This window comes from Anomaloglossus baeobatrachus, chromosome 6, assembly GCF_048569485.1.
Source record: "Anomaloglossus baeobatrachus isolate aAnoBae1 chromosome 6, aAnoBae1.hap1, whole genome shotgun sequence".
NCBI lineage: Eukaryota > Metazoa > Chordata > Amphibia > Anura > Aromobatidae > Anomaloglossus > Anomaloglossus baeobatrachus.
The window spans coordinates 23,200,261-23,344,439 of record NC_134358.1 but is presented as its reverse complement, the minus strand read 5'-3'; the positions used below and the strand labels follow the sequence as shown (position 1 = coordinate 23,344,439).

At 45.9% G+C, this 144,179-nt stretch overlaps 1 protein-coding gene across 1 annotated transcript; it reads right to left on the bottom strand.

Moving 5' to 3' along the window:
* Positions 1-29,554: 29,554 nt before the first annotated feature.
* LOC142243938 (uncharacterized) lies at positions 29,555-113,865 on the bottom strand. The gene is made up of 28 exons (XM_075316130.1): positions 113,714-113,865; positions 109,778-109,879; positions 106,182-106,280; positions 104,366-104,479; positions 100,843-100,947; positions 93,458-93,559; positions 91,121-91,222; positions 86,814-86,915; positions 85,142-85,240; positions 83,878-84,078; positions 79,027-79,128; positions 74,991-75,089; positions 73,818-73,946; positions 73,528-73,653; positions 62,839-62,955; positions 61,341-61,439; positions 57,740-57,940; positions 57,231-57,329; positions 53,252-53,458; positions 46,871-46,972; positions 44,963-45,061; positions 44,233-44,379; positions 44,049-44,156; positions 42,470-42,667; positions 42,061-42,267; positions 39,029-40,385; positions 35,580-35,729; positions 29,555-30,533 (listed from the first exon to the last, which is right to left on the bottom strand). The coding sequence occupies exons 1-28, from the start codon at positions 113,828-113,830 to the stop codon at positions 30,325-30,327; spliced, it is 4,899 nt and encodes a 1,632-aa protein (XP_075172245.1). The 5' UTR covers positions 113,831-113,865; the 3' UTR covers positions 29,555-30,324.
* Between the last annotated feature and the right edge of the window lie 30,314 nt (positions 113,866-144,179).

Genomic DNA, 144,179 nt, shown 5'->3' with positions numbered 1-144,179 from the left:
GAGCAATAATAAGAAAATTGAAGACATACAAGACCACTGATAATCTCCCTCAATCTGGGGGTCCACTCAAGATCTCACCCCGTGGGGTCAAAATGATCACAAGAACAGTGCGCAAAAATCCCAGAACCACACGAGGGACCTAGTGAAAAAAATGTATAGAGCTGGGACCTCCGTAACAAAGGCTACCATCAGTAACACACTACGCCGTCAGGCAGCAACTCAGATCCTGCAGTGCCAGACGTGTCCCCCTGCTTAAGCCAGTACATGTCCGGGCCCGTCTGAAGTTTGCTAGAGAGCATTTGGATTATCCAGAAGAGTATTGGGAGAATGTCATATGGTCTGATGAAACCAAAGTAGAACTGTTTGGTAGAAACACAGCTTGTTTGGAGGAGACAGAATGCTGAGTTTCATCCAAAGAACACCATACCTACTGTGAAGCATGGAGGTGGCAGCATCATGCATTGGGGCTTTGTCTCTGCAAAGGGACCAGGGCGACTGATCCGTGTAAAGGAAAAAATGAATGGGGCCATGTATCCTGAGATTTTGAGTGCAAACCTCCTTCCATCAGCAAAGGCATTGAAGATGAAACATGGTTGGGTCTTTCAACATGATAATGATCCCAAGCACATCATCAAGGCAATGAAGGAGTGGCTTCTTAAGAAGCATATGAAGGACCTGGAGTGACCTAGCCAGTCTCCAGATCTCAACCCCATAGAAAACCTTTGGAGGGAGTTGAAAGTCCGTTTTGCCCAACGACAGACCCAAAACATCACTGGTCTAGAGATCTGCATGGAGGAATGGGCCAACATACCACCAACAGTGTGTGCCAATATACCGCCAACAGTGTGTGCCAACCTTGTGAAGACTTACAGAAAACGTCTGACCTCTATCATTGCCAGCAAAGGATATAGAACAAAATATTGAGATGAACTTTTGTTATTGACCAAATACTTATTTTTCACAATAATTTGCAAATATAATTTTCGCAAATCAGACGCGGGGATTTTCTGGATTTGTTTTCTCATTTTGTGTCTCATAGTTGTGGTCACCTATGATGTCAATTACAGGTGGACATCATCTTTATAAGGGGGAGAACTTGCACAATTGGGGGCTGAATACTTTTTTTTCCCACTGTTCCTTTATTCTACTTAGAGCAAAAAGTTACATGGTTCGTAAAAATTGCGCACAAAAGAATTTCTGGTGTCCCAAATTTTTCTTTTTTCCTCTGTCAAGGGAAGGGAAAGAGTTGACGCACATTTGCAGAAAAAGTTTGTAACATTTTAAAAAGTTGCAAATAATAAATCAGCTAAAATCCTCTGCATTAGAAAAAATGTGCTCATACTATATTGCACCAGAAAAGGGAAATGTTTTGATTTTTCGAGGTCCATCCTATATAATGTCGCCATTTGCACAATATGCCATAGTATGGGTCATACATGTTCATGGCGGCTCCGGCAGTTGTACATGTTACGGTATTGTCCGCGCATTTACGACTCTCAATGCCTCTTTCTTCCTCGGTAATTTGGGCTTCGCGTTCTGTGCACATCCGGCTTTCGCACCGCGATCCCCTCTGGGATAAATCTGCTGTCACTCGGCCATAACTTTATGATTTGTGTCCAGACCGATCGCGCCGAACATTACCTGCTTCCTGCTTACACCACATGTCACAGTGACACAGAGCAGAGCGGCGCAGGATTTACACCGGTGATCCCGGGGTCACATCATGGGACACCTCAATCCCACACGGCTGCACAATATATATAATATCCACTCAATTACAGGTTATAGATCAGCAGTGTAAATGCAAAGAGCCCACGACTCCCATTTATGTCCATGACCTCTGTGAATGATTATGGCGATAAAGCGAAAAAACACGCCACATATATCAGGACGCGATACTTTACACCGCCGTGATGAATTTTACTAACAATTCTGTTTTATTCATCTCTTCCTGGATTGTTGGATCATGTAGATAATTTCCCATACAAGTCATTAATAACAAGACGTCTCCTGCGCCTCGCTGTTACTGTCCAGATATAGATACAGATTTCTGTTCTGTAACACATTGTGACACCTGAAAAGACACTGCGATGTGTAACCGGACATGTTACATTCCTGCAATACAGCGGTTATATTCCTGTACATAGGGGGCAGTATTATAGTAGTTATATTCCTGTACATAGGGGCAGTATTATAGTAGTTATATTCTTGTACATAGGAGCAGTATTATAGTAGTTATATTCTTGTACATAGGGGCAGTATTATAGTAGTTATATTCTTGTACATAGGGGCAGTATTATAGTAGTTATATTCCTGTACATGGGGGGCAGTATTATAGTAGTTATATTCTTGTACATAGGAGCAGTATTATAGTAGTTATATTCTTGTACATAGGGGCAGTATTATAGTAGTTATATTCTTGTACATAGGGGGCAGTATTATAGTAGTTATATTCTTGTACATAGGGGGGCAGTATTATAGTAGTTATAGTCTTGTACATAGGAGCAGTGTTATAGTAGTTATATTCTTGTACATAGGGGCAGTATTATAGTAGTTATATTCTTGTACATAGGGGCAGTATTATAGTAGTTATATTCCTGTACATGGGGGGCAGTATTATAGTAGTTATATTCTTGTACATAGGAGCAGTATTATAGTAGTTATATTCTTGTACATAGGGGCAGTATTATAGTAGTTATATTCTTGTACATAGGGGGCAGTATTATAGTAGTTATATTCTTGTACATAGGGGGCAGTATTATAGTAGTTATAGTCTTGTACATAGGAGCAGTGTTATAGTAGTTATATTCTTGTACATAGGGGCAGTATTATAGTAGTTATATTCTTGTACATAGGGGCAGTATTATAGTAGTTATATTCCTGTAAATAGGAGCAGTATTATAGTAGTTATATTCTTGTATATAGGAGCAGTATTATAGTAGTTATATTCTTGTACATAGGAGCAGTATTATAGTAGTTATATTGCTGTACATAGGAGCAGTATTATAGTAGTTATATTCTTGTACATAGGGGCAGTATTATAGTAGTTATATTCTTGTACATAGGAGCAGTATTATAATAGTTATATTCTTGTACATAGGGGCAGTATTATAGTAGTTATATTCTTGTACATAGGGGCAGTATTATAGTAGTTATATTCTTGTACATAGGGGGCAGTATTATAGTAGTTATATTATTATACATAGGAGCAGTGTTATAGTAGTTATATTCTTGTACATAGGGGCAGTATTATAGTAGTTATATTCTTGTAAATAGGAGCAGTATTATAGTAGTTATATTCTTGTACATAGGGACAGTATTATAGCAGTTATATTCTTGTACATAGGGGCAGTATTATAGTAGTTATAATCTTGTACATAGGGGGCAGTATTATAGTAGTTATATTCTTGTACATAGGGGGCAGTATTATAGTAGTTATATTCTTGTACATAGGGGCAGTATTATAGTAGTTATATTCTTGTACATAGGGGCAGTATTATAGTAGTTATATTCTTGTACATAGAGGCAGTATTATAGTAGTTATATTCTTGTACATAGGGGCAGTATTATAGTAGTTATATTCTTGTACATAGGGGCAGTATTATAGTAGTTATATTCTTGTACATAGGGGCAGTATTATAGTAGTTATATTCCTGTAAATAGGAGCAGTATTATAGTAGTTATATTCTTGTATATAGGAGCAGTATTATAGTAGTTATATTCTTGTACATAGGAGCAGTATTATAGTAGTTATATTGCTGTACATAGGAGCAGTATTATAGTAGTTATATTCTTGTACATAGGGGCAGTATTATAGTAGTTATATTCTTGTACATAGGAGCAGTATTATAGTAGTTATATTCTTGTACATAGGGGGCAGTATTATAGTAGTTATATTCTTGTACATAGGAGCAGTGTTATAGTAGTTATATTCTTGTACATAGGGGCTGTATTATAGTAGTTATATTCCTGTACATAGGAGCAGTATTATAGTAGTTATATTCTTGTACGTAGGAGCAGTATTATAGTAGTTATATTCTTGTACACAGGAGCAGTATTATAGTAGCTATATTCTTGTACATAGGAGCAGTGTTATAGTAGTTATATTCTTGTACATAGGGGCAGTATTATAGTAGTTATATTCTTGTCCATAGGGGGCAGTATTATAGTAGTTATATTCTTGTACATAGGGGCTGTATTATAGTAGTTATATTCTTGTACATAGGGGCAGTATTATAGTAGTTATATTCTTGTACATAGGAGCAGTATTATAGTAGTTATATTCTTGTACATAAGGGCTGTATTATAGTAGCTATATTCTTGTACACAGGAGCAGTATTATAGTAGTTATATTCTTGTACATAGGAGCAGTGTTATAGTAGTTATATTCTTGTGTATAGGGGGCAGTATTATAGTAGTTATATTCTTGAACATAGGGGCAGTATTATAGTAGTTATATTCTTGTACATAGGGGGCAGTATTATAGTAGTTATATTCTTGTACATAGGAGCAGTGTTATAGTAGTTATATTCTTGTGTATAGGGGGCAGTATTATAGTAGTTATATTCTTGAACATAGGGGGCAGTATTATAGTAGCTATATTCTTGTACACAGGAGCAGTATTATAGTAGTTATATTCTTGTGTATAGGGGGCAGTATTATAGTAGTTATATTCTTGAACATAGGGGCAGTATTATAGTAGTTATATTCTTGTACATAGGGGGCAGTATTATAGTAGTTATATTCTTGTACATAGGAGCAGTGTTATAGTAGTTATATTCTTGTGTATAGGGGGCAGTATTATAGTAGTTATATTCTTGAACATAGGGGCAGTATTATAGTAGTTATATTCTTGTACAAGGGGCAGTATTATAGTAGTTATATTCTTGTACATAGGAGCAGTATTATAGTAGTTATATTCTTGAACATAGGGGCAGTATTATAGTAGTTATATTCTTGTACATAGGGGCAGTATTATAGTAGTTATATTCTTGTACATAGAGGGCAGTATTATAGTAGTTATATTCTTGTACATAGGGGCAGTATTATAGTAGTTATATTCTTGTATATAGGGGCAGTATTATAGTAGTTATATTCTTGTACATAGGGGGCAGTATTATAGTAGTTATATTCTTGTACATAGGAGCAGTATTATAGTAGTTCTATTCTTGTACATAGGGGCAGTATTATAGTAGTTATATTCTTGTACGTAGGGGCAGTATTATAGTAGTTATATTCTTATACATAGGGGGCAGTATTATAGACATTATATTCTTATACAGGGAATGTAATGGTAGATATATGACAGCACAGTTTATTTTCACTTTTTCCCATTTCTTCCCTTTATATAACACTGATGTAATTAGTGGGGTCATTTTTAAGCTAAGAGGTGAATTTACAGTTTATTTGACAATTTAAATACTTAGAGGGATTATATAGATATGGGATTGTTACATATTTATACACTGAGATCAGAGATAACACTTACAAGGTGAAATCCATCTCCATAAGCTCCAGTGTGGTGATGGTATAGGGCGGTGTCTGAGCGTTATATGTGCGGTGTTTATATTCGGAGGGTGAAGGTATCAGACGTTCCTCTATAGCTCCGCTTTATCTCCTCGGGGTCATTAGGATGAGTGTCAGCTGGTTACATTAGCGGAGATCCCATTACCGCCCAGACTGTATATAGACGCCAATTAAAGGATTAGAACAAGGTATTAAAAAAAAATTACATAGAACAGAAAAGTAAAACGCAAAGGTTTAAGATACTAAACACGTAACAAAGGACATTCATTTTTTTAGCTAAGCATAGTTCGTAGACATTTAGGTTGGGTTCACTGCGTGTATTTGGTGCAAACTTTACCCGCTGATTTCTAAACTAATAGTGCAATATTTCTGCATCTAAAATCCGTATACAGATTCATGAATTTTCATGTTTGCTGTTGTTAGGGAAAAACATAAAAAATATGATAAAGTAATTGTGAACAAGTGTTCAATCACTCTATATGACTGCAGACTTGTGAATCCTCACAGTGTGCATTGTGCACACTGTTAGGATTCTCCGGTCCCAGAGCCTGTTGTGTGCCGACTAGACATGTGAATCGAGATAGGTCGCACGTGTTTAGTCGGAATGTGGCCTGAAGTATGGAAATCACATACACGTGGTCACATAACTGCCTGCTTATGGCACCAACAGAGGACAATTCTGAGAGCGGACACACTGTGCACTGTGAGGCTTCATATCTCATAAATGTCACACAAGGATTTTTGCAAACTTTGTCAACTGTCATGTGTTGGGGTCTGTTCAGGCTACTGATTGTGACACTACGCCCTATAACTTCTCTGGTGTCTGTGATCAACCCAGGCAGACTCGAGAGTCAACCTGCAGAGCGGTAGTCCATAGACAGCCTTGCAAAAGTTAATCTCTGCTAGTCTGCTTGTTAGTCTTCTTTGATCACATGTTGTGGGGGAGCCAATTACACCTGTTGAGGTGTTGTGATCCAGACTATCTGGTGATTTTGATACTTGTTTCTGTGTAAGGTACTGCGGTTAACCCTTGTTGCCTTTTGTTGCTACCTTCCCGCTCTTGCTTTTCTCCTGAGTTTCTAATTGTCTATTCCTGTGTGTGCAGCATGTCAGAGTTTTGGTTTTCCTTTGTCTTTATCTGTGGTTCCTTTTCTCTTCTGTGCCTTTCTTCCCTGGTGGTACGGTGTAATCTGATTAGTTCTGATGAGGAGAATAGCTAGGCATTGCACTCCAGCATCTGCACCATCAGGAGTAATCCTGAGGTTAGGGATAGCCTAGAGTTGGACATAAGATTGACATAACTAGCACCCCATGCTGTCAAAATCAGAATCCCTTAGGGCTGTGCCCTCCGCTCTACGTCTATTGCCCCAATAGTCTTTAATTCATGGCCAGCTCCTCACAGAAGAGGAGGGTATAATTGTCAAGTAGTAAGGAGGGCAATCTTTGGCCAGTCTGCAGGATTGTGTATCAGGGAGACCCTCTGCAGAGAGGAACCATAAATGCACAACAGTCTACCAGATGGAGGACAGTTTATTCTATTTCAGGTTTGATTACATTAGAGTTCATGGAAGCCAACTAGGATACAAACATTTGCAACCCCTTCCCCCTTCAAATTGTGTACCATAAACTGATGAGCAAGCAATCTCTAATGAAACACAATAAGACGGACATAACTAGCACCCCATGCTGTCAAAATCAGAATCCCTTACGGCTGTGCCCTCCGCTCTACGTCCATTGCTCCAATAGTCTTTAATCCGTGGCCAGCTCCTCATGGAGGCGTAGGGCATAAATGTGGGACTCCTCATGCGTTTTCTAAAACCCTTCAGCAGATTATAGACTGTGGCTATAAAACAAACCAAGAAAGGCATCAATTCCAATATCTTTGGACGCTTTTTAAAAACTCTTCAGGACAAGATAAAAACTCCTCTAAAAACTCCCACAAAAATGAACATTTTCATGAATCAGTTTCTGTATGAAAAATGCAAGGTTTTTAATCAGTTGAAAACCTCTGTGTGAACACAGCCTGAGAGCGGCAGCTCCTGTCTGCGTCTTCTATGGCCGCTGCGAGGACGATTTCAGCTGCGTTCACTCTTTTTATATTTCCGGTACAAATTATTACCCCCGACAAGCGCTTGATTAATTGAACGCGATGCAATCACACAGATACATCGCACTCCTCTGTCCAAAAAGTTCAAGTGTTCAATTAATTTTACTCTTCTCCCTGAGGAAAAGCGTCAAAGGGAAATCACTGAGAGATATTTGTCTTTTTTTGGCCAAAAGAACATAAAGTATTTGTGATGTAAGCAGCGAAAGACTAAGGAGACGGCATATGAAATATCTACATCTTATGTACATTCTGCTTTATATATGTCGCGGGCGGAGGCTGCCGGGGCTTCTGCTGCTGCTCGGTGGCACGAGCGGTTGGCCGGACCCGGGGACTCGAGCAGCGCTCCTCGTCCATGAGTGAAAAGGGGGTGGTTTGTTTAGGGAGATAGTTCGTGACGCCACCCACGGGTCGTGGTGATAGTGGGCACCACCGCTGCTGGTGATGGGGATCCCGTGAGCGATGGTAGGGAGCAGCTAGGATGTTTTCCCCTCCGTGGGTAGGGGTTGGTGCTCCCGGGGCCCGGAGGTGTAACGGGGAGGCTGGATGGCTGGGTTGCAGGGTTGCAGGGACTGCGCGGCGCGGTGCCGGATGGCACTGGTGTACTCACTCAGGAAGTCAATGACAGAGTCTCTGGTAAACCAAACAGCTGGATGGACGGGTCCCGCAGCTGGCTGCATTGTTTGTGCTCTCCCCGGACAGTGTGATGGTGGCTGTCTTTCCCTGCACCTTGTTAGAATGTTCTGACTCCTGTGGTTGCCCAGCGGTAGTCCGCTCCCCGGCGTATAGGTGCTGTAGGAGCCCGTTTTGCCCGCAGGCGCAGGCCCTTGGATCTCTAGCCTATGGCGGTGGCTGTATATCCTCACGGTGTGGACTGTTGCCTTCTGTCGGGTCTTGGTTGTTAGGAAACCCCTGGGGTTCCGGTCACACTCGGATTTGACCGTTGTCGGCGGCTCCAAGCCTAGTCGGGGTCCGATGGCCCTGCCTTGGTGTGCTTAGCTTCACTCCGCTCCCTGGTTCGGTACCGGCGGGCCACCGTCCGACCCCGGTCCTACGGTTCTGCAGAGATCCACTAACTACCGCAGACGGCCACCACCGTCTGCCAACCTTGCTGTTTGTGTCTGGGCCCCTACCCAGACACCGACAGTTTCTGTCCTCACACTTTCACCTCCAAACTGAATCTCTGTCTCTTTTCCCGCCTCCAGACCTGTGAACTCCTCGGTGGGTGGGGCCAACTGCCTGGCCCCGCCCCACATGGTGTGGACATCAGACCCTGGAGGGAGGCAACAAAGGTTTTTGTTTGACTGTTGTGACTGTCTAGGGAAGTGGGTAAGTGTCTTGTTATGTCTGTGACTACCTGGCTAGTCCAGGGCGTCACATTCCCCCTTGGTGAAATGCAGACCGTCCGCGGGCTGCCCGTCCATCACCGGTTTTATTTTTCTGTAAAAGAAAAATTAACATATAAAACATTTAACGCAAGCATATTTGTAGTTCTTCCCTTACGGGAGGCATGGTACTTTAACGTTTCAAACATATGAAAAAAAACATTTTTAATAATAACGGACGGGTTCATGTTCATCCGCTTCCCCACCCAAGTAACCTAAACCTTGATGCTGCCCCTAAGAAACGGGCAGCACCCCTCTTCCCCAGTCCGGAAGCAGGAACTCGGTTCCAGGTCACCCAAGCGGGAACGGGTATGGTGTCTCGCACCTGGCTGTCACTTCAGGGGACCCCACATCCAGGGGGACCCCTGACCCCCGGAGGATAGCCACCGGTCCTGGTGGTGGCCGGGCCCCAGCCTACTCTGCTGCGGGCCCTTCCTCAAATCTGCCTCTCCGGAGGCGGCATGGAAAACGGCCCACAAACTATTTACAAGCCCACATGTTCGTGGGTGGCCTGCAAGTTCTCAGCCTTGTCTCTTAAAGGGCTAGTGGAAAACACACGAAGTCCCTACGGGGACAACTTGTTGGCAACGGCCGGTATAATCAACTTGTTGATAATCAGGTTACAAACTTGGATGATTGGTGTTCATTCATTCAGCTGAAACAAGGTGCTGATGGTCCCAACGGGACAACTGCTCTTTTCCTCATCTTTAAACATCAATCCCGCGGCACAGCTGCCGTTGCTGCCGCTCCCGGTGTGGGGCACCTTCTGCTTGCTCTGGTTCAGGCGGTGTGGGGGATGGGCCCAAACAGAGTCCCTCCGTGCCGGCTACGACTGGTACCTTTGATAATTTGGGACCCCTCTGTGACGTGGCCTGCTCTGCCTCCTGGCAGCTGCATCCCCGCCGTGCCTCAGCCGAGGCACGGGGTCTGGGAGCGGTTGACGGGACTTGCGGTGCTGGCCTCTGGTCAAGGGTCGCCTCCGCTGCGGCTGGGCGGACTGCCGGGGCCGTCGTCAACTCCGTCGCAGTCGGGATGGAAGCCGGGACGGGTGCCAGGGCGGTGACAAAGGTAAGACCCAAGGGTCGCAGGTCTGGGCCCTCTCCCTCAGACGGTACGGCCTCCACTACCAGTGACAGGGGTAATGGGTCGGTCGGGGCGGTGGCCGCGGGCATGGGCAGTGAGGGAGGTGGCGTGGTGGATGGCAGCAGGCCGGGCCCCTCAGCCGCAGCGGCCATTCCCTCGGGGACATAGGGGCATGGGTCGCTTACCCGCTCCTCTGAGACTGCCTCCACTCCGGATGCCTAAACGGTTGTGACCAGGCCCTTCATCTCCGACGTCCACTTCGCCAGCATGAAGTGGACTTGGGCCTGGAGCTCCTGGCACATCTTGTGGCTGGATCCAGGAACGTGTTTCGGCAGAGTCCTGGCGTCCCTGCACGCTGCAGCGCTAATTACATGCCGCCATTCTTCACCCGTCCCCCCTTAGTTCTTTCTAGCACTTCCTCTTTGGGGGCGGGGCTTCACTTTCGCGCCTTCCCTGCTCGGGGAAGACGCTCAAGCGGGAAATCTTCGCGCCAAAGATGGCGGCGCTTCAAATTTTTCGGCCGGACGCTGCCGGCGGGGACTACAAGGTGCACTTCTACCGGTAGGTAGATCGGTTCTATCCTGTTCGTGATGCCAAGTTGTCGCGGGCGGAGGGGACGCGCTCGCCACGCTCGGGTCCGGGGCTTCTGCTGCTGCTCGGTGGCTTTAGCGGTGGGCCGGACCCGGGGACTGGAGCAGCGCTCCTCGTCCACGAGTGAAAAGGCGGTGGTTTGTTTAGGGAGATAGTTCGTGACGCCACCGACGGGTCGTGGCGATGATGGGCACCACCGCTGCTGGTGACGGGGATCCCAAGAGCGATGGTAGGGAGCAGCTAGGACGTTGTCCCCTCCGTGGGTAGGGGTTGGTGATCCCGGGGCCCGATGGCGGTACGGGAAGGCAGGGTAGCTGGGGTGCAGGGTTGCGGAGGCAGCGCGGCGCGGTGCCGGATGGCACTGGTGTACTCACTCAGGCAGTCAATGACAGAGTCTCTGGTAAACCAAACGGCTGGATGGACGGGTCCCGCAGCTGGCTGCAGTGTTTGTGCTCTCTCCCCGGACAGTGTGATGGTGGCTATCTTTCCCTGCACCTTGTTAGAATGTTCTGACTCCTGTGGTTGCCCACCGGTAGTCCGATCCCCGGCGTATAGGTACCGAAGGAGCCCGATTTGCCCGCAGTGCTGGCCCTTGGATCTCTAGCCTATGGCGGTGGCTGTATATCCTCATGGTGTGGACTGTTGCCTTCTGTTGGGTCTTGGTTGTTGGGAAACCCCTATTCCGGTCACACTCGGATTTGACCGTTGTCGGCGGCTCCAAGCCTAGTCGGGGTCCGATGGCCCTGCCTTGTTGTGCTTAGCTTCACTCCGCTCCCCGGTTCGGTACCGGCGGGCCACCGCCCGACCCCGTTCCTACTGTTCTGCAGAGATCCACTAACTCCTGCAGACGGCTACCACCGTCTGCCGACCTTACTGTTTGTGTCTGGGCCCCTACCCAGACACCGACAGTTTGTGTCCTCACACTTTCACCTCCAAACTGAATCTCTGTCTCTTTTCCCGCCTCCGGACCTGTGAACTCCTTGGTGGGTGGGGCCAACCGCCTGGCTCCGCCCCACCTGGTGTGGACATCAGACCCTGGAGGGAGGCAACAAAGGTTTTTGTTTGACTGTTGTGACTGTCTAGGGATGGGTGTGTGTGTGTGTTGTTATGTCTGTGACTACCTGGCTAGTCCAGGGCGTCACATATACTACTATGTACAGCTGGTATAACCTGGGCATCTCCTGTATATAATTATATATGTACAGCTGGTATAACCTGGACATCTCCTGTATATAATTATATATGTACAGCTGGTATAACCTGGGCATCTCCTGTATATAATTATATATGTACAGCTGGTATAACCTGGGCATCTCCTGTGTATAATTATATATGTACAGCTGGTATACCCTGGGCATCTCCTGTATATAATTATATATGTACAGCTGGTATAACCCGGGCATCTCCTGTATATAATTATATATGTACAGCCGGTATAACCTGGGCATCTCCTGTATATAATTATATATGTACAGCTGGTATAACCTGTGCATCTCCTGTATTTAATTATATATGTACAGCTGGTATAACCTGGACATCTCCTGTATATAATTATATATGTACAGCTGGTATAACCTGGACATCTCCTGTATATAATTATATATGTACAGCTGGTATAACCTGGACATCTCCTGTATATAATTATATATGTACAGCTGGTATAACCTGGGCATCTCCTGTATATAATTATATATGTACAGCCGGTATAACCTGGGCATCTCCTGTATATAATTCCATATGTACAGCTGGTATAACCCGGGCATCTCCTGTATATAATTATATATGTACAGCTGGTATAACCCGGGCATCTCCTGTATATAATTATATATATACAGCTGGTATAACCTGGGCATCTCCTGTATATAATTATATATGTACAGCCGGTATAACCTGGGCATCTCCTGTATATAATTATATATGTACAGCTGGTATAACCCGGGCATCTCCTGTATATAATTAAATATGTACAGCTGGTATAACCCGGGCATCTCCTGTATATAATTATATATATACAGCTGGTATAACCTGGGCATCTCCTGTATATAATTATATATGTACAGCCGGTATAACCTGGGCATCTCCTGCATATAATTATATATGTACAGCTGGTATAACCTGGGCATCTCCTGTATATAATTATATATGTACAGCTGGTATAACCTGGGCATCTCCTGTATATAATTATATATGTACAGCTGGTATAACCCGGGCATCTCCTGTATATAATTATATATGTACAGCCGGTATAACCTGGGCATCTCCTGTATATAATTATATATGTACAGCCGGTATAACCTGGGCATCTCCTGTATATAATTATATATGTACAGCTGGTATAACCTGGGCATCTCCTGTATATAATTATATATGTACAGCTGGTATAACCTGGGCATCTCCTGTATATAATTATATATGTACAGCTGGTATAACCTGGGCATCTCCTGTACATAATTATATATGTACAGCTGGTATAACCTGGGCATCTCCTGTATATAATTATATATGTACAGCTGGTATAACCTGGGCATCTCCTGTATATAATTATATATGTACAGCTGGTATAACCTGAGCATCTCCTGTATATAATTATATATGTACAGCCGGTATAACCTGGGTATCTCCTGTATATAATTATATATGTACAGCTGGTATAACCTGGACATCTCCTGTATATAATTATACATGTACAGCCAGTATAAACTGGGCATCTCCTGTATATAATTATATCTGTACAGCTGGTATAACCCGGGCATCTCCTGTATATAATTATATATGTACAGCTGGTATAACCTGGGCATCTCCTGTATATAATTATATATGTACAGCTGGTATAACCTGGGCATCTCCTGTATATAATTATATATGTACAGCTGGTATAACCTGGGTATCTCCTGTATATAATTATATATGTACAGCTGGTATAACCTGGGCATCTCCTGTATATAATTATATATGTACAGCTGGTATAACCTGGGCATCTCCTGTATATAATTATATATGTACAGCTGCTATAACCTTGGCATCTCCTGTATATAATTATATATGTACAGCTGGTATAACCTGGGCATCTCCTGTATATAATTATATATGTACAGCTGGTATAACCTGGGTATTTTCTATATATAATTATATATGTACAGCTGGTATAACCTGGGCATCTCCTGTATATAATTATATATGTACAGCTGGTATAACCTGGGCATCTCCTGTATATAATTATATATGTACAGCTGGTATAACCTGGGCATCTCCTGTATATAATTATATATGTACAGTGGTATAACCTGGCCATCTCCTGTATATAATTATATATGTACAGCCGGTATAACCTGGGCATCTCCTGTATATAATTCCATATGTACAGCTGGTATAACCCGGGCATCTCCTGTATATAATTATATATGTACAGCTGGTATAACCCGGGCATCTCCTGTATATAATTATATATGTACAGCTGGTATAACCTGGGCATCTCCTGTATATAATTATATATGTACAGCTGGTATAACCTGGGCATCTCCTGTATATAATTATATATGTACAGCTGGTATAACCTGGGCATCTCCTGTATATAATTATATATGTACAGCTGGTATAACCTGGGCAACTCCTGTATATAATTATATATGTACAGCTGGTATAACCTGGGCATCTCCTGTATATAATTATATATGTACAGCTGGTATAACCTGAGCATCTCCTGTATATAATTATATATGTACAGCTGGTATAACCTGGGCATCTCCTGTATATAATTATATATGTACAGCTGGTATAACCTGGGCATCTCCTGTATATAATTATATATGTACAGCTGCTATAACCTGGGCATCTCCTGTATATAATTATATATGTACAGCTGGTATAACCTGGGCATCTCCTGTATATAATTATATATGTACAGCTGCTATAACCTGGGCATCTCCTGTATATAATTATATATGTACAGCTGCTATAACCTGGGCATCTCCTGTATATAATTATATATGTACAGCTGGTATAACCTGGGCATCTCCTGTATATAATTATATATGTACAGCTGGTATAACCTGGGTATTTTCTGTATATGATTATATATGTACAGCTGGTATAACCTGGGCATCTCCTGTATATAATTATATATGTACAGCTGGTATAACCTGGGCATCTCCTGTATATAATTATATATGTACAGCTGGTATAACCTGGGCATCTCCTGTATATAATTAAATATGTACAGCTGCTATAACCTGGGCATCTCCTGTATATAATTATATATGTACAGCTGGTATAACCTGGGCATCTCCTGTATATAATTATATATGTACAGCTGGTATAACCTGGGCATCTCCTGTATATAATTATATATGTACAGCCGGTATAACCTGGGCATCTCCTGTATATAATTATATATGTACAGCTGGTATAACCTGGGTATCTCCTGTATATAATTATATATGTACAGTGGTATAACCTGGCCATCTCCTGTATATAATTATATATGTACAGCCGGTATAACCTGGGCATCTCCTGTATATAATTCCATATGTACAGCTGGTATAACCCGGGCATCTCCTGTATATAATTATATATGTACAGCTGGTATAACCCGGGCATCTCCTGTATATAATTATATATGTACAGCTGGTATAACCTGGGCATCTCCTGTATATAATTATATATGTACAGCTGGTATAACCTGGGCATCTCCTGTATATAATTAAATATGTACAGCTGCTATAACCTGAGCATCTCCTGTATATAATTATATATGTACAGCTGGTATAACCTGGGCATCTCCTGTATATAATTATATATGTACAGCTGGTATAACCTGGGCATCTCCTGTATATAATTATATATGTACAGCCGGTATAACCTGGGCATCTCCTGTATATAATTATATATGTACAGCTGGTATAACCTGGGTATCTCCTGTATATAATTATATATGTACAGTGGTATAACCTGGCCATCTCCTGTATATAATTATATATGTACAGCCGGTATAACCTGGGCATCTCCTGTATATAATTATATATGTACAGCCGGTATAACCTGGCCATCTCCTGTATATAATTATATATGTACAGCCGGTATAACCTGGGCATCTCCTGTATATAATTATATATGTACAGCCGGTATAACCTGGCCATCTCCTGTATATAATTATATATGTACAGTGGTATAACCTGGGCATCTCCTGTATATAATTATATATGTACAGCCGGTATAACCTGGCCATCTCCTGTATATAATTATATATGTACAGCCGGTATAACCTGGGCATCTCCTGTATATAATTATATATGTACAGCTGGTATAACCTGGGCATCTCCTGTATATAATTATATATGTACAGCTGGTATAACCTGGGCATCTCCTGTATATAATTATATATGTACAGCTGGTATAACCTGGGCATCTCCTGTATATAATTATATATGTACAGCTGGTATAACCTGGGCATCTCCTGTATATAATTATATATGTACAGCTGGTATAACCTGGGCATCTCCTGTATATAATTATATATGTACAGCTGGTATAACCTGGGCATCTCCTGTATATAATTATATATGTACAGCTGGTATAACCCGGGCATCTCCTATATATAATTATATATGTACAGCCGGTATAACCTGGGCATCTCCTGTATATAATTATATATGTACAGCTGGTATAACCTGGGCATCTCCTGTATATAATTATATATGTACTGCTGGTATAACCTGAGCATCTCCTGTATATAATTATATATGTACAGCTGGTATAACCTGGGCATCTCCTGTATATAATTATATATGTACAGCTGGTATAACCTGGGTATCTCCTGTATGTAATTATATATGTACAGCTGGTATAACCTGGGCATTTTCTGTATATAATTATATATGTACAGCTGGTATAACCTGGGCATCTCCTGTATATAAGTATATATGTACAGCTGGTATAACCTGGGCATCTCCTGTATATAATTATATATGTACAGCTGGTATAACCTGGGCATCTCCTGTATATAATTATATATGTACAGCTGGTATAACCTGGGCATCTCCTGTATATAATTATATATGTACAGCTGCTATAACCTGGGCATCTCCTGTATATAATTATATATGTACAGCTGCTATAACCTGGGCATCTCCTGTATATAATTATATATGTACAGCTGGTATAACCTGGGCATCTCCTGTATATAATTATATATGTACAGCCGGTATAACCTGGGCATCTCTTGTATATAATTATATATGTACAGCTGGTATAACCTGGGCATCTCCTGTATATAATTATATATATATACAGCTGGTATAACCTGGGTATCTCCTGCATATAATTATATATGTACAGCTGGTATAACCTGGGTATCTCCTGTATATATTTATATATGTACAGCTGGTATAACCTGGGCATCTCCTGTATATAATTATATATGTACAGCTGGTATAACCTGGGTATCTCCTGTATATATTTATATATGTACAGCTGGTATAACCTGGGCATCTCCTGTATATAATTATATATGTACAGCCGGTATAACCTGGGTATCTCCTGTATATATTTATATATGTACAGCTGGTATAACCTGGGCATCTCCTGTATATATTTATATATGTACAGCTGGTATAACCTGGGCATCTCCTGTATATAATTATATATATATACAGCTGGTATAACCTGGGTATCTCCTGCATATAATTATATATGTACAGCTGGTATAACCTGGGCATCTCCTGTATATAATTATATATGTACAGCTGGTATAACCTGGGCATCTCCTGTGTATAATTATATATGTACAGCTGGTATAACCTGGGCATCTCCTGTATATAATTATATATGTACAGCCGGTATAACCTAGGTATCTCCTGTATATATTTCTATATGTACAGCTGGTATAACCTGGGCATCTCCTGTATATATTTATATATGTACAGCTGGTATAACCTGGGCATCTCCTGTATATAATTATATATATATACAGCTGGTATAACCTGGGTATCTCCTGCATATAATTATATATGTACAGCTGGTATAACCTGGGCATCTCCTGTATATAATTATATATGTACAGCTGGTATAACCTGGGCATCTCCTGTGTATAATTATATATGTACAGCTGGTATAACCTGGGTATCTCCTGTATATAATTATATATGTACAGTGGTATAACCTGGCCATCTTCTGTATATAATTATATATGTACAGCTGGTATAACCTGGGTATCTCCTGTATATAATTATATATGTACAGCCGGTATAACCTGGGCATCTCTTGTATATAATTATATATGTACAGCTGGTATAACCTGGGCATCTCCTGTATATAATTATATATATATATACAGCTGGTATAACCTGGGTATCTCCTGCATATAATTATATATGTACAGCTGGTATAACCTGGGTATCTCCTGTATATATTTATATATGTACAGCTGGTATAACCTGGGCATCTCCTGTATATAATTATATATGTACAGCCGGTATAACCTGGGTATCTCCTGTATATATTTATATATGTACAGCTGGTATAACCTGGGCATCTCCTGTATATAATTATATATGTACAGCTGGTATAACCTGGGTATCTCCTGTATATATTTATATATGTACAGCTGGTATAACCTGGGCATCTCCTGTATATAATTATATATGTACAGCCGGTATAACCTGGGTATCTCCTGTATATATTTATATATGTACAGCTGGTATAACCTGGGCATCTCCTGTATATAATTATATATGTACAGCTGATATAACCTGGGTATCTCCTGCATATAATTATATATGTACAGCTGGTATAACCTGGGCATCTCCTGTATATAATTATATATATACAGCTGGTATAACCTGGGCATCTCCTGTATATAATTATATATGTACAGCTGGTATAACCTGGGCATCTCCTGTATATAATTATATATGTACAGCTGGTATAACCTGGGTATCTCCTGTATATAATTATATATGTACAGTGGTATAACCTGGCCATCTTCTGTATATAATTATATATGTACAGCTGGTATAACCTGGGTATCTCCTGTATATAATTATATATGTACAGCCGGTATAACCTAGGCATCTCTACATTATAATATATGGAGGACTATGGAAGCTACCTTATACATGGACTATGGGGATGCATTATAAAACATAAAGGACTATATGCTGCAGTATACTATATGGAGTACTATGAGTAATTCATTATAATAACTGGAGGGCTATGAGGGCCACTTTATACATGGAGGACTATGGGAAATGCATTATAATACATGAGGACTATGTGGTGCAGTATAATATATGAAGGACTATGGGGTGAATTATAATACATGGAGAACTATGGGAAATGCATTATTATACATGGAGGACTATGGGGGTGCATTCTAATATATGAATGGTTATGTGGGATCCTTTATACTATATGGAAGGCTATGTGGGGGCCATTATAGTATTTGGAGAACTATATATGGGGGGTCAATGATACGAGCATGGGATGGGAATGTTTTGTGCTAAAGGAAAAAGGCTCTGTCCCTCAGCACCCAGCTTTCCCATGCTCTGCTATACATCTTCTCTCAGCACCCATCTTTCCCATGCTCCGCTATACATCTTCTCTCAGCACCCAGCTTTCCCATGCTCTGCTGTACATCTTCTCTCAGCACCCAGCTTCCCATGCTCCGCTATACATCTTCTCTCAGCACCCATCTTTTTCCCATGCTCTGCTATACATCTTCTCTCAGCACCCAGCTTTCCCATGCTCTGCTATACATCTCTCTCAGCACCCAGCTTTCCCATGCTCTGCTATACATCTTCTCTGAGCAGCCAGTTTTCCCATGCTCTGCTATACATCTTCTCTCAGCACCCAGCTTTCCCATGCTCCGCTATACATCTTCTCTCAGCATCCAACTTTCCTATGCTCTGCTATACATCTTCTCTCAGCACCCAGCTTTCCCATGCTCTGCTATACATCTTCTCTCAGCACCCAGCTTTCCCATGCTCTGCTATACATCTCTCTCAGCACCCAGCTTTCCCATGCTCTGCTATACATCTTCTCTGAGCAGCCAGTTTTCCCATGCTCTGCTATACATCTTCTCTCAGCATCCAGCTTTCCCATGCTCTGCTATACATCTTCTCTCAGCACCCAACTTTCCCATGCTCTGCTATACATCTTCTCTCAGCACCCAACTTTCCCATGCTCTGCTATACATCTTCTCTCAGCACCCAGCTTTCCCATGCTCTGCTATACATCTACTCTCAGCACCCAGCTTTCCCATGCTCTGCTATACATCTTCTCTCAGCACCCAGCTTTCCCATGCTCTGCTGTACATCTTCTCTCAGCACCCAGCTTTCCCATGCTCTGCTATACATCTTCTCTCAGCACCCAGCTTTCCCATGCTCTGCTATACATCTCTCTCAGCACCCAGCTTTCCCATGCTCTGCTATACATCTTCTCTGAGCAGCCAGTTTTCCCATGCTCTGCTATACATCTTCTCTCAGCATCCAGCTTTCCCATGCTTTGCTATACATCTTCTCTCAGCACCCAACTTTCCCATGCTCTGCTATACATCTTCTCTCAGCACCCAACTTTCCCATGCTCTGCTATACATCTTCTCTCAGCACCCAGCTTTCCCATGCTCTGCTATACATCTACTCTCAGCACCCAGCTTTCCCATGCTCTGCTATACATCTTCTCTCAGCACCCAGCTTTCCCATGCTCTGCTGTACATCTTCTCTCAGCACCCAGCTTTCCCATGCTCTGCTATACATCTTCTCTCAGCACCCAGCTTTCCCATGCTCTGATATGGGAAAGCTGGGTGCTGAGGGAAAGATGTATAGGAGAGCATGGGGAAGCTGGGTGCCGAGGACAAGATGGATATCAGAACATAGGAAAGTTGGGTGCTGATAGAGGGATTTCAGATTATGGGAAACCTGGGTGCTGAGGATAAGAGCGAAGTGTCAGTGTCATTATCCCGTACCCCGAGTGTCAGCGTCATTATCCCATACCCCGAGTGTCAGCGTCATTATCCCGTACCCTGAGTGTCAGTGTCAATCTCCCACACCCCAAGTGACGGTGTACGTGGAGGGGGGGCCCAGGTCCGAACTTTGCACCGGGGCCCATCAGACTCCAGTTACGCGGCTGCCTGGGACATCTTGTCTGCGGATGTATCAGTTCAGATGATACTTTTTGTTCTGTACGCGGAGTTTTTTGTTGCAGACTCTTCATCATTTTTCCCTCCAGAACAATCGCCATTTGTAATAACAGCAGCGCGGTTCTCGTTTTTTCCTGTACACTCGATGTCGAGCTTGATACATGACAGAGGATAAGAGGCGACTTGTCCTCCGCTGCCTATGATAACAAAACCCGGATTTGTAGAATGTAGACTTGCCAGCTGCAGTCAGTCATCTGTAAGCAGCCGAGAGAAAAAAATAGACATTTCCATCCAGAGGCCAAAAGGCATCTTGTTTCTGAAGCATCCTCCAGCATTCTGTAAAAAGAAACATTTATTGGCAGGACGCTTTGTTGAAAGTCTATGGAAAGGCCATCGCCTCCATTATTCCCAGCCCCCGTATGATGACATCCCGGATTATCCCACTTCTTCTCCATGTACGGTCACAGTCCAAGGAGCCAAAGACCAGATAAAAGATCCTCCGTTCACACTGGGGTGATTATGGAGGTTTTAGGAGCTTCTCGTGTTGACTTCTTGAAGTGGAGATGCATAAAACCCGGATGGTGAGAGCTCCTTCATCAAAGGTTTGGCCGGTGGAGAGCGGAGTCTCCTGCCAAAAATCTCCAAAAAATCTTCTTCCAGTGGAAATGTCTTCTGAAAAGATCCACTTTGCCCCTATAAGATGACAGAAGATCACTGCACACCTCTTCCCAGAAGTGATCCACCATCGCCTGATCATCACAGATCTGACGTCTGCAACCCCCAGTAATGACCTGATGAGGCCGAGGACAAGCGCCAAATCTCGGCGTAGCCGCTCGACTCTACTGATGTGGCTCCTAGATGGAGCATTCAATGGCGACTGTTCTATACATTGCCATATAGAAACTTCTCTTTTTGCCCCAACTGTTTGTTCTGGCTCCTAAATAGCACCATCTTCATTACAGTCAAGGCCAAAAGTGTTGGTACCCTTGAAATTGTTCCAGAAAATGAAGTATTTCCCCCAGAAAGTTATTGCAATTACACATGCTTAGTTATAGACGTTTATTTCCATTGTGTGTATTAGAACAACACAAAAAAAGGAAAAAAACAAATTGGAACAAATTTCACACAAAATTCCAAAAATGGGCCGAACAAAATTGCTGCCACTTTCTACTTAATATTTGGTTCCTCGCCCTTTACCTTTTGGAATAAATACCTGCAATCAGTCACCTCCTATACCCGTCCACAGCTTCTTACTCCTCTCACTTGGAATTTCGGATTCTTCTTTATAAAGGTCTCCAGGTCCCTCATATCAGAAGGCGTCTCATCCCCTCTTCTCTCCCCTCCTCTTCTCTCCTCTCTTCTCTCCCCTTCTCTCATCTTCTCTTCTCTCCTCTTCTCTCCCCTTCTCTCCTCTCCTCTTCTCTCCTCTCCTCTTCTCTCCTCTCCTCTTCTCTCCTCCTCTTCTCTCCTCTCCTCTTCTCTCCTCTCCTCTTCTCTCCTCTTCTCTCCCCTTCTCTCCTCTTCTCTTCTCTCCTCTATTCTCTTCTCTCATCTTCTCTTCTCTCCTCTCCTCTTCTCTCCCCTTCTCTCCTCTCCTCTTCTCTCCTCTCCTCTTCTCTCCTCTCCTCTTCTCTCCTCTTCTCTCCCCTTCTCTCCTCTTCTCTTCTCTCCTCTATTCTCTTCTCTCCTCTTCTCTTCTCTTCTCTCTTCTCCCAACAGCAATTTTAACATCTCTTTACAGGTGTCAATGAGATTTAGGTCCGGACTCATTGCTGCCACTTCAGAACTCTCCAGCGCTTTGCTTACATCCATTTCTGGGGGCTTCTTGAAGTGTTTGGGGTCATTGTCCTGCTGGAAGATTGCTGACCTTGGACACACCCAGCTCTCTGACTCTGGACTCTATATTTCCACCCAAAATCCTTTGGTAATCTTCAGATTTCATGATGTCTTGCACAAAGTCAAGACCCCAGTGCCAGAGGCAGCAAAACAACCCAAATCATCTCTGTCCTCCACCATGTATGACTGTAGGTGCTGTGATCTTTTCTTTGTAGGTCTCATTCCGTTTTTAGTAAACAGTAGAATGATGTGCTTTACCAATAAGCTCTATCTTGGGCTCATCTGTCCACAAGACACTTTCCCAGAAGGAGTTTGGTTACTCATGTACATTTTGGCTATTTTATATATCGGTGTCAGCAGAGTCCTCCTGGGTCTTCTCCATAGTGTTTCATTTTATTCAGATGTGGACAGATAGTTTGCACTGTCACTGATGCTCTCTGAGCCTTCAGGACAGCTTGAATTTCTTTGGACCTTGATTGGGGCTTATCATCCATCCGGACTATTCTGCGTTAAAAACTTTCATCAGTTATTCTCTGTCATCCACATCCAGAGAGATTAGCTATAGTGTTATGTTGCACTCCATGGACAAAGGAACATCAAGATCTCTGGAGACGGAATTGTAACCTTGAGATTGTAGATATTTTTCAACATTTTGGTTCTGAAGTTCTCAGACAGTTCTCTTCTCTTTCTGTTCTCCATGTTTAGTGTGGCACACACAGACACAATACAAAGATTGAGTCAACTTCTCCCCTTTTTATCTGGTTTCAGGTGTGATTTTTATATTGCCCACATCTGTTACTTACCACAGGTGAGTATGAACGGGCATCACATGCTTGAAACAAAGTTGTTTACCCACAATTTCGGAAAAGTGGCAACAATTTTCTTTGGTCCAGTTTTGAAGTTTTGTATGAAATTATAGACAATTTGCCTTTTTTTCTTAGTTTTCTCAGGAAATAAACATGTTTAAAACAAAATGTGTAATTGCAAATTTTTTGTGGGAGAAATACTTCCTTTTGTGGAACAATTTCAAGGATGCCAAAACTTTCGCAATGACTGTAAAATCTATATCTTCAAGTGAGGCTGAAGGGATTTTGGTTTTCCACCCTTTTAAGATTATGTCCTTACTACCACCATTGAATTTCTCCATTGACTACAGTGATATTTTGTGGGTTCCTCTAAGTTCTAGTCTCATTGAAAATATTCGGGACCATGACATTTTATTTGGGTTCAATAAATTAATCCATTATGATGTGAAATAAGCATCAGCCTTTTTCCTGGTGTGAACGGAGCCTAAGAAATAGTGAACAGTGTGTGACAATATTTCTATGCCTTGTACCATTTTTCAGTCGTCTGCCCTAAATTAAACTTGATCTGAAGTTCTGAGGAACCAGTCGCTCATCTCAAAGTATCATTGGCGTAGCCGCACCCACAGCTGCCATAGTAGTTGCAGTGAGGACTGTGACCTCAGAGGGCAGCACATAACCAATTAGGAACATGCCGCCATTTTTTTTCCAAATACTGCAGTGAGCAATGCTTACAAATTCTGCTGATGTTGCAAAAAACCATTGGCCAAAGCCATCGACTTTCTGCCCTTAATTTACCTTGAAGAATAAAGGCTGGTTTGCGTCTTATAAGACCCACTAGGAACCAGCTGGGGATTTCAGTGGCCCAACAATCACAGCACAATGATGGCACTGTGTCCCGCTTCCGGCACCTTGTCCCTTCTGGTACAGGAAGGAAGAAACATCCACTCACGCGGTAGGCTTGGTAAGTTACCATTTTTTTGCGATGCTGTCACACGGAGATTTTCACTAACTTCACCTACTGTCAATGGCGGCATCAGGTCCTGTTCAGATTGCAGATTCTGACACTCCACCTGAAAGATTCTCTGGCGTCTGGGAGCAAACCAGGCAGACTCGCTCATTGACCTGCTGTGCTGTGTACTGATTCATAGGCAGGCTAGCAAGAGTTAATCAATGCCAGTCTGCTTGTGAGTCTCCTTTGATCACCTGTTATGAGGAAGCCTATCACATCTGTTCCCCGCCTATATATACTGGCTGGGTCCTTCCTCCTATGGCAGCTATAGCTTGTCTTAGTTGGTCTGGTATGGTATCCCAGACTGTCTGGTGCTTATAGTTCTTGTTGCTGTGTGTGGTTGCGGAGTTTACCCCTGTTGTTTTGTAGCTTCTGTCCTGCTCTTGTTTTTCTTTCTTTATCTCTTATTGTCCTATCCTGTGTATGTGTGCAGTGTGTCAGAGTTTTGGTTTGTGTTTAACATTACACTCTTTCCCTGGTGGGAGAGGGAGGGGGAAATCAGACTAGTTCTGGCCAGGAGCAAGGCCAGGAACCGGACTCAGGTGTCTCCACCATTAGGAGTATCCCTCAGATAAGGATGGAATAGGGGCCCCTAGAGGGAGAGACAGCATAGAGGCCCCAATCCCTTGTTATCCAACAAGTCACGGGTACATGTAGTGAGGGAAGATATGCACAGCACCGAAAAAGCAGTTTGCAGCCCTCGCTCTCCTCCTTCCTCCTACCATGGCCGTCCTCATCCCAGCCTACACTAGTGTTATAAGCTTAGAAATACAAAGGGAAGATTTTTTTTTCTAAAAACTAAAGTTGGAATTTCCTTCTAAAGATGTATTAGTGTTTGGGACCAATCTATGAGCATTCATCTTATATTGGCAAAAAAACCATCCTGACCTGATAACATCACTGTGTGGAAATTAGAATTTCACGTCTCCCTGCTACCTTTCATTCATGAGCTTTGTCAATTAGGGATTTTCATGTTTCTAATTTTGATTGTGGTCAAGTCTCTTATGTCCATCCTCGGATGGTAATTCTGGTTCCATTCATGGTCCAGACTTCTCATTGGGTTTGATAGTGGTTCATCTCCCACCTTTGAAAAGCTCTGACTTGGTGAATCTAGTCTGGCACCACTGGTTCCCAATAAGGACTGTCAACCGACATATATACCATCATTGCTGATAAAATATGGGATGCCTAAAGCCTGTCACAGGAACACCACAAATTGGAAGAGAACCCCCATTTTGGTCCAGGTATTTTGTTCAGACTGAAACATTCCCGAATATACTGCGATTGAGAGAATTTCAGCAAATTCAGGACTGTTGGAAACTAAAGATCATAGAAGGTTGTTTTGTCATCGGTCACACTGTCACATGTGTAGGGACAGTCTCCGGGCCACTTCTCATCTTTTCATCTAGACCATGCACTGTAAACAGGTTCCTTCCTTTCATCACCTGTGGGGTTAATGCTCTTTCTTTTGCAGCAACAGACTGCTAAACTGGCCGTAATTTATCAATTGTCAGTCTGGATTTAAGCCCTCTGCTTCCTGGGTAATATGCTGGTTATTCTATTCATTTAGGATCTAGCCTAGGAGCAGAGAGGACGTGGAGCTTGCTGCTGTGCTGTCTGCTGCGGTTGGTGGAAGTTGTTTCATTTTGTTCTTCCTATCTTCCCTTATTATTCCTTACCCATATTGCCTGTATTGCTCCTGGTGTAGGGTTTTTGGTGTGTACGTGGTTTATTTTCCCCTGTTTGTCATACCTTTTTGGTGGGTTTTTGGGCGATCTCTGTCCCGGTCAGTCACCTGGGTGATGGACAAGGCCTGGAGAGGAGACAGAGCTATGCTGGAGGCTGGGCCCTGACTACCATCTAGTCTACCGTCGGGATAAGGGTCAGCACAGGGTCACCAGATGTAGGTGACGTAATTTATCAATTGTCGGTCTGGATTTATGCCCTCTGCTTCCTGGGTAATATGCTGGTTATTCTATTCATTTAGGATCTAGCCTAGTAGCAGAGAGGACGTGGAGCTTGCTGCTGTGCTGTCTGCTGTGGTTGGTGGAAGTTGTTTCATTTTGTTCTTCCTATCTTCCCTTATTATTCCTTACCCATATTTCCTGTATTGCTCCTGGTGTAGGGTTTTGGTGTGTACGTGGTTTATTTTCCCCCGTTTGTTATACCTTGTTGGTGGGTTTTTGGGGGATCTCCGTCCCGGTCAGTCCCCTGGGTGGTGGACAAGGCCTGGACAGGAGACAGAGCTATGCTGGAGGCTTGACCCTGACTACCATCTAGTCTACCGTTGGGATAAGGGTCAGCACAGGGTCCCCAGATGTAGGGCCAGCCTAGTAGCCCCTGTACCATCCTTACTGTCCCATTACATCATCATGATAGATGACTGGCTACATGTGTGTGTGCCTGACCGGATGGGCGTCTCAATATTTTGGTAGGTGCCGAGTGTTAAGGTGCATGATTATGAAAGTAAGTGGGTTGGGGGATGCCTGAATGCAAAAGTCAGTGTGTGACAAGTGGCTGAATCAGCAAACACCTAGATGAGTATGTGCATTAATAAGTTTAATATATGTTATTAAGAAAATGTGGCATGTCGCTCAGCTTTCAGCAGTCCAACATCACAATTTCCTGGTCTGTAAATGTCCAGAAACCTCCTCGGTTTGTTGCTAAAATCTCTCTCACTTAATACAGTAAATAGAGGTGGAGGAGGGAGATGCAGCTGCAGATTCTCTCTCTCTTTGTGCATGCTGTGGGAGGGGAGTTGGGTGGAGACTGCTGATTGGCTCAGAGCACACAGCACAGCTCTGACATCACAGCAGGAGGTACCCGCCCACACAGCACACATGGAGGGAGAGAGAGAGTATGCAGGCGAGGGAAACCCAAAAAACGCAGGATAGACACGAGACGGCAGACACTGCAGCCTCATCTCTCACCTGGAGCACAAATGTCCTCTACAGAAATGTTACACAGGGACCACAAGTAAATTATTTCTCCTTGCAGTGGAAATTTTGTTTTAACATGGCAAAATACATACATAACGGACGAGCCAAATAAAATATCCTACGGTTTATTGATTCATTACAAAAATAGCAATGTGTCCCCTCTGGTAGCCAGGCCCGAGCATTGGGAAACAATGGCGGACAAGGGGACATGACATTCATAAATGATCCATGACTGTTCCTCTAAAACTATCCCAAAATAATGCCTTTTCCCATAAGAGGGTGACGTCCGAGCTGCAGATGAGGAACGCTTCATCTGGTGTCTGAGGTATACAGGGAGCAGACAGCGTGTGCACGTGTATATTATGTGTATATTATAGGAGGATGCTATAGGTGCCAGCAGCGGGCATCTGTACCTACACAGGAGATGAGCCTGACACAACCCAGGCAGGGGAGCAACACCAGACTCCACAACGTATACTGCCCGGGTCATGCCCTATTGTGCGCTTTTAGGGACTTTTTATCTTTTTTAACATGTCACAGAGCGGTCGGTGGTGCAGATCTCACTGATACCAGCGCATCCTGTAATAGGGGCCTATGGGGTAACTGGTCTGTTTATGAAGTTTCTTCCTCCTAAATCTTCCCAATCACCTGTGAGTGATTATTATTGAGAAGTGGAAGGGACCGCAGCAACTCAGCCACGAAGTGAAGACCCCATAACATTAAAGAGTGAGGGGCCGAGTGCTGACAAGCAAAGAACAGAAAAGTGCCCACCGCTCTGCTGACCCCATAACTGCAGAGTACAGACCTCCTCTGGTAACATCAGCACAAACACTGCGCCCGCTGGAAGCTTCATGGCTGAGCAGCTGTAGCCGTACATCACCAAGCACAATGCTGAGCCGTACATCACCAAGCACAATGCTGAGCCGTACATCACCAAGCACAATGCCGAGCCGTACATCACCAAGCACAATGCCGAGCCATACACCACCAAGCACAATGCCGAGCCGTACATCACCAAGCACAATGCTGAGCCGTACATCACCAAGCACAATGCCGAGCCGTACATCACCAAGCACAATGCTGAGCCATACATCACCAAGCACAATGCCGAGCCGTACATCACCAAGCACAATGCCGAGCCATACATCACCAAGCACAATGCCGAGCCGTACATCACCAAGCACAATGCCGAGCCATACATCACCAAGCACAATGCTGAGCCGTACATCACCAAGCACAATGCCGAGCCGTACATCACCAATCATAATGCTGAGCCATACATCACCAAGCACAATGCTGAGCCGTACATCACCAAGCACAATGCTGAGCCATACATCACCAAGCACAATGCTGAGCCGTACATCACCAAGCACAATGCTGAGCCGTACATCACCAAGCACAATGCTGAGCTGTACATCACCAAGCACAATGCCGATCCGTACATCACCAAGCACAATGCTGAGCCATACATCACCAAGTACAATGCCGAGCCGTACATCACCAAGCACAATGCTGAGCCGTATATCACCAAGCACAATGCCGATCCGTACATCACCAAGCACAATATCTGAGCCGTACATCACCAAGCACAATGCTGAGCCGTACATCACCAAGCACAATGCTGAGCCATACATCACCAAGCACAATGCCGAGCCGTACATCACCAAGCACAATGCTGAGCCGTACATCACCAAGCACAATGCTGAGCCGTACATCACCAAGCACAATGCTGAGCCGTACATCACCAAGCACAATGCCGAGCCATACATCACCAAGCACAATGCCGAGCCGTACATCACCAAGCACAATGCCGAGCCGTACATCACCAAGCACAATGCTGAGCCGTACATCACCAAGCACAATGCCGAGCCGTACATCACCAAGCACAATGCCGAGCCGTACATCACCAAGCACAATGCCGAGCCATACATCACCAAGCACAATGCCGAGCCGTACATCACCAAGCACAATGCCGAGCCGTACATCACCAAGCACAATGCAGAGCCATACATCACCAAGCACAACGCTGAGCCATACATCACCAAGCACAATGCTGAGCCACACATTACCAAGCACAATGCCAAGCCGTACATCACCAAGCACAATGCCGAGCCATACATCACCAAGCACAATGGTGAGCCGTATATCACCAAGCACAATGCCGAGTGTTGGATGGAGTGATGTAAAGCCGCCACCACTGGACCATGGAAGAGAAGTGTTCTGGGCAGTGACGGATTACACGGCTCTATCTCCGTCTGATGGAGGAGTCTGGGTTTGGTGAATGGGAACGTTTTTCCCTGACTGCATTGTGCCGCTGTACAGATGGTGGAGGAGGGAATATACAATGGGCTTATTCTCGGCCTCGACCACTTCGTTCAAGTGAGGGAAAATTTTACTCTTCAGCACAAGACATTGTGGACAATTGTAGCTTCCAGATTTGTGGGAACAGTTTGGGGGACACTTCTCTGTTCCCCATGACTTTGCCCAGTGCACAAGCTCCATCCAGACATGGAGGGGGGAGAAGATGACGCTGTACAGAGAATGGGGATTGTGATCCCGGCCTCCCCCCAACACCAGGGTCATAGCACAAATGCTCTTGAGGACGAAGGAGCAAAAATTCCCACAGACTCCTCCAAAATTGTGTAGAAATCTTTCCCGGAAAAATGGGAGCCGTTATATCTGGAGAGGGGCGATACCATGGTAATGTCTATGGAAGTAGAATGGGAGGTCAGAAAAACCCCTAGAGGAGGATGTGGAGGGGGCACATACAAGTACTATATATGGAGGAAAGTGTGTTGCTGGCAGATGTCTGCGGAGTTTACTGATGACTGACCACCGATTTATGGATGTAGGTTGTCAGGATATTCATCCCATGTGCAAGAATCTTGGAACGTGATGGAAGAACCTGATATATTAACTACACGGTACAATGTGTCCGTTCTGCTGCTCCGTCAGTGACTTCTTGTTGGTCTCCATGATGTGAGAGATGATGGGCCTCTCTGAATTCGTCACTCCATCCGTCTGACCCTTCAGAGTCATAAATCGTGCCACCACAGCGTGCCAGTCTATAATCTCATCCACATGTACGGGGCCTGGGAATGGATGGCTTCTGTGTATCCCACCTGCAGGAAGAGAAAGGATAAGATACACGTGTCTTAAAATCATGAGATGCCGGGTGAAGTTTTTAATGTGGCATAGCCTGAAAACCCTGCTTGTTCCAGGGTAGTAGCAATAAAAGGTGACTGACCACAATCAAAAAACCCATGGCTGCTTATTTCCCAAAAATGGCTCCACAATTGTCCATTGATTGCACAATTGTCCATTGATTGCACAATTGCACTTTTGTCCATTAGTTGCACAATTGCACTTTTGTCCATTGGTTGCACAATTGCATTTTTGTCAATTAGTTGCACAATTGCACACTTGTCCATTGATTGCACAATTGTATAATAATGCATTGGTTGCACAATTGTACACTTGTCCCTTTGTTGCACAATTGTCCGTTGGTTACACAATTTCACACTTGTCCGTTTGTTGCACAATTGTACAACTGTCCATTAGTTGCACAATTGCACACTTGTCCATTGGTTTCACAATTGCCATTTGTTGCACAATTGTACAATAGTCCATTGGTTGCACAGTTGCACACTTGTCCATTGGTTGCACAATTGCACACTTGCACAATTGTCCATTTGTTGCACAATTGTACAATAGTCCATTAATTACACAATTGCATACTTGTCCATTGGTTGCACAATTGCACATTTGTCCATTGGTTGCACAATTGCACATTTGTCCATTGGTTGCACAATTGCACACTTGTTCATTGGTTGCACAATTGCACATTTGTCCATTGGTTGCACAATTGCACACTTGTTCATTGGTTGCACAATTGCACATTTGTCCATTGGTTGCACAATTGCACACTTGTTCATTGGTTGCACAATTGCACATTTGTCCATTGGTTGCATGAATTTAAACCCAACATTATCTTAGAACTAAGTTGCACTACCAGACATAACCAACCTGTTGACAAGTTTGGCACTGTTGTCAATGGGAAGTCCAACAGAGTAGGAACAGATTTCTCTTGGTACAACACCAACTCTATTACAAACCAAGACCATCGCCCCCCTGAATAAAAAATCTCTCTCAATTGGTGGACAGCAGAAATGGTGTGATATAGATTAGCAGGACCCAATTTATTGGCCATATTAGTATCTGTATCCACTGGACACGCGCTTTGAGAACCTCCTCTTACTTACTGTCATGCTTTTGTCACGGAGTAAGTAATGACAGGAAAGGAGCCCCTAGGTTGGCCCTCAGACATGAGACTCTGTGCTGTCCCTTACCTCAGAGGTAGGCTTGATGGTAGCCAGGTCTGAGCTCCCATCGTGACCCTAACTCCTGTCCAAGCCCAGATCTCACTTCTCCTCTCCCCCACCCTTGCTGTGGGCCAGAAAACACAATAACAAAACCCCACAAAAAGACACAGACAAGGGAGAACGGAAACTCGTACACACAGAAGAGCCAATATGTGTACCGGGGAGCAAAGGAAAAGTGAAGAAAGTAATGTACAACAGGGGAATGCTCACACCACTCAAAAGCGCAACACAGATCACCAGAAACAGGATCACCACCAAGACCAGGTTCGCTGGGGCGATGCTGAAGCTATCATCAGCGCATACTGGAAGAAAGCCATGCTTTAAATAGGAAGGAGGCAGTTGCCCGTGGCAAATTGCACCTGAGATACTAGTTACTGCCCACCAGTCTGCAGGAATTGACCCCTGCAGGGCTGAAGACCAGTGAACCTGAATCAGCTGACGACCAGTTCTGGCTGAACAATTCAGAAGCCTCAAGCTCAAGTCAGACGTCGCCATGCCACCAAGTGCACGCAGAGCCGAACATCGCATGACATCTTTTGATTAATTGGCCCTGGGGTACATCATCATTGCGGCATGATACACACGTGATGATGTGCCAATCCGGCTACTCAAAACAAGAGCCGAGGATGTCGGGAGGTTGGAGGCAGCTTTAAGGGCTCCCATCCAGGGGCCATAGATTTCTGACATTTTCTCCGGATCTGGTTGTACAAATTGATTTGTACCAACTCTGGTAACAACAAGGAAGATTAGAAATGAAAAAATGTCAATAACTCATCAGATTGATCATCGTTTTCATATTTATTAATATATCATCACTACTGCCTTGCACATGATCATTGTGGCCCCATGTCATCAGAACAGAGGACAGACGCGTAAGGGAATTACCTAATTTGGTGTCCCCAATTTAGGATTCCCTTATTATTTATTATCAAGTGCAGAGAAGAGGCTGAAAAGATTTCTAAATATGAGTGTAATACTCTAATTCCCCTGCGGGGGCGCTGCAGGGAGGCTCCATCACAGATTTCAGCAGATCGCTCTGGTCCAAGCAGACAGTCTATGATCAGCTCATTGTCTGGGGACTTTATTAATAAATAAAACGGACCATAGTGGACTGCCCCTTTAACTTTGGTAAATTAGTCACAGGAAATTCACTGACGAGCAATTCTGCAATGTGTCATCACTTATTATAATCAGATGACATGTATCTGTTGCTGGTTGCGTAGACGCTGACGCCGGGCGTGCTGCTGTCTCAGCGAGTCTCGTAATTTACGGCTTTCCAGAAAACTCAGAGGGAATTCCTCTCCCCTTGTGTCGTTCGTGAGTTTTCCATATTTGTCCAGGCGGCCGCTTATATAATCCTTGTAATAGGCAGTGAAGGTTAGAGCAACCTGACTCGGCACCGGAGCGATTTATTGGCATATTTGGCGCAGTGATTGCAATATATAATATCCAGGCTCTGAGCTTCGGTTATTAAACATGTGGCCCTATATGTAGATCCGTCATGGGACTCCGAAACCAAGCAGCTCAGGAAGGTACTGAGAAGGTTTTCTATATATCCAACCAGTGTCCTCCGCGATACAAAGGTTTGGGTAGAAAGCGGTACTTGATCGAGCATCGCGGGAGCTCGGGCGCCATGCTCAAGTCTCCATCCTGCATGTTTCGCGGCTGTAAGACAGCCAATCAACATGTGGGGATTGCCTGCCAGACACGGTAAGGCCGTAGCCTTTTAGGCTCCTGGCATTACTGTGATTAGCCGGCCACATCTCGGCATCAGGTCTTATATGAGACCGGGGGTGTGATGCTCTCGGCACACTGTCCTCTGGAATCATTTCAATGAGACTTGATGTAGGAAACAGAGCTTAGATTAGAGCAGGGATTGTACACTTTCACCCTTTAGTGCCTTTCATGTAGCACTAAAGGGTGTTTTTAGCCTTTTTTTTAACCTAATAAATAATTAAAAAGCCCGGCATGAAGTCCTCCCTGTTTTTGATCACCAAAGATAAAGCAGACAGCTGGGGGCTAGTATTATCAGGCTGGGAAGATACATGGATATTTGGCCCTTCCCAGCCTGAAAATTGAATCCCGCAGATGCCCTATTATCAGGCTGCGAAGATACATGGATATTTGGCCCTTCCCAGCCTGAAAATTGCAGCCCGCAACCGCCCCAGAAATGGAGCATTACATGAGATTTTCAAATTCTGGCACTTTTAAAGCCAGTTCTTCCCGGTTGCCCTAGTGCAGTGGTAATCAGGGTATTCAGCTGTGAATTGTCAGATGGCATCATGCCCAGAGGTTAGTAATGGAGACGTGTCTATTAGACACACCCATTACTAACCCAATAATCCCCCAAAACAACCACACACACAGGAAAAAATAGTTTATTTGAATAAAGACTCCCCCACACTATCCTTCGTTCACCGATTTATCAAAAATGATACTACGATGCTCCGTCGTAAGTCCTTGTTCCCTGAATGCAGCTCTGGCGACTGTGAACAGCAGTAAAGTGCAGCTATTCACATGTGCTGGGTAGTGAGACAACTCTCATAAGAGCCGCTAGCTCAACGTTGCGCTCAGTGAGACACAGTGATGCTGATGAGCATTGTAGTCACTACCCGGCGCCTGTGAATAGCTGAACTATACTGCTACTCACAGTCGCTGGAGCTGCATTCGAGCTTCGTGGGAACATTTTTTATAATAAATTGGTAAATGAGGGAAAGTGTGGGGAGTCTAAATTCAAATACACACAGGAAATAATAGTTGTTGTTTTTTTGATTACTGGGTTAGTAATGGGGGTGTCTAATAGACACCTCTCCATTACTAACCCGTGGGCTTGATGTCAGCTGTCAATTCATAGTGGACATCAACTCCAAAACCATTACCCCGATTGCCGCCGCACAAGGGCAATTGGTAAAGCGCCAGGGTTGGAGCATCTAATGGATGTGCCACTTCTGGGGCAGCTGTGGCTGCTATTTTTAGGCTGGGAAGGGCCAAATAACTGTGGATATTCTCAGCCTGGTAATACGAGCCCCCAGCTGTCTGCAATAGGGAGGACCCCACACAATTTCTTAAATGTATGTATTTAGTTCCGAGAAGCAACCTGGAAGTCAGAGATATGTCCAGTCATGTCCCCATGCTGATACCATCCCTTTCAGTGATTTTCCTGCCCCCCCCAGCCCTCTTGTTAGTTTTCTGAAAAAATGGTCAAGTTTCCCATTGCCTTCCATTATACCCATTACTCAATTGGAGCCTGTCTGAGTGTCCGACCTGCTCGATTCGTTTACTGAGCACTCGTTCTCTCTCATCACTAGTGACCACCTTAAAGGGGGATTCCATTTATATGCAACTAAAACGACTTGTCAGGTGTTTTCTGCCCCCCGTCTATCACCACTACCATAACGTTCTGCCTCAATACTTTCCATATCTATATTTCGAAGCCCAGGGGGAGCCCAAATTTTACTAAAATATGCTAAATTACCATTTTGAAGTCAAGTAGGTGGAGATGTGCCGAGAAGTCAAGCTTGCCATTCCCTAAGTTCTTCCAATCTTACCCTGAAGACAGGGCACATCATCTTCATCCTTTCATACAGGGTCTACCAGCCCTGACTCCACACTCCACATTTGGTGGAATTGACCATCTTCCACCGCGGATTCTCAGGGACACAAGATCAATAAGATGGAGCTATATGGAGAACTTGCTCCCATTCATGGTGGATGTGTCCCAATCTCAGGTCATCAGGTAGTAAATCTTCAGTGACTGCGTTGTACTAAGAATCGCAGAGAACTTACCTTCCGGTGATACCTGCATGGTCCTCTTGGCAGTGGTTCGTATCCACCCAAATGATGAGTGGGCAAGAAGGTCAATGGAGCGCGTGTCGGAGAAGCCGTCAATATCCTCTTCGTTCATTAGAGTCCTGGCGTTAGAAGAACACATCTTCCCTATAATAAGATCAGGAAAAAAAAAATACAAATTCTAAAATTGAGGTGACACTAAAGGAGATGTACGCCGAATAGGCGTTATAAGTCATTGTAGAGGATGGAGAGGAGGTGAGCTGTGATATCACCTATTGTGAAAGGTGGATCATGTGTTATGAGCTATATATAGAGGTGTTATCAGTCATTGTACAGGAGAAGGAGGTGAGCTGTGATATCACCTATTGTGAATAGTGGATCGTGTTATCTACTGCCTATAGAGGTGTTATCAGTCATTGTACAGGAGAAGGAGGTGAGCTGTGACATCACCTATTGTGAATGGTGGATCCTGTGTTATCTGTGTTATCTACTGTATATAGAGGTGTTATCAATCATTGTAGAGGAGGAGGTGAGCTGTGATATCACCTATTGTGACTAGTGGATTCTGTGTTATCTACTGTATATAGAGGCGTTATCGGTCATTGTACTAGGGGGGAGAGGAGGTGAGCTGTGATATCACCTATTGTGAAGGGTGGCTAATGTGTCAGCTGTATATAGAGGTGTTAGCAGTCATTGTATAGGAGGGAGAGGAGGTGAGCTGTCACATCACCTATTGTGAATGGTTGATCTTGTGTATAGATGGTTATCAGTGATTGTACAGAAGGAGGAGGTGAGCTGTCATATCACATTGTGAATGGTGGATCTTGTGTTGTTTACTGTCTATAGAGGGTTATCAGTGATTGTACAAAAGGAGAAGGTGAGCTGTGACATCCCCTATTGTGAATGGTGGATCCGGTGTTATATACTATACAGTGCATAGAGGTGTTATCAGTCATTGTATAGGAGGCGGAGGTGAGTTGCAACATCACCTATTGCTATTGATGAATGCTGTGCTATCTGTTGTGATATCAGTGATTGTACAGGAGGAGGAGGAGGTTAGCTGTGACATAACCTATTGTGAATTGTGGGTCCTGATATGTATAGAGGTGTCACCTGTTATTGTAAACATGTGTTTATGCTGAGGTTTTTTCCAGAGTTTTTAGAACAAGAGCGCTCCAAAAATCTTCTCAAATATTCAAAACTACTCAAAAACATTGAGTTTCTACTCCAAAAAAATCAGCAAACCAGTGTGAACACATATTCAGGGTATTTGCACGCACAGTTTTGCAGAGGAGATCCTCTTGAAAATCCTCAAAAAGTGTTTTAAAAGCTCTTGGGATAAAGCGCTTTCATTCCATTTCCATGGGAATTCCACTTTGTTGTTCATAAAAAGTATTTTTCTATTTTTTTTTAATTGAAGAAATTGGGTAAAAAAAAAAGTGAGTGTTACATTGAATTTGAAACCTGAAGGAAACGGCTTCAAACTGGGCATTGTCCAATTAAAAGGCTGACTCAAGATTTCAGGAAAACAAATCTACTGAAACCTCTTCAGAACTCAAAAAACGCCTCCAAAAAGTCCCCAAAAAGAAAGTTTACTCCTCACAAAACTTAGTACGTTCAAAATCTCAAAACCTAATCCTGCCTCTGCTGATAAGGAGTCTTCAGAAAACTCTTCCTGAAAGAGCAAAATAAAAAAAGCCCCAGTGGTCAGTGTGGGAATTACAAGATTACTAATTTTCATTTCTAATAAAGCATGTGATATGAAAAAAAAAATTGAATTTTTTGCAGCATTTTTTTTACTTTGTCATAAAATATATAAAGCTGAGTGTGTGTGTGTGTGTGTGTGTGTATGTGTGTTTATGTATGTATGTATGTATGTATGTATGTATGTGTGTGTGTGTGTGTATGTGTATGTATGTATGTGTGTGTGTATGTATGTGTGTGTGTGTGTGTGTGTGTGTGTGTGTGTGTGTGTGTGTGTGTGTGTGTGTATGTATGTATGTGTCCGCTAAAGGAATCCGCACCGTCGCATTTACAATCATGAAATTTTGCACAGACACTGCATGTGACTCAGGGAACATCATAGACTATGTTTTGACGGGAAAATTGAATCCCGTGCTTTACAGTTACTCTCCAAAAAACTTGCCTCCATTAAAGTCAATGGAGCTGCAAGCTATAGGTTATTAATAGTAACTGTGGTTGCTTGCTATAAGAACAAAATAAATTGTTAGTATAAGAAGCTTCTGTGTGAGGTAATAAGATGTCGGTGGGGAGACGGATAGACAGAGACAGACAGAGACTAAAGGCCCCGTCACACACAGAAATAAATCTTTGGCAGATCTGTGGTTGCAGTGAAATCATGGACATATTCTATTATCTATTATCATATCCATTTGTACACAGCCACAAACCTGGCACTGATTGTCCACAATTTCACTGCAACCACAGATCTGCCGCAGATTTATCTCTGTGTGTGACAGGGCCTATAGACAGAGTAAGAGGCAGACAGGGACAGAGACAGACAGAGAAAGAGAGAGACAGATCGGGAGAGAGACAGACAGGGAAAGAGACAGACAGACAGAGAGACAGACAGAGAGACAGACAGGGAAAGAGACAGACAGACAGAGAGACAGACAGGGAAAGAGACAGACAGACAGGGAAAGAGACAGGGAAAGAGACAGAAAGGGAAAGAGACAGACGGGGAAAGAGACAGAGACAGACGGGGAAAGAGACAGATGGGGAAAGAGACAGACGGGGAAAGAGACAGACGGGGAAAGAGACAGACGGGGAAAGAGACAGACGGGGAAAGAGACAGACGGGGAAAGAGACAGACGGGGAAAGAGACAGACGGGAAAGAGACAGATGGGGAAAGAGACAGACGGGGAAAGAGACAGACAGACACAGAGATAGAAAGAGACAGACAGACACAGAGAGAGACAGAGATAGAGAGAGACAGAGAGAGACTGATACAGAGACAGACAGAGAGATAGACACAGAGAGTAAGACAGAAATGGATAGAGAGAGACACACATGGATAAAGACAGACACACTAACAGACAGAGACAGACAGGAAAAGAGACAGACACGGAAAGAGACAGACAGAGACAGACACGCAGACAGACAGAGACAGACACACAGACAGACACATGAGACAGACAAACAGAGACACAGACACAGAGACAGACACACAGAGACAGACAGACAGAGACAGACAGACAGAGACAGACAGACAGAGACAGACAGAGACACAGAGACAGACACACAGAGACAGACAGACAGAGACAGACAGACAGAGACAAACAGACAGAGACTGGGAGAGAGACAGAGAGATAGCTACTATCCGGGCAACGCCGGGTACTACAGCAGGTTACTTTATATGGGTGAAACGCTGCAAACCTTCAAGCGAAATTTAATACCCAATGTCTTTTGCTAATTATTGATCTTACCTTTATATTTCATTAGCAATTTGATGTAGTAAAATAAGTTGGTGAAAAGGTTGAAAGGAGAAGGTGTCCCGGGCTTCCTGGTCATATCTCTTATTAAAGTGGCCCTTCCGAATTTCCATTCTGTGTCCGATTGCGCTTCTATGCGTTGGTAGGTGTTACTCATCATGGCGATCAACAGATTGATGAGGACAATTAAAGTAACAACCAAGTAGACTCCAAACACAAAGCGGATGATGACGAAGGTGAACTGCGGAGTCCTGCTTAATGATGGAAGACAATCAGGTTCCACCAAGCCAAAGAGTGAGAAGAACAAGAGGACAGTGATGTCTATGGGATCCTGGATATTGGTCTCGTTATTGTTGGCTCCCGTTCCGTTGACTCTGGTGTCTGGATACACCGGCTGATAGACCGCAGAGAGTTGCATTGTGAAGGCCACGTGAAACAAGGCCAGAATTACTGCAAATCTAGTGAGGTCCTTGATCAAATCTCTTATGATGATCGCCCATGGTCCAAAGAGGTGGTGGAAGGTGAGGAACTCCAAAAACTGGACGAATGAGAGAGTCATGGCAATGCCAAGGAAGATGTTCCTGGCAAATAGGCAGTGTAAGCGATCGAAGTCTGTAAACAAGAATGCAAGTAGATGGCAAAAAAAGGCGACGGCAGAAAATCCCAAGACAAAGACACGTATCCAGGCAAGACCTGCCCTCTCCCCTTGGTGGGTGAGCTCGGAAACCAACATTCCCGTCAACCACGCGAGCAATAACCACTCATTCCAAGATGGGATCATGCGTCCTTCATAAATTGGATTCAAAGGAGGGTAGACGATGGTGATGATGAAGAGTACCAGCAAAAATATGTGCGATGCCAAGTAACTCATAAACTTCATGATGGGGATTTTGTTAAATCTATGCTTGAGAGGTAGAGAGAAGACGAACCAAACCGGAGGACAAGCTAAAAATGTAAAGAAGAGAAGGACCAGCTTCCAGGCGGTCCAGTCCAGATTTCCATACCAGACCTCAGTCAGGTATTTCTGGACTGCAGGGTGGGCAACCACATTTTTCTGCTCACACTCAATCAAACAGTCCAATACGGTGGTGCCACGGTGGTCTATAGCCCGGAGGATGTATCCCGCATTTTTACTTCCAGATGCCAATGTCAAGAGTTCAGTGGCCATGGATTCGGTGTACTTGGCAGCGTTCATTAGGTCGATTGCCCTCTCTTTCTCTTTTAGGGCAGTGATGGTAAATGCTCTGGAAAGTTTCACGGCAGTGTCCAGGGGAGCGTCCGAGTTCAGGACGTACTCTTCTATAATCCTGTTGCTGTTCAGCTTCCCACAGACCATTAGGTCAAAAACAAACTGTAAAACAAATCAAAAAGTTAAAATTCTTGACCACTAATGTAAACCATAGGACAATAGACAAGGATCCTTGGCTATCGATGGCTCTTCTCGGACCTTAGACGTTTTTGAAGATATGACCAGTGTAACGGGGATGGTGCTGCGGCCAGCAGAAGTGGACCACTGGACCACAAGGAGACAACAGGCCTACCCTAATGTGGGGTAGAGGACCAGGACTGTGGCAGCTGACCCTCAGGACAGGGGCGGACACAGGGGCAGACAGGACAGAGTCTCAAGCGCAGACAGGGACCACCAGGGTGGATAAAGGCAGACAGCCAGGCAGGACGGACAGGCAGAGTCTCTATCAAGGCAGATGGCATAGCAGGACGGGCACGCAGAGTCTCTAGCAAGGCAGATGGCATAGCAGGACGGGCACGCAGAGTCTTTTGTACCAACAGGGCAGGATGGACTGGTAGCAGGTATAGGCAGGCACAGGACTGGTACCAGGTGCCAACAGGTAGGACGGACTGGGACCAGGCACAGGCAGGAATAGGACTGGAACAGGTGCCAATAGGCAGGACAGGCTGGTAGCCAGGTACAGCCAGGACAGGACTGGAACAGGTACCAATAGGCAGGACAGGCTGGTAGCCAGGTACGGCCAGGACAGGACTAGAAGAGGTGCCAATAGGCAGGATAGGCTGGTAGCCAGGTACGGCCTGGACAGGATTGGAACCAGGTGCCAATGGGCAGGACAGGCTGAGACCAGGTACAGGCAGGAAAAGGAATGGAACCAGGTGCCAATAGGCAGGACAGGCTGGTATCCAGGTACAGGCAGGAATAGAACTGGAACAGGTGCCAATAGGCAGGACGGGCTGGTAGCCAGGTACGGCCTGGACAGGACTGGAACCAGGTGGCAATGAGCAGGACATGCTGCAACCACGTACAGGCAGGAAAAGGACTGGAACCAGGTGCCAATAGACAGGACAGGCTGGTAGCCAGGTACGGCCAGGACAGAACTGGACAGGAAAAGCAAGACAGGATGGAACCAGATGACACAGGCTGGGACCAGGTACAGACAGGAACAAGACTGGACAGGACAGGACGAGACGGGACGGGTGACCTGACAACTGACTACACAGAACACACTAACTAAACTTAAGTTGTCAAACAGGCACCTCCCCTAGTGGGAGCAAGCCTTCAATACCCGGTGCCTCTCAGCGATAGGTGTCCTAGCCTTTTAGAGAGGTGCAGCGGTGCGCGTACTCCCTAGGAGCTCTCCCGGAGGCCCTGTGACGCGCGCTCTGACTCCGGGAGGAGGAAGAAGGAGGCACCCACAGGAGGAGTGCAGGGATGCGGGGCAGCATGGAAGGAGCTGGCCGTGGCGGTGAGTGACAGCATGTCCCTGCAGGAGGGGAGAGGCAGGGACATAGCGTTACAACCGGAAAGTCTAGGAATGTTAGAAGTTTTAGGGGGTTCATGAATCCCTCAGAGCTAATCCAAAAACGTTCTCTCTCATTTAGCCGACCAATATCCTACTTTGTGCTGATGATGGGCAAGAACCCCAGAACTGCTGATGACAAATGGGTTTCTGGGTTTGGCTTTTATCCCTAGCCTACAAGGCTCAAAATCGGGTCAGTCAAGAGGACCCCTTCTCTTTATGGTCCCTGTCCATACGTCACATCGGGGTGAGATTTACCTTCCTGTCTTCTGTTAGTTTGAGGGTGTTATGGCTTCTCTTCAGTAAGAAGCTCACCACATCTTGGTGGTTGTCACCGGCGGAATACTGGATCGCTGTCTTCCCGTCGTTACACTCTAATATGGGATTGGCACCACATTCAACAAGAAATCGAACAGTTTCCAAAAATCCAGATTTGGCTGCGAAGTGCAGAGGAGACCATCCGTTCTGCAAGAAAACAGACACAAATTTACAGAGTAAAGGATCATTCTGCAATTTTATTGTTAGGTCTATCTGGCCTTTGACAGAAAAGATATATATATGTTTTAATCTCACAATACTATGATTGGATGGTTTGTATATTGTTCATTCTTTGACCCCACCCCCGAGGAACTGATGGAGTCTAAATCCCTTCATTAAAGAACATTACCTTGTCTGTTACATTAATCTCTGCTCCTTGTCCAATAAGGGCTCTCATCATCTCATTGTGACCATTGGTCGCTGCTAAGTGGAGACACGTCCTTCCTCGCTTGTCTTTTACGTGAAGCTGAGAGGTAGATTTACTGAGAAGGAGGCCAACGACGGCTGTGTGACCATTCTGAGCTGCCAGATGTATTGGAGTCGAACCCTATGGAGAAAAAAATTAATTGAATTGTATCAGAGAGATTCTTCAAGACCAGAAGCAGAAGAGACATTATTATTGAGACAATCTATCCCTAAAACCTCATAGTTCAGCAGTTCTGAGGGCACACTGATTCAAGAATACAATGTTTATTACTATATTCTATAGTTAATGCTACTATTTTATGTGGGAGAAATCTTATGTTGCCACTGTTTCAGGGGTGGAACGATTGCAGTCACTGTGATCGCAACCGCGTCCGGGCCCGGGGGTGCAGAGGTCCTGCCGGCCCCAGCCCCTGTTTTAGCTGGAGGTGCATTCGAGGCTTCACATCCACCTGAAAAGCATTGTGGTGCAGAGACCTGTCGGGTTCCTGTACTGCGATACACCCCCCCCTGGCCAAACAGAAGCCAGCAGCTTTCACCTGTATCCCAGTGACTGAGGGTGGCGTATGGCAATGACGTCATGTGTTGCAATAGCATCAACGCCGATGAAAGCTGCTGCCACTGTGCGCTGGCTACACAGGAGGGCGCTGTGCTATGTGGGAGCTAGAGATGGTGGGTACAATGTTGTTGTTTTTTGCATTAGACAGAACAGAGACATATTTACCAGGATGGGGACATATATACCAGGAAAAATACAGTATATCCCAGGAGGAGGACAGCATATACCACGAGGGTCCCAGCAGGGGGACAGTAGATACCAGGATGGGAGAGTATATACCAGTAGGGGCCCAGGATGGGGACATATATACAAGGATGGTGACATATATATCAGGATGGGGATATATATACCAGGATAAGGAACATTTTTACCAGGATGGGGAACATTTTTATCAGGATGGGGAACATTTTTACCAGGATGGGGAACATTTTTACCAGGATGGGGTTACATATACACCAGGATGTGGGCTAGAATGGGGAACATATATACTAGGATGAAGGACATACTTACCACAATGGGGGCATATATCCCAGGATGGGGGACAAATTTACCAGGAAGGAGCCCTGGATGGGGGACATTACTACATAATGGAGGAAAGGGAAACTCAAATGTCTTTATAGGATTTAGACTGCTAAATGCATACATACATATACATACATGTGACCAACATAAGGGGGGGCCCAGGCCCAAATTTTGCACCAGAGCCCATTAAACTCTAGCTACGCCACTGCACTGTTTTTTGGCACACCATCTGCCTCATATGGCCTTATCTGCTTTACTGACAGCTGCCTGGCATTGAGTGCTCCAGTTTAGATTATCTTCTGTATTTTATTACCAGAGCTGAACCTCCGGCTTGGCATTCACATTTGCGTAATTAGAAACAAATTATTAGTTTCCTAATTGTTAATATGCCGAGACATTATACTAGCAAAATTAAAATAGTCACCTGGTGCCTGGTAGCCGCATCTGCCTGGACCCCTGGGTGGTTTAGTAAAAGGCGGACCAGGCTTTCATGACCGGATTGAGAAGCCAGATGTAAGGGTGTGTAACCAGACTACGGAAGAACCACCTTATTAGATATATGTACACCCCAAAACCCTATCATCCCAGGGTTTCATCGTTCTGCATACCTCGCCGCCATGTTCTTTCACAAGTACCAAGTCAGCTGTGGATTTGGGGACCTCGCTGTGGATCGTGGCCGGGACCTTTGTTAAAATCTCTCGGACAAAATCTGCTTGTCCAAAATGTGCAGCGACATGAAGTGCGGTGAATCCGGTCTGGAGAGAAAGTTTAGAAGTGACGATGACAACAATTATTTCTCCAACAATTCTTAATCTCCAATAAGCTTTTTAATGCTTATTAATCCATATGCCCAGACAACCCCTTTAATTAGCTTATTGGAGATTAAGAACCTTCATAATTTACTTGCTGTTAAAATTCTGCTCCGTTACTGATCTGTCACTGGCGTTGATGTGACCTCCAGCTCCTTACTTCCTGCCACAGTCCATTCAAAGCACAGACTGCAGATTTCCAGTCTGTGCTTTGAAAAGCTCAACCAGCAGTTCTACAGTGAGCGCTGAACAGTGATGTCATGGGGGGGGTGGGCTGTGATTCTCAGCATGGTTAGAGTGAATGGTGATGGGCACAGAACAAGTATTTGTGGCTTTAGCCAATTTGGACTTTTTACTCGCTACTCGTCACTAATATACAGTATATATATATATAAAAAATGTAAAATACTGCCCCAGTGTCCTCTGCTGGTAACTGCAGAAAAATGTGCGGAATATCTTCCATTATAGGCTACCTTCAGTGTTCTGTCCATATTTATACACATTTCTCTACGATAAAGGCAGATCGTACCTTGGTGCTTGCAATATGAAATGAGACGTTGCCCTTTAACACGTCCAGGACATTGATGTGACCCTTCTTAGCTGCCAAGTGAATGGTGGTCATACCTTCCTGCAACGCACAATGACACAGTTCTAAAAAAGACATTTATTGCCACATTGGAAATTTATTATTGCTTCAGAATGCCGAAAAATGTTCATGCACAATATTTGGGGCAATTTTGCACCAATATGACTCTTTTTTTTATCCCAGATAGTAGTAGTACTTGTTTGCAACGCAGGGGCTCTACATGGATTCACGAACAACCCATCCCTATATTCTACCGCTGTCCTCCACATCTTCACTCCACAACACAGAAAGTGTCACCGTTTTCTACAATGTCCCACTCACATCAGCTATTGACCCGGCCACCCCTCTCATGCATGGCAGAGTGCAATGAATCAATAGACAACCCTGGCACCAACCTCATTAAAAAGCTTCTGCGAGTGTCCAGGGTTGTGGAGCAGCACTGGAGCGATCTATCTATAATTATGAATGGCATCATGCTTTCCCCTTTTCCCATAAATCCGCTGCTTCAGACCCTCGACGCTGCCTTGTCCTTCAAACCGCACATCCAAACTCTCACCACCTCTTGCCGCCCCCAACTCGAAATTATTTCCAGAATCCATCCTTTCCTCAGCTTTGAAGCTACTAAAATGCTATTGCTGTCCTCATCATCTCACGCCTTGACTACTGCAACATCCTCCTCTGTGGCCTCCCTGCTAACACTGCCACACCTCTCCAGTCCTTCCATAATTCTCCTGCCCAACTAATCCTCCTCTCTCCTCGCTACTCTTCAGCTTCTCCCCTCTGCAAATCCCTTCATTGGCTTCTAATTCCCCAACAAATCCAGTTCAAACCACTAACACTGACTTTCAAAGCTGTCAATAATCTGTCCGCTCTGTATATCTCCGAACTAATCTCTCAATATCTTCCAACATGTAATCTCCGGTCCTCCCAAGACCTTCTTCTCCACATTTATACATTCCCCACCCAATCACCTACAAGGCATGTCCTGAGTGTCCCCCATCCTCTGTAATTCTGTGCCCCAACACGTTCAGTTATCCACCACATTCAAAACTGTCAGATGGAACGTGAAAACCCATCTCTTCAGAACAGCTACAGCCTGCAATGACCCCGCTGCCTCCTCACCACCACTGGAGCTGCCACTCCACCACCACTGGAGCTACCACCTCACCATCACCGAAGCTGCCATCTCACCACCACCGGAGCTGTCACCTCACCACCACTGGAGCTGCCACTTCACCACCACTGGAGCTACCACCTCATCACCATCGGAGCTGTCACCTCACTACCACCAAAGCTGCCACCTCACTACCACCGGGGCTGCTACCTGACCACCACCTTAGCTGTCACCTGACCAACACCGGAGCAGTCACCTCATCACCAGTGGAGCTGCCACCTTACCATCACCCGAGCTGCCACCTCACCACCACCGGAGCCTTCACCTCACCACCACCGGAGCCGTCACCTCACCACTACTGAAGCTGCCTCCTCACCACTGAAGCTGTCACCTCATCGCCATTGGAACTGTCACCTCACCACCACTGGAGCTGTCACCTCACCAGAACCAGAGCTGTCCCCTCACCAGCATCAGAGCTGTCACCTACCACTACTGGAGTTGTCACCTTACCACCACTGGAGCTGTCACCTCACCTCCACTGGAGCTGTCACCTCACGAACACCGGAACTGTGACTTCACCACCACTGGAACTTCCACATCACCACTAAAGCTGTCACCTCATCATCATTGGAGCTATCACCTCACCACCACCAGAGCTGCCATCTCACCACCACCGAAGCTGTCACCTCACCACCACTGGAGATACCGCTTCATTCTCACATCCAAGGTGAACTTACCGCATCCTCATCCGACGCCGATGCTCCTGCTTCCAGCAAAACTTTCACCACTTCTGCGTGGCCCCCCGATGCCGCCAGCTGCAGTGGGGTGGAATCATTTGTCTGGACACCAAATAGAAAAAAAGACCAGGAAAAAAAATTAACGTTTTGGGATCTCGACAAATCCATTCACTTTGCTACTCCACTAATGTTTTTTGAATTCCGATAGCTCTGTTGGTTTTAATGGAAACTTTACCACCCCACGTCACCTCCATCAGTGGCCTCTATGAAGACTCTTGGCCTTCTAGACCTTGCTTGAACTTCAAGGTAAAGTCTATCCAAACTTTACCAAGTCCCAACCTTCAGTCCAGCCTTGGACCTTTGGACATATTCTTATTACCCTCTTTGCTGGATGCCGGTAATTGGCGGCAGTTCCACCTGCCGGTTATTCCACAGATTGCCATTGTTTTTTCTTTCTATTCCGCCTTTTTGTTTTTGGACTTCACAGCTAAACGCCATATGTACAATGAGTTTTTCAAGGAGGAACCGAGAGGAAACTCTTCAAGTCCTCAAAAGTGCGAAACTCTTCAGATACTTGGAAGTTTTCTTCACTTTCCTCTTCAAAAAACTCGGCAAACAGACTCCATGTGCACAAGCCACTGAGCGGAAACTCTGCAAAATCTGCTCCAAATCTCAAAACTCCTCAAAAACTGACTCCTATTCAGTCTCTACTGTGAAAATTCAGCAAAAGACTCCATGTGCACAAAGCCTATTGTAATTATAATATGGGGGGGGGGAATACAGTTATTTTTGGGGAAGTTTCCTAAATTTATAACACCTGTACATATTCAATGTTAACACCTGTGGTACAGAAGAGGGCACGTCCTCGCTGCCCTGAGATTACAGGGCACATACTGTATAATATCACTTTCTGGGTCACTGCCATATGGTGAATGACACTGTCCTTATTCCGCTGCTGAAAGACAATGGAGAGGACCGGACATTCTCGGGAAGTCTCATTACACAGTTTACACCAAAGATATTGTACAGACACAAACATATCCGTCATTATACGCAATTTCACAAGGCGGGGGATGGGGAGCGAGAGATACATTAAAGACTTTGCAAACAATAGTAACAAGTAATTTAAGAGTCGACGATTATTAGTATTAGAACTGAATTTGGTTCAAAACCAAGTAAATCTATTTTAACTCTTTTATGGTCAGATGAGTGCATACAGTCACTGACAAAAGTTCTGCCGCTTATCCATGTTATGTACATAAAAGCTTATAACCTTACTTTAAATTCATCCATTGGTTTTATAAATTACTGTTTTGAATGCTGAAACCCTCCCAAATTTGGTTTAGGTTATGAAAATAAAGTTGCTGCAAAGCTAAAATATTGATCATCTAATGAACACAGTAAGGTCAGATTTTGGCAAGACAAAAGTTTTGTCGCCTTGTCATATAATGCATCCAATCCTAGTTTACATCCTCACCTGTGCTCACTATAGGAATGGTTAATTAGTGGGTGTGTATAAAAAGAAGCCCAGCACTCCAGACCTTCAGTTGAACTGCAGCTTGACCTCTGAGAGCATGCCAAAAATTCACCCTGCATCCAAAGCCTTGATTATCAAGAGGCTGAAGACCAGGTCCACTGCAGAGGTGGCTGGCAACTTTAATGTGTCTCAGCGTCAAGTACAAAGAATTAAAAAAAGATTTGAAGGGACTGGAGATGTTTTTGACAAGCCCAGGTCCGGCAGACCCCGCAAGACAACTGCTCAAGAGGAACGTTTGTTGGTTAGAAAATTCAAAGCCAGCCTCTCTTTCACTGCAGCAGAGCTCCAACAGGCCTGGTCACCTCAAGTCCCTGTGTCCACTAGAACAGTTTGTAGGATTCTGTCTCGAAATGGCCTCCATGGTCGAATCAGTGCCCAGAAACCAGCACTAAACAAAAGGCAATTAAAAAACCGTGTGGCATTTGCCAAGTCCCACAGCCTGCTAAACAGATGGACGCTGGAAAAGTGGCAGAAGGTGGATTTCTCTGATGAATCTTCAGTTGAATTATACCACAGCCACCGCAAATACTGCAGGAGACCTACTGGATCCCGTATGGTTCCAGAAAACAGTTAAGTTTGGTGGTGGAAAGATCATGGTCTGGGGTTACATTCAGTATGAGGGTGTGCGAAACATTTGCAAGGTGGAAGGCAATATCAATAGTCTACAATATCAAGAAGTATTAGCTACCTCTTACATTCCCAATCATAAAAGGGATCAAATTCTGCAGCAGGATGGTCTCCATCTCATACATCCATCTCCACAACAAAGTTCCTCCTGGCAAAGAACATAAAGGTGCTCAAGCACTGGCCAGCCCAGTCACCAGACATGACCATCATTGAGCATGTTTGGGGTAGGATGAAAGCAGAAGCTTGGAAGACAAAACCAAAGCATCTAGATGAACTCTGGGAGGCATGTAAGATGCATTCTCTGCTATTCCTGATGACTTCATCAATAAATTGTATGAATCATTGTTGAACCGGATGGATTCCGTCCTTCAAGCTCATGGAAGTCACACAAAATATTAAATATAGCTCTAATAGCACCACAAGTTCATTCACCAATGTTATGCAACATACAGTTAGGTCCAGAAATATTTGGACAGTGACACAAGTTTTGTTATTTTAGCTGTTTACAAAAACATGTTCAGAAATACAATTATATATATAATATGGGCTGAAAGTGCACACTCCCAGCTGCAATATGAGAGTTTTCCCATCCAAATCGGAGAAAGGGTTTAGGAATAATAGCTCTGTAATGCATAGCCTCCTCTTTTTCAAGGGACCAAAAGTAATTGGACAAGGGACTCTAAGGGCTGCAATTAACTCTGAAGGTGTCTCCCTCGTTAACCTGTAATCAATGAAGTAGTTAAAAGGTCTGGGGTTGATTACAGGTGTGTGGTTTTGCATTTGGAAGCTGTTGCTGTGACCAGACAACATGCGGTCTAAGGAACTCTCAATTGAGGTGAAGCAGAACATCCTGAGGCTGAAAAAAAAGAAAAAATCCATCAAAGAGATAGCAGACATGCTTGGAGTAGCAAAATCAACAGTCGGGTACATTCTGAGAAAAAAGGAATTGACTGGTGAGCTTGGGAACTCAAAAAGGCTTGGGCGTCCACGGATGACAACAGTGGTGGATGATCGCCGCATACTTTCTTTGGTGAAGAAGAACCCATTCACAACATCAACTGAAGTCCAGAACACTCTCAGTGAAGTAGGTGTATCTGTCTCTAAGTCAACAGTAAAGAGAAGACTCCATGAAAGTAAATACAAAGGGTTCACATCTAGATGCAAACCATTCATCAATTCCAAAAATAGACAGGCCAGAGTTAAATTTGCTGAAAAACACCTCATGAAGCCAGCTCAGTTCTGGAAAAGTATTCTATGGACAGATGAGACAAAGATCAACCTGTACCAGAATGATGGGAAGAAAAAAGTTTGGAGAAGAAAGGGAACGGCACATGATCCAAGGCACACCACATCCTCTGTAAAACATGGTGGAGGCAACGTGATGGCATGGGCATGCATGGCTTTCAATGGCACTGGGTCACTTGTGTTTATTGATGACATAACAGCAGACAAGAGTAGCCGGATGAATTCTGAAGTGTACCGGGATATACTTTCAGCCCAGATTCAGCCAAATGCCGCAAAGTTGATCGGACGGCGCTTCATAGTACAGATGGACAATGACCCCAAGCATACAGCCAAAGCTACCCAGGAGTTCATGAGTGCAAAAAAGTGGAACATTCTGCAATGGCCAAGTCAATCACCAGATCTTAACCCAATTGAGCATGCATTTCACTTGCTCAAATCCAGACTTAAGACGGAAAGACCGACAAACAAGCAAGACCTGAAGGCTGCGGCTGTAAAGGCCTGACAAAGCATTAAGAAGGAGGAAACCCAGCCTTTGGTGATGTCCATGGGTTCCAGACTTAAGGCAGTGATTGCCTCCAAAGGATTCGCAACAAAATATTGAAAATAAAAATATTTTGTTTGGATTTGGTTTATTTGTCCAATTACTTTTGACCTCCTAAAATGTGGAGTGTTTGTAAAGAAATGTGACAATTCCTACAATTTCTATCAGATATTTTTGTTCAAACCTTCAAATTAAACGTTACAATCTGCACTTGAATTCTGTTGTAGAGATTTCATTTCAAATCCAATGTGGTGGCATGCAGAGCCCAACTCGCCAAAATTGTGTCACTGTCCAAATATTTCTGGACCTAACTGTATCTTTGTATTAGAAGTTAATTATTTGTTTGAATTTCACATTACTTTCTGTGGGTGACAAAACTTTTGTCTTACCAAAATCTGACCTTTCTGTGTTAATTAAATGATCAATATTTCAGCTTTGAAGCAACTTTATTTTCATGAACCAAATTTGGGAGGGTTTCAGCTTTCAAAAGAGTAATTTATGAAACCAATGGATGAATTTAAAATCAGGTTATAAGCTTTTATTTGCATAACATGGATAAGCGACGGAATTTTTGTCAGGGACTGTAGATAAATGGTCAAAATAACAAATAATATTTACTGTCTGTGTACATATATTCTGCCATCTTGTACTGATTCTGAAATACATTCTGTATTGTACTTGTGTCGCCCAGGGTTATGGGGTACTCGGTACCGGGCGGTTTTTTAGCTGGGGAATGTCACTTTGGTGGCTGTTGACCGGTCCCATGCCCTGGGAGCTTTTTTAATGGGGAGTATTTACAGGGGAGCTTGAAGTCATTGGTGTGACGCCTCCTGCGGGTTGCGGGTAAGATGGTGGAACCGCCGTTGCTGAGCTAGGGCTGGTGGTAATCGCAACTGTGGTGATAGGCCCTCCGCAGGTAGGGCAGAGCCCCGGGGAATGTATGGTGGAGACTTTCGTCATTAATAAAGGAGGCCACACCATGGGTTGTAATTAACAGTCTCTACTCACAGTTGGGCCCTTGGACGACTGGTTCAGGTCCCAGTAGTTCCAGTGCCAGTTAATGACTCAGTTGCTCTGTCCCCAGCACCCTCAGTGTGGTTGGGTCCCCATAGCCTGGAGCTGATTTGGGGCCCAACTGTCCTTTTTGGCAGTCTCCTTTTCCATATGGCGGGCAGTGTGGACCCTGTAGGGCTGGTCCGTGTTCCGAACCCTGATACTCGCTTTACTGCTGGTGCCCCCGGATATGTGGGTCAGTGAGGTCTGTGAAGGTCCCCTCACTGTACAAGTATTTGTCAGGCCACGTGAAGCTGGCGCCTGACCTAGGGCCCTGTGCCCCGTCGGTGCTCTGGTCCCAGTGGTACTCGGGTGTACCTGCCCTGGACACCAGTCTCCTGTGCCCCCGGGTCACTGTTACACGACCCAGCTCTAGGCACCTCTACACTCTCTACTCTTTAACTGACTACTCCTGTCCCCTCCCACCAGGCTGTCTAGTCCCCAGGACTGGCTCCGCCCTCTAGGTTGCCATCTCCTATGTGTCTGACTAGCCAATTACCCTTGGTGTGGAGTGGAAACTGGGATTTTGGTGTGTACAGGTGTTACTGGCACTGGTGTTCCAGGTCCCTGGGGGTAGGCCCTGCATCCTGGGGAGGATGGAGTACCTAGTAGTGCCGTGAGTTGCTCAGGAAAGCTACATACTCCAGAGCTGCACTTCCTATTCTGCTGATGCAGTCACTGTGTACATACATTACATTACTTATCCTGTACTGATCCTGAGTTACCTCCTATATTATACTCCAGAGCTGCACTCACTATTCTGCTGTTGCAGTCACTGTGTACATACATTACATTACTTATCCTGTACTGATCCTGAGTTACATCCTGTATTACACTCCAGAGCTGCACTCACTATTCTGCTGTTGCAGTCACTGTGTACATACATTACATTACTTATCCTGTACTGATCCTGAGTTACATCCTGTATTATACTCCAGAGCTGCACTCACTATTCTGCTGGTGCAGTCACTATGTACATACATTACATTACTGATCCTGAGTTATATCCTGTATTATACTCCAGAGCTGCACTCACTATTCTGCTGGTGCAGTCACTGTGTACATACATTACATTACTGATCCTGAGTTACCTCCTGTATTATACTCCAGAGCTGCACTCACTATTCTGCCGTGCAGTCACTGTGTACATACATTACATTACTGATCCTGAGTTACCTCCTGTATTATACTGCAGAGCTGCACTCACTATTCTGCCGTGCAGTCACTGTGTACATACATTACATTACTAATCCTGAGTTACCTCCTGTATTATACTGCAGAGCTGCACTCACTATTCTGCCGTGCAGTCACTATGTACAATGTACTTATGCTGAATTATGCTCCGTAGCTCATGATCATTGCCGGGTTATGTCCTCACCTTGTTCCGTGCTGTGGTCACGCTGCTCATATTAGATTTGAGTAGCTCTTTGATCACGGCCACGCTGCCTTTGGCCGCTGCAATATGAGCACAGGTTGAGCCGTCCATGTTCGCTGACGTCACCAGTTCCGGCCGATGTTTCAGGAACAGCTTAACCACCTCAGAGTGGTCATTTTTAGCGGCGAGGTGCAGAGGGGTCTGTCCTTGCTGGGATAATTAGAAAAGACAAAGATGATCATTAATGATAATTATTTCAGGCTTCACCAGTAAACCCATTAAAATACCACTGGTTTCAAAATTTGCTGCTTTTCCTCGGAAACTGACAACAATGCGGCTCTAGACGATCTTCCTACTAAGACTATGTGGAGCAAACTTATTCAGTTTAAAGAGGTTTTCCCAAAATCTCAACTTATACCCTCATACACATTTTGGAAAATACTTTTAATGCTGAACATAAATATGGATGTAAATGGAAAAATATAGCTAATGTGAGGAGCTGGCTGCGGACTAAAGACTATTGTACCAATGGACGCAGGGTGTAGTCTACAGCTGTAAAGGATTCAGACTTTTTACGGTTACGTCAATCTTTTTGTTGAGTTTTATTAGAGATTACTTGCTCATCAGTTTAAGGTACACAATTTGAAGGGGAAGGGGTTACAAATATGTATATCCTAGTTGGCTTCCATGGGTTCTAATGTAATCAAGCCTACAGTAATACCCATTGTCCTGTATCTGGTGAGGGGTTGTACATGTATTGTTCCCCTATGCAGGGGACTTCCCCAATAAACAATCCTGCAAACTGGCTAAATGGTTAAGGGGGTGATATGAGATCCCCTCTCCTCTTCCAGGGGGTTGAACCCAAAAGAGGTAGAAAAGCGAGGAGACACATGTTTGGATATGTTGGTGCTGTGACGTGGAGGGGCGAGGAGGAGCTGTTACTGCGGCCAGGTTCTGGTGCCCATAAATGGACTATAGAAATTGGAGTTGGTTTGGATATCCGTCGTCTGAAGGAGCTTAAGGACTACGGTTGATGTAAGACCGTGAACCGAAGAAATAAAAATTGTTGCATCGATAACCTGCCTATAGGGGCGTAATAACCGCGGTCGCAGAGATCGCAGCTGCGACCAAGCCCGGGGGCGCAGGGGGCCTGCCTGCCTTAGCCCTTGATTCAGATGGATGTGTGTCGGAGGGCGCGTATCCAGCTGAAATACATCGCAGTACAGAAACCCCTTGGATCTTTATGCTGCGATGTGCCGGCCGCTGATTAAGGCCATGAATATTCATTGCTCCCCTTGCAAACAATCCTGAGCATGATGAGCAGAGAATAAGCTGACAGCTGCCAGTGTTGTAAGTGACCACACATGACACTGATTACATGCGCTGCGCCGCTTACATGCTGATCAGTTGCTGGCATGCCAGCGCCGCAGGAGGACACCAGAGGGGAGCGCAGGATAGGTGAGTACAATCATTTATTATTATTTTTTTACTGTGTGCGGCATGGTGGGGTCTATATATGATGAGGAGGCTATATACCAGGATGAGGGGGTTATATACCAGGATGAGGAGGCTATATACCAGGATTGAGGGCTATATACACCATGATGGGGCCATGGAGGGATGGAAGGATGGAGGGCTATATACCAGGATGAGGGGGCTATATACCATGATGGGGGCTATATGCCAGGATGGAAGGATATTTACCAGGATGAAGGGGCTATATACCAGGATGAGGGGCTATATAGCAGGATGGAGGGCTATATACACCATGATGGGGGCAATATGCAGGGATAAAAGGCTATATACCAGGATGAGGAGGCTATATACCAGGATGAGGGGGCTATATACCATGATGGGGGCTATATGCCAGGATGGAAGGCTATATACAAGAATGAAGGGGCTATATACCAGGATGTAGGGCTATATAGCAGGATATGAGGGGCAATAAACTTTGTGCAAACTGATCAATCTCAATATCTGGTAAATATTAAGGTCTATGACCACCCAGCGGGTTTACATCGAAAGACCCTCCCTGGGGTAGATCATTGACAGTCCAACAGACTGATTTATGACACGACCATCCAATATTGCATACAAGTTTTCTTCCGGAGAGGTGGCCAAACAGCATAATGTACGGCACAAAAAAAAATCTGATCTTCTCAACGAGGTGGTCTTTTAGAGAGTTTTGAGTTTAGTAATTAGAAAATGTGCAGGGCATTTACCAAAACTTTAAGGAGCTGAGGGATCAATGTGGTCTCCAGGAACTGTCTGGTTGGCAAACTCATTTTGGTCAGTCCCCACTTTAGTCCGGACGTTGGAGGAAATTCTCTCCACATTCCAGGCAAGGTCACAACTCGAGTGTCATTGGCGATAGAGTAGGATAATTACTGGGAGGAAAGGGAGCAGCGCAAAGGGAAGTGTTCTGATCTCCGACAGAGCGAGCCATCCAGGAAGACATCCTTAGAGCGAGCGTCGGTCCGGCCTTTCATGTCTGATGTGACACTTGTGATAGAAGTGCCGCCTCTGATGTCAGAGAGTAAATATTATGTGGTCGACATGCGTCACACGACATGAGAAACATAAATGTGTTACTAGATACGTCTGACCACACCTCGGGCTCTGCTGCCACACGAGAAGTCCTACAAGGCCCACAGCGGAATACCGGCTCCGTACTTGCTCCATGGTAAGATGACGCTACCCTTCCGTGTAAGCAGTTTGTATCTTGGACGCTTCCTTGCCACTTTCTGTACTCTATTCATGATCAATTATTCATAGGATAAAAGGTTTTATCTTAACTAAGTTTAGGTCCTCCTGAACAGCGGCATACCTAGAGTCTGATGGGTTACGGTGCAGAGTTTGAGCCTGGGCCCCCCATAAGTTTGTCAAATGTATGGACCATTGTAGCATTCTAAATTTAATAAAGATATACAAGTTGCCCCCCTCCCCTTCATTGTGCAGTAATGTCCCTCATCCTGGGCCACGTCCTGGTAAATATGTTTCCCATCCTGGTATATATCCCAATCATAACCCCATCATGGTATATGTCCCCATCCTGGTATATGACCCCCATCATGCCTAAATCCTGTTATATATGGCCCCATCCTGATATATGTCCACATCATGGCTCCATCCTGCTGAATGACTCCGATCATGGATATAGCCTGGTATATATGGCCCCATCCTGGTATATAGTCCTTCATCATTGCCTCATCCTGGTATATATGTTCCCATCATGGCCCCATCCTGGTATATATGCTCCCATCATGTCCCCATCCTGGTATATCGCCTCATTCTGCTATATGTCCTAAGCATGTCCCCATCCTGATATATAGCCCCAATTCTGATATATAGCCCCATCCTTGTATATAGCCCCCATCCTTGTATTTAGCCCTCCATCGGGGTATATAGCCCCCATCCTGTTATATAACCCCCTCATCCTGGTGTATATCCTCCTCTTCCTGGTACATAGCCCTCTCATCCTGGTATATAGCCTCCTCATCCTGGCATATAGCCCTCCATCCTGGTATATAGCCCCCTCATCTTGGTATATAGCCCTCTCATCAGGGTGTATAGCCCTCTCATCAGGGTATATAGCCCTCTCATCTTGGTATATAGCCCCTCATCTTGGTATATAGCCCCATCCTAGTATATAGCCCCGCAGCACGGGGACCCGACAGGTCTCTGTGTACTTTGCTGTATTTCAGCTGGATACGCGCTCTCGGACACACATCCATCTGAATCAGGGGCTGGGGCATGCGGGCCCCCTGCACCACAGGGCCCAGTCGCATTTGCGATCTCTGTGACCGCAGTCGTTACGTCCCTGTTCCTCAATATGTGGTTGGTGCAAGTTGGATGCAGACAAACCGGGTAACAAAAGACCAGGTGGTCAATAATGCCACCACCACCACCACCACCACCACTACACCCTCCGGTGTAATCATGTCTGTCAAATCAATGCTTAATGTGACTTCTAATGACTTACAATATCGGCTGCATAGACATCACCCTTCATTTTCAGTAGACTGTTGACCACATCCAGTTGACCATTCAAGGCAGCCAGGTGTAGAGGGGTCCGTTTCGTCTGTAGCAGCAAAAATACATTTTCAGAAATAAGTTACAGCAAAAAATGTTTAAATCTTTTTTTAAAAGGGATTGTCCAGGTTTCATTTTTTTTATTCCACTGGCTCAGTCTTGGAAAAATTCACAACCTCAACCTGATTTACTACCTACGGCTCCGGCACTTCTCCACTTCTATCTCCGTTGACATGGCGGCAGCCGGTCTTTAGGATCAGCGTTCTTTTGCTGTTTACTTCATCGTAACAAGTGATTGGTAGCAGCGGTCACCTGTTTTATAAATTATATGCACCCCTGCAGCCATGTCAGAGGTGGAGAGTCCAGATTAAAATACTAATGATACGTGGAATAAAAAAAATATCGTGGACAATCCGATCCGTGGAGAGGGTTTAATTGCCTCCTCTGTCTTGAATTTACCAATGACATGATATCAATGCTGGCCAGGTGGGTTTCCACAAGTAATTTCACTAGGTGGTTGAAGCCATTTTGGGCGCACAGGTGAAGAGGTGTCAGACCCAGCTTGGTTTTTGCGTTCACAAATGCTTTGTGCCAGAGAAGAACATCGGAGATCTGGTCATGGCCGTTCTCACAAGCCAGGTGTAAGGCTGCTTTACCATGCTGCAAATGAAAGGAGGAATAATGTATAATTATATTATGAATTACCGGATTATCGTTAAGTTTTTGTAGATTTGATCAGGTTTGCAGAATTCTCTAATCCTGCAAAGTGATTGGATGTTGGAAACTAACAAAAAATTAATGTTCCCATAAAGTCTTATAAGCTTTATTACTGCAATCAATTAATAATCTCACTTTATTAAATGTACATTTAACTGTATGCTTCCAGGCAAAATTCAATTCAGAATAGGAGACAAGAATGGCGGTATTCATCCAAAAATTGTAAGCAGTCCAGCTTCCATAGTATATGTCAATCCATTTGAGGGAATAGCCAAAAGAGACAGACAATAGAAGTAATCTGAACACATCTCAATTTGGTGAAGATAAGTAAAACAATAAATATTGGTCTTAATTCCCTAAGTATCAGAGGGTGAAAAGTGTATTTAATGGACATCAGCATCAGATCATCACAAATTGCATTGCAAACACCACAATTTTGGTGAGGATCAGTAAAATTATTATTATTATTATTATTAATAATAATATGTATTGATAGAGCACCTTTAATTCCATGGTGCTGTACATGAGAAGGGGTTACATACATATACAAGTTACAATAGACAGACTGGTACAGCGGGAAAAGGACCCTGCCCTTGCGGGCTTACATTTTATAGGATTTTGGGGAAGAGACAGTAATTGGGGTGCAGGTCGGGTGGCAGTTCTGCACGGTGGTGAAGCGGCAGCTCCACACGGTGGTGAGGCAGTAGCTGTGGTGGTGGTGAGGCAGTGGGGTCATTGTCTGATAACCCACTTAAAAAATCCCACTTGATGAAATCACACCTAAATATTGTACTTAATTCCCTAGGTATCAGAAGGTGAAAAGTGTATTTAATGGACATCAGCCCCAGCTCATCACAAATTACGTTGCAAACACCATGATAAATTTTACATTTTTTCTGTTGTTACTTTTACAATCTCTGACACCTTTTTTGACACTGTCCTGTACAATTACAACTGTACAAATCAACCAGCTATAAAATCTATTTTTGCAAGCTAAAACTATACCATTCAAAAAAGAAAGTCAATTAATTTTCTATGATAAATGTTAGACCATTGTAGTATCTATAAGAAATAGATATTAACAGCTATTGCTGCTATTAAATCTAGTTTTATAAAGATAAAAGAATCATAAAATCTGTACTTATTTCTCTGTAACAGAGGGTGAAAAGTGTATTTAATGAGCCTTCAGCACAAAATCATCAAAAATTGCATTGTACATGTCCCCATGAAGACAGTGGGTGGAATTTATGATGATTGTTTGCATTTTTACACTTTTAAGAAGTAGTCAGGAAAGTGGACGTGGTTAAGGATAAAAGAAGCATGCAATCTGTACTTATTTCTCTAGGTATCAGAGGGTGATAAAGGATTTAATGAGCCTTCAGCACAAAATCATCGAAAATTGCCTTGTAAATGTCCCCATGAAGACAGTGGGTGGAATTTATCAAGGTTGTTTGCATTTTTACACTTTTAAAAAGTAGTCAGAAAAGTGGACGTTTTTAAGGATAAAAGAAGCATGAAATCTGTACTTATTTCTCTAAGTATCAGATAATGAAAAATGTATATAATGGGCCTTCAGCCCAAAATGATCAAAAATTGCATTGTACATATAATCATGAAAACAGTGGGCATCATTTATCATAGTTGTTTGCATTTTTACACTTTTAAAAAGTAGTCAGGAAAATGGATGTGGTTAAGGATAAAAGAAGCATGAAATCTACACTTATTTCTCTAAGTATCAAAGGGTGAAACATGTATTTAATGGGCCTTCAGCACAAAATCATCAAAAATTTCATTGTACCATAAACCATAAAAACAGTGGATAGAATTTATCAAAATTGTTTGCATTTTTACACTTTTAAAAAGAATTCAGGAAAGTGGACATGTTTAAAGATAAAAGAAGCATGAAATCTGTACTTATTTCTCTAAGAATCAGAGGGTGAAACATGTGCTTAATAGGAAATTAGCACAAAATCATCAAAAATTGCATTGTACATGTAACAATGAAGACAGTAGGTGGAATTTAAACAAGGTTGCTTGCATTTTAACTTTTAAAAACAGTCAGGAAAGTGGATGCAGTTACCTAGGCAAACAGATCTGGGTAAGATGTCGGACTTGCATCTTTGTAAAAAAAAAAATATCAATTTTGATCTCAGTAAGAGGAAGCATAATAAGTGGAAAAATACTTTGGACAGAATTGTTATCCCTACCAAATTTAACAAACATTGTGTGATACTTTATACATTTGATGCAAATAAAGGCAACACAAACACAAGCAAAACTAACTCTGCCCATAGATAAATTTCCCCCATGAATGGTATATATTAGGAATTACAGAGCACACATAATATACTATGCTGTATAAACCCAAATATGAGAATATTAACTACTCTATTTTTCCTAATTCTGACATTGTCTTATACAATTACAATTGTACTAGTAAACAATCACTAAAACAATCCCTCTGTCAGCTAAGACCTACAGCATCGAAAACAAAAGAAAATTAAGTTTCTATAATATAGTTGTCAGACAGGACAGACTCTGGTATCTGAACACATAGAGTTTTGTGAGGGCAAGAAAAGCAATCTATAACATACTAAGCTCCCTAACTATCAGAGGGTGAAAAGTGCATTTAAAGTGACATCAGCACCAGATCAACATAAAACAACATTCTCCATTTCATTATAAAGAAATACAGTAAACCTTATAGCTTCAAATAAATTATGAATGACGAATGGACTGTTATTCTTGGTTAGATTGCTCACAATAAAAGGAAAAACAAAAGGTGCAAAAAGCTGGACAAATGGATGGGGATGCAGATTTACAAAGTTTTTATCTGATGGTATTTTTTGTTGTCTTACACAATTACAAATGTAGTAGTAAACAATCATCCAAAAAAATCCCTCTGCCAGCTAAGACCTACAGCATCGAAAACAAAAGGAAATTAAGTTTCTATATTATAGTTGTCAGATAGGACAGACTCTGGTATCTGAACACATAGAGTTTTGTGAGGACAAGAAAAGCAATCGATAACATACTAAGCTCCCTAAGTATCAGAGGGTGAAAAGTGCATTTAAAGTGACATCAGCACCAGATCAACATAAAACAACATTCTCCATTTCATTATAAAGAAATACAGTAAACCTTATTGGTTCAAATAAATTATGAATGACGAATAGACTGTTATTCTTGGTTAGATTGCTCACAATAAAAGGAAAAGCAAAAGGTGCAATAAGCTGGAAAAATGGATGGGGATGCAGATTTACAAAAGTTTTTATCTGATGGTATTTTTTGTTTTTGCTGGGGAACCAAGTTGGCTTATATACGTATATTGGCGCCTTATTACCTCATCAAACACGTCCACTCTTGCATGATTCTGCAGCAGTATCTTCACAATGCCGGTGTGACCCCTCTCTGCGGCCACAAGCAATGGTGACCATCCGTTCTACAACAAAACAGGAGTAAATTTAACCTCCAATGTTCCCAATTATTCACATCCTCACTCGCTGGTGAAGTCATTAGGAAATCGATGTTTATTATTTCTAACATGTTCCTCAAGAAAAATAATCATGTGTAACCTTGGGAAACAACTTTCTTCCTTTCTAGCTTAGTACATAAGAGAGTTACTGGCCAAGATTTCTTCTTATTATTGACTTTATCTCAAATCACAAAGTAGCAGCATTAAAAAAATAAAAATTATTCACCTTTACACAACAGTAGTAAGAAGCTGATTTTAGCAATGGCACCCAGTGCATGGCCCACCAGCATACTGCAATCAGAACACAGCACCCCAAAAACACCAATCAGAACATAGAGCACGTCTGTATTTACCTATCAGTGATGGGTGGACTCGCAGATAACCGGGACCGGCAGGTCCCGATTATCTGGTTTTTAAAATCTGGTTCCGTTCCCGATTCCGGTCCCCATATAAGTCTATGGGGACCAGAATCCGGCGATTAAAAATGGTGGTAGAAGGGATAGAGGAATAGAAGCGCTTTACTTACCGAGCATCAGTCATGGTGGTACACTGCGTCCATGCCGATCATTCACTTCCAAGGCCGATAATTAACCCTCATTGAATATTCAGTGCTCTCCCCGCCCACCGGCACCTGTGACTGGTTGCAGTCAGATGCGCCCCCAAACTGGTGTCGGCGTGTCAGCTGACTGCTTCCAATCCCAGGCGATGTGTGTATCTATATCGTACAGCAAAAATAAATAAATTAAAACATTGATGTAGAGTTCCTTTATATTATGATATCCAGCACAGATAAAGCATACAGCTACAGGCTGCAGCCCCCAGCCGTGCGCTTATCTTGACTGTGTATAAGAGGAACCGCATGCATTTTTTAAAAAAAAAAACATTTTAATTGATACCCAGCCGAGATAAAGCCTGACAGCTGGGGGCTGGTATTCTCAGACTGGGGAGGCCTATGATTATTAGGCCACCCCCAGCCTAAAAATAGAAGCCTGCAGCTGCCCAGGATTGTCATATCTATTAGATGTAACAAGCCCTGCGCTTTACCTGGTTCTTCTCGAATGCTCTGGTGCGGTGGTAATCGAGGTAATAGTAGGGGTTAATAACAGCCCACAGCTGCCATTAAGTACTAGATTAGTAATAGGAGACATCTATGAGACAACCCCCATCACTAATCTGTAAGTAAAAGGAAATAAACACAAACACTAAAAAAAACTTTATTTGAAATAATATACAAAAAAAACACCCTCTTTCACCCCTTTAAGTCTCAGACCACTTACAAGATTTAAGTGTGTTTACAGAGGATTAATTAAGAGTTATGGCACTTAAAATGTACACTTTTCTATATAAAAAATAAAGTAGGTATCACCTTTTCCTGTCTGTTCATCGTCTGCTGCATCTGGTTGGAGCCAATATGTTTAATTATCTCTAGTAAAATGTCTTTATTCCCCGTCCTGGCGCAATAATGCAGAGGAGTCTCCCCAGTCTGCAGAGAGGAAAGGAAAGAAATTACCACCATAAATAAAATCCACCAACACATTTCATCACATCTCTTGTAAAATCAGATTATACGACATGACGTTTGTACATAGGGGCAGTATTATAGCAGTTGCATTCTTGTACATAGGGGACAGTATTATAGTAGTTATATTCTTGTACATAGGGGCAGTATTATAGTAATTATATTCTTGTACATAGGAGCAGTATTATAGTAGTTATATTCTTGTACATAGGAGCTGTATTATAGTAGTTATAGTCTTGTACATAGGGGCAGTATTATAGTAGTTATAGCCTTGTACATAGGAGCAGTATTATAGTAGTTATATTCTTGTACATAGGGGACAGTATTATAGTAGTTATATTCTTGTACATAGGGGCAGTATTATAGTAATTATATTCTTGTACATAGGAGCAGTATTATAGTAGTTATATTCTTGTACATAGGAGCTGTATTATAGTAGTTATAGTCTTGTACATAGGGGCAGTATTATAGTAGTTATAGCCTTGTACATAGGAGCAGTATTATAGTAGTTATATTCTTGTACATAGGGGCAGTATTATAGTAGTTATATTCCTGTACATAGGAGCAGTATTATAGTAGTTATATTCTTGTACATAGGGAGCAGTATTATAGTACTTATATTCTTGTACATAGGGGCAGTATTATAGTAGTTATATTCTTGTACATAGGGAACAGTATTATAGTACTTATATTATTGTACATAGTGGGCAGTATTATAGTAGTTATATTCTTGTACATAGGGGCAGTATTATAGTAGTTATATTCTTGTATATAGGAGCAGTATTATAGTAGTTATATTCTTGTACATAGGAGGCAGTATTATAGTAGTTATATTCTTGTACATAGTGGGCAGTATTATAGTAGTTATATTCTTCTACATAGGGACAGTATTATAGTAGTTATATTCTTGTACATAGGGGCAGTATTATAGTACTTATATTATTGTACATAGTGGGCAGTATTATAGTAGTTATATTCTTGTACATAGGGGCAGTATTATAGTAGTTATATTCTTGTATATAGGAGCAGTATTATAGTAGTTATATTCTTGTACATAGGAGGCAGTATTATAGTAGTTATATTCTTGTACATAGGAGCAGTATTATAGTAGTTATATTCTTGTACATAGGAGCAGTATTATAGTAGTTATATTCTTGTACATAGGGGCAGTATTATAGTAGTTATATTTTTATATATAGGGGCAGTATTATAGTAGTTATATTCTTGTACATAGGGGCAGTATTATAGTAGTTATATTCTTGTACATAGGAGGCACTATTATAGTAGTTATATTCTTGCACATAGTGGGCAGTATTATAGTAGTTATATTCTTGTACATAGGGACAGTATTATAGTAGTTATATTCTTGTACATAGGGGCAGTATTATAGTAGTTATATTCTTGTACATAGGAGGCAGTATTATAGTAGTTATATTCTTGTACATAGTGGGCAGTATTATAGTAGTTATATTCTTGTACATAGGAGCAGTATTATAGTAGTTATATTCTTGTACATAGGGGCAGTATTATAGTAGTTATATTCTTGTATATAGGGGCAGTATTATAGTAGTTATATTCTTGTATATAGGGGCAGTATTATAGTAGATATAGTCTTGTACATAGGAGGCAGTATTATAGTAGTTATATTCTTGTACATAGGGGCAGTATTATAGTAGTTATATTCTTGTATATAGGGGCAGTATTATAGTAGCTATCCTAAACTCTGCGGCCCGCTTAATCCACCTCTCCCCTCGCTACTCCCCAGCCTTGCCACTCTGCCAATCCCTTCACTGGCTTCCCATCGCCCAACGACTCCAGTTCAAAACACTAACCATGACATACAAAGCCATGCACAACCTGTCTCCTCCCTACATCTGTGACCTAGTCTCCCGGTACCTACCTGCACGCAACCTCAGATCCTCACAAGATCTCCTTCTCTGCTCCTCTCTTATCTCTTCTTCCCACAATCGCGTACAAGATTTCTCCCGTGCATCCCCCATACTCTGGAACGCTCTACCTCAGCACATCAGACTCTCCCCTACCGTGGAAAGCTTCAAGAGGAACCTCAAGACCCACCTCTTCCAACAAGCCTACAACCTACAATAGCCCTCAGTCCAGTAGACCACTGCTCAACCAGCTCTGTCCTCACCTATTGTACCATCACCCATTCCCTGTAGACTGTGAGCCCTCGCGGGCAGGGTCCTCTCCTCCTATACCAGTGTGTTTTGTACTGTTAATGATTGTTGTACGTATACCCTCTTTCACTTGTAAAACGCCATGGAATAAATGGCGCTATAATAATAAATAATAATTATAGTAGTTATATTCTTGTACATAGGGGCAGTATTATAGTAGTTATATTCTTGTACATAGGGGCAGTATTATAGTAGTTATATTCTTGTACATAGGAGCAGTATTATAGTAGTTATATTCTTGTACATAGGGGCAGTATTATAGTAGTTATATTCTTGTACATAGGGGTAGTATTATAGTAGTTATATTCTTGTATATAGGAGCATTATTATAGTAGTTATATTCTTGTATATAGGAGGCAGTATTATAGTAGCTATATTCTTGTACATAGGAGGCAGTATTATAGTAGTTATATTCTTGTACATAGGAGGCAGTATTATAGTGGTTATATTCTTGTACATAGGAGGCAGTATTATAGTAGTTATATTCTTGTACATAGGGGGCAGTATTATAGTAGTTATATTCTTGTATATAGGAGCATTATTATAGTAGTTATATTCTTGTATATAGGAGGCAGTATTATAGTAGCTATATTCTTGTACATAGGGGTAGTATTATAGTAGTTATATTCTTGTACATAGGAGGCAGTATTATAGTAGTTATATTCTTGTACATAGGGGGCAGTATTATAGTAGTTATATTCTTGTACATAGGGTCAGTATTATAGTAGTTATATTCTTGTACATAGGGGCAGTATTATAGTAGGTATATTTTTGTATTTTTTCTAATTTTGGCCACTTAAAGTGCTGTTTCTTATGTGGCTCTTTAGTATTGAAAACCACTTTTCTTCTTCTGTCCTTTGCGGTTTTCTTGCATTATTATCACTGTCTGGAGTGGAGGACTGCGCCGGAGCCAAGTGCCGGATATCGTTTATATAGAAGAGGTTTCGGCATAAACAGCGCGGTGTATGGAGCTGGGGCCTATGCAGTGATCCAGCCCCGGCCCGGAGAGTGGCAGCTGATCCCTATGTATAAGCATAAATCTTCTAAGGAGTCAACAATCCTTTCTGCAGTGTAAACCGTCCAAATAAATATTAGTGTAACACTTAGCATTTATTTAAATCTCGCTTTGGGATGTGAGAGCGGCAGGAACAGACACATGACAATGCCGCTCAGAGCACGGCCCGCCGGGACTGCTCAAGTTTTCTAGTTTTGCAAAAAGTATTTCATTAATTAAAAAAATGAAAAGAAAAAAAACCCATAACATATTTTCTCAAATTAATATTATCATCATCAAATATTTATAAGACCGGATGGCGCTCATATGAATAAACCCGCTTATAAAGGTCCAGTCACACTAAGCAACTTACCAGCGATCCCAACAACGATAGGGATCGCTGGTAAGTTGCTAGGAGGTTGCAACCTGACCTGGCAGGGATCGCTGGAGCGTCGCTACACAAGTTGCTGGTGAGCTCACCAGCAACCAGTGACCAGCCCCCAGCGCCGCGTGGAAGATGCTGCGCTTGGTAACTAAGGTAAATATCGGGTAACCAACCTGATATTTACCTTGGTTACCACCGCACGGAGCTACACGTGCAGAGAGCAGGGAGCAGCGCACACTGAGCGCTGGCTCCCTGCTCTCCTAGTTACAGCACACATCGGGTTAATTACCCGATGTGTGCTGCAGCTAAATGTGCACAGAGCAGGGAGCAGCGCACAATGCTTAGCGCTGGCTCATTGCTCTCCTAGTTACAGCACACATCGGGTTAATTACCCGATGTGTCCTGCAGCTACATGTGCACAGAGCAGGAGCCGGCACTGACAGTGAGAGCGGCAGAGGCTGGTAACAAAGGTAAATATCGGGTAACCAAGGACAGGGCTTCTTGGTTACCCGATGTTTATGTCGCGGGCGGGGAGGAGGGTGTCAGCACACTACGCTCGCCCCCTTCTGCTCGGGTCCGGCGGCCGCTGCTCAGTGGTGGCTCGAGCCGTAGGCCGGATCCCGGGGGTTTCTCGAGCGACACTCCTCGCCCGTGAGTGAAAGGGGTTTGTTGGGTGCGGGGATTGTTATAGTTCGTGACGCCACCCACGGTTGTGGTGATTTCACCACCGCTGCTCAATGCGGGGATCCCGGGGATGGTGATGCGGAGCAGCCAGGTGTTGTGTTGCCCCTCCGTGGGCAGGGGTTGGTGATCCCGGGGCCCGGTGATGGTTTGTGAGGTGCGGGGCCTGGTGGGCGCAGGGACGCGGGGGCAGCGCTGTGCCTTGCGGCACTGTGGTACTCACTCAGCCTGAGACACGGACACAGTTTGTACGGTAAACCAAACGGCTGGTAGGACGGTCCCACAGACGGCTGCACCTGCACTCCCGGTAGGTGACGGTGATGTCCCTCTTCCTTGCACCTATGGTTGACTTGTGGTAGCGGTGGATTCCCTCCGGTTACCCGCTCCCCGACTACAATCTGGGCCGGAGGAGCTCTACACTTTGCCCGCAGGCGCTGGCCCTGAGAAACTGGTGCCTTGGCGGTGGCGGTGTCTCTCTGCTTCAGGTTGGGCTGTTGCCTTCAATCGGGACTTGGTTGCTGGGGGATCTACGTCCCCTTCACTAACGGATTCGGCAAATTTGGCGACTTCTAGCCTTGCTGGGGTCCGAGAGGCCCCTGCCCTGGTGCTGACTGTCTTTCGGAACACTGCTCCAGACCACCGGGCACACAGCCAACGGGGTCCTTCCAGGAACTTCCAAACGGTCCCACTCCAGACGGTCACCGCCGTCGCTGACCTTGCTGTTCTGGCCCTACACAAAGCTGGACCCTTCAGGCTTTTCTTCCTGCTTGTCACCTCACTTGCTTTCCTCCTTTTCCACTTCTCCACTTTCACTACTTGTTTACTCTTGCCCTCCCCGGGCTACTCTCTAGCTCTTCCTTGAGCTAACTGCCTGGTACTTCCCGCCTCCAGAGCTGTGATCTCCTTGGTGGGCGGAGCCAACCGCCTGGCCCACCCCCTGGTGTGAATCATCAGCCTCTGGAGGAAGGCAACAAGGATTTGTAGTTTAGCTGTGATGTGCCTACCTGGAGTGTGGGGTGTGGTGGTGTTGTGACCTGTGACCCCTGGCTTGCCCAGGGCGTCACATTCCCCCTTAGCAAAATGCAGACCGTCCGCGGGCTGCCGTCCTACACCGGTTTTATTTTTCTGAAAAAGATAACATTTGGAAAATCAACATATAACATTTTTAATAACTCTTCCCAAGACGGGAGGCACATTTCTTAAACGTTGCAACGGTTTACGGTTACGGTTTCCGCTCTCTCCCACCCAAGCAACCTGGCCCTGATGCTGCCCCTAAAACCCAGGCAGCACCCCTTGACCCACAGTCCAGCACACGGTACCCGAGCAGGATCTGTCCTTCCCTCCAGAGGGTAGCCACCGGTTCCTTTGGTGGCTGGGCCCCAGCCTGCTCTGCTGAGGGCCCTCCCTCCAACCTGCCTCTCCGGAGGCGGCCTTGCGGAAAACGGTAACGGTAACCAACATATTTACAAGCCACTAACGTCTGTGGTTGCCCTGCAAGTTCACGGGCTTGTCCATGGATAGTTCCCATGCATTTTTAAACGATCCCCACGGGGACAACGGTGCCGGCTCCAGCCGGTTCAATCACAACAGACAATCTGGTGAAAACTCGGTAATTATCATTTTTCATTTTTCAAACTTTCAACAAACAAACTGTGGTGGTCCCAACGGGGACGGTGCTGCGGGCGTCCGCTGCCCTACTCCGGTCCCTCTGCTGCTTCATCTGAGGGAGGGGGTGCAGGGCTCACCTTGCTCTCTTTGCTGCTCCTGAGCTTTATATCCAGGGCAAACCACCCCCTCTCTCCGCAGTGTCGGGTGTACCGCACCATGTCTCCCGGTATGAGGTTTCGGCCAGGATGCTCCTCGGGCAGGTGGGCATTCACGTCCCGCCGGGCTACAAACACTTCGGCCTCCAGGCCCGGTTCATATATAAACCCGTAGCCCCGGCGGACATCAAACCGCCTCACCTGCCCCTCGTACAACGGGCCCCGGACACGGAAGGTCGCTTGCCGCAGATTTTCTTTTTCCCGAATGGCTCGGGCCACCAGCTCGGCTTTCCTTCTCTCCCTCTCCGCGATCTCCAGGCCCAGCTTTGTCGGCTCCCTTTCCCAATATGGCGCTGCTGCCAGCTCCGGCGCACGGGTCGGGCCCCGCGGGACATCCAGAACGTTACCCACTGTCAGGAAGGTGGGCGGCGTATCCCGCGGTGTCATGGCCTTGGGCGCTGCCCTGCAGCAACAACCCGGCGCCACCTCAGCCGAGGTGTGGGGGATGGGCACAGGGGCTTTCCGCAGCTGGGCCTTCGGCTCGGAGCGGGTCATCGGCTCCAGCTCGGGGACTGTTTCTGGCACACCCTTCGGGGCCTTCCATGGCAACACCTCCGGTTTGGTACGGGCTCCGGCTACAGGTCGGTCCGCTGGGGCGGACGGGCTGGGTATCGCTACCGGTTGCGGTGGTAGCGGGCCTAGTGGCGGGGTCACGGCCCCCGAGACGGGTGGCGAGGAAGGCAACGGGGGGAGAGGGCTTGGACCGGGTCCCTCAGCCGCAGCGACCGGTCCCTCCGGGACATAGGGGCGTGGGTCACTCACCCTCCCTTCCTCCGCTTCCTCCTCGCGTCTCCGCACGGTGGCTATAACGTCCGCCATGTCGGTCTCCCACTCCTCCAAGAGGAGCTGCATCTTGACCTGCAGCCTTAGGTGGAGCTGCGCGGTCTGGATTTCCACCCACGCTGCGGTTCCCGGCGCGGGGGCCACGGTGTTTCGGGACGGCATCCACATGGTGACTTTCTCTTTTCTTTCCAGGAACGGTATGCTTGCAGGGTCCTGGCGTCCCTGCTTTTATAGCTGCGACTACATGCCGCCAGCCGCCATCGCGTCCCCCTTAGCTCTTTCCGGCCCCTCCTCTCTCGGGGCGGGGTCTTGGCCTTCGCGCCTCTACTGCTCGAGAAGACGCTCGAGCGGGAACTTTTCGCGCCAAAGATGGCGGCTTCTGCAATTTTTCTGCCGGATACCTCCGGCGGTAACAAGGCGCACCTCTACCAAACGGCAGAGCGGTAAGATCCTGTTTGTGACGCCAAGTTGTCGCGGGCGGGGAGGAGGGTGTCAGCACACTACGCTCGCCCCCTTCTGCTCGGGTCCGGCGGCCGCTGCTCAGTGGTGGCTCGAGCCGTAGGCCGGATCCCGGGGGTTTCTCGAGCGACACTCCTCGCCCGTGAGTGAAAGGGGTTTGTTGGGTGCGGGGATTGTTATAGTTCGTGACGCCACCCACGGTTGTGGTGATTTCACCACCGCTGCTCAATGCGGGGATCCCGGGGATGGTGATGCGGAGCAGCCAGGTGTTGTGTTGCACCTCCGTGGGCAGGGGTTGGTGATCCCGGGGCCCGGTGATGGTTTGTGAGGTGCGGGGCCTGGTGGGCGCAGGGACGCGGGGGCAGCGCTGTGCCTTGCGGCACTGTGGTACTCACTCAGCCTGAGACACGGACACAGTTTGTACGGTAAACCAAACGGCTGGTAGGACGGTCCCACAGACGGCTGCACCTGCACTCCCGGTAGGTGACGGTGATGTCCCTCTTCCTTGCACCTATGGTTGACTTGTGGTAGCGGTGGATTCCCTCCGGTTACCCGCTCCCCGACTACAATCTGGGCCGGAGGAGCTCTACACTTTGCCCGCAGGCGCTGGCCCTGAGAAACTGGTGCCTTGGCGGTGGCGGTGTCTCTCTGCTTCAGGTTGAGCTGTTGCCTTCAATCGGGACTTGGTTGCTGGGGGATCTACGTCCCCTTCACTAACGGATTCGGAAAATTTGGCGACTCCTAGCCTTGCCGGGGTCCGAGAGGCCCCTGCCCTGGTGCTGACTGTCTTTCGGAACACTGCTCCAGACCACCGGGCACACAGCCAACGGGGTCCTTCCAGGAACTTCCAAACGGTCCCACTCCAGACGGTCACCGCCGTCGCTGACCTTGCTGTTCTGGCCCTACACAAAGCTGGACCCTTCAGGCTTTTCTTCCTGCTTGTCACCTCACTTGCTTTCCTCCTTTTCCACTTCTCCACTTTCACTACTTGTTTACTCTTGCCCTCCCCGGGCTACTCTCTAGCTCTTCCTTGAGCTAACTGCCTGGTACTTCCCGCCTCCAGAGCTGTGATCTCCTTGGTGGGCGGAGCCAACTGCCTGGCCCACCCCCTGGTGTGAATCATCAGCCTCTGGAGGAAGGCAACAAGGATTTGTAGTTTAGCTGTGATGTGCCTACCTGGAGTGTGGGGTGTGGTGGTGTTGTGACCTGTGACCCCTGGCTTGCCCAGGGCGTCACATTTACATTGGTTACCAGCCTCCGCAGAAGCCGGCTCCTGCTGCCTGCACATTTAGTTGTTGCTGTCTCGCTGTCACACAGCGATCTGCGCTTCACAGCGGGACAGCAACAACTAAATAATGGCCCAGGACATTCAGCAACAACCAACGACCTCACAGCAGGGGCCAGGTTGTTCCTGGATGTCACACACAGCAACATCGCTAGCAACGTCACAAAAGTTGTTTGTTAGCAGCGATGTTGCTAGCGATGTTGCTTAGTGTGATGGGGCCTTTACTCGACACCAATAATTAAAGCCCAGGGCAGAATACCGGGCACTGCCATCAGGAGCCTGCGGAAACCAATCCATTAGTTACTGCTTATATACACATATAAATACTAAAATGGCAGAAGCCCCGCTAGATTCCAACCGCAGAGAGGCAATGGCGTAACTACGGTTTCTTGGGCCCCGATGAAAAATTCGGACCTGGGCATCGCCGCATTTTGGTCAGATGCATGTATATGTATGTATACATTTAGCGTTCTAAATCATATAAAGACATACAAGCTGCTTTCCCCCCATTCTGTAGTAATGTCCCCCATCCTGGGCTCCTTCTTGGTAAATATGTCCCTATCCTGAGCTCCTTCCTGGTATATATGTCCCCATCCTGGGCTCCTTCCTGGTATATATGTCCCTATCCTGAGTTCCTTCCTGGTTTATATGTCCCCATCCCGAGTTCCTTCCTGGTATATATGTCCCTATCCTGTGCTCCTTCCTGGTATATATGTCCCCATCCTGGGCTACTTCCTGGTAAATATGTCCCCATCCTGGGCTCCATCCTGGTATATATGTCCCCATCCTGGGCTACTTCCTGGTATATATGTCCCCATCCTGGGCTACTTCCTGGTATATATATCCCTATCCTGAGCTCCTTCCTGGTATATATGTCCCCATCCTGGGCTACTTCCTGGTAAATATGTCTCCCATCCTGGGCTACTTCCTGGTATATATGTCCCTATCCTGGGCTCCTTCCTGGTATATATGTCCCCATCCTGGGCTACTTCCTGGTATATATGTCCCCAACCTGGGCTTCTTCCTGGGCTACATCCTGGTAAACATGTCTCCCATCCTGGGCTCCATTCTGGTATATATGTCTCCCATTCTGTAGTAATGTCTCCCATTCTGGTATATATGTCACCCATCCTGGTGTACCCCCCATCCTAGTAAATATGTCCCTCATCCTGGTATATACTGTCCCCCCTAGTATATACTGTCCCCCTCTTAGGCCCCTCCTAGTATATACTGTGCCCCTCCTGGTATATACTGTCTCCCTTTGGTATATATGTTCCTATCCTAGGCCCCTCTTAGTATATGCTGTCCCACTCCTGGAATATACTGTCCTCCTAGTACATATGTTCCTCTCCTTGGTCCCTTCTGGTGTTTATACTGTCCCCTTCCTTGTATATACTGTACCCACCACCTCCACAGCTCCCACACTGCTTGGCGCTCTCCTCAATAGCCGGCCCACTCTGACTGGCAGCTTTCATTGGCAGCCGTGCTATAGCAACGCATAACAATATTGTCATGCAGTGCCTCAGTCTCTGAGATGTCTTTGAAAGCCGCCGACTTCTGTTTTTCCGGCATCGTGTATCGCAATCGAGGGACCCGACGGGTCACTGCACCGCGATACATTTCAGTAGGATGTATGGCCTCAGATGCACATCTAGCTGAAGCAGGGGCTGTGGCTGGCGGACCCCCCGCACCTTCTGGCGACCGCAATCATTCCGCCCCTGCAGAGAGGGTCTTTTTATTGATGATGTCGCTATAAAAACTACCATTTGTTCATTGTATAAATTGCCTACATTTTTTTAAGTATTCGAGAAGGGTATAAAATAAATGAACACTCGAGAAAATATTGGAGATTTCTAGAAATCACGAGCTGTGCATTTCTTATTCTCACCGGCGGTGGAAACGTTGCTACTAACGATAGGTTTTATGGTCACCTGAGAAGTGGAGGAAATATCAGCATCGTGATCCAACAGGAGTCTGATGATCTTCACAGCCTCGTCCTCACGGTGGATGGAGTCTTTACCCACGGCGGCTGCTAAATGTAGCGCGGTCTCCCCTTCCTAGAAGCCAAATATCAGGAATTGTCATATACTGAAGATTCCATTAGTCCGGCAGCTGGGGCACTGCGAAAATTCCGAATTACCAAAGAGGACTCCCCACCACCCACCAGTTGACTGGAGCTTGTCGATCATTGGAGCCTGGAGTTTTACCATCTGTGACGTACCTGGTTGGGTTTACGGACAGAGGCTACGGCGTCGGCCGGACTCCGCTCACTGGTCAGGTAGTTAAGTATAACCTCCACAATAGGCAGGTGACAGTGCCGGACGGCCGTGTGCAGAGCGCTCTCTCCAGCCTAGAATGACAGGGTCATATCACTACTGGGAAAAGTGAATGACGTTCCCCAAACACTCTATGGGTGCCAAGATATATGCAATCTAACAATTACCCCCCTAGACACTCACAGAGGAGTATACACAGGATCCGAGTAATGATCCCCATGCCAACCATACTAGAAACCCATCAATAACCAGTGAATTGTAGGTCAGTGGCCATACAAAGGACCGCCCAAAGGGAAAACAAGGGAAGATGTAATGGAAGGCCCTGGCAATACTGACAGGGAAGTGGGGTACCTCATAACAATTACCTGAGTTTGATCCCTGTACTTCCTAATGTCCCTAGACAGGTCCTTCAGCCATGTGTTGTCACATGTCTAGGCTCTCTCTGGCCCTGAACTCACCCTGACTAGTGTGCAGGCCAGCGAGATACTAGTCTCACTTCTTCAATCAAAAATGAGGAAGGTGTGAGAAACGAGTGGGGAAAGACACAATAAATAGCCCTCTTCAGTTTCTTCCGCAGGAAACTCCATAGCTGCAACTGAAACAAACACCCCAGCTTCTCCAGAGACAGGCTCCTTCAAAGTGGTCAGAGTACAAGATCTATCACCGGCATGGAGCGAATCCAGGAGTGGGAAAATTTAGAGGAAGGAAGTGATGATAAGATGCTGCAGTTGTGATTAAGGCTATGAGTAATCTCAGTCAGAAGGGAAAGAGTCCGCAACCCCTTCAGAATCAAATGAAAGTAAATCCTCTCCAATATGAGATGTAACATGCGGAAGCGACACACTCATGACAATAAGGTCATAGAGTGGTTTCCTGAATTGTGAAGGGCATAAGATCGATTGTGCTTTCTGACAACTTTCCCATATTTAAAACAATGGAAATATAGCACAGCCGGAGCTTTGTACTGTAGATTGGTGCATTAATGGTTGAGCCACTGCAAGCAAGCCTGAGGCATAAGCACAATGCCAGGGGACAGCTGAAATCAGGTAAAGCTGCAACATAACATTACTATAAAGCTGAACAAAAATGAAGTAGAAAAGTCACCGAATATAAAGCACCTTTGACTGCCACGTGACCTCCCCTCCCTCCTCTATCAATGTTCGGATCATCTTGATGTTTCCATATTGAGCTGCTACATGCACTGCGGTCTCACCATTCTGAGGACAAGAAGAATAAAATGTCACAAATAAGACTAGAGATACAAGAGGTAAGAAAATAAGACATTACTGAGTTCAATGGCAGCTGTATAAACTATAAAATAGATGAAGTAAGCTTCCCTTAAAGGTGACTGCACACATCTATACTCAGTGAACTCCTTCTAGTAGTGGCTGTATAAATCTGTATGTAGTGAGCTCCCTCTAGTGGTGGCTGTATAAATCTGTATGTAGTGAGCTCCCTCTAGTGGTGGCTGTATAAATTTGCATGTAGTGAGCTCCCTCTAGTGGTGGCTGTATAAATCTGTATGCAGTGAGCTCCCTCTAGTGGTGGCTGTATAAATTTGCATGTAGTGAGCTCCCTCTAGTGGTGGCTGTATAAATCTGTATGCAGTGAGCTCCCTGTAGTGGTGGCTGTATAAATCTGTATGTAGTGAGTTCCCTCTAGTGGTGGCTGTATAAATCTGTATGCAGTGATCTCCCCCGAGTGGTGGCTGTATAAATCTGTATGTAGTGAGCTCCCTCTAGTGGTGGCTGTATAAATTTGCATGTAGTGAGCTCCCTCTAGTGGTAGCTGTATAAATCTGTATGTAGTGAGCTCCCTCTAGTGATGGCTGTACAAATCTGTATGTAGTGAGCTCCCTCTAGTGGTGGCTGTACAAATCTGTATGTAGTGAGCGCCCTCTAGTGGTGGCTGTATAAATCTGCATGTAGTGAGCTCCCCTAGTGGTGGCTGTATAAATCTGTATGTAGTGAGCTCCCCTGGTGGTGGCTGTATAAATCTGTATGTAGTGAGCTCCCCTAGTGGTGGCTGTATAAATCTGTATGTAGTGAGCTCCATCTAGTGGTGGCTGTATAAATCTGTATGTAGTGAGCTCCCCTAGTGGTGGCTGTATAAATCTGTATGTAGTGAGCTCCCTGTAGTGGTGGCTGTATAAATTTGCATGTAGTGAGCTCCCTCTAGTGGTGGCTGTATAAATCTGTATGTAGTGGGCTCCCTCTAGAGGTGGCTGTATAAATCTGTATGTAGTGAGCTCCCTCTAGTGATGGCTGTACAAATCTGTATGTAGTGAGCTCCACCTAGTGGTGGCTGTACAAATCTGTATGTAGGGAGCTTCCTCTAGTGGTGGCTGTACAAATCTGTATGTAGTGAGTGCCCTCTAGTGGTGGCTGTATAAATCTGCATGTAGTGAGCTCCCCTAGTGGTGGCTGTATAAATCTGTATGTAGTGAGCTCCACCTAGTGGTGGCTGTAAAAATCTGTATGTAGTGAGCTCCCTCTAGTGGTGGCTGTACAAATCTGTATGTAGTGAGTGCCCTCTAGTGGTGGCTGTATAAATCTGCATGTAGTGAGCTCCCCTAGTGGTGGCTGTATAAATCTGTATGTAGTGAGCTCCCCTAGTGGTGGCTGTATAAATCTGTATGTAGTGAGCTCCCTCTAGTGATGACTGTATAAATCTGTATGTAGTGAGCTCCTCCTAGTGGTGGCTGTATAAATCTGTATGTAGTGAGCTCCTTCTAGTGGTGTCTGTATAAATCTGTATGCAGTGAGCGCCCTCTAGTGGTGGCTGTATAAATCTGTATGTAGTGAGCTCCCCTAGTGGTGGCTGTATAAATCTGTATGTAGTGAGCTCCATCTAGTGGTGGCTGTATAAATCTGTATGTAGTGAGCTCCCCTAGTGGTGGCTGTATAAATCTGTATGTAGTGCGCTCCCTCTAGTGATGGCTGTATAAATCTGTATGTAGTGAGCTCCCTCTAGTGGTGACTGTATAAATCTGTATGTAGTGAGCTCCCTCTAGTGGTGGCTGTATAAATCTGTATGTAGTGAGCTCCCTCTAGTGGTGGCTGTATAAATCTGTATGTAGTGAGCTCCCTCTAGTGGTGGCTGTATAAATCTACATGTAGTGAGCTCCCTCTAGTGGTTACTGTATAAATCTGCATGTAGTGAGCTCCCTCTAGTGGTGACTGTATAAATCTGTATGTAGTGAGCTCCCTCTAGTGGTGACTGTATAAATCTGTATGTAGTGAGCTCCCTCTAGTGGTGGCTGTATAAATCTGTATGCAGTGAGCTCCCTCTAGTGGTGGCTGTATAAATCTGTATGTAGTGAGCTCCCCTAGTAGTGTCTGTATAAATCTGTATGTAGTGAGCTCCCCCTAGTGGTGATTATATAAATCTGTATGTAGTGAGATCCCCTAGTAGTGTCTGTATAAATCTGTATGTGGTGAGCTCCCCCTAGTGGTGATTATATAAATCTGTATGTAGTGAGCTCCCTCTAGTGGTGGCTGTATAAATCTGTATGTAGTGAGCTCCCTCTAGTGGTGGCTGTATAAATCTGTATGTAGTGAGCTCCCTCTAGTGGTGGCTGTATAAATCTGTATGTAGTGAGCTCCTTCTAGTGGTGGCTGTATAAATCTGTATGTCGTGAGCTCCCTCTAGTGGTGGCTGTATAAATCTACATGTAGTGAGCTCCCTCTAGTGGTGATTATATAAATCTGTATGTAGTGAACTCCCCCTAGTGGTGACTATATAAATCTGTATGTAGTGAGCTCCCCCTAGTGGTGGCTGTATAAATCTGTATGTAGTGAGCTTCCTTTAGTGGTGACTGTATAAATCTGTATGTAGTGAGCTCCCCCTTTGTGGTGACTGTATAAATCTGTATGTAGTGAGCTCCCCCTAGTGGTGATCATATAAATCTGTGTATGTAGTGAGCTCCCCCTAGTGGTGACTATATAAATCTGTATGTAGTGAGCTCCCCCTAGTGGTAGCTGTATAAATCTGTATGTAGTGAGCTTCCTCTAGTGGTGGCTGTATAAATCTGTATGTAGTGAGCTCCTCTAGTGGTGCCTGTATAAATCTGTATGTAGTGAGCTCCCCCTAGTGGTGATCATATAAATCTGTGTATGTAGTGAGCTCCCCCTAGTGGTGACTATATAAATCTGTATGTAGTGAGCTCCCCCTAGTGGTAGCTGTATAAATCTGTATGTAGTGAGCTTCCTCTAGTGGTGGCTGTATAAATCTGTATGTAGTGAGCTCTCTCTAGTGGTGTCTGTATAATCTGTATGTAGTGAGCTCCCCCTAGTGGTAGCTGTATAAATCTGTATGTAGTGAGCTTCCTCTAGTGGTGACTGTATAAATCTGTATGTAGTGAGCTCTCTCTAGTGGTGTCTGTATAATCTGTATGTAGTGAGCTCACTCTAGTGGTGGCTGTATAAATCTGTATGTAGTGAGCTCCTCTAGTGGTGGCTGTATAAATCTGTATGTAGTGAGCTCCCTCTAGTGGTGGCTGTATAAATCTGTATGTAATGAGCTCCCTCTACTGGTGGCTGTATAAATCTGTATGTAGTGAGCTCCCTCTAGTGGTGACTATATAAATCTGTATGTAGTGAGCTCCCTCTAGTGGTGACTATATAAATCTGTATGTAGTGAGCTCCCTCTACTGGTGGCTGTATAAATCTGTATGTAGTGAGCTCCCTCTAGTGGTGGCTGTATAAATCTGTATGTAGTGAGCTCCTTCTAGTGGTGGCTGTATAATGTGTATGTAATGAGCTCCCTCTACTGGTGGCTGTATAAATCTGTATGTAGTGAGCTCCCTCTAGTGGTGGCTGTATAAATCTGTATGTAGTGAGCTCCCTCTAGTGGTGGCTGTCTAAATCTGTATGTAGTGAGCTCCCTCTAGTGGGGGCTGTATAAATCTGTATGTAGTGAGCTCCCTCTAGTGGTGGCTGTATAAATCTGTATGTAGTGAGCTCCCCCTTGTGGTGACTGTATAGATCTAAATATCATCAGGTGGTGGTTATAAGAAGAGAGAACTGTGCAGTGTCATGTAAATCCATGACGGTGTGAGAGAAAGCATCTTCACTACACATGAATGGCAGGGACCTTACAGAAAGAGACATTTCAATGGGAATTTGGAATGACATTGGGTGGAGATGTACGCACCGCTCGCTCCATGTTGACATCCGCTCCGCTCTTCAGCAGGATCTCGGCCACTTTTTCCCCATCTTTTATCCGCGCTGCAATATGTAACGGCGTCTCCTGGTCCTAATTGAAAATTTTAATGGACTAGTGAGAGAGAGAGACAGAGAGAGAGAGAAAAAAAAAATTCCGGATTGTGCAGCCGGATTCCCACGTTCGGGTCGGACCCGGATCGGACGCTGAAACCGCACGGATCCCGATTTTTACAGTTCGGATCCGCTCAACACTAATTGTGTGTCATCCAAGTTTTTCCGGTATAGTTATTGAAAATGACATTAAAAATGTTCTCCTGTTACGTTCAATGTTAAACATGTACAGCACACGGATGGCACAAGGACGGCACATGGATGGCACAAGGACGGCACATGGATGGCACATGGATGGCACAAGGACGGCATATAGAATGGCACAAGGATGGAACACGGAATGGCACAAGGACAGAACACAGACGGCACAAGGACGGCACATGGATGGCACAAGGACGGCATACGGAATGGCACAAGGATAGCATACAGAATGGCACAAGGATGGAACATGGATGGCACAAGGATGGAACACGGAATGGCACAAGGATGGAACACGGAATGGCACAAGGATGGAACACGGAATGGCACAAGGATGGAACACGGAATGGCACAAGGACAGAACACAGACGGCACAAGGACGGCACATGGATGGCACAAGGACGGCATACGGAATGGCACAAGGATAGCATACAGAATGGCACAAGGATGGAACATGGATGGCACAAGGATGGAACACGGAATGGCACAAGGATGGAACACGGAATGGCACAAGGATGGAACACGGAATGGCACAAGGACGGAACACGGAATGGCACAAGGATGGAACACAGATGGCACAAGGATGGAACACGGATGGCACAAGGATGGAACACGGATGGCACAAGGATGGAACACGGATGGCACAAGGATGGAACACGGATGGCACAAGGAGAGAACACAGACGGCACACAAACGGAACACGGACGGCACACGGACGAAACATGGACAGAACACAGACGAAACACGGACGGCACGCGAACGGAACACAGACGAAACACGGACGGAATACGGACAGCACACAGATTCCACACGGACTTCATCCGTGGCAGGTGCCAACCTTCCAGAATTTCTAGGACAGTGCATAAAAATATTTCACTTTTTTTGCTCTGTCCGTAATTTTCTTTTTAAGGCATCTGTGATTTTTTGAGGCTGAAGAAACTTCCACAGACAATTTTCACTGTAATGATCATCATTTTGCAGGTCACAGTGATCGCAGATGACGTCTGCATATCAGGATTATCGGCTGTAGACGCAGATCACTTATAATTAATGATTTATTAATATTTTACAATGTGTCCAGAAAAAATATGGTCTCTCCATGATTTTTTGATGAGCAGTTCAGAAAAAATAAAACGTCAAGTTGGTGACTCTGCATCCGTGTGCAGTACGTGTTTACACGGAACCATAGACTGGTGTTGGCCCTTTTCATCCGTGTGCAGTACGTGTTTACACGGAACCATAGACTGGTGTTGGCCCTTCTCATCCGTGTGCAGTACGTGTTTACACGGAACCATAGACTGGTGTTGGCCCTTCTCATCCGTGTGCAGTACGTGTTTACACGGAACCATAGACTGGTGTTGGCCCTTCTCATCCGTGTGCAGTACGTGTTTACACAGAACCATAGACTGGTGTTGGCCCTTCTCATCCGTGTGCAGTACGTGTTTACACGGAACCATAGACTGGTGTTGGCCCTTCTCATCCGTGTGCAGTACGTGTTTACACGGAACCATAGACTGGTGTTGGCCCTTCTCATCCGTGTGCAGTACGTGTTTACACGGAACCATAGACTGGTGTTGGCCCTTCTCATCCGTGTGCAGTACGTGTTTACACGGAACCATAGACTGGTGTTGGCCCTTCTCATCCGTGTGCTGCACGTGTTTACACGGAACCATAGACTGGTGTTGGCCCTTCTCATCCGTGTGCAGTACGTGTTTACACAGAACCATAGACTGGTGTTGGCCCTTCTCATCCGTGTGCAGTACGTGTTTACACGGAACCATAGACTGGTGTTGGCCCTTCTCATACGTGTGCAGTACGTGTTTACACGGAACCATAGACTGGTGTTGGCCCTTCTCATCCGTGTGCTGTACGTGTTTACACGGAACCATAGACTGGTGTTGGCCCTTCTCATCCGTGTGCAGTACGTGTTTACACGGAACCATAGACTGGTGTTGGCCCTTCTCATCCGTGTGCTGTACGTGTTTACACGGAACCATAGACTGGTGTTGGCCCTTCTCATCCGTGTGCTGTACGTGTTTACACGGAACCATAGACTGGTGTTGGCCCTTCTCATCCGTGTGCTGAAAAACACGGACCTGTCTCCATGTGGATCACACAGACATACAAGCCATGTGAAAACACGGATATGTGAGCAGCACCATGGGATCGAATGGGTACATGTCACATCCGTGAAAAAAACGGAAACATGGACATACAAGCCATGTGAAAACACGGATATGTGAGCATATGTAGCGCCCCACAGGACCTGCAGGGCTACCCGTCACCGGGACAGTGGTGTTTGTGGTTGCTGTGAATGGCCTGACCTGGCCCCGTGGCCCCGTCGGCTACATCAAAGAGAGTGATGGGTGATGGGTAACAGGGGATGGGGGTTTGCTTTGCAGCGCCACCCGTGGTGTGTGGCCAGGGATTAGCCGCCGCTACTTGGAGACCTCAGTGTCCTTGGCTTTAGTTGCCGTCCCATACGCAGGCAGTGCAAAACTTGTTATGGACCCGACCATGGCCGTGGCTCCTGTCTCTATTTGCTGCTGGTGCCCCGGGACTCTGGGTGGTGGGCAGTGGGACGTGAAATCCCCCTTCCCTGCAGATTCTGGTAGTCCAACGTGAAGTATGTTCTACCCTAGGGCTTCTGCACCCTGTGTGACGCCGATCCCGAAGGGGCTGTTGGGGCTCACCCTCCAGATACCGTGTTGCTCCTCGGTCTCACAGCTCCACCCGGTAGTCTCCTGCTTCTCTCTCAGTCTGCCTTGTACCTGGGGGGAGCTGTTCAACATCCCCCCAGAGGCCGCTCTTTTCTGCCTCAAGCTGTTCTCTCTCCTGTGTCTGTTCTGAAGTTCTGCAGTGTTCTGAAATGAAACTGTGTGTGCTCGCTCACTTCCCCAGGCAGCCCCCACCTTTCTGATGACTCACTAGTGGTTGTCCCAGCAACCGGGAATTTCCTTTGCAGTCTGGCTTCCTGTGTTGTGTAAGCTAGAAAAGACCAGTGGTTAACCTTTTCTTACTCAGATGAGCATTTCAACTTAAGTCAGATGCAATACCCTGTGGCGACTGAGCCCCAGGGGTGTCACACATAGACCTGGATAAGTGAATTGCATCCGACTTGAGAGTCAATCTACATGTGTTGCATCAATATGAGATTAAAACCGGTCATCAGCACTGCCCCGTTACTTATCGCTGACCTGAGTGCCCTCTGATGACAATCGGATAGCACTCATCCCATATATACAGGGGTGTGAGCGAGCCGCCAGTCTGAGGCTGCACCAGGCAGCGGTTATCCAGCACTGCCCGGGTCCGCAGCATTAGACACTCGCCAGGTTTTCTCATTAGTACATACCAGTCCAACTAATTAGAATTAGGCAATGAGTGCACAATACCCGTCAGTCTCTATAAATATATCAAAAAGACTGACCCGCACATCCAACTGGTATGAACAGGTGCCAGCTGAAAACACATTATAACTACAAAACACATACAGCTGCACACTGACATGCTAACAATGAATAACAGAACTCTGGCATTGCATTACTGCTATAGGAGTATTTGGAAAAAAAGATGTTTAGCTTATGTAATAGCCAATGCATGTGAGCCCAGTCACCACGACAAGGTAATCTCTATATACCAGAAACCTATCTCAAATACCTCTGAGTTAAAATCCTCCATGTCTGGGCATTTCAAGTTAAGTTTTTAGTCTAGCTGTCCAGACCTGGAGGTTTTTAACGCAGAGGCATTTGAGATAGGTTCCCGGTATATAGAGATTACCTTGCCGCGGTGACCGGGCTCACATGCATTGGCCAATACATAAGCTAAATATCTCTTTTTTTCTTATATATTCCTATAGCAGTAATGCAATGCCAGAGTTCCCTTATTGATTGTTAGCATTCTAGAGTGCAGCTGTATATGTTTTATAGCCGTCAGTCTCTGGCAGCAGCTGACGCACGCCACGATGGCAGCACCTCACTAATGCTATACAGATTCAGAGTCGATGGATAACTCATTTTTACCGACACATTATTGCAGACGATGCATTAACATGGAGACGCATAGGAGCTGTGTACACATTACGGGAGGAGATTCTGTATCCAGACTTTGCAATGTTGCATCATTAGTTATCTGGATCAATAAAAATAAAAGTAATGCACTGACTGAGCCTTGTAATAAAAAGAAACCATCTTTATTTTATGGATCGGGGTAAAGACATAAATCCGCGCTCCCAGCAGGGTCAGGATGTGGTGACTTCACAATGTGTCATCCATGGACGACGTAGCACAAAGTAGTCATCCACTCTCCGATGGAGCGAGTCCTATAAATCACATTCATGGCCACATTGTATCAGAATGTGGGACTCTGCCGCCATCATGTGGCCGTCTGGTGTAATAGCCATGGAATGCCAGAAGGGAATTGAATTTTAGCTTTGATAATTTACAATTATTTTATGGGGTAATTAAAAAAAAAAAAAAAAAAAAAAAAAAGGAGATAATGTTAATAAGATTTACTTTGGCCTTTGCAGTCTCACCTTCCCTCCTTTGGGTTGTACGTGTGCTCCGAAGCCGAGCAGGGTCTGGACCACCTGTGGTTTGCAGTTCTCCACGGCAATGTGAAGCGCGGTGTAGTTCTCCTTGGTTCTTGCATTGACTTGAGCCCCCTTCAGTAACAGCGCCTTTACCACAGCAGTGTGCCCCCTCCTGGCTGCTGCATGGAGGCACAGCGCCCCCGACTGCAGGGTAAGGAAGACATCATTTATTACATTCAATAATATTATTACTCATATGCCTGAGTCTAGAGACTGTTTCCATTATATATTATGTTCCACAATGTACAATATTAATAGAAACTGCCTATAAAGTAAATTTAATTGTTTCTCAGTCCCTCGTGGGCGGTGCTTATCTTTAGACCCGCCCCTGAGCAGCCTATTTTTAATGAAAATAAATAAAACACAATCTCCTATCAATTCAATGGAGTCCGTTCTAAACAAACTTATGCCCTTAAGAGCTAGAAAGCTTTTTCAGAGGGTTCTTTCATTAACTTAGTGAAATACACAGTAAGTGTGCAAAAAAAGACACTGCCTCTTATTATTCAGCAGTGAAGAGCTACAAAAAAATTAATAAATAACCACTAATGATGTTTATGGTCTCATGTTAGGGGTAAAAAAAAAAAAAATCTCCTGAACAAAAAATTATTTATTGTCACTTTATACTGATTTTCAGGTTTTCTAGATGCAGACAGCAGTGTAAAGCATGGAGGTTTTTTTTTTTTTAATTCTGTGTACCATAGCCGAATATAGGGATCCTTGATTTATTGCAGTAGATTTTAAAGGGCTATCCAAGCAACCTCTTCCTCCTGAGCAGACATCAGCCATGGACAGATTTTAGTGCGTGGTCGGACAGCACAATTGTTGGGGCTGTTATGCCTGAAATCAGATGCCTGGATAATGAATATTATTTTTATTATTATTATTATTATTATTATTATACTATCAATGTATATTAATGCTAGGGGTAACACAGACCTTGAAGAACAGGGTGTAATATTCTCAACAAGCTGCTAGGAAAAAAAATAATTTTATATATATATATATATATATATATATATATATATATATATATATAAAATACAATATTGTGATCAAAACCACCATGCTTTACACTGCAGGCTGCGCTCAGAAAATTTTGCAAAACAGAGAGTAATGACGACCTGATTTACTTGTCTAGTGTTAAAGTGACATTTAATGTTGGCAAGTGGTTTAGATGGCACCATCCTGGCATTAATTTCATACCCACCTTATTGGGCATGTGCAGCAGGACGCCCTTTTTCAGGAATGTGAGCGCGGTTTCTGAATGTCCACACTGCGAGGCGATGTGCATTAGAGTGTCGCCATCCTGGGAAGCAAATCCAGAAGAATATGAGCAAATATGAAAAGGAATTGGGGTGACGGGCGCTTGGTCTGTGCACTGAGATATCAGCACTAGCAGCATGGTGCTCCCCTTGTGGTCACTGGATAATATAGCAGCTTGCCATGGAATAATGTGTGAGAAGCTTTGTGCTCCCCCTTGTGGTCACTGGTTTATATAGCAGCTCATCTTAGAAATAATGTGTGAGGAGCTTGGTGCTCCCCCTTGTGGTCACTGGATAACATAGCAGCTAGTAATGTGTGAGGAGCCTGGTGCTCCCCCTTGTGGTCACTGGATGATACAGCAATTACCAAATGTTTTAGTCTGATTCATCATTTGCGACTTTTTAAAAAGCTGCAAAGTTTGGTGCGACTCCCCCTCCTGTTGGATTTCTTAGTACGCCTGTATTTTGATGCCAAAAGTCACAGTGTAAAGCTATGTGCCCACGCTAGAATGTCCCTGCGGATTTTTTTGCCTGAAAATCCGCGACTTTCGCGGCAAATCCGCACACGCGGATTTGCCGCGGATTTACCGCGGATTTGCCGCGGATTTTGATGCGGATTTTTTTTTTTTTTCCCATTCAAAGCCAAAAATCCGCACCAAATCTGCACCAAACAATTGACATGCTGCAGATTTTTCCGCATCAAAATCCGCGGCAAATCCGCCGCGGAAAAATCCGCAGCATGGGCACAGCATTTCCAAAATGCCATTGAAATGGCTTGGAAGTGCTGCTGCTGCAGATTTTCGGCAAATCCGCGGTAAATCCGCGGCAAAATCCGCGGTAAATCCGCGGTAAATCCTGTAGCGTGGGCACATAGCCTTAGGCTACTTTCACACATCAGTTCTTTCCCATCAGGTACAATCCGGAAAAAAACGGGTAAAACGGATCCGGTACCGCATCCGTTTTATCCCCATAGATTTGCATTGTTACCGGATTGTACCTGATGGCTTTGCGTTGCATCCGTTTTTTTCCGGATGCAGCAAAATTTATCAAAGCGGCGGCCGGAGGCAACGTGTCTTGCAACGTTTTTTTGTCCGGCAAAAAAAACGCATCGCGCTGCATCCGGCCGCTGCGGCGCATTTTCAATGCATGCCCATGGATGCCGGATGCGGCGCGATGCGGAAAAAAACGCATCCGGCCGCCGCATGCGGTTTCTTCCACTGCGCATGCTCAGTAGCGTGCCGCAACCGGAAAAAAACGGACCGGCCGCATGTAAAAACTTATGCAAAGGATGCGGTGTTTTCGCCGCATCCGTTGCATAGGTTTCACAGCCGGATTGAGCCGCAGTGCTCAAACCAGATGTGTGAAAGTAGCCTAAGGCAGGACTAAAGTCCTTTTTTTCACTTAGCACCAAATTAATGAATTGCGTGCGCCATTTTTATGAATTTGGCATAAAAACCGTCAACTAATAAACTAATAATGCAAGACAATAAAGGAAAGAGACAAAAAACAAAACCAAATAATGAATCAGTGACAGACCCCTCTGTTTTGCACCCCCCTTGTCTTTGGCTCACACGGCTTAATAATGCAGGAGAGATGGAGCGGGCAGGATATCCTCACCTTGGTCCGTGCTAAAACATTGGCCCGAAACTTCTCTGTGAGTATTTCCACAATCCCGGTGTGTCCTCTCTCTGCAGCGACGTGGAGGGGAGATCTGTCCATCTGCAGAGAACAACGAGAGGTCAGGAGCCCATCATGTAATGCTGAGCTTCTGTATCTGAGCATCTCATGTATGATACTGCCTGCTGAGCTTCTGTATCTGAGCATCTCATGTGTGATACTGCCTGCTGAGCTTCAGTATCTGAGCATCTCATGTATGATACTGCCTGCTGAGCTTCTGTATCTGAGCATCTCATGTATGATACTGCCTGCTGAGCTTCTGTATCTGAGCATCTCATGTGTGATACTGCCTGCTGAGCTTCAGTATCTGAGCATCTCATGTATGATACTGCCTGCTGAGCTTCTGTATCTGAGCATCTCATGTATGATACTGCCTGCTGAGCTTCTGTATCTGAGCATCTCATGTATGATACTGCCTGCTGAGCTTCTGTATCTGAGCATCTCATGTATGATACTGCCTGCTGAGCTTCTGTATCTGAGCATCTCATGTGTGATACTGCCTGCTGAGCTTCTGTATCTGAGCATCTCATGTGTGATACTGCCTGCTGAGCTTCTGTATCTGAGCATCTCATGTGTGATACTGCCTGCTGAGCTTCTGTATCTGAGCATCTCATGTATGATACTGCCTGCTGAGCTTCTGTATCTGAGCATCTCATGTATGATACTGCCTGCTGAGCTTCTATATCTGAGCATCTCATGTGTGATACTGCCTGCTGAGCTTCTGTATCTGAGCATCTCATGTATGATACTGCCTGCTGAGCTTCTGTATCTGAGCATCTCATGTATGATACTGCCTGCTGAGCTTCTGTATCTGAGCATCTCATGTATGATACTGCCTGCTGAGCTTCTATATCTGAGCATCTCATGTGTGATACTGCCTGCTGAGCTTCAGTATCTGAGCATCTCATGTATGATACTGCCTGCTGAGCTTCTGTATCTGAGCATCTCATGTATGATACTGCCTGCTGAGCTTCTGTATCTGAGCATCTCATGTATGATACTGCCTGCTGAGCTTCTGTATCTGAGCATCTCATGTATGATACTGCCTGCTGAGCTTCTATATCTGAGCTTCTCATGTGTGATACTGCCTGCTGAGCTTCTGTATCTGAGCATCTCATGTATGATACTGCCTGCTGAGCTTCTATATCTGAGCATCTCATGTATGATACTGCCTGCTGAGCTTCAGTATCTGAGCATCTCATGTATGATACTGCCTGCTGAGCTTCAGTATCTGAGCATCTCATGTATGATACTGCCTGCTGAGCTTCTGTATCTGAGCATCTCATGTATGATGCTGCCTGCTGAGCTTCTGTATCTGAGCATCTCATGTATGATACTGCCTGCTGAGCTTCTGTATCTGAGCATCTCATGTATGATACTGCCTGCTGAGCTTCTGTATCTGAGCATCTCATGTGTGATACTGCCTGCTGAGCTTCTGTATCTGAGCATCTCATGTGTGATACTGCCTGCTGAGCTTCAGTATCTGAGCATCTCATGTATGATACTGCCTGCTGAGCTTCTGTATCTGAGCATCTCATGTATGATACTGCCTGCTGAGCTTCTGTATCTGAGCATCTCATGTATGATACTGCCTGCTGAGCTTCAGTATCAGAGCATCTCATGTATGATACTGCCTGCTGAGCTTCAGTATCTGAGCATCTCATGTATGATACTGCCTGCTGAGCTTCTGTATCTGAGCATCTCATGTATGATACTGCCTGCTGAGCTTCTGTATCTGAGCATCTCATGTATGATACTGCCTGCTGAGCTTCTGTATCTGAGCATCTCATGTATGATACTGCCTGCTGAGCTTCTGTATCTGAGCATCTCATGTATGATACTGCCTGCTGAGCTTCTATATCTGAGCATCTCATGTGTGATACTGCCTGCTGAGCTTCTGTATCTGAGCATCTCATGTATGATACTGCCTGCTGAGCTTCTGTATCTGAGCATCTCATGTATGATACTGCCTGCTGAGCTTCAGTATCAGAGCATCTCATGTATGATACTGCCTGCTGAGCTTCAGTATCTGAGCATCTCATGTATGATACTGCCTGCTGAGCTTCTGTATCTGAGCATCTCATGTATGATACTGCCTGCTGAGCTTCTGTATCTGAGCATCTCATGTATGATACTGCCTGCTGAGCTTCTGTATCTGAGCATCTCATGTGTGATACTGCCTGCTGAGCTTCTGTATCTGAGCATCTCATGTATGATACTGCCTGCTGAGCTTCTGTATCTGAGCATCTCATGTGTGATACTGCCTGTTGAGCTTCTGTATCTGAGCATCTCATGTATGATACTGCCTGCTGAGCTTCTGTATCTGAGCATCTCATGTATGATACTGCCTGCTGAGCTTCTGTATCTGAGCATCTCATGTGTGATACTGCCTGCTGAGCTTCTGTATCTGAGCATCTCATGTGTGATACTGCCTGCTGAGCTTCTGTATCTGAGCATCTCATGTGTGATACTGCCTGCTGAGCTTCTGTATCTGAGCATCTCATGTATGATACTGCCTGCTGAGCTTCTGTATCTGAGCATCTCATGTGTGATACTGCCTGCTGAGCTTCTGTATCTGAGCATCTCATGTATGATACTGCCTGCTGAGCTTCTGTATCTGAGCATCTCATGTATGATACTGCCTGCTGAGCTTCTGTATCTGAGCATCTCATGTGTGATACTGCCTGCTGAGCTTCTGTATCTGAGCATCTCATGTATGATACTGCCTGCTGAGCTTCTGTATCTGAGCATCTCATGTATGATACTGCCTGCTGAGCTTCTGTATCTGAGCATCTCATGTATGATACTGCCTGCTGAGCTTCTGTATCTGAGCATCTCATGTATGATACTGCCTGCTGAGCTTCTGTATCTGAGCATCTCATGTATGATACTGCCTGCTGAGCTTCTGTATCTGAGCATGTCACATGTGATACTGCCTGCTGAGCTTCTGTATCTGAGCATCTCATGTATGATACTGCCTGCTGAGCTTCTGTATCTGAGCATCTCATGTATGATACTGCCTGCTGAGCTTCTGTATCTGAGCATCTCATGTATGATACTGCCTGCTGAGCTTCTGTATCTGAGCATCTCATGTATGATACTGCCTGCTGAGCTTCTGTATCTGAGCATGTCACATGTGATACTGCCTGCTGAGCTTCTATATCTGAGCATCTCATGTGTGATACTGCCTGCTGAGCTTCTGTATCTGAGCATCTCATGTATGATACTGCCTGCTGAGCTTCTGTATCTGAGCATCTCATGTATGATACTGCCTGCTGAGCTTCTGTATCTGAGCATGTCACATGTGATACTGCCTGCTGAGCTTCTGTATCTGAGCATGTCACATGTGATACTGCCTGCTGAGCTTCTGTATCTGAGCATCTCATGTATGATACTGCCTGCTGAGCTTCAGTATCTGAGCATCTCATGTATGATACTGCCTGCTGAGCTTCTGTATCTGAGCATGTCACATGTGATACTGCCTGCTGAGCTTCTGTATCTGAGCATCTCATGTATGATACTGCCTGCTGAGCTTCTGTATCTGAGCATCTCATGTATGATACTGCCTGCTGAGCTTCTGTATCTGAGCATCTCATGTATGATACTGCCTGCTGAGCTTCTGTATCTGAGCATCTCATGTATGATACTGCCTGCTGAGCTTCAGTATCTGAGCATCTCATGTGTGATACTGCCTGCTGAGCTTCTGTATCTGAGCATGTCACGTGTAATACTGTCTGCTGAGCTTCTGTATCTGAGCATCTCATGTGTGATACTGCCTGCTGAGCTTCTGTATCTGAGCATGTCACGTGTAATACTGTCTGCTGAGCTTCTGTATCTGAGCATCTCATGTGTGATACTGCCTGCAGATTCCTGTGTACACTGTGTATTGTCATTAAGCTGCCGATCACTGGTGGAGGCGGGGTTACACAGATTAGCCTGACTTGTCTGCACATGACACCTAGTGATAATCTCTTGCTGATAAAACACTGATTATATTGAAACTATAGTACATAGCCTATTAAGTGACACATCACTGAAATCGGGCTCTCTGCACCTGTATAGTGCTGCTCTCAGATTAAACAGCAAATCTGATTACAGATTCTGTTTAAATTGTGTACAGGGTCATTGGTAAGAGATCACACATCCAGACCGGACCCGCTTACAGTCTCACCTCTTTCCCTTGTATAGTGAGATCTATAAATCCCACAATACAAGAGGAAAAAAGAGAATATAAAGATAGAATTTACCCTGTCCGTGAGGTTGGGATTGGCTTTACACTGATGAAGGAACTTCACAATCATCTCATCCCCTTCCCCGGCTGCAACGTGGAGCGGGGTCTGTCCATCACCCTGCAAGAGATAGATACATGATAGATAGAGGATAGATCGATAGATAGATAGATAGATCGATACAGTGGCAGCTAAATGTTTGGGCACCCCTGGTCAAAATTACTCTTATTGTGAACATTTAAGTTGAAGATGACACATTTCGTTTGTATTTTAGGCAAAAAAAAATATTTTCAACTTTTCAATTTTTTAGATAATAAAAAAAGGAAAATGGGCAGAGGCAAAAGTTTGGCCACCCTGCATGGTTAGTGCCTAGTAGCATCCCCTTTGGCAAGTATCACAGCTTGTAAACGCTTTTTGTAGCAGCCAAGAGTCTTTCATTTCTTGTTTAAGGTATTTTCATCCATTTTTCATTGGAGACGTCTTCCAGTTCTGTGAGATTCCTGGCACGTCTTGTATGCACTGCTCTTCCTTGGAGACGTCTTCCAGTTCTGTGAGATTCCCGGCTCGTCTTGCATGCACTGCTCTCCCATGGAGATGTCTTCCAGTTCTGTGAAATTCCTGGCTCGTCTTGCATGCTTTGCTCTTCCTTGGAGACGTCTTCCAGTTCTGTGAGATTCCCGGTTCGTCTTGCATGCACTGCTCTCCCATGGAGATGTCTTCCAGTTCTGTGAGATTCCTGGCTCGTTTTGCATGCTTTGCTCTTCCTTGGAGACGTCTTCCAGTTCTGTGATATTCCTGGCTCATCTTGCATGCACTGCTGTTACTTGAAAAAGTCTTCCAGTTCTGTGAGATTCTTGGCTCGTCGTGCATGCACTGCTCACCCATGGAGACGTCTTCCAGTTCTGTGAGATTCCTGGCTCGTCTTGCATGCTTTGCTCTTCCTTGGAGACGTTTTCCAGTCTTGTGAGATTCCTGGCTCGTCTTGCATGCTTTGCTCTTCCTTGGAGACGTTTTCCAGTTCTGTGAGATTCCTGGTTCATCTTGCATGCACTGCTCTTCCTTGAAGATGTCTTCCAGTTCTGTGAGATTCCTGGCTCGTCTTGCATGCTTTGCTCTTCCTTGGAGACGTTTTCCAGTTCTGTGAGATTCCTGGTTCATCTTGCATGCACTGCTCTTCCTTGAAGATGTCTTCCAGTTCTGTGAGATTCCTGGTCGTCTTGCATGCACTGCTCTTCCTTGGAGACGTCTTCCAGTTCTGTGAGATTCCTGCCTCGTCTTGCATGCACTGCTCTGTTGAGATCTAGCCACAGATTTTCAATGAAGTTCAGATCAGGGGACTGTGAGGACATTGTAAAACCTTCAGCTTGCGCCTTTTGAGGTCGTCTATTGTGGATTTTGATTTGTAATTCAGATCATTATCCATCCTCTCTTCTCTTATTTTCTCCTTTTTTCACCTTCAGCTTTTTTACAGATGGTGTTACGTTTGTATCAAGAATTTGTTGTAATTTCATTGAATCCATTCTTCCCTCTACCCGTGAAATGTTCATTGTGCCATTGGGTATAACATAATCCCAATGCATGATTGTTCCACACCCATGTTTAATGGTTTACGAGATGTTCTTTTCCTGAAATTCTATGCCCTTTTTTCTCCACACATACCTTTGATCATTGTGGCCATAGAATTCCATTTTAACCTCATCGGTCCACAGGACTTGTTTCCAAAATGCATCAGGCTTGTTTAGATGTTCTTTTGCAGACTTCTGATGCTGAATTTTATGGTGAGGATGCAGGAGAGGTTTTTTTTCTGATGTCTCTTCCATGAAGGCCATATTTGTGCAGGTGTCACTGAACAGTAGAACAATGTACCACAACTCCAAAGTCTGCTAAACCTTCCTGAGGGTCTTTTGCAGTCACGCAGGGGTTCTGATTTGCCTCTAGCAATCATACAAGCAGCTCTCAAAGATATTTTGCTTGGTCTTCCAGATATTATCTTGACCTCCACTGTTCCTGGTAACGGCCATTTCCTAGTTACATTTTGAACTGAGGAAAAGGCAACATAAAAATGGTTTGCCATCTTCTTATAGAATTCTCTTGCTTTGTGGGCTTCCACCATTTTCATTTTCAGAGTGCTAGGCAGCTGCTTAGAAGAAACCGTGGCTGCTATTTTTTGGCAAAAGGTTAGAGGAGGCTGGGTTTCGATAATTGTGAAATTTGCATCACCCGGCCTTTCCTAACAATGATGGTGACAAGCCATAACCCTAACCGGCTAATTAGGGTCTGAAGCCTAGCTCAAAGTTATCTGAGCAGACAAATCCCCAAGGGTGCCAAAACTTTTTTAAATAGATAGATACTCACGTTTTGACAATCCACAGACGCTCCATATTCCACCAGGAGTTTGATGGCGTCCAGGTCCCTCTTTCTGCAGCCTGTATGGAGGGCGCAGTCTCCAGGTCGCTGCTGACAGTCAGTATATGAATGTTACATTAATCACACACGCGGTATAAACCTCACAATGCGACAGAAACAACAAATGAAAACAGAAAACATGTCAGCTGCTGCAAAGGAGACTGTCCCTCTAATCATACATGTCGTTTGCAACCTGTCTCCTATCTGTACAGGGGTGCAATGCTCTGCAGCCTGCCGCTTTCTATCTGTACAGGGGTGCAATGCTCTGCAGCCTGCCGCTTTCTATCTGTACAGGGGTGCAATGCTCTGCAGCCTGCCGCTTTCTATCTGTACAGGGGTGCAATAATACGCTGCAGCCTGTAGCCTTCTATCTGTACAGGGGTGCAATGCTCTGCAGGCTGCCGCCTTCTATCTGTATAGGGGTGTAATAACCTGCAGGTAACGGTATACGCAAGGACTGCACGGAACCACGGGGGTTAATCAATGCAAATTTAATAATGTATTGCACAACACAGGTGGAGGAAAAGTGAGGGAAGGGAGCACAGCAGTAGAGATAATGCAATATACATACAACTACTTTGAATAACTTGTCAAGGATAGGAAGCCTCAGATTGTACTCCCAAAAGCAAAACACAGAAATCCTTATTAAACAAAAAAACGCAGAGTCCTTGTTATCTTACTTGTATAACACAGTGCAGAGTCTTTTCCTATCTGTCCCTAACTAAAAGTAGTGTGCACACTTAACTGCAGGTTTCAGCGTGGGGTACCTCGTCACCGTTGGGGCCCGTATTCCACCGGCAGACACCTCTAAAGTTAAGTCTTTGTCCCGGATCTGTAACTTGCACGTGCTGCCTGGCTCCTCGCTCTCCACATCCAGCCTCTTTGGATCTGTAATTTGCACGTGCTGTCTGGCCCCTCGCTCCACATCCAGCCTCTTTGGATCTGTGTCTTGGGGGGGACACCACGCAACACTCTAAGGTACTTGGACCTTGGAAACCAGGGCAGACTGAGGCCTTCTATCTTACAGCCCACTCGAGCACACTCCTCTCTGCAAAAACACAGCCACATGTAGACTCCTCCTCCTCCTGTTCCAGACTGAACCAGTCACTCGAGCAGTAGGACTTTTGCCCGCTGTTCTCTGTTTTGACAGCAGGTGGCAGCATAACACAAGGAAGTCCACCAAACAGTCTTTTAACCTATATATATATAAATGTTAACAGGTCTTACATTTCCCCCCCTCTTTAACCTCGGCCGTCCCGGCCGATACACTCCTGAGGCACTCTGCAAAGGGGCACACGGTGGCAACTCCTGCCCTGCTTCACAACCTGTTGCTTGGGAGCCAATGTCGTAAAACAGGATTCAGTGAAAGAACACACAAATTCATCTGCCAAGTACCGATCAGGGGGAATACCAGCATTAGCCCGCTCAGTCCGGCGTGGCACCACAGCTAACTCACCAGACGTCGGCGCCGTATCAGGGAGTACAGTATTCCCGTCCCCATCTCTGGAGATTAGTGACTCCTGCTCTGCAGGGGTGGCACCTGTGTCTTGAAAGGATGGGGGTGTGGATCTCTCCCAGTCTGCTGGGTTGGTCGGGGCCCGCCACCATTCTTCATCGTCAGAGCCCTCTTTGAAGGTAACAGGAACAGGCACGGGCACCGTCTCCGAGGTACTTTGTCTGGTCCTGTCTTCTGAATAGCAGGGCCTCAGCATATTACGATGCAGGATGAGGGTGTCGCCTCTTCGCTCACCTCTCACTTCATATACTGATCCGTGGGGCGAGATTCTTCTAATCACAATGTACGGCTCTGTTTTCCAGCGCTCACTCAACTTGTGTCTCGGGTGTTTCTCTGCAACTAGTACTCGGTCTCCTGGCAAGAACGGGGCTTCACACACAGGTTTCCGCTGCGGGTGTGTCTTTTCTTGCAACCGCTTGGTGACAATTCGATGGATAGTCTCCAGCCGCCGACGGTGACAGTCAACCCAGGAACCTATGCTCTGACCTTCACTGATCTCGGGGGGAGCCAGGTTGAGCTCTTCTATGCCTCTTCCGGCTCTTCCAAAGAGTAGTACGTATGGGGTGTACCCAGTGGTGGAGTGGACACGATTATTGTACGCCCACACGAGTTCTGCGAGATAGCCGGGCCAGTGATTCTTACGATCATCCTCCAACGTGCGTAGCATTTGTAGGAGGGTCCGGTTAAATCTCTCGCAGGCTCCGTTGCCCTGTGGATGATAAGGCGTAGTCCTTGACTTCTGCATTCCGTAAATCCTTTGCAGCTCTCTCATGACACCGCCTTGAAAGCAAGCCCCTTGGTCGGAATGTATTCTTTTGGGGCAGCCGTACACCCGGATAAAGTCATCACTGATGGCTCGAGCAGCTGATTCAGCTGTCTGATCTCTGGTGGGCGTCACCACCGCAAATTTGGAGAAGTGATCTGTCATCACAAGGCAGAACTGATAGCCCCGGTGGGAGTGACCAATCTTCAGATAATCGATCATGAGTACTTCCAACGGCTCTTTGGTTACAATAGTCCGTACTGGTGCTCGCTGTGGGGTAGCTTTACTTAACTCACAGGAACGGCACAGTTTACAGGCCTTCTCTACTGCCCGAAGCATCTGAGGACAGTATACTATTCTTTGCAACCACTGGTAAGTCTTGTCCGGTCCGAAATGGGCTCCCTTCTCATGCGCCTCTCGGGCCAGTGGTACTGCCATCTTCTGGGGTATCACTACTTGCCACCGTACTTCCAACTCTGTAGCTAGGTGCACCTTCCGATACAGCATCCCTTCTTGCACCGACAGCTTATCCCACTGGCTGAGAATCTGGAGGGCCACGTGCGACAGCATGGCCCGTATTTCCTTTCTAGGCTTGCGCTGCTGGATCACCAACTCTTCACTTGAAGCAGTTCTGGGTCAGATGACTGAATTTTCACCCATTCCTCTCTGGTTTGGCCAAGCAGGCGTGATGTCATGCCCGACGTAATTTCCAGCATACGAGCCTCTACCAATTGAGTGGTGAATTTACTGAAGTCCGGAATTTCGTCTTCCTCCAACTGCTCATCTCTCTCCCCCACTGGGGCTTCGGTGGTAACACGAGAAAGGGCATCCGCATTCTGATTTTCATGCTTAGAGCGGTACTGCACATGATAATTGTATCTGGAGAGTCGTGCCAGCCACCTCTGTTCCATTGCTCCCAGTTTGGCGGTGGAGATGTGAGCCAGGGGGTTATTATCCGTATAAACTTCAATTTGAGCTCCCGTGAGATATTCCGAGAACCTTTCGGTTATTGCCCATACTAGTGGCAGTAACTCCAGCCGAAAGGAACTGTAATTCTCGGGGTTGCGCTCGGCTTCCCGTAACGTCCGACTTCCATATGCAATCACCCGTTCAGTACCATTCTGTACCTGGGCCAGTACTGCACCCAGGCCGTAGAGGCTCGCGTCTGTATACAACCGAAAGGGGAGGTTATAGTCTGCATAGGCAAGCACAGGGGCGCTAACCAATGCCTCTTTCAATCGGTGTAAGGCTTCTGCTTGTCTTGGTCCCCAGCAAATTTTCTGTGCTTTTAGCCCTTTCGCAGTCCCTCGGAGCAATTTGTGCAAAGGTTCTGCCTCCTTCGCGAAATCTTTGATAAAGCGACGGTAATATCCGGCTAGCCCCAGGAAAGCTCGAACCTCCCGCACTGTGCTGGGTGTGGGCCATTGTAGCACTGCTCTCACTTTCCCATCGGAGGGCTGTACGCCGGCTTCTGACACCTTGTGTCCGAGATATTCAATCTCTTCCTGAAAGATCCGGCATTTTTTTGGATTTAGTTTAAGCCCATGGGCCCGTAACCGCTGAAACACTTGGCCCAGGTTTTCTAGATGTTTCTCAAAGGTTGCAGAATACACTACTATGTCATCCAGGTAAATCAATGTGGCCTCGAAGTTCATGTCTCCAAGGCAACTTTCCATGAGGCGCTGAAAAGTTCCTGGGGCATTATTTAGTCCAAACGGCATGCGATTGAACTCGAAGAGTCCCATGGGTACAATAAATGCGGTCTTGGCCTTGTCTTTCTCTGCCACAGGGACCTGCCAATATCCGCTGGCCAGATCGAGGGAGGAGAAGTAACGTGCCTTTCCCAACGCCGACAGGGACTCCTCTATTCGGGGCAGAGGGTAGGAATCACGAACCGTGCATCCATTAAGCTTGCGGTAGTCAACACAGAAGCGGGTAGACCCATCCTTTTTCTTGACCAGCACGATTGGGGCAGCCCATGGACTCTGACTTTCTCTTACCACCCCGCTCTTCAGCATCTGCGCCAAAAGCTCTTTTACCTCTTGGTAGTACTTTGGGGGTATTTGCCTGTACCTTTCCCTGATCGGTGGGGCATCTCCGTGGGTATTTCGTGCTGAATCTTGTCAGTACAGCCGAAATCTTCTGCGTGACGGGAGAACGTGGCTTGATTCTCCCAAATAAAGTCCTCTAAGGCTTGGGCTTGCTCCGAAGCGAAGGGGCTCAGGTCCACTCCCATCTGCCCTAAGATGACGCGACTGTTCCATTGATCAGTGGGTTTCTCTTTTCTTTCCATAGAAACAGCCCAAGTCCAGGCTTCCCCTGCCATGAGCTGCAATTCAATCGATTCTGCGGCCGCCACCTCTTCAGGCGCCAGGTAGACATGGGCCGGAACAACTCCCGAGGTCAAGGTGTAGGCCTGTTCACCGGTGTTCACGCAACGGAAAGGGACCCTTCCATTTCTTACTGTTGCTAAAGTGCGAGCCACCAACGGTTCGTCTCCATTCTCTTCACCACGATAAGGCTCCACCAACACCTCCATCCCCTCGAGTGTACGGTGGGCCCCGACTGGCAAGGTGAGGACTGTCTCACGATTTGGAGGTAGAGTAATTGTTGTCTGTCTTGGGACTCGAACCCTCCCCACCGGGTAGCGGCTCCCACCATTCTTCCACAGTCCTCGGGCACGGATAAGGTGTTGGAAGACCTTTTGGGCAGGCCGGTTAGCAACTGTCGTCTTCCAGTAATCACAGCCCCCCTTGTTGAAGAGCAACTGGTCTAATTCTTTCAGGATGTTCATGCCCACGATAGCTGGCACCTCTCTGTCGTACCGGCCCTCCGTTAACACAATCCCTTTTTTGCCCAAGTTCTGGCCACAGGCACGTATGTTCATCCACACGACCCCTACAACCGGAATGGGAAGATTGTTTGCAGCCCTCAGTTTGATATGTGCCCCTTTGTCAATGGATACAGTTTGTCCAAAATGTTGGTAGAAGAACTGTTCTGGCATGGTGGTCACTTGGGACCCAGTATCCATCAGGCATCTTACTTCTTTCCCTTCAAATTCGCCCATGATCGTCGGCGTGCTGGCTGCTATATCTTCAGGGCGTTGGTTTTCTCTAAGCTCAGTTGGTCTCCCCGCCATGTGCCCATCCATGGAGGGAGGCACTAGTTTAACGGCGGTCTTTCTTGAGACGTCTTCCTCTCCGGACAGTGTGGAATAAATGGCTCCTATTTCCACAGTTCCAACACTGGTAGTCTCCAGCGGGTCTCGATCGTCTCTGCTCGATCTGTCCCCTCTCTTCTTGATAGGTATGCGTGCGGGTATTTGGCCGCGGTGCTGTAGTTCCTACTTCTGACGCCGGGGCTTGCATATTCTTCAGCAACTCTTGTAGAGCAGTAACAGTCTCTTGTAACTGATCCACTTTAGCCTCAAGCTGGCTCGGTTCTCGGTTTTTCTCACCCGGGACTATCTTATGCATACAAACTTTTCCCCAGGCGTTCTGCGGGTCGCAATTTTCAGTTTGTGCGCGGGAGACTGCTTCTTCCAATATTTCCTGGAAAGTTAGTTTTTTTTCTACCCTGAGCCGTTCACGGAGGGCACCTTTGATCTTGGGGTTATGTAACCCGCGGAGGAATTGATCTCGTAGGGTACGGTCAGCATAACCGGGGGTTTGTGCTAGCTCTGGCTCTGCTGTAAGCATTTGTCTCATTATTCTCTGGAGTGCATTTGCATACTGTGGCAGACCTTCTTCTTCACCCTGCAGCCTGTAGAACAGTTGCGCCTGTAAATCTCCTGCTTCTGGTTTCCCGCCATACACTCTCTCAAGAATCTTCACCACCTGCTCTAACGTCTTTCGTTCACTCTCAGGGCGCAATAAAATGGTCTCTTGAGCATGGCCTTCAAGGGCAATCAGCAATATCTCCCCTTGATTTTCTGCAGTCACTCCTGCTACTCTCAACATGCCCCTCACTCTCTGCGCCCAGTCATGGAGAGGTACATTGCTGCCAGTAAATTTTGGTATATGGGTCAGCATAGCCCCCAGGGACAGCTGCCTTGCTGGTATTCCCCCATCAGGTTGTATTAGAACACCTCCATCAGCGACACCCCCCTGTCCGTCCATTGTTCCGTACCAGCCTGCGTATCCTGCCGACTACGCCAAATGTAATAACCTGCAGGTAACGGGATACGCAAGGACTGCACGGAACCACGGGGGTTAATCAATGCAAATTTAATAATGTATTGCACAACACAGGTGGAGGAAAAGTGAGGGAAGGGAGCACAGCAGTAGAGATAATGCAATATACATACAACTACTTTGAATAGCTTGTCAAGGATAGGAAGCCTCAGATTGTACTCCCAAAAGCAAAACACAGAAATCCTTATTAAACAAAAAAAAAAACGCAGAGTCCTTGTTATCTTACTCGTATAACACAGTGCAGAGTCTTTTCCTATCTGTCCCTAACTAAAAGTAGTGTGCACACTTAACTGCAGGTTTCAGCGTGGGGTTCCTCGTCACCGTTGGGGCCCGTATTCCGCCGGCAGACACCTCTAAAGTTCAGTCTTTGTCCCGGATCTGTAACTCGCACGTGCTGCCTGGCTCCTCGCTCTCCACATCCAGCCTCTTTGGATCTGTAATTTGCACGTGCTGTCTGGCCCCTCGCTCTCCACATCCAGCCTCTTTGGATCTGTTTCTTGGGGGGGACACCACGCAACACTCTAAGGTACTTGGACCTCGGAAAACAGGGCAGATTGAGGCCTTCTATCTTACAGCCCACTCGAGCACACTCCTCTCTGCAAAAACACAGCCACATGTAGACTCCTCCTCCTCCTGTTCCAGACTGAACCAGTCACTCGAGCAGTAGGACTTTTGCCCGCTGTTCTCTGTTTTGACAGCAGGTGGCAGCATAACACAAGGAAGTCCACCAAACAGTCTTTTAACCTATATATATATAAATGTTAACAGGTCTTACAGGGGTGCAATGCTCTGCAGGCTGCCGCCTTCTATCTGTATAGGGGTGCAATGCTCTGCAGGCTGCAGTCATTTTGCACTTTCTTACTTTGCTTGTGGCTTTCAGCTGGGCGTCTGCGTGAGAGGAGAGCAGCTCCTTACATATCCCCAGGTTGCCGGACTCGATGGCCAGGAATAGAGGGATGCGGCCATCCTGAGGGAGAAAACAGCATCAATGTCCAGATTACCTAATACTCTGCGCTAGGACGAGGGGAGGACGAGCAGCCTGCTGCAGGGGACGAGGGGAAGACGAGCAGCCTGCTGCGGGGGGACGAGGGGAGGACGAGCAGCCTGCTGCGGGGGGACGAGGGGAGAACGAGCAGCCTGCTGCGGAGGACGAGGGGAAGACGAGCAGCCTGCTGCGGGGGGACGAGGGGAGGATGAGCAGCCTGCTGCGGGGGACGAGGGGAAGACGAGCAGCCTGCTGCGGGTGGACGAGGGAGGACGAGCAGCCTGCTGCGGGGGGACGAGGGGAGAACGAGCAGCCTGCTGCGGGGGGACGACGAGCAGCCTGCTGCGGGGGGACGAGGGGAGGACGAGCAGCCTGCTGCGGGGGGACGATGGGAGGACGAGCAGCCTGCTGCGGGGGGACGATGGGAGGACGAGCAGCCTGCTGCGGGGGGACGAGGGGAGGATGAGCAGCCTGCTGCGGGGGGACAAGCAGCCTGCTGCGGGGGGACGAGGGGGCTTAACGTTTATTCAATAAATCCATGTTCACTAGATGATATGGCGATGACTGTTATAATTGTGTTAACATTTATGTGATGCGAGTGGAGTGTAGGGTCCCGATGTAGCAGATCCGTTTGCCAACAGGCGCCACCTAGCAGGCGGGCCACTGCAGAGGTAGATTAGATATCAGATAGGACAGGGTTAAGTCCTGGTAGAGGAGGAGTGACAGGGGGCAAGTGGGTTGCCTAGTGGTGTGGGCTTCATGTGCCAGTTCTGGATAGGGTTCGAGTGAGAGAAGACGTGTCTACAAGGTCAGGGCCAGTCAGGGAACCTTGAGGTAATCTCGTGAGGTTCGGAGCCTACGACTCACCCCAGCGGGCCTAGAGAAAACAACCAGAGAAGCAGTCAGGGCCCAGAAGCAAACGAAGCTGTAAGTGTACCGCCCCGGTGTTGGTCAAGCTGCTCGGATCCGGGATCGTGGTGGCTCGAGGGGGCCCGGACCCGGGTTGGCAGAAACTTTTATCCTTTAAAAGGGGGGTATTTACAGGGATGAAGTTTGTGACGCCATCTGTGGGTTGCGGTAATAGGAGTACCGCTGCTGCTGTAAGGAGTACCGGGGTAGATGGAGTTAAGCAGCCTGATGTTAGTCCCTCCACAGGTAGGGAAGGCCCCAGGCTCGGGGGTATTGTTGGTTGTTTGGGAGCGCAGGGTGCAGGGGAGCGAGGTACTCACTGTGGGTAGTCGTGGTGCTGGATGAGGCTTATAAAGTCGATACATACACTGCAAGTAAACCAAGTTCTCTGTGTGCCACAGTCACTACGGGGAGCCCGTCCAGGTGTCCACTCCCAAACGTGTCACTTGATAGTCCGGAGTCCACCTCGGTGCACAATTTAGTTGTCTGTTTGTGGCCCTATGGCTTGAAGCTGTTAGGGCCCCGCTCACTTTGGTAAAGTGTAGCTGTGCTCCTGATGGCTGGCACTTGGGACTTCAATGGGTTGCTTTTGGCTGGAAAACCCTGTCCCCCGCGTTGTGCTGATGCCCTCAGTCTCTGAGCTCTGTGGAAAGGTCCCTAAAGGTCTCCTTTCTCGGCAGGTCAATTGTCAGGACGTTTAACCGGCTCCTGACCTAGGGTCCTGTACCCCGTTGTGCTCAATACCGGTCAGTTTCTTTTGGGCTTGCTGGTGCCGACAGTCCTCCTAGACTATGTCCGTCGCACCCTTTCCAATGTCACTGACACCGGTCCCCGACTTCTCTGGTCCCGGACCACCGTCTGCGACCCAACCATGGTCTAGCGCCCCGGGAGCTCACTCTGCCCAGCTCCTCTCTCCTTGAGGGCTCTCACTACTCCTCTCTACTGTACTCTACTGTCTCACTTCCCTCCCACCAGTCTGCCTGACCCCTAGGTGGGTGGCCCTTTTCCAGCTAGACCAACCCACTGGTGTGTCTGACAGGTCATGATGTGAGGTGTGATTGGGATTTGTGGTGCTGTTGGTAGTGACACCGGTTCCTTAGGAACCTGGAACCATGGGGTGGTAGGCCCTGCACCCTGGGTAAGGATTCAGTACCCTGTGGCAGCCTGATGTACTCAGGGGCGTCACATAAAGAAAGGGGGAAAATGGAAACACAGACCCGCAGCTTGAGGACGAGTGCCAAGACAGCGGGGGACAGGTCGAGAAAGAGTAACCCCAGAAACAGTAGAATCAGAACCGTGAGGAGCAAGGCCATGTCTGTCATAGCGGTGTGAGAATAAACTGAACAAGTTTGGTTGCCAAGTGAACTCTGGATTTGCGTGCGCCACTATTTTGTCGACGAGGAAGCCCAGCAGCGGGGTGAAGGACACCGGCCTGAAGAAACCAGTAAGTGTCGTGCACCCCACCCGAAGTCACACCTGTACACAGTGTCTCCTTGGCGACCATGCTTTAATTCAAAGAAGGAAGAGGAAACATATATCCTGACCGGGTAAGAAGGGAGCGCAGTGGAGATAGCAGCGCGGTGTGTGACAGCATGTCATAGAGTGCAGGGAACATGGTAAGCCATGGACTTCCATAGACCCCACCCTGCATGTGCCCCCATCCATCCTTCCTACAGTCCCTACCCTGGATGTGCCCCCATCCATCCTTCCTACAGTCCCAGCCCTGGATGTGCCCCCATCCATCCTTCCTACAGTCCCCACCCTGGATGTGCCCCCATCCATCCTTCCTACAGTCCCAGCCCTGGACGTGCCCCCATCCATCCTTCCTACAGTCCCCACCCCGGATGTGCCCTCATCCATCCTTCCTACAGTCCCCACCCTGGATGTGCCCCATCCATCCTTCCTACAGTCCCCACCCTGCATGTGCCCCCATCCATCCTTCCTACAGTCCCTACCCTGGATGTGCCCTCATCCATCCTTCCTACAGTCCCCACCCTGGATGTGTCCCCATCCATCCATCCTACAGTCCCCACCCTGGATGTGTCCCCATCCATCCTTCCTACATTCCCCACCCTGGATGTGCCCCCATCCATCCTTCCTACAGTCCCCACCCTGGATGTGCCCCCGTCCATCCTTCCTACAGTCCCCACCCTGGATGTGTCCCCATCCATCCATCCTACAGTCCCCACCCTGGATGCGTCCCCATCCATCCTTCCTACATTCCCCACCCTGGATGTGCCCCCATCCATGCTTCCTACAGTCCCCACCCTGGATGTGCCCCCGTCCATCCTTCCTACAGTCCCCACCCCGGATGTGCCCCCGTCCATCCTTCCTACAGTCCCCACCCCGGATGTGCCCCCATCCATCCTTCCTACAGTTCCCACCCATCATCCCTATAGTCCCTATTCCCTATTGTACAAGTACTTTCACAAAACTAATGTGTATTTAGTCCTGACAGTAGACATGGATGAATAGATGGATGGATTTGTACCTTATCATGGAGGAGTCGGGCGTCCTTGTGGGAGGCCCTCAGCAATGTCTGGATAACACTGATGGCCCCGGTGGGTCGCTGCGCCGTGTAATGTAGAGGAAGCTGCTCTTTTATCTGTGAAAACAACAATGGCTGATATTTTTATTTGACCCTTTCATCCACATTTACGGGTGAAATTTGCAGAAAAATCTTCCTACAGTTTTCATGGACACCCAGCGCCAGTCCCATAGGTGGATCCACACAAGCAAAATAAGATGTCCTCTTATCAGATGGCTCCCCGAAGAGATGAAGGGCCTGGTGCATAACAGTTGTGGCGCCCTTGAGGCTTCCGTCGCCACAGGGACATTGCACCCCAGTCAGAGGTGTAATGTCCCATCCTGGGTAAGGAAAGGGGTACATGCCAGTTCACAGGTAAAACTGCACTACACCCATTGCTAGGCACACACTGGGACCAGGGACAGTGGCAGCAACCCTCCCATGCTGCATGCTGGGAGGGATCGTAAGACCCATCCCTGCTCCCATAGGGTGGTAGCTTAGCAACCGGGGGGTGGGAAGAGCCAGCCGAGTGTAGAGCAGAGAGGAAGGTCAGAGTTTCAGTTTACCTCAGAGAGCGAGAGAGTGAGGAGCCAGCATGTAGCTATGAAAGAGAAAGGAGCTCTGTGAGTTCAGAGTGTCCGCAACAGAGAAAGAAAGCAACAGAGAAGGAGAGAAACAGAGAGTAGAAGAAGAGCTCTAGTCAGGCAGGAGCTAAAGAGAGAAGAAAGTGACGCTTCCTGGTGAAGACCCTGGGACTCAGAGGGTCCAGGTGACACCAAGCAGGGAACGACGGGATTCCAGGGCCACAGATAGCTTCAGAGCTGGTGGCCTGTTCCACAGGAACATCGGTGGAGGGATCAAGCTGCATCAGGGGACGGTCCCAAGTCACTGGAGGAGGAGAAGTCATATCCAAAGGTTAAAAGACCGAGGTCCAGGGAAAGCTGCATGCTCCCCGGACCACAGCCCACAGCAAGAATCTCTGGAAAAGGGGCAAATACCGACAGGCGAGCTCCCAGCCCGGAGGCTGCAGTGGAGGCCGAGCCAGGTTCAGCCACAAAAGGCAAGGCTAGTGAAGTCAGAAGAGAAAGGACACAATTAGAGGGGTGCACTGGCATTTACCCCTAAATCTACCCGGGATCGGCGGAGGTCCCTGACGGTGGTCCCAGCAGTCCAAAGGCTCCTGCAGGCCTTGACAAGAACTGTGAGTAAAGACCTTGAAACTGCACCCCTGGTGTTGCCTCAGTTATTTATCTGCATAGACACTTCCAAGCACCAACAGTGTCCCCGGGGCACCGCTCCACCTGTGGGGAGCAGTACCATCATTGCTGCCATTCCATCACCCCGGAGGCCTCACACAGCAGCGGCAGCTTAATAGCCGCATACCACAGGTGGCATCACGACAAACACAAACTTTATTCACCAGCCATATTTAATTGACACCCACCAGGGCCACGGAGCCGGGCCCCGCCACCACTGACGTCCCCCATACTAGTCCGGCCCGGCACCGGGTGTCCCATAGCCCTGGGGTGGGCGAGTCACAGTCATATCTCCTCGGATGAAACAGCAGCACAAAAACTGCTCATCCAGAGCTTCATAGCCTGGAGTTTATGTATATGACACGAGTCTGCACAATGCCAGGTGTCTGCAGGAGGGGTGTAAAGCCATCAGCATTGGAACATGTCCCCAGAAGTGAGAAGTGATTCGTGTTTTGGATGTTTTGGGGGGGGTTCACATACTTTCCGGTCATGTGTATAAAGTAGGGCTCATGGTGATTGCTTACCCCTCCAGGAAGGTTTGGTTCTGCTTTTTTCGCCAGGAGAAGTCGGACAATCTCATCCTTGGAGCAGGCTGCAGCGACGTGTAATGCGGTGCGACCGTCCTATAAAGCAAGAAGAAGAGTCCTGGTCACCCCATTAGTATAATGAAGTCTGTAGTGATCATAGGCAGCAGTCGGAGGTCGGAGAGGCATGCCGGAGCGGACAGTCACTGCAAGGAAAGAACAAGTGTGCGGCATGACGGAAGTCAGAAGCCGGAACTTCAGAGGGTCCTGAATACTCAGGAATATATAGATTTTATTAAATATGCATTAAAAAGGGAATAAACCCAGAGGTTTTTTAACCCTATATCTTGCACCTACCTTGCCGCGGAGGTTGGCACCCTAATTTTGCCCATATGGCTCTCCAGTTTGGATAACTTTGAAATTAAACTCATCACTCTACGCGTTTCGCCCCCTGCATCAGGGGGTTCTTCAGCAGTGAATATAATGGGGGATTTGCAACGTGTGAAGTTAAAAACCAAAGTCCTGAGCTTTCCACATGGTCATGGATCAGTGAGTCCCATCATAGTAGATCCTAATGGAGCGTGGTATCACTATAGATCACCAGGTGCATAGGTAGACGTGTCCTCTGGGGTAAGGAGGCTACCAGGGAAAAAGGGTTCCCTGAATACAGTCTAGGGTGGATATCAGCCCATCGGAGGGTAGAAGAGCAAAAAAGGGGTGAGAAAAATGCAGAGTGGAGCAGGGAGGGTTATACCTGCAGCAGAGGGTGGATCCAAGAGGATCCTGTGTCCCGTGTGATACTGTCTGCTGAGCTGTATCTAATCCTCTCCTGTGTGATACTGTCTGCTGAGCTGTGTATCTAATCCTCTCCTGTGTGATACTGTCTGCTGAGCCGTGTATCTAATCCTATCCTGTGTGATACTGTCTGATGAGCTGTGTATCTAATCCTATCCTGTGTGATACTGTCTGCTGAGCTGTATCTAATCCTATCCTGTGTGATACTGTCTGCTGAGCTGTGTATCTAATCCTATCCTGTGTGATACTGTCTGCTGAGCTGTATCTAATCCTATCCTGTGTGATACTCTGCTGAGCTGTGTATCTAATCCTATCCTGTGTGATACTGTCTGCTGAGCTGTATCTAATCCTCTCCTGTGTGATACTGTCTGCTGAGCGGTATCTAATCCTATCCTGTGTGATACTGTCTGCTGAGCTGTATCTAATCCTCTCCTGTGTGATACTGTCTGCTGAGCTGTATCTAATCCTATCCTGTGTGATACTGTCTGCTGAGCCTTGTATCTAATCCTATCCTGTGTGATACTGTCTGCTGAGCGGTATCTAATCCTCTCCTGTGTGATACTGTCTGCTGAGCTGTATCTAATCCTATCCTGTGTGATACTGTCTGCTGAGCTGTATCTAATCCTCTCCTGTGTGATACTGTCTGCTGAGCGGTATCTAATCCTATCCTGTGTGATACTGTCTGCTGAGCTGTATCTAATCCTCTCCTGTGTGATACTGTCTGCTGAGCTGTATCTAATCCTATCCTGTGTGATACTGTCTGCTGAGCCTTGTATCTAATCCTATCCTGTGTGATACTGTCTGCTGAGCGGTATCTAATCCTCTCCTGTGTGATACTGTCTGCTGAGCTGTATCTAATCCTATCCTGTGTGATACTGTCTGCTGAGCCGTGTATCTAATCCTATTACTGCCATGCTGCGCTCCAGTATATGGAGCATTTCCGCCTCTGTCCTGTGTCATCTCCAATAAAGTAGTTTTCATCTCTCTGCTCATCAGATAAGGGAACGATCCCCCCGAGATGAGGGGAACACAGGGGGGGATGCAGCATATAAGACCCCGGGATCGTCATCTGGTTGTATCCTCCAGCTTCGGCCAAGCTTTACACTTTGGATTGATGCCTCGCGAGACTCCAGAATACACTGATATAGAGAGGAATTCATGGTGGACTCAGTGACCGCGAGGTGCCTGGGTTCTATGGCTGCAAAACACCCAAATATCAGCCCTCCCGCACCGTGCTGGACAGGGGGTAGGAAGTGTTTGAACTCATATACTGAGGGTCTCCCCAAACATCTCCCCTCTGCTCTCATTTGTCCAAAGGAGATTGTTGCAAAAGTCTTGTGGTTTCATAGAATCACAGAATGGTAAAGTTGGAAGAGACCTCAAGGGCCATTGGGTGCAACCCCCCGTGAGTGCAACTTTCCAAACTTTATCCGTGCTTCCATGATCTTTTTTTGAAAGAAGAGGCTTTTTTTTCTGGCAACCCTTCCAACAAAGCTATACTTGTTCAGTATTTTCCTAATTATATTATCATGAACTTAAACATTTAATGTTCTTTGGACTTTAGTGTCTGAGCTTTAGCTCTTGGGTTTCGACTATTTCTCTGGTCTCATTTTGAAGGTGTAGTTGATGAGACATCCACTAATGGGAAAATTGTTACCTGCCTTGAATTTTTTCCACTAGTGAATATTCTATCTCCACGGTAGAATGATGGACTCTAAATTGTTGATGATTGATGGACAGTCACAATTGCCTCTCTAAGATCATTCTTGATGTTTTTACTCTTTAGCACTGTGATAATATACACCAAATTGCTCCAGACCAGCAAATTGCCAAAACATTTAAAAAGGTAATAATGACATATGATAACGAACAATTAATCAATGGCACCTGGATGCTCCTTCCACACTTAAAAGGCATGCCCGGACTAAAATGATAAGTCTGCAGTCACCCTGTGCACTGGTGTCAGAGCCAGGAACAGGGGCCATGTAACCTCAAGTATGCAATATTCATTCTCCCGGACACATTCCGACTAGACTTCTCCCGGACACATTCCGACTAGACTTCTACAGGACACATTCCGACTAGGCTTCTACAGGACACATTCCGACTAGACTTCTACAGGACACATTCCGACTAGACTTCTACAGGACACATTCCGACTAGACTTCTCCCAGACACATTCCGACTGGACTTCTACCGGACACATTCCAACTAGACTAGACAGGACACATTCCAACTTGGCTTCTACAGGACACATTCCGACTAGACTTCTACCGGACACATTCCAACTAGACTTCTACAGGACACATTCCAACTAGAGTTCTCCCGGACACATTCCGACTAGACTTCTCCCAGACACATTCCGACTAGACTTCTCCCGGACACATTCCGACTAGACTTCTCCCGGACACATTCCGACTAGACTTCTCCCGGACACATTCCGACTAGACTTCTACCGGACACATTTCGACTAGACTTTTACCGGACACATTCCGACTAGACATCTACCGGACACATTTCAACTAGACTTCTACAGGACACATTCCGACTAGACTTCTCCCAGACACATTCCTACTAGATTTCTACCGGACACATTCCAACTAGACTTCTCCCGGACACATTCCGACTAGACTTCTACCGGACACATCCCAACTAGACTTGCATTTTAGACTGGACAACCCCTTTAATTCCTATGGAAGCAGTAAGGGTGTACTTACTTTCACACCCACAATGCCTCTGCATTTTGTCCTAGTTTTTAGAAAATATTGACACCATAGATAGAAATATATTTCACTACTTGCCGCCGTTTTGTCTTGGACGTTGACTCCCAGGTCGAGGAATCGTTCCACTATGGACAACCGGTTCTCTCTCACGGCGATCATGAATGGAGTGAGACCAGATTCCTGTTGAGATGGAAAATAATCAGCAAAGTATTAAAATAACCCCTGATTAAAGGGGATGTCCAGTGCTTTGATATGATCAGATTGGTGGGGATCTGAAGCCTGGCACGACCAACAATCAGCTGTTATCGGCTCTATCATTGGCCAGATGTCAACATCTGCACCGTACGCTGTGTCTTGGCTGGATGGGTCATTAATATTTATGTTACTGGGCATCCTTCCTAAAAGGGACGTCCAGTCTTCTGCTAACAGTTTTCAGTCACTCTTGACAGCGCACAATGCACACTGTCAGGATTCTCTGATATTGTTGCCAAGATCACGAGACTGCAAGTACGAGATTTGCCTACTTCTGGCCACATTTCCACTAGACTTGCCCAGCCTCACTCAAAACAAGTTACTGCCATATCTCAGCAGCAATATCAGGGAATCCTAACAGTGGGCAGTGTGCGCACTGTCAGGATTCAGTCAACCTGTGACTGCAGACTTTTACCGGAAGACTGGACAATCCTTTTAAGGAAAAATCTACAATGGTGTTCTACATGGGTGTCCACTGAAAAGAGGAAGGTCCCATATTGGAATGCAGCGGTGCCGGTCCGTTGCAGATTATGATGTAACCATTGGCCATGAGTCACTGGGAGCTGAGGAGGCGCCACATATCACAGTCTGGGGATGTGCACGGCGCTGGCTGGGCGCCACACATAAATACTTTGGGTGTCAGGTCCGGTTACAATGACTCAGTCGGTTTTTGTTTCATTGTATTTATCTCAGTCATCTCCTCTCCAGAGAATAATAGCCAGATTCCAGGAATGTTTGGGGTACGGGACCCCACCGTGAGCCGCCCGCAGGTGCGAGCAGTGAGGGAGGCCGCAGTGTCAGAGAGGACAAAAACGGTGCAAAAATATTTGGAAAATATTTTACAGTGTTATTTGTGCTCACTTTATGGCTGTGTTATTTGAGCACTTTATGGCTGTGTTACGGTATTTGAGCACTATGTAGATGCATTACTTGAGCACTTTCTGGCTACATTATTTGAGCACTCTATGGCTGCATTATTTGAGCACTCTATGGCTGCATTATTTGAGCAGTTTATGAGTGCGTTATTTGAGCACTTTATGGCTGCATTATTTGAGCACTCTATGGCTGCATTATTTCAGCACTTTATGGCTGCGTTATTTGAGCACTTTATGGCTGCATTATTTGAGCACTCTATGAGTGCCTTATTTGAGCACTTTATGGCTGCATTATTTCAGTACTTTATGGCTGCATTATTTGAGCACTTTATGGTTGCATTATTTCAGCACTTTATGAGTGCGTTATTTGAGCACTCTATGGTTGCATTATTTGAACACTCTATGGCTGCATTATTTCAGCACTTTATGGCTGCATTATTTCAGCACTTTATGGCTGCATTATTTGAGCACTCTATGGCTGCATTATTTGAGATCTCTATGGCTGCATTATTTGAGCATTTTATAGCTGCATTATTTCAGCACTATATGGCTGCATTATTTGAGTACTTTTTGAGCACTCTATGGCTGCATTATTTGAGCACTTAATAGCTGCATTATGTGAGCACTCTATGGCTGCATTATTAGAGCACTCTATGATTGCATTATTTGAACACTATGGTTGTGTTATTTGAGCACTCTATGGGTGCATTATTTGAGCACTTTATGGCTGCGTTATTTCAGTACTTTATGGCTGCATTATTTGAGCACTCTATGGCTGCATTATTAGAGCACTCTATGGCTGCAATATTAGAGCACTCTATGATTGCATTATTTGAACACTTTATGGCTGCGTTATTTCAGTACTTTATGGCTGCATTATTTGAGTACTCTATGGCTGCAATATTAGAGCACTCCATGGCTGCATTATTAGAGCACTCTATGATTGCATTATTTGAACACTTTATGGTTGTGTTATTTGAGCACTCTATGGGTGCATTATTTGAGCACTTTATGGCTGCGTTATTTCAGTACTTTATGGCTGCATTATTTGAGCACTGTATGGCTGCATTATTTCAGTACTTTATGGTTCCATTATTTGAGCACTGTATGGCTGCATTATTTCAGTACTTTATGGTTCCATTATTTGAGCACTGTATGGCTGCATTATTTCAGTACTTTATGGTTCCATTATTTGAGCACTGTATGGCTGCATTATTTGAGCACTCTATGGCTGCATTATTTGAGCACTTTATGGCTGCATTATTTGAGCACTTTATGGCTGCATTATTTGAGCACTTTATGGCTGCATTATTTGAGCACTCTATGGCTGCATTATTTGAGCACTTTATGGCTGCATTATTTGAGCACTTTATGGCTACATTATTTCAGCACTTTATGGCTGCATTATTTGAGCACTTTATGGCTGCATTATTTCAGCGCTCTATGGCTGCATTATTTGAGCACTCTATGGCTGCATTATTTCAGCACTCTATGGCTGCATTATTTCAGCACTCTATGGCTGCAATATTTGAGCATTCTATGGCTGCATTATTTCAGCACTCTATGGCTGCATTATTTCAGCACTCTATGGCTGCATTATTTCAGCACTCTATGGCTGCATTATTTCAGCGCTCTATGGCTGCATTATTTGAGCGCTCTATGGCTGCATTATTTCAGCACTCTATGGCTGCAATATTTGAGCATTCTATGGCTGCATTATTTCAGCACTCTATGGCTGCATTATTTCAGCACTCTATGGCTGCATTATTTCAGCACTCTATGGCTGCATTATTTCAGCACTCTATGGCTGCATTATTTCAGCACTCTATGGCTGCATTATTTCAGCACTCTATGGCTGCAATATTTGAGCACTCTATGGCTGCATTATTTCAGCACTCTATGGCTGCATTATTTCAGCACTCTATGGCTGCATTATTTCAGCACTCTATGGCTGCATTATTTCAGCACTCTATGTCACTAATGTTCAGGCATTTTCTGGTATTACTTGAGCATTGTAAGTCAATAGTATTTGATCACTATTCAGAAGTATTTTACACTCACTCTGTACTGGTACTATTTGGCATTATTTGTCCCCATTATTGTATCATTTTGTGGCATTGTATGGTGGCATGTGGCACTGTATGGCACTATGATTTATCCAGTCTACAGCAGTATTACTTGGAACTCTATAGCTGCATTATGGTGTAACTATTCTGCCATTATATGGTGGCATTTAGACACTGGTCTTGTTTTTGCAGGGGTATTATATGTGCACTGTATGGCGGTACTACTGGACTCCTTCCTTTTCTCTAACCCCCTAAGCGCTGCAGCCGTTATTGAGGGCACCATATAAGTAGTTATATTGGAAGGATCTATATTGTCACTGAGGATTAGTCTTCTTTCCCTCTGACCGAGGCATTTAAGGGATTAAACATCGGAGAAAACTGTTATCAATGATTCCAAGTTTCCAGCTCTGACCGACTAAGGAACAACAAACTATAATGCACGAGAGGTGGATATAATTTATCCCATTAAGAAAATGTTTCTGCTTAAAGGGGCTAACACATGGCAGTTTCTTTCTGTAACAGCGCCCCCCCCTGACCATGGGTTGTGTCAGGTATTGCATTTGGTTCCAATGAGCTGAACTGCATTTCCAGACACAACCTGTGGTCCAAGGTGGCGCTGTTTCTTAAAGAAATTCATTATTAAATTGATTATATTTTGGAATGTCACATACACTGACTACATTACAAATGTTCTGGATATGCCAGGAAATTATAATTACAACAGATTGTATTAGAAAATTGCATAAATAGCAATTACATAAAGAAGAGCGATAATGAATGGAAATTGCACAGCTAAAAATCTAGTTAGTGTCGTCACCCACTGGGTCGGTTTCGGAGGCTCCCAGATCCCCTTTGTCGATCCCTTTGAGTGTCTGCTCCAGAGTGATCCACTCCCCTCGGGTGGCCAGCTGCAGGATCCGGCTCTCAGCCTCTGCCATGTTGTGGCCCTCAGCGCTGCGTGTGTCTGCGGAGGGACATGTATGTGCAGGGAGCGCTCAGCACCGCAGGAGGTAATGACCCTCCGCATCCTCCTCTATTGACACAGACTCCCAATCACAGGCCCTGACCCGGCCCGGCTCTATTAAACGCCTCCACCTCCTCCTGTGTAGCTTGGTTACCTTGGCACTGGACTCATTAAATGGAGGGGTGGAGGAATTTGGCATTTTCTAGCAGAAAGAAAAAAAAAAAAAGGAAAGAAAAAGAAACAAAGAATCTATTACTTTCGGAAGTTTGTTACAAAGTATTGTTTATTTTTTATACTGTGATAATAATAATAAAGTATCCGTTACTTCCGAAAGTTTGTTACAAAGTATCAGTTAGACTGGATGCCGAAATCTTTCTATTGCCCTTTAGAAATAATATTTTGGGTTTTTTTTCCACCAGTGATTGACGTTATTAGACCACATTGATACATGGAATAGGATAATCTTTGTAAATGTGCCTCAATGGCATGTGCCAAAGGAACAAAATATGAAGATGTGTTTCCCAATATAAGACGCTGGATGTTCCGGTCAGTTCCCAGATTTGTTCATCCATGTTTTTGTGCAGGGGAGATCCGCTGGGTATATACATTGGAGCTTGTCCACCATAATTTCCTCTTTGAGTTAAAGGTACCGCTATGGGCGCAAAAATGACCCCCTATAGATGGGAGATACCACTCTCAGACTTGGTGACGAGTTCTCACCTGACTCTATCACGAGAGCCTGGAGGAGATGAGTGGAGCGTCTGATCATGGATGTGCCCTCTCCCTTCATTCTAGGTCTTTGGCACAGGGCTACACTTGTCCAGCTAGATAGTTTTAATGCCATAGATTTAGGAGGGAGCGTCGGGGGCGAGGATGACCAGACGCTCCATTGAACATCTCCTGGCTGCTTATTGGCGAAGAACCAAAATAGAAGAGGGGGCACAAGTTTTCTGTTCTTGGCATTTGCCCAGTGTCTCAGTGGTGGAATCAGTACACAGTAAACCTGGGGTCCTTTGCATTTGGGGGCCAATGCAAACCAGATTTCCATGTTTTTGTGCAGGAGGGATCTGCAGGGTATATACATTTGAGCTTGTCTTGTCCACCATAATATCCTCTTTGACTTAAAGGTGCCGCTATGGGCGCAAAAATGACCCCCTATAAATGGGAGACCCCCTCTTCCAGCATTTGCCAGACTTGGGGACGAGTTCTCACCTGGCTCTATCACCAGAGCCCTGAGGAGATGAGTAGAGCGTCTGATCATGGATGTGCCTTCTCCTTTCATTCTAGGTCTTTGGCACAGGGCTACACTTGTTCAGCTGGGTATTTTTAATGCCATAGATTTAGGAGGGAGCCTCAGGAGTGTGGATGACCAGACGCTCCATTGAACATCTCCTGGCTGCTTGTTGGGGAAGAACCAAAGTAGAACAGGGGATACAAGTTCCCCGTTTTTGGAATTTGGCCGGTGTCTCACTGGTGGAATCAGCAGACAGTGAATCTGGGGCCCTTTGCTCTTGGGGGACAACGCAACCCAGATTTCCATTGGTGACGTGTGCACTCTGCATGTATGGAGCCGGCTCAGGAGCTGTGCTATAGCTCCAGCTCCCAAGAGTATCTACTGTGATCAGAGCCCTGATACATAGGATGGGGGGTACTAACTGATCACTGGGGGTCACCTCCATGAACAGTTACCTTTAGAATAGAGTCAAGGTGTGCATGGTCCATTTCTGCGCCAGTCATTGTGCCGCTGAGGTCAAAGGTGCGTACCTTCCACTCCATTAAGATTGTGCTCTGTAGACCTCCAGTAGGTCATTCCTTGACTGATGAATATCAGATAACCTTTAATTCTCAGAATACCCCTCTATGTCAATAATCATAAATGGGAAAGATCAAAGTCATAGACATTATTCTTTGTATCCTTTTGGGTCAGAACTGGATCCATTAGGCAGATTCTATATTGTTGATACTTTTTGCTTCTTTACATTTGCTGCCCCTTTAAGGTTGGGTCTCTTTTGTACAAAAGTTTCAATCCTTCCAAGAACATGAGCAGAAGCCAGAATCCGCAGACGTTTGTGGGCCGCGCCGGCGTGTCAGACATAATGGCGATAATGAGACATAATTACCTGGTGATAAGGTGACACAGAGGAGGGGATTCCCATCAGTCTGGGCTTAGGTTTCCATTCAATGCGTCCAGCAGAGATATTGCTGAATGGTTTCATTGTGTCACATTTATCTCCATTTCATAAGACATAATTACTGGTGACAGAGGCACTTACTGGTGACTGGTCTGTACTGGTCGCTTCCCCCAATGTTTCTGTTACTGGTCATTACTCACGTTTATTCAGGATTTACTTTCTCACTAGTCGACTTAATGACTCTATTGATAACATTTAACTATAGTTCCCATGGACATAGGACCTGTGATTCAGAGGTGCACCACTACGGGGAGCTTAGAAGCTTCCTGTATATAACTCCAATTGAGCTGATTACTCTGTCTGCAGTGAGCTCCCCCTAGTGGTGGCTTCAGGCTGGTCACTGCAGGCACGCTTGTGCGGAATTCCAGCCTACCACTGACCAGCAGTCACATATGGAGCCTTGCTTCACATTCACAGAACAAAGCTCCAGGGGAATCAATAGAAATCGTGAGATATTGCTCTTTGGATTACGTTGGACCTTCCAGGATTTCTTTTAAATTAATAAATTGGTGTATGAGGGGGTGTGGGGGAGTCAATTAAATAATCTATTTTTTTCCTGTGTGCATGTGTGTGTTTTAACTCTACACTTGCCGGGTTAGTAATTGGGGTGTCTGATACATGCCTCTCCATTACTAACACCTGGACTTGATGCTAGCTGTCAGTCCACAGCTGACATTACCCCACAGGTTTTTCTCTGAGTGCCACCACTCTAGGGCAAAGCACAAGAATTGGAGCATTTAATGGATGCTGTTATGATTCAGTGACCGAGGAGAATCAGAAAAAGGACAAAAATACGGAAACCCAAAAATTAACCAGATTGGCTGGAACCTTTATGGACTGCAGACCTAATACTGACATACAACTAGAAGTAGCCGTGGGGCATGCCTACGATGACGAAGAAACTAAACAAAGCCGGAGAACTAAACATTCTTACAGAGAGAAATATTAGAAAAGCTAACCTGCCTCGGAGCAATCCCAAAAGATATAGATAGCCCCCCCACATGTAAAGACTACGGTGATATAAGAAAACACAATACATAGCTAGAAAACAGATTCAGCAAAGATGAGGCCCAATCTATCTGTATAGGAAAGGATAGGAAAGAGCACTGTCTGCAGCCATAAAAACCCTAATAAATCTCAGCACGCCTCATATGGAAAAGCCCTGAGCCCACACAGGCTCTCCCCCACTATATCAGTACTCTGGTGTTACTGGGATCCAAAAAACTCTAATATAGATGAGGGACTGAATTTAATACCAAGCATGACAAAACACAATACATAGAAAAACATGGAGCTAGGTATACAGACACTCCCAGCAGGGAATGATCCAACTCCACCAAGAACTCCACAGAGGCAAAATCAGGAATCAAGCATTAGTATCAAAACAGAAAAAATTACAAGAAAGTGAAAACAATAAGTAGAGGTACAAAGACCAACTTATCTGAGAGGAGTCCTGGTAGAGAGAGGAGCTGGTTTCAGAATGTCCTTAGCACACAGGAGATACATTGAGCACCGGCAAGTAACAGGAGAAAACTACTCAGTTTCATAGGCCCAATCTGAATGACCTGATTGCCAGTCCTCCACAGGTGTCTGGCTCCCATTCAACAAGTCAACTGCACCACCAGCACTGACCACAAGGAGCCCCAAACTGGAAAATGTATTCACAACAGAAGGCATCACATCTGGGACAGCTGCGGGTTGCTATTTTTAGGCTGGGAAGGGCCAAATAACCATGGACCTGCCCAGTCTGATAATACCAGCCTACAACTGTCTGCTTTAACTGCTCTGGTTATCAAAAATAGGCGGAAGCCCACAATGTGTTTTTATATTTTATTCCCTATCCACATTTGTTTTCAGGGCAATTATCCTGCTCTTACCCCCATTTTGCTTAATTTGCAGCTCCCCAGCCCTTACCATGACCATTTTACAGCACACAAGTTTGGGTCACCATTAACTTACAGTTAAACCCAGAAGATTCCATCCGCACTCTATAAAGACACATCTGCAGGTTTTTCCTCCACTCTCTATAAAGACACATCTGCAGGTTTTTCCCTCCGCTCTCTATAAAGACACATCTACAGGTATTTCCCTCCGCTCTCTATAAAGACACATCTGCAGGTTTTTCCCTCTGCTCCCTATAAAGACACATCTGCAGGTTTTTCCCTCCCTCTCTATAAAGACATATCTGCAGGTTTTTCCATCCACTCTCTATAAAGACACATTTGTAAGTTTTTCCCTCCTCTTTATATACAGACACATCTGCAGGTTTTTCCCTCTGCTCTCTATAAAGACACATCTGCAGATGTGTCTTTATAGAGAGTGGATGGAAAAACGTACAGATGTGTCTTTATAGAGAAAGCGGAGGGAAAAACCTGCAGATGTGTCTGTATAGAGAGCGGAGGGGAAACCCTGCAGATGTGTCTGTATAGAGAGCGGAGGGAAACATCTGCAGGTTTTGCTCACTATCTGACATGAAATCAAAATAAATCTTTCCCGTTTTAGGTCAATTAGAAACCAAAATTATTCATATTTCTCAAATGCCGGAAAAACGAGAAAGAGAGAGATAAGGTTTTCAGGCATTTTTTTTTACTTTCTGAAAAGTCAAAGGTTTACATACACTTAAGGGGGCTTTACACGCTGCGACATCGCTAATGCGAAGTCGTAGGGGTCACGGAATTGGTGACGCACATCCGGTCGTTTTAGCGATGCCGTTGCGTGTGACACCTATGAGCGATTTTGCATCGTTGCAAAAACGTGCAAAATCGCTCATCGGTGACATGGGGGTCCATTCTTAAAAATCGTTACTGCAGCAGTAACGAAGTTGTTCCTCGTTCCTGCGGCAGCACACATCGCTCCGTGTGACACCGCAGGAACGAGGAAGCTCTCCTTACCTGCCTCCCAGCCGCTATGCGGCAGGAAGGAGGTGGGCGGGATGTTACGTCCCGCTCATCTCCGCCCCTCCGCTTCTATTGGGCGGCCGCTCAGTGACGTCGCTGTGACGCCGCACAGACCGCCCCCTTAGAAAGGAGGCGGGTCGCCGGTCACAGCGACGTCGCCGGGCAGGTAAGTATGTGTGACAGGTCTGGGCGATGTTGTGCGGCACGGGCAGCGATTTGCCCGTGTCGCACAACAAATGGAGGCGGGTACCCACACTAGCGAAATCGGTACCGATATCGCAGTGTGTAAAGCCCCCTTAAGAGTACTGTGCCTTTAAACAATATGGGACCGCCCATATGATGATATCATGTCTTTGGAAGCTTCTGGTAGGTTTATTGGCAACATGTGAGTTATTAGAGACACACCTGTGGATGTATTGTAATGCACACCTGAAACACACGGCTTCTTTGTGTAGCATCATGGAAAAGTCAAAAGAAATCAGCCAAGATCTCAGGAAGAGAATTGTGGACTTGCACAAGTCTGGTTCATCCTTGGGTGCAATTTCCAGATACCTGAAGATGCCTCGTTCATCTGTACAAACAATTATATGCAAGTACAAACAAGATGGGAGTGTCCACCCATCATACCGCTCAGGAAGGAGACGGGTTCTGTGTACTAGAGATGAACGTGCTTTGGTCACACATGTGCAGATCAACCCAAGAACAAAAGCAAAGACCTTGTGAAGATGCTGGCGGAAGCTGGTAAGATTGTGTCATTATCTACAGTGAAACATGTACTGTATCAACATGGGCTGAAAGGCCGCTCTGCCAGGAAGGAGCCATTACTCCAAAAGAAACAGCCAGATTAATATTTGCATATGCACACAGGAACAAACACCTTAATTTTTGGAGACACGTCCTGTGGTCTGACCAAACTAAAATTGAGGTCTTTGGCCATAATGACCATCGTTACGTTTGGAGGAAAAAGGGAGAAGCTTTGAAGCCCAAGAGCACCAGTGGAGGGAAACTTCTGGTTTCAAGTGTATATGAGGGTTTGGGGGTTAACTTTGGATCAAGGCTGGGCCCCGAACCAAACTTTTAACTAAAGTCCGACCAAACCTGATGAACCGAAACTTCCACAGATCTGCTCATCTAATGTTACAGTATATGGCACTAATAAAGGCTTATGTTTTTTAGGCGCTGGAGAAAGATGTCCCAAATGTGCGTCTCCTGATCTTTCAGCTGCCGGGTAAATGGTCTTCAGTCAGACACTTTTCTGGTGTAAATCATGAGGGATCGGTCAGCCGCGCTCAGCCCCACCACATGCACTTTCAGAAGGTCGGTGGCGCTGGATGGGTCTGACACAAACATTCAAGCAGTAGAGAATGACTTGAGCTCCTCTTTCTGAAGTTTCGGTGACCCTATATGCCTCTGATTCCCCACCAGGCGGCAGCCGACGACTAGATTTCTATCGGCACAATGGTCTGAGGTTACATTGGGTCTTTCGGGGACACTCACTGTCCCCACAGGACGTCCCCAGCGACAGATGATGGCCCAGACCCTCACGTATCTGGACATTGATATGGTAATCGTGTAACTCCATCACGGCCCTCGCTGCTCCAAATCACTCATCGTGGACACGGCCCTATCTGATCTGGCAGCGCTCGCCATGTCTGAGCCTGGTAATGGATCCACCATTGTGCGGCGCGGACCCCGCGGCTCATTGTCTCCTGGAGGGACCTTCTCGTGTAATTAGCCGGGCACAGTATGGTTGTGTCTCCGGTGACATTCCTTATATTCTTTCTTTAGGTGTACGTTCACTCTCCACAACCATTTTTTTTTCTCTAATTAGGTTAATTTTTTTGTTCTTATCTAATTCGTAAGATTTTTTTTTTACCATTTGTGGAATTTTTTGTTATAGAGGTTAAAATCCCCTGTAACTAAATAACATTTAAAGATGTCACCAATATTGGGAGCTCAGGAGTTTACTGATACCGTGTGTTACTAACCTCTACTCTCCAGGGCCAGCGTCTCAGAGGCTCATATTGTAGGTTGAGAGTGGTTGTTTCGTCAGTATTTTGCACCTATGTTGCCTCCTTTATTAGGACTTGGACGCATCATTCGAAGAGAGCAATCACTGGAGAAAGACATCATGGTCAGAGGAATAGAAGTAACAAGATGCAGAGGAAGACCAGCTACTATCAAGATAACAGCGGAGAAGACTTTGGTGGACCTATCTAGGCAGAGAAGACCCTGGTGGACCTATTTAGGTAGAGAAGAGCCTGGTGGACTTATCTAGGTAGCGAAGAGCCTGGTGAACATATCTAGGCAGAGAAGAGCCTGGTGGACCTAACTAGGTGGAGAAGACTCTGGTGGACCTATCTAGGCGAAGACACTGGTGGACCTATTTAGGCGGAGAAGACTCTAGTGGACCTATCTAGACAAAAAAGACCTTGGTGGACTTATCTAGGTGGGAAAGACTCTGGTGGACCTATCTAGGCGGAGAAGATCCTCGTAGATCTATCTAGGCGGAGAAGACCCTGGTGCAGCTATCTAGGCAGAGAAGAGACTGGTGGACCTATTTAGGTAGAGATGAGCCTGGTGGACTTATCTAGGTAGAGAAGAGCCTGGTGGACTTATCTAGGTAGAGAAGAGCCTGGTGGTCCTATCTAGGCAGAGAAGAGCCTGGTGGACCTATCTAGGTAGAGAAGACCCTGGTGGTCCTATCTAGGTAGAGAAGACCCTGGTGGTCCTATCTAGGCAGAGAAGAGCCTGGTGAACATATCTAGGCAGAGAAGAGCGTGGTGGACCTATCTAGGCGGAGAAGACTCTGGTGGACCTATCTAGGCGAAGACACTGGTGGACCTATTTAGGCGAAGAAGACTCTAGTGGCCCTATCTAGGCAAAAAAGACCTTGGTGGACTTATCTAGGTAGGAAAGACCCTGGTGGACCTATCTAGGCGGGGCAAACCCTGGTGGACCTATCTAGGCGGGAAAGACCCTGGTGGGCTATCTGGGCGGAGAAGATCCTGGTGGATCTATCTAGGCGGAGAAGACCCTGGTGGACCTATCTAGGCGGAGAAGATCCTGGTAGATCTATTTAGGCGGAGAAGACCCTGGTGCAGCTATGTAGGTGGAGAAGGCTCTGGTGGACCTATCTAGGTTGCACAAGATTGATCGTCCTCCAGAGCGTTCATCCATTAATTCACCATGGCTGAAGATTGAGCGGAAAGCTGTTAAATAAAATATTCTTTGTATTCCACTGCCGGCCAGCTCTGCCTTGGACTTTGTAACAAACCCACCTCTGTTTCTTCTAATACTCTACTGGAAAAGTCTACTATATCGATGTGCAGCTCTATATTGGACTCTGTTACAAAGGCAGCTCTGCTGTATTGCTCAGCCAACTCTACAGTGTTTCAGTTCTGCATTGGACTCTGTGGCAAATCCAGCTCTGCTACTTCTGTTACTTCTGCTACTTCGCCGATTGCTCAATACTGAGTTAATTCTGCTACATTGTCGGAGCAGCTCCACATCAGAACCTCCTCTGCGTCACCTGCTCTTCATCGCGGAGACCCAGGATTGTTATTACTTCCTATCATTAGACAGGTGCGCAGGCCAAGATGCTGAGATCTCTATTATGGTCCTATTAAAGGACCATTAACATATTTCTGTTTCATTGTAGTGCTGCCCCCTGCAGTCTGGGAATGGAAGTGCTCAGCTCAATTTGTCTCATTAACCAGTGTGAAAAATTCCGCAGCGCTGGGCATATACAGTATGTGACTAAAGTTTTCTGTATTTTATTTTATTTTTTATCTGTGTATTTTTTTTCCATATAACAATTTTTCTTAAAACTAAAAATTGGAAATGTTGCAATCTTCACACTGAGCAGTGAGGCTTTTATAACGTCCCATTGTTTCAGGAAAATGCACATGTACATTAGCAGCAATGAACAGACCCTGACTCTATCGTCTGTACTGAAACATCTAATGAGCGTTTGCAAAAGCACTGCGAAGGGAAGAGGTGAGCTGTGACATCACCTATTATGATTGGTTGATTCTGTGTTATCTATTGTATATAGAGATATTAGTCATTGTATAGGAGGGGTAGGAGGTGAGCTGTGACATCACCTATTATGAATGGTGGATTCTGTGCTACCTACTGTATATAGGATGTGTTATCAGTCATTATACAGGAGGAGGAGGTGAGCTGTGATATCACCTATTGTGAATGGTGGATCCTGTATTATCTACTGTATACAGAGGTGTTATCAGTCATTGTACAGAGGAGGAGGTGAGCTGTGATATCACTTATTGTGATCCTGTTTTATCTACTGTATATAGAGGTGTTATCAGTCATTGTACAGGAGGAGGAGGAGGCGAGCTGTGACATCACCTATTGGGAATGGTGGATCCTGTGTTATCTGCTATTTTATAGAGGTGTTATCAGTCATTGTAATCCTGCCTTTTCTGGAAATTGTTCATGAACAGACAGAAATTATACAGCTAAATTAGCGCCAGTGTCCAGTGTAAAAAATGCAGGATTACTAATTTTACTTATTAATATGAAATAAAAACCTGAATTAAGCAAAAAGTCTTTTTCTGATGACACATCCCCTTTAAAATAGTAATAATGGGGACAAGAAAATGGTGTCATTTTTCAACAGTCAGCATCTCATTAGTGTGAATGGCTGACAACAGGGAGCAATAGACTGGATTCACCCGTCCTATGGTCATTCAATTTCAAACCTGAATTGGCTGATAAAAGAGAAACAATAACTTGTACACATCCGCAGAGACAATAGAGAGACAAATTAATATTGTAATATCCACAAATAGTCAAATTTACAACGGAAGCGAAAAATCTGATGAGTAAGTTGCAGATTTCATGTCTGATATTGGACTAGTAATGATACAGCAGCGTCCTCCGGAGCATCGCTCCCCCCCTCCGGAGCATCGCTCCCCCCCCTCCAGAGCATCGCTCCCCCCCCTCCAGAGCATCGCTCCCCCCCTCCGGAGCATCGCTCCCCCCCCCTCCGGAGCATCGCTCCCCCCCCTCCGGAGCATCGCTCCCCCCCCCCTCCGGAGCATCGCTCCCCCCCCCCTCCGGAACATCGCTCCCCCCCTCCGGAGCATCGCTCCCCCATGATGCACTGTGTCGCTCAGATGCAGCGCGTCCGCTCAGTGCTGGTTTTCTGCCCAGGAAGGATGTAGAAATGTAAATAAGGAAACAGATTGTTCCCCGTCAGATCCGCGTCTGTCAGAGACATCACTGAGCGCAGAATCAGAAGGGACCGGATGATTATAAGGCTTATTATGGGGCGAGTGCAGCCGGTGGGCACAGGACGGACCCCAGGGCCCTAGAGGGGCGGATATTACACCAATCCTTAAAACCGGAGTCCGAATTGGGACTGTTTTGAGACATTCAAGGAATAAATGTCTTATTTTCATATGGAAGGAGGGGAAACAAAAAAAAAGTCTAAAAAATGTTTACAAAAATTGTGGCGCAAAAGAGTAATACATTCTCCCGCTCCAATGTGTATAGCCTACGGCTGCATAGAATGATCCCAGTGGGCTCAAAAGATGCATTAGTTATTATTATTTCTTAAGATTATTATTACTATTATTTATTGTTAATTTATATTATTATTAATTATTACTGTTTTTATTATTATTTCTTAAGATTATTATTACTATTATTTATTGTTAATTTATATTAATTATTATTGTTTTTATTATTATTATTATTATTATTTCTTAAGATTATTATTACTATTTATTGTTAATTTATATTAATATTAATTATTTTTTATTATTATTATTATTATTATTATTATTATTATTATTATTATTATTATTTCTTAAGATTATTATTACTATTATTTATTGTTAATTTATATTAATTATTGTTTTTATTATTATTATTATTTCTTAAGATTATTATTACTATTATTTATTGTTAATTTATATTATTAATTATTGTTTTTATTATTATTATTATTATTTCTTAAGATTATTATTACTATTATTTATTGTTAATTTATATTATTAATTATTGTTTTTATATTATTATTATTATTTCTTAAGATTATTATTACTATTTATTGTTAATTTATATTATTATTAATTATTGTTTTTATTATTATTATTATTTCTTAAGATTATTATTACTATTATTTATTGTTAATTTATATTATTAATTATTGTTTTTTTATTATTATTATTTCTTAAGATTATTATTACTATTATTTATTGTTAATTTATATTATTAATTATTGTTTTTTTATTATTATTTATTAAGATTATTATTACTATTATTTATTGTTAATTTATATATTAATTATTGTTTTTATTATTATTTATTAAGATTATTATTACTATTATTTATTGTTAATTTATATTAATTATTATTGTTTTTATTATTATTATTATTTCTTAAGATTATTATTACTATTATTTATTGTTAATTTATATTATTAATTATCGTTTTTATTATTATTATTTCTTAAGATTATTATTACTATTATTTATTGTTAATTTATATTATTATTAATTATTGTTTTTATTATTATTTCTTAAGATTATTATTACTATTATTTATTGTTAATTTATATTATTATTAACTATTGTTTTTATTATTATTATTATTTCTTAAGATTATTATTACTATTATTTATTGTTAATTTATATTATTAATAATTATTATTCTTTTTATTATTATTATTATTATTATTATTGCGCCGTTTATTCCATGGAGGTTTACACATTGCTGTGTATTCGATGCTGCCAAAAGTTAAAAGAGAGGAGAAACACCGAAGGCGGCTCTGTACCTGTATGCAGAATATTACTCGATCACGATAAAATCCACCTACTGTAAATCTGTGAAAGAGAGGGAGGAGGGGGATGCAGATGCAGGATTGCTCCCTCACTGCATCTGTGAGAGGAGAGGGAGGACAAAACATCTGAACACAGGACACCAGCAGGGGCGCGAGCAAGAATGGAGCCCAGTTGCAGCTCCAGACACAACCTGTCCCCAGAGGTGGCGCTGTTCTTCTACACTCTTATCATTGTCTTCTCGTTACTGATTCCAAACTAACGATGGAGACTTGGTCGCTATTCTCTAGGGGAGCAATAAAAGTTTTGCAGATGGATGATATAATAAAGATGGGGCACAGCCGCCCTCCAGCTGATGGTGCAGAGATGCCAGGAGGCTGCAGTGCCATGTTTCTCCAGCAGGGGGCATTACAGCACAAAAGGAAACTCTAAAATGTGACCTTGTGACATAGAAGGGGTCTGCAGGAAAATTCAGTGTCCATATATTGTTCCCTTATTGTAAGATACGAGCAGGATTTTTCTTGCAGATTTAGGCGTGATTGCGGTGCCCTGTATTAGGCTTTGTTCACACGTTACGTTTTCTAGCGGTTTTTCCTACATTTTATGGAAATTAAACGCTGCTTTTTACAGTATCAGCAAAAGCTGCGAGATTCCAGCAATCTCCTGCGCGCACATTTGCTTCTTTCAAAAACTGTTCCGTTCAGCGTTTTTGAAACATTTTTTCTCCATTTAAAAGAATGAAAAAGTTCAAAAATGCAACCACTGAGTTTTCACTTCATTTTTGCTGCTTTTATGGTGAATAAAACTAACATTCTTAAACATTGCACTGTAGGAAAATAACACAAAAAACGCAGCCAAAAACTGCAACAAAAAAGGCAGCAAAAACGCAGTAAAAAATGCTTTTTAAGCCCTGTGCGCACGCTGTGGATTTACCGGAGATTTTGCCGCAGATTTGCCACGGATTTGCTGCAGAAAATGTGTCTAAGGCTGCTATGTACACACTTTGGGTTCTATTCCGCAGCGTGTAAGTCACTGCATGTGCATCTCAGAACGCAGTCGAAAAAGCCGCGTTCTGAGACGCATTCGGAAGAACGCAAGGTGCGGACATTCCTGGAGAGAATTCATGCGTTCTGGATGCTTTCTCTGCCATAGACAGAGTGGGAAAAGCATCCAGAACGCATATTTTTCACAGTGCGGTCCCACTCGGCTCTGCAGCATCCCCATAGACTTGCAGCAGAGCCGAGTGGGACCGCACTGTCACTGACATGGCTGGTTGCGAGACAGTGCTGCACGATCAGAATGGACTCGGGTGAACTTCACCCGACTTCATTGTGATCGCGCGGCTCTGTGCATGTGCCGCGGCTTGATTTGCAGACACACGTGAAGGACTCACCTGTGATCCCAAATCCCGAGTGACTGCAGTGAGCTGCGCGATCAGCTGTGGTTTCACTCAGGTTACTCGTGGTCACAGCTGCAGTCCTCCACCTGAGAGCGGTGGCCGCGAGTAACCTCAGTGACAGCATAGCTGATTGTGTGACTCACTTCAGTTGCTGCATGGAGCTCACAGGAGTGGCGGTGTTCTACTGTTGCTCCTGTCAGATTCCGATGTAGCAGAGCTGAAAGCGTCGTGGGACCTTGTGTGGATTACTTCGGACCTGGAGGTGTTTTTGAGGGGTTAATAAAGTGGTGAAAGAGGGTTTTTTTTGTCTTTCATTACAAATTATGGATTTTTTGGATGTGTGTGTTTATTTACTTTAACTTACAGGTTCATCATGGAAGGTATCTTGGGGAGACGCCTGCCATGATGAACCTAGGACTTAGTGGCAGCTATGGGCTGCTGCCATTAACTCCTTATTACCCCGTTTGCCACCGCACCAGGTCAATTCGGGATGAGCCGGTAAAGTCCCGGGACTGTTGCATATAATGGATGCGGCAATTCCGGGTGGCTGCTGGCTGATATTGTTAGGCTGGGGGCTCCCCATAACGTGGAGCTCCCCATCCTGACAATACCAGCCTTCAGCTGTGTGGCTTTACCCTGGCTGGTATCCAAATAGGGGGAGACCGCACGTGTTTTTTTTTCATTTATTTATTTATTAATTTATTTTACTGCTCGATATAGACACGCCCACCGGCGGCTGTGATTGGTTGAAGTGAGACAGCTGTCACTCAGCGTGGGGGCGTGTCAGACTGCAACCAATCATAGGCGCCGGTGGGCGGGGGAAGCAGTGAATACGAGATGGAATAATGAGTGGCCGGCATTTTCAAAAGAGGAGAAGCTGACACAGTGTGAACGCCGTGCAGCGCTGCGCCGGGGATCGGTGAGTATGAGAGAGGGGGGGAGAGGGATAGACAGACATGGACAGAGAGATAGAGACATAGACCGACAGACAGAGACAGACCGACAGAGAGAGAAAGACGAAAGACCTGCCTTTGTTATGTTAAATAAAAACATGTGGATCGCAATAATAATGCAATGCAGTCGCACTGCTTCACATTTTGGCAGCGATTTACTACAACTCATTGATTTCAATGGGTGTAGAACGCAGCCAAAATGGCAAAAACAATTGACATGCTGCTTCTTTGAACGCATGGTTTTTGCCCAAAATTATGCAAATTAAACGCAGCGTTTGGAAACGCAAAGTGCGGTCTGAAAATCACATTTTCCATAGACTTTGCTGGAAAATCAAAACGCTGCATTTCAAAACGGACCTAAAAAGCAGCTGAAACGCAGCCTTAGTCTGTGTCCGCACTTTGCGTTTTACCTGCTTTTCTGCAGCGTTTAGAACTGCAGTGTTTTCATGCCAAAATGCATGCGTTTTGATTTTCCAGCAAAGTCTATGGGAAATGGGGATTTCTTGTGCGCACTTTGCAGTTCAAAACACTGCGTTTAATTTGCATAATTTTGGGCAAAAAACATGCGTTCAAAGAGGCAGCATGTCAATTGTTTTTGACATTTGTGCTGCGTTTTGCTAACATTGAAGTCAATGAGAAGTTGTAAAAAGCAAGCAACATCCAAATTCCAGCGTTTTACATGCTTTTTTGCATGCAAAAACCCCACCACATCCTACTGTTACATCCTATAGTTTTAAATAACAAATAGTTTCTTTTTTTAAGGAGTGGATTTTTCAGCTTGAAAAATCAATATAGAAAAAAAAATGGTTGGAATGAAATCTAATGCTAGAAGAAACTTGGGAAAGAAATGTCTAATGCTCAGAGCGATGATGGCGCCGTCCGTGGTCTTGTGATGGTGAACCGTGGGACGGGGTCAGGAGGGCTCACTACTATTTAGGTGTTTGGTTTTATTTTTTTTTTAGAGAATAATAAAGGAGGCAAAACTCCTTCTTTATAAAGCTGCTCGTCCTTTGAAACAATCGTAACATAAAAGAATCAAAGAAAATCATTGTAAGAAAATTGTAACAATGAAACTTCTGCATAAGAAGCTTTTGATAAAACGCCGGTCCATCCATTACATCAATATAAGGGTATGTGCGCACGCTGAGGTTTTGGTGCAGATATTTTTTGCACCAAAATCTGCTCTTTGTGGCAGAAAAACACACCCAAAACCCACTTTTTTTGGTGCATTTGTCGCGGGCGGAGGGGTGGGAACGCCGCTCGCCTGGGAATCGCTGGCGCTCGGGTCCAGTGCTTCCGCTTCTCGGTGGCTCAAGCACGGGGCCGGACCCGGGAGCTCGAGCAGCACCTCCTCGCCCACGAGTGAAAAGGGGGGGGAGGAAGGTTTGTAGTGGGATGTCGGTTGTGACGCCACCCACGGGTTATGGTGATGGTGGGCACCAACGCTGCTGGTGACGGGGGATCTCGGGAGCGATGGCGGAGAGCAGCTAAGGTGTTGACCCCTCCGTGGGTAGTGGCTGTTGGTCCCGGGGCCCCGGTTGGGGAGTAGGGAGTAGGTATAGGTGCAGGGGCCGATGCGGGGAGGCGGCGTGGGCGCGGGTGTAACGTTGCGGTGCAGCGCGGTGCCGAATGGCACTAGTGTACTCACTCAGGCAGACAAAGACAGAGTCTCTGGTAAACCAAACGACTGGATGGACGGGGCCCGCAGTCGGCTGTGGTGTTTTCGCTCTCCCCGGACGGGTTGATGGTGGCTGTCGTTTCCTGCACCTATGTGTGAGTGTTTGACTCCTATGGCTTCCCACGGGTAGTCCGCTCCCCGGCTTGTACGTGTCGGGAGAGCCTGTTTTGCCCTCAGGCGCTGGCCCTTGGATCTCTGGCAGTTGGCGATGGCTCTTATCCGGACGGGTTGGGCTGTTGCCTTCTGACGGGACTTGGTTGGGAATGAACCACTGAGGTCCAGACCGCAATCAGAGAATTTGACCTTTACGGCGGCTCCTAGCCTAGTCGGGGTCTGAGTACCCTGCCTTGGTGCTTGGCTTCAATCTGCTTCCTGGTTCGGTACCGGCGGGCCACCGACCGACCCCAGTCCTACGGTTCCGCTGACCTCCACCAACTCCTGCAGACGGCCACCACCGTCTGCCGACCTTGCTGATCGTGCCTGGGCTCCGACCCAGACTTTCTCCTCTTACTACCACCTCTCCACTTCAACTCCTGAACTTGACTGACTACTTTTCCCGCCTCCAGGCCTGTGAACTCCTGGGTGGGTGGGGTCAACCGCCTGACTCCGCCGCCCCTGGTGTGGACATCAGACCCTGGAGGAGGCAACAAGGGTTTTGTTTGACTGATGTTCCTGACCAGGGGAGGGTGTGTGTGCATGTGATGTTATTCTGTGACCCCTGGGGTCCAGGGCGTCACACATTTCTTTGTGTGTTTTAGCACGATTTTTTGGAGCGTTTTTAGTACGATTTTTTTGGTGCATTTTTAGTACAATTATTTTGGTACATTTTTAGTGCGATTTTTTTTTTTGGAGCATTTTTAGCACAATTTTTTTGTGCGTTTTTAGTACAATTTTTTGGTGCATTTTTTGTACGATTTTTTGGTGCGTTTTTAGTATGATTTTTGTTGCATTTTTAGTATGATTTTTGGTGCAGTTTTAGTGCTACTTTTTGTGCATTTTGTAGTACAATTTTTTTGTTGCATTTTTAGTATGATTTTTGGTGCAGTTTTAGTGCTACTTTTTGTGCATTTTGTAGTACAATTTTTTGGTGCATTTTTAGTATGATTTTTGATGCAGTTTTAGTGCTACTTTTTGTGCATTTTGTAGTACTATTTTTTTGTTGCATTTTTAGTGCAATGTTTGGGTCCGCTTTTGTGCCGTGCATTTTTTTGTGAAATCAATGGCTTAAAGGACTACAAAACGCAGGAAAAAAATGCTCCAAGAATTGACATTCTGCTTCTTTTTTTTCTCCAACAAAATCTGGAAAGAAAAAAGAAGAGACGTGCGCAGAGCAAGTCACAATTCTCATAGACTTTGCTGCATAAGGATAGATATGCAGATTTTGGTAACAAACTGCAACGAAAAAAAAAATGCATAAAAAATGCAGAGTGCGAATAAGGCCTAAAGGGCAAATCAAGAGCAGAGATTTGCATTATGCAAAAAAATAAAAAGTCTTGGCTGAAACAATCGAGAGGCGAGAAGGGAATTATATCAGATGGAAGCTGAAGTTACCGGACGTTGTTCTCTGGTCACCCGGACCCTTTATAGGGATACTCCCATCTTATAAGGCGGTCATGCATCTCTAAGATATCCCTGATGTTATGATCTGGGGGGTCTGCACTTTGCCCCCCTTGGTTCCATACATAGACTAGCCATACTAGCCAATATTTGGCGGCTTGGCTGACAGTCTGATGTGTATGGCGGCCTTTCGATTCACAACATGTCCGATTTCAGACTGCCCATCCACCACCAGAAGTATCTGAGTGGACACTCAGCAGAGTGAACGCTCCAGCGCATGGAATTGTCGGGAGAGATGACTGCCGGCGGATCCATCGTTCAGTCACCAGCTGTCGATAGTGTATGGGCCTTATTCTCCGGCCGGCAGCTCCCCCTCCATACACCGGATCACTCGCTCTGCTCAAACATCTCGTGTTCCCTATGATATGGCCACTAGCAGACTTCTTTGTTGGCGGCTCAACAAGAAAAGAAAAGATCCGCAATCCAAAATTGGACATGTTGGATCCTTCATCAGGAGCATTCCGTGCATATCAGACTGTCAGAGAAGACGAGGACACCATTAATCCTGACCAAGTCCCCAGCTCCGTTTGCTGAAATCCAGCCCCAACCTTGTAGGACCACTGTTTCCGTAGACCCCCATTATTGTGCCAACTATTTCCCATTGTTACCCATCTGTCCAGACGCCGGCTGCCATCTCTCTGCTCCCCGGTTCCTGTGGTTTGTGCACAGTGGATCGTTTGGTCTTATTTTTCCAGATGTAAAGTTTTGGGTTTTAGCTGCAAATCTTCCCTGAAGACAACTGGCCGGACGTCTCCGAACTTTACATGGGTGTAGCTTGGTCCACTGATTGACACAATCAGGAGAGGGCCCCTGTGCAAGAGCAATATATGGGCCCTTTCCAGGCCAAGAGCTCATCATAATGCACAATGCCTCCTGGTTTGGAGGTGGTAGTGGACCCCCCCAATCTCATGGCTCCTGTGCAAGAAGAATAGAAGGGGTTTTGTAGTCCAATAGCTCATCGTAATACACATGGTTTAGAGCTGGTAGTGGCCCCCCAACCTTTTGGGCCCCTGTCCAGTAGCACAGGCTGCACCAATATGTCCGCCCCTGGCTTGGTCCTTCTAGTTGTTTCCAGTTTTGAGCTGATGGCACTGCTGGGCCCTGTGCAAGAACAATATAAGAGGCTTTGTAGTCCAATAGCTCATCACCATACACAATTACATCTGGTTTGGAGCTGGTAGTGGCCCCCTTACCTCTTGGGCCCTTGTCCGGTTGCACCAATTATATGTCTGCCCCTGGCTTGGACCTTCTAGTTGTTTCCAGTTCTGAGATGATGACACTGCTGGGCATTTTCTGACTTTGAAGTAAACTAAACCTGATGTGTCTCATCTGTTGTGCTAAGTTTACTTCCTGACCACTGTGGTTACCAATGTTGCCCATTTTTCGGTGATACTTCCAGTTCAGCGCCTCCTTTCCTGGGAGACACCTCGCTGATGCAGTATAACTACCTTGTGTCTGGTTCCTGGGCTCAGCCTCACCAGGGTCTATGATCTGCGGTATAAAACCTCACCTTTGTAGCAGTTTGTCTGTTCCTCACCCAGTTTTAGCCTCCTACACGCTGTTTCTGTTTCAGTGAATGACGGTTTCCATCTACATATGAAGATATTTTATGTGTTGCTCATACGGTGGACTATGATCCTACAAAGTCCCAGACGGCGTAAAAGTGACCGAGAAGAAGTGATGGAGGTGATGGGCCCTCACCAAATACTGATGGGATTTAGATTTCTCTTCTATTTATTCCCTTTGCATTTTGTTAATTGATAAATATACTATTAACCCTTCTATTTCTGACGCTTCTTACCCTGCAGCATTTCTTTCACACCTGCTTTTTTTGGGAGTCACTTGAACCCCAACACACTTCACACCAGATCCTGTTTCTATACCATTGACATGAGTGGGGGGGGGGTACATACTTATCAATAATCACGATTTACTGCCAGCGACCGGAATCACAAGGATCACCCATGTCCTGCCTCTGGAGCTTGTAGGAACCCGGGCCCCCAGGACGACATATATAAGATATCCTCATGACATGGGTAAGGTTTCCACACATGTCTGACCACTTAACATTCCTCCGCACCCCCCTCTGCAACCACTGCAAAGAACTGGATCAGAGCGGAGGCAGAGCACAAGGTGGGGGTCAGTAAGAGAAGACCCTGCTGCGGCCCCCGGCTCCGGACAGATTCTGTTTACCCCATAAATGTCCCGGACACGACAGGTGGACGCTCCGCTCTGCAGATCATTGCTCTGGGCCATAAGATCCAAGAAAAATGAGACCAGAGAAGAATCTTCCCTATAAAACCTGCAAGATCTGCACCAATATGTCAGGAAAATCGCTTAGGGGGCAATTCCACAAGAAAACAGTTAGAATCCTGCAAATTAATGCTGTGGTGATCAACTGATCTCAACAATTGAACTTTCTGGTGATCAATTAATTCCTACAGATCAAACAGCTGAACCCTCTGGCGATCAGTTGATTCCTACAGTTCGAGGAGCTGAATCCCCTGGCGGTCAGTTCATTTCTACAGATCCGACAGATGAATCCTCTAGTGATCAGTTGATTCCTACAGATCCAGCAGCTAAATCCCCTATTGATCAGTTGATCCCTACAGATCCAGCAGCTGAATCCCCTATTGATCAGTTAATTTCTACAGATCCAGCAGCTGAAGCTCCTGGCAATCAATTGATTCCTATAGATCCAGCAGCTGAATCCTCTAGTGATCAGTTGCTTCCTATGGATCCAGCAGCTGAACCCTCTGTCGATCAGGTGATTCTTATAGATCCAGCAGCTGAATATTTTATCGATCAGTTGATTCCTACATAAAGATCTGCAGGACCCTACAACAGCAGACATGTCAGTAGTCAGTGGCTGTCGCAGCCGTGCAAACCTCCAGCCTGGCGTCAACCCTGCCGCTTCTTCACGAGCCCGGCGTGACATCATTATGTAGCGGCGAGGCAGAAACATGACATCATGATGAGGAGGGGGAGGTTCACAGGGCTCCAAGAAATACCAACGGGGCTGTGAAGCCCCACAAGTGCAGGGTCGGTGCATTACCTTCAGGGACTCCACTCTGCTGGATCCTGTCACGGGTAGGAAATCTTCTATTTGTCGTGACGCCACTCTCAGAATTGCGGTCAGTGGGGACCGCCACTGCAGGTTAAGGGATGCCTGGGGCTGATGGTGGGTGCAGTCAGTTGGAATAGCCTCCTGAGAGTGAGGCAAGCCCAGGGCCCTGTGTAAGTGTGTAGAACCACAAGGCGCAGAATAACTCCACACAAGCAGGATGTCTTTCAGGGTTTTTACTCACAGTTGATGGCAGGGTGAGTAACCCGGGCGTAGCTGGGATGAACCAGGCTGGAACCAGGTGTCCTTCAGGCTGACTGGTGAGGGTGACTACCGACTCGCCTTCCTTAGCCCTTGGTGGTTTGGGGTAACCCCGACTTTTAGTCCCTATGGGGGTCACCCAGGGAAGTAACTTCTCCCCTCGTTTGGTTGCCGTTTGCTTGTCGCCTGGACCAGATCACTCCAGCTGCTTGCCTCCTGTGAACTATGGGCCCTAACTGTGGCTACGTGGCTGCGGCTTTTGGGTGTTGTGGTGTGGGCTTTGAGGGCCCCACACCGGCAGGTTTAGCAAGGAAAGGTGGATCTATCCCCGCTCCGGGATCTGCCGCCCGTTTGGGCCTGGTACTCCCTAGCAGTCTCCTTACTTCCCATTCCGTGCTCTCTCTTTAGCTGGAGATGGATTTCGGGTAGCACTCCTAGGTGACCGTTCTCCCCCGTCGGTAGCCACTGCGCGGGCGCTGTTAGACTGCAACAGCCCCAGGGGTCTGCTCCTCTCTGAGCTCCCTGGACTCCTGCCCTAAACCGGCTCACTGCTCCTCCTCTCCTGTTCTTGCCTACGCCACCTAGCAACCAGGCTCTCCACCACACCCCTTGAGTGGAGATGGAGGCTTTTTACCCCCTCCACTATTCCAGTGGAGGTGAAGGCTTTGCCCCCTCCTGGGATCCCCAGGGGTCCTCTCAAAGGTACATGTGTGAGACCTGATCACTATGCGCCTGTGTAGTCACACCTCGGTCAGCCTTCTGGATTACCTGTATTGTACTGTCCCCAGCATGGGTGCAGTACTCAGTGGTGCCTGACCAGGTCAGGGGCGCCACATTCCCCCTTAGTTATCACCAGCACGTCCTCGGGCTGCAAGACAACATTTTAAAATGCATAAAACATTAAAACATGGTAAAACATTTAAAACCACCAGGTACCATACATCACCACCCTCCACCCACAAGTCCGTTAACCCACCCAAACCCTTTCAGGAGGCAGGTCACCGGTCCTTTTGGTAACCAGATCTGGGCCATCTACTTCCCCAGACCTTTCCTCCAATCTGCCTCTCCCGTTGGCCGCGCCTTCAGCCACTTCTGGCAGGATGTAGAGGCGGCTTTCATGGGCTGGTGGTCTTCAGGGCATACCTGGCCTGGTGAAGCCGCGCCTTCAGCCACTTCTGGCAGGATCCAGAGGCGGCCTTCACAGTTGGTGCTGACCAGGTACCCTCTTTGTGGTGGAGAGCCAGGCCCCATAAACAGGCATGCTCTCTGGTTGCAGGTAAGCCAAGGCCCTATATACGGACGTGCTCCCTGGTTGCAGACGAGCAAAGTCCCTAAACAGGCTGACTCTGGTGGTGGTGGTGCCCTCTGGTGTAACTATTTACACTGCGAGAGTTTGTGGCTATAGCCAGTTTATAGCCTTAAGGTTCATTTCTCACATTAGTTTATGTGGGCACATCTCTTAAACAGTAACGTTGCAAAACTTCAAACTGGTCAAACAGTAACTTCTCTTCTTACTTTATGCAGATTCCTCCTCACCAGGGCTTGGGCCTGTAGGGCTGCGGCACCTGCTGCTTTCTCGGTCTTTTTCATCGTCCGTAGTGGTCTCATCCGTGGGTTCTTTGTCTGTTCTTTCTCTATCTCTGTCTGTTTCTTTTTCTTTAGGACATGGCGTAACATCTAGGGCATACCAGCCTCTTTCTCCTTGATGCATGGTAAACTGCACTGTGTCTCCCATCCTTAGGTTCCTTCCAGGATGTCCTCTGGGCAAATGAGCTCTAACGTCTCTTCTGTTGACAAAAATGCCTTCTTTCATACCAGGTGCTACTATGAAGCCGTATCCTGATTTTAGGCTAAAATCTTCTACTACTCCTCGACAAAGGGGTCCTCTGACCTGGGCTTTGGCTCTTCTCAGGAACCGTTTCTCCTCTAGGTCTCTGGCCGTTATTTCATCTCTCTGCTCTGGGGACTGCGGTGCAGGGAAAGACTGGGTTCTGTTACGGCGCCGTGTCTTGCGGGCTGGATTCTGCGGGGTACAGCTTACAAGCTCCCAGGTGAGGCTTTAGGGCAGATCTTCTTCAGCAGAGGGTGTCGGGTCTTCTTCGTCCCAGCGGGAGTATGGCAACATCTCTGGCTCGGGGTATGAATCCACTGCTGATGGCTCCGGAGTCAGCTCCTCAGCCTTCTGGCCTCCCCTCCCCCTTAGTTCTTCTGGACACTCCTGTCGTGGCAGTACTGGGGATGGACTTTCATCAGCAGGCCCGGGCGAGGGACTCTTTGGCGTGGCCGCTGCAGGAGTCGCCTTGGGGGTATGCGGAGGTAGCAGATACCGGTCCACCATCTCCTGTGGGAACTTGGCCTCCAGGTCAGCCTTCAGTCTCCAGTATTCGGGGTCCGCACCTATCAGGGACTTCCTGGCAGGGACCTCTTTAGACTGGGGAGCGGTGTCTGCTCTGGCCTTGCAGGCCGGGGTAAACAATGGTACGTCTGTCTTGTCTTGGCGGGCCGCGCCCTGTATGGCGGCGGCCTGGTCTTGGCGGGCCGCGCCCTGCATGGCGGCGGCCTGATCTTGGCGGGCCGCGCCCTGCATGGCGGCGGCCTGGATCAGCGTTGCTGTCGCAGTGGAAGTCTTAGCGGGCATCGCCACTGTGGCCGGTTCTTGGCGGGCCGGGCTGGGCGTTGCTGCCGCGGTCTGGATTGGCGTCGCAGCTGCGATGGGATCTTTGCAGGCTGGGCTGGGCGTCGCTGCAGCGATCTGGGCTTGGCGGGCCGCACCTGGCGTGGCTGCGGCCTGGATCGGCGTCGCCGCGCCGGGCGCCTCTTCAGGGACCGCGGGCGTGGCAGCAGGGATCGGGGCACTCGCGCTGGCAGGGGCAACACTGGACTCACCCATCGTTGGCAGCATCGGGGTCTGAGTCGTCACCGCCCGGTCTGGCACTCGGCGCGCGGTTCCCCTCTCATAGGCCTGAACCGCTGCAGCCATTTCCAGAAACTCCGCACGTCCCGCTCTGATCTGCCTTCCGACCCTGGCCTCCAGTTGATCGCAGAACTCGGCAAGCTCCCGACACCACCAGGCAGTGGAGCCTGGCTCTGGGTCTCTGTGTTCAGACGCCATCTCCTCTAGCAGCAGGCTTGTGGCTCCCTTTCTGTCCCGACGTCTCTGAACGCTTCCGCTCTCTTCACTGGCGAGGTCAGGACTCTGCAGGGGATCTCTGGGTAGCCACACCTCTTCGTGGGCGGCAACTTCTCCCAGCGCGGGCTGCTGTTGTTTTTCAGCGCGCTTTTCATGGTGGCAATATGGCGGCGCTTCCAATTTTTCAAGCGGACCGCCCAGGCACATGGTCACCTGTCTGAACAGGTCTAGTCCTTATCCTGTTCGTGACGCCAGATGTGAAGCCCCACAAGTGCAGGGTCGGTGCATTACCTTCAGGGACTCCACTCTGCTGGATCCTGTCACGGGTAGGAAATCTTCTGTTTGTCGTGACGCCACTCTCAGAATTGCGGTCAGTGGGGACCGCCACTGCAGGTTAAGGGATGCCTGGGGCTGATGGTGGGTGCAGTCAGTTGGAATAGCCTCCTGAGAGTGAGGCAAGCCCCAGGGCCCTGTGTAGGTGTGTAGAACCACAAGGCGCAGAATAACTCCACACAAGCAGGATGTCTTTCAGGGTTTTTACTCACAGTTGATGGCAGGGTGAGTAACCCGGGCGTAGCTGGGATGAACCAGGCTGGAACCAGGTGTCCTTCGGGCTGACTGGTGAGGGTGACTACCGACTCGCCTTCCTTAGCCCTTGGTGGTTTGGGGTAACCCCGACTTTTAGTCCCTATGGGGGTCACCCAGGGAAGTAACTGCTCCCCTCGTTTGGTTGCCGTTTGCTTGTCGCCTGGACCAGATCACTCCAGCTGCTTGCCTCCTGTGAACTATGGGCCCTAACTGTGGCTACGTGGCTGCGGCTTTTGGGTGTTGTGGTGTGGGCTTTGAGGGCCCCACACCGGCAGGTTTAGCAAGGAAAGGTGGATCTATCCCCGCTCCGGGATCTGCCGCCCGTTTGGGCCTGGTACTCCCTAGCAGTCTCCTTACTTCCCATTCCGTGCTCTCTCTTTAGCTGGAGATGGATTTCGGGTAGCACTCCTAGGTGACCGTTCTCCCCCGTCGGTAGCCACTGCGCGGGCGCTGTTAGACTGCAACAGCCCCAGGGGTCTGCTCCTCTCTGAGCTCCCTGGACTCCTGCCCTAAACCGGCTCACTGCTCCTCCTCTCCTGTTCTTGCCTACGCCACCTAGCAACCAGGCTCTCCACCACACCCCTTGAGTGGAGATGGAGGCTTTTTACCCCCTCCACTATTCCAGTGGAGGTGAAGGCTTTGCCCCCTCCTGGGATCCCCAGGGGTCCTCTCAAAGGTACATGTGTGAGACCTGATCACTATGCGCCTGTGTAGTCACACCTCGGTCAGCCTTCTGGATTACCTGTATTGTACTGTCCCCAGCATGGGTGCAGTACTCAGTGGTGCCTGACCAGGTCAGGGGCGCCACAGGGCCACTAGAGCGGGGTCCTAAAAATCAAGGGGCATCGGAGAGCGAGATAGATCGACAGAGGGACAGATCGAGCGCCCCTTTAAGCTCAGCTGTAATTTGCTCATATGACGCCCCTGAGGCTCTGGTCACCACAGGGTACTGCACCTCAATTAAGGTGCGGTATCTATCTCAGATAAGGGGGGGTTAATCACCGGTGTTCCACATTCACACTTTACAATACAGCTAAAGGAGCCTCCTCACAGGGTAAATGGCTCAGGGTAGGCAGGGGGGCGGCCATACGATCATGGACTTCCCGGTCACTGAAGCCGGCCACCTGGGGGAGGGGAGCGGGTTCCACTTGGGGGTAAAGGAAGATGCAACACACTCACATCAAAAACAGACCCGTCAGGACCATAGTTCTGGTAAAACATCTCTGGAAACCGTGGACTTTACTAGGCCCGGGGCTTGGAGCGGGAGCGGGAGCTCAGCCGGGGTACCCAATGCTGAGGGAACACCCTAGAAATAGGGCTCGCTCTCTCCTTCCTTCTCTCTTAAAACACCGGTGGTGACCCCCTTACTGGATCTGGGATTGACCGGAGACCATCAGGCAGTGACCAGTGTGACCGGGCCGGCAGCTGAAGTTCTGAGTAAACTACACCTTGAACCCGCAGAGACTGTTGACTCGTCCTTACCGGCACCTTCCCTCTTCATCCACCCGGTGCCCGCTCCACCTGTGGGGAGTGACACCATCCCGGCTGCCATAACACCTGCCCCGGTGAGGAATCCTGCGGTGGCTACTACTGGCCGCATACCACAGGTGGCGTGACGACAAACTCTCCCAAATACCCCGCTTCCCCCACTATTTACTGTATGCCTCGTGGCAACGGAACCGGGCAAGGCCACCCCATGACAACGCCTGACCCAACCTGGCGACGAGTAGGCTAACCCCCTGCCCCGTGGGGCGCTGCACTCACATCAGTTTCTCTGAATCTTGTGAGCTGCCCCTGGATATTGCAGCTGTAAATCTACAGATGTAGCAGAGCCGAGCCTGGCACAGCAGTGAGGACGGCAGATAATGGTGCCGCCATCTGCACGCCGCCAGTGAGCAAACCCCACCGCCCCAATGACAAACCCAACATATCCAGCTCTGCTACATCTCCTGCAGGATGCGACATGTAAGGAGCCGGGAATAAGACGCTCGTGATTGCGTCATCACTGACCGGAGCCGATCCAAGAATCCGCTGAAGAATTAGATCGACTTACAAACGTAAGAGAGAAAAGCCGGGAAGAAATAACACGAGATGCGGATTATACGGACGCCGCGCGCTGAGAAATATGCCGAGGAGGATTATTCCAGGAAAAGGACAATGCAGAGTATTGAGCCGAACCCGTGACCAGAAGACGGCGAATCGCTGGAATTCCCGGAGAAAGAAATCACATTACAGGAAAGCCTCAAAGAAAGAATGGAGCGAGGAGCGTCCGCGCCAGAGCTACCAGATACTACCCTATATCTGAGCTGCAATACCAGACACTACCAGAGGCGCATGGGGCGCTGCAATCCTTTACAGTTTCTTGACATAGCCCTTAAATGCAGATGTCCACATTACTAATCCTTACCTGTTCCTATTTTTTGGGCTGTTCTTTACCTCTGCTCCATCAGGACAGTAATCTGAAATACCCTCTCCTGTGTCTGTGTTTAGCGGCTTCCCAGTTCCTCCCCCATACTTTACACTGCAGCTCTGCTCCATTACAGCACAGCTATGCTCAATCATTTCTGCTTAGTGGCAGTCACTTGGCGGCTGCTTTACACTGCAGCTCTGCTCCATTACAGCACACCTATGCTCAATCATTTCTGCTTAGTGGCAGTCACTTGGCTGCTTTACACTGCAGCTCTGCTCCATTATGGCACAGCTACGATCAATCATTTCTGCTTAGTGGCAGTGACTGGCTGATGCTTTACACTGCAGCTCTGCTCCATTACCAACACAGCTATGCTCAATCATTTCTGCTTAGTGACAGTGACTTGGCTGCTTTACACTGCAGCTCTGCTCCATTACAGCACAGCTATGCGCAATCATTTCTGCTTAGTGGCAGTCACTGGCTGCTGCTTTACACTGCAGCTCTGCTCCATTACAGCACAGCTATGCTCAATCATTTCTGCTTAGTGACAGTGACTTGGCTGCTTTACACTGCAGCTCTGCTCCATTATGGCACAGCTACGATCAATCATTTCTGCTTAGTGGCAGTGACTGGCTGATGCTTTACACTGCAGCTCTGCTCCATTACCAACACAGCTATGCTCAATCATTTCTGCTTAGTGGCAGTCACTTGGCTGCTGCTTTACACTGCAGCGCAGCTAAATTTACACATTTATGATCAGTGACTTCAGGAGAGCAGGATTTTCTATTGGAATTGAAGATAATTTAAAATCTTGAATGTTTGCTATTCTTTTCCATGCTTTACACTGATGCATTGCTCCATTGGGACACATCTATAATCAGCAACTCAGGCTTCGCTGCATTGTCTATCGGAATCACACATTCCCCCTTCAGGTACAATCGCTGGTATTAACTCTGTTCTGCTATGCTTTACACTGGAGCTCTGCTCCATTAGGACACATTTATGATTAACAGCTCAGGCTTACCTGCACAGTCTACTGGCATCAGTCTGAAATCCTCTTCTGTCACAATCGCTGGTACTCTGTTCTTCTATGCTTTACACTACAGCTCTGCTTCCTTTTGACAGCTAGGATTAGATACCTCAGCTGCCATGTCTTTTAAAGACAACATGATTAGTAGCTCAGTCCCGTTTATTCATCCCTTATGCTTTACACTGCAGCACTACTTGGTTGCTTTGCCAAGCTCTATACAGTATCAAGACATGAAGATATATTACCCCCATTATACAATGAGTGGCGATTGGTTTTTGATATATCCCTTTAAGGGTTGGATTTTTTTTTATTTTTATTTCTATATAGAGCTCCAAATTCTCTGCATGTAGAGTTCAATCATAATAGTCAAATATCTTACAGCGACCACTAGAGGGAGCTCTCTGCACACTATGATTGAGAACCATGTATAACAATAGGCAGTAAGGGCCAGAGCTCCCCCTAGTGATTATTATAGCCAGTAAGTGTTTGAGCTCCCCCTGGTGGTGGCTGTAGGCAGTGAAAACATGATTATTTCTATAAGTTTTCTACCCCAATTTCTAACCAGGAAAATTTCTGTTGGCGGAGGCGGCCTTGCTTTTGAGAGAGAAGCTGAATTTTAATTTTGTAATATTTAACTTACCCTGGAATTTAAAAAATAAATTCTTTGTTGGAAAAGTAGACCTGGTAGGTTTTATAAAGCCCAACTCTGCTATTATAAGCAGTAATAGCAACCCTAATAATATATAAATATATATATATATATAATATTTATATATATTTTTTTATTAAAATGAAAATCATTTTGGACTTGAAATAAATGGCTAAAATAAAAGGATATGAATACCCTTTGGGGCATTTTTTTCCTTAAATGTATACACTTTGCAAAATTTCTGTAATTGGTGTCAATAAAAATGCTGCTGCATTTTGCCCTCTGTAGTCTTCGTAGTGCATTTGTCTATTGCTGGGTGCAAAATGAGCTAACTGAGAATATGTCAGGGAGCTCGCTCTGGTGGGAAAGTTAATCATCTTTATGGTACGTGCACACAGCTTTTCAAGGTGGTCAAAAAAGTTGAGTTTTCAATTTTAAAAAACTTCAGGAATCGCTGCATTTTTATTTCTTTTTTGCTTAATTTGAAGCAGATTTAATAAAGAGCAACTTATTTTTCCCTTTATTTTTTTTTTTTACATAAAAAGAGAATGTAACAAATTTTTACTGCATTTCTATGAGCTTTTAAAGAAAATATTAAAAAAAAATGCATGTAAACATTTGAATGTGATTTTTTTTTCCCTTTTGTGCTAAAGATTTTAAAAATTGTACAAAAACAGAATCAAAATTATTTTGCTCAATCCTGCCCTGTTTCTTCCCTGAAAAAAAACCAAACCCCGAAACATACCCACTTCCATCACCCCCTAAAAAAAAAAAAAAAACCAGCAAAAAAAGCAAACAAAAACTCCACCGATAAAAGATAAACTGGAAAAAAAAACCTCTACAAACCTCCAACAATCCAGGAATAACCAACCACCAACAAAAGAAAAAAAAAAAACCCACTATCCCTCCCCGAAACAAAAACCCACCCCTACAAAAACAAAACAAAAAACAACAAAAAAAAACAAAACAAATCTATACTGACTCCATGCCCCCAAAAAAGGCAAACAACCCCACCCCTGTAAAAAAAACAAAAAAAAAAAACAGAAGCGCAAAAACAAAGAACTCCACCCCAAAAAAAAGCCAAAAAACAAAAAAAAAACCAAACACATTAACCAGTCAAACAAATCACAAAAAAAAAAAAAGAACCTCACCCCAACAAAAAAAAAACACAAACAAAAACTCCCAACAAAACACTAAGAAAAACACAACACTCAACCGGTACAAACCATACACAAAACTCAAAATAAAAAGCAAACAGACCAGACTTTTCAGTTTAATAATAAACTCCAGTGCCATTTATTTTATTCCAAATCCTCAATACATGGGCATAATAAAGTGTTAAAGACAGAAACTCCTCGATTGGACGAAGTCTAAGAAGAATTTTTTGTTTTTTTATTAAAAAAAAATTCTTCAACTGATACAAGAAATCCTGTGTTCGGCCATTGGTACAGAAAACGTCAGTCATGTTGTGGAACACGTGTGTGTATAAAAGCGGCTCTGTCATAATCAGCTTCACAACCATTTTATTATTTATAATCAGCTCAAATACCTGAAAAATATTTAAAAAAAAAAAATGTCCGACACTTCCGAATTGCGTGCGCGGTGCTGATAGCGGTGCGAGCCGACGGCTGTTGCATAACCCTCCG

Excerpts from the sequence above, each read along its gene's own strand:
- LOC142243938 (XM_075316130.1), bottom strand. The coding sequence starts at position 113,830 with ATGGCAGAGGCTGAGAGCCGGATCCTGCAGCTGGCCACCCGAGGGGAG. Across the intron at positions 104,480-106,181 it reads AACCAAACCTTCCTGGAGGG|ATAAAAGAGCAGCTTCCTCT; the intron begins GTAAGCAATCAC and ends TTGTTTTCACAG. Across the intron at positions 85,241-86,813 it reads ATGTTTTAGCACGGACCAAG|GATGGCGACACTCTAATGCA; the intron begins GTGAGGATATCC and ends TTTGCTTCCCAG.